Raw genomic sequence first — 144,179 nt, 5'->3', positions numbered from 1 at the left:
GTCTCCAGCTTCAGTGATTTTTGCAATTTGTTCCAGTCATTGGCAGCAGAGAACTGGAAGGAAAGGCGGCCAAAGGACGAATTGGCTTTGGGGGTGACCAGTGAGATATACCTGCTGGAGTGCGTGCTACGGGTGGGTGCTGCTATAGTGACCAGTGAGCTGAGATAAGGCGGGGCTTTACCTAGCAAAGACTTATAGATGACCTGGATCCAGTGGGTTTGGCGACGAATATGAAGCGAGGGCCAGCCAACGAGAGCATACAGGTCCCAGTGGTGGGTAGTATATGGGGCTTTGGTGACAAAACGGATGGCATTGTGATAGACTGCATCCAATTTGCTGAGTATAGTGTTGGAGGCTATTTTGTAAATGGCATCGCCGAAGTCGAGGATTGGTAGGATAGTCAGTTTTACGAGGGTATGTTTGGCAGCATGAGGGAAGGATGCTTTGTTGTGAAATAGGAAGCTGATTCTAGATTTAATTTTGGATTGGAGATGCTTAATGTGAATCTGGAAGGAGAGTTTACAGTCTAACCAGACACCTACGTATGTATTTGTAGTTGTCCACATATTGTAAGTCAGAACCATCCAGAGTAATGATGCTGGACGTGCGGGCAGGTGCGGGCAGCGATCTGTTGAAGAGCATGCATTTAGTTTTACTTGCATTTAAGAGCAGTTGGAGGCCACGGAAGGAGAGTTGCATGGTATTGAAGCTCTTCTGGTTAGTTAATAACACAGTGTCCAAAGAAGGGCCAGAAGTATACAGAATGGCGTCGTCTGTGTAGAGGTGGATCAGAGAATCACCAGCAGCAAGAGCGACATCATTGATGTATACAGAGAAATTAGTTTGCCTGAGAATTGAACCTTTTGGCACCCCCATAGAGACTGCCAGAGGTCCGGACAACAGGCCCTCCAATTTGACACACTGAACTCTGTCTGAGAAGTAGTTGATGAACCAGGCGAGGCAGTCATTTGAGAAACCAAGGCTGTTGAGTCTGCCGATAAGAATGTGGTGATTGACAGAGTCGAAAGTCTTGGCCAGGTCGATGAATACTGCTGCATAGTATTGTCTTTTATCGATGGCGGTTATGATATCGTTTAGGACCTTGAGTGTGGCTGAGGTGCACCCAGATTGCATAGAAGGTATGGTGGGATTCGAAATGGTCGGTGTTAACTTGTTAACTTGACTTTCAAAGACCTTAGAAAGGCAGGGTAGGATAGATATAGGTCTGTAACAGTTTGGGTCTAGAGTGTCTCCCCGTTGGAAGAGGGGGATGACCGCGGCAGCTTTCCAATCTTTGGGGATTTCAGACGATACGAAAGAGAGGTTGAACAGGCTAGTAATAGGGGTTGCAACAATTGCGGCGGATAATTTTAGAAAGAGAGGGTCCAGATTGTCTAGCCCAGCTGATTTGTAGGGGTCCAGATTTTGCAACCCTTTCAGAACATCAGCTATCTGGATTTGGGTGAAGGAGAAATGGGGGAGGCTTGGGCAAGTTGCTGTGGGGGGTGCAGGGCTGTTGACCGGGGTAGGGGTAGCCAGGTGGAATGCATGGCCAGCAGTAGAAAAATGCTTATTGAAATTCTCAATTATCGTGGATTTATCGGTGGTGACAGTGTTTCCTAGCCTCAGTGCAGTGGGCAGCTGGGAGAAGGTGCTCTTGTTCTCCATGGACTTTACAGTGTCCCAGAACTTTTTGGAGTTTGTGCTACAGGATGCAAATTTCTGTTTGAAAAAGCTAGCCTTTGCTTTCCTAACTGCCTGTGTATATTGGTTCCTAACTTCCCTGAAAAGTTGCATATCGCGGGGGCTATTCGATGCTAATGCGGTACGACACAGGATGTTTTTGTGCTGTCAAGGGCAGTCAGGTCTGGAGTGAACCAAGGGTTATATCTGTTCCTGGTTCTACATTTTTTGAATGGGGCATGCTTATTTAAGATGGTGAGGAAAGCACTTTTAAAGAATAACCAGGCATCCTCTACTGACAGAATGAGGTCAATATCCTTCCAGGATACCCGGGCCAGGTTGATTAGAAAGGCCTGCTCGCTGAAGTGTTTTAGGGAGTGTTTGACAGTGATGAGGGGTGGTCATTTGACCACAGACCCATTACAGATGCAGGCAATGAGGCAGTGATCGCTGAGATCCTGGTTGAAGACAGCAGAGGTGTATTTAGAGGGCAGGTTGGTCAGGATGATATCTATGAGGGTGCCCGTGTTTACGGATTTGGGGTTGTACCTGGTAGGTTCATTGATAATTTGTGTGAGATTGAGGGCATCTAGCTTAGATTGTAGGACGGCCGGGGTGTTAAGCATGTCCCAGTTTAGGTCACCTAACAGTGTGAGCTCTGAAGATAGATGGGGGGCAATCAATTCACATATGGTGTCCAGGGCACAGCTGGGGGCTGAAGGCGGTCTATAACAAGCGGCAATTGTGAGAGACTTGTTTCTGGAAAGGTGGATTTTTAGAAGTAGAAGCTCTAATTGTTTGGGCACAGACCTGGATAGTAGGACAGAACTATGCAGGCTATCTCTGCAGTAGATTGCAACTCCTCCCCCTTTGGCAGTTCTATCTTGTGGGAAAAAGTTATAGTTAGGGATGGAAATTTCAGGATTTTTGGTGTCCTTCCCAAGCCAGGATTCAGACACGGCTAGGACATCCGGGTTGGCAGAGTGTGCTAAAGCAGTGAATAAAACAAACTTAGGGAGGAGGCTTCTAATGTTAACATGCATTAAACCAAGGCTTTTACGGTTACAGAAGTCAACAAATGAGAGCGCATTGGGAATGGGAGTGGAGCCAGTCGCTGCAGGGCCTGGATTAACCTCTACATCACCAGAGGAACAGAGGAGGAGTAGGATAACGGAACGGCTAAAGGCTATAAGAACTGGTCATCTCGTGCGTTCAGAACAGAGCGTAAAAGGAGCAGTTTTCTGGGCGCGGAAGAATAGATTCAAGGCATAATGTACAGACAAGGGTATGGTAGGATGTGAGTACAGTGGAGGTAAACCTTGGCATTGAGTGACGATGAGAGAGGTTTTGTCTCTAGAGACATCATTTAAACCAGGTGAGGTCACCACATGTGTGGGAGGTGGAACAAAAGGGCTAGCTAAGGCATATTGAGCAGGGCTGGAGGCTCAACAGTGAAATAGGACAATAATCACTAACCAAAACAGCAATGACATTAGGGAGGGTCATGCGTAGCCAAGTGAGCATAGGGACCAGTGAGTAGCTAGGCGAGCTGGAGACAATTGTGATTCAGACAGCTAGTGGGCTGGGGATAGCAGGCTAGCAGAAGGGCTTAGGGGGACGTTGCAACGGAAGAGTCTGTTGTAGCCCCCTCGGACGGTTACGTCGGCAGACCAGTCGTGATGGATCGGCAGGGCTCCATGGAGGCAGTAAAAGGGTCCAGGCCAATTGGCAAAATAGGTATTGTAGCCCAAGAAATTGGCTGATGGACCTCTTCAGCTAACAGTCCAATATGCTCTAGACAGCTAGGGGGCCGCGGCTAGCAGGCTAGCGGATGGGCCTTCAGGGGACGTCGCGACGGAGGAGCCTGTTGAAACCACCTCTGTTACGTCAGTCGTCAAATGAATGAGACCAAAGCGCAGCGTGGAAAGTGTTCATGATATTTAATAATGAACTCCGACAAAACGACAAAATACAAAACCGAACATAAAGTTCTGCAGGGCTAGACAGCAACTATGCAAAAACAAGTTCCCACAAACTCAGGTGGAAAACAGGCTGCCTAAGTATGATCCCCAATCAGAGACAACGATAGACAGCTGCCTCTGATTGGGAACCATACCCGGCCAACAAAGAAATAGAACACCTAGATTGCCCACCCAAATCACACCCCGACCTAACCAAAAAGATAAATAAAAAGGCTCTCTAAGGTCAGGGCATGACAGTACCCCCCCCCAAAGGTGCGGACTCCGGTCGCAAAACCTGACTCCATGGGGGAGGGTCCGGGTGGGCATCTAGCCTCGGTGGCGGCTCCGGTTCGGGACGTAGACCCCGCTCCGCTCGCTGATCCCTCCGCTTCCGTGGAACCGGACCGTGGATCGTCGCCGGAGGAACCAGACCGTGGATCGTCGTCGCGGACTACGGACTGGGAACCGTCTCTAGAAGCACCGGACTGAGGACCGTCGCTGGAGGCTCCGGACTGGGGACCGTCGCTGCAGGCTCCTGACTGGGGACCGTCGCTGCAGGCTCCTGACTGGGGACCGTTGCTGCAGGCTCCGGACTGGAGACCGTCGCTGGAGGCTCCGGACTGGGGACCGTCGCTGGAGGCTCTGGACCGGGGACCGTCGCTGCAGGCTCCGGACTGGAGACCGTCGCTGGAGGCTCCGGACTGGGAACTGTTGCCGGAAGCGCTGGACTGTGGAGGCGCACTGGAGGCCTCATGCATGGGACCGGTACAGGTGGTACCGGGCTGATGACACGCACCTCAGGGTGAGTGCGGGGAGGAGGCACAGGACGTACTGGACTGTGGAGGCGCACTGGAGGCCTGATGCGTGGGACTGGTACAGGTGGCACCGGGCTGATGACACGCACCTCAGGGCGAGTGCGGAGAGGAGGCATAAGACGTACTGGACTGTGGAGGCGCACTGGAGGTCTGGAGCGTAGAGCTGGCACAACCCGTCCTGGCTGGATGCTCCCTTTAGCCCGGCAAGTGCGGGGCGCTGGCACAGGACGCACTGGGCTGTGAAGGCGCACTGGAGACACGGTGCGTAGAACCGCATAACATGGTGCCTGAACGTTCATACGCTCCTTAAGGCGAGTGCGTGAAGGAGACACAGGACGTACCGGACTGGGGTGGCGCACTGGAGGCCAGATGCGTGAAACTGGGGCATATGACACCGGACTGGTGTCATGCTCCTCAGCACGCCCGATCTGCAGCGCTCTCAACGCCAACACCTCTCTCCGGAATCTTTCATCGAGTTCCTCACTCGACTCCCTGACTGGCTCTGGTTCACCCCTCGGCTCCGCCGACCACTCCGTGTGCCCCCCCCCAAAAAAATTGATGACTGCCTCTCGGGCCTCCATCGTGGTTGCGAATCCCGGAGTCGTCGTTGATCCTTCTTCGCTGCCTCCGCCTGCTTCCATGGCAGGGTCTTGTCCCCTGCCATAACCTCCTCCCATGTCCATGATGTCCTCCACTCACTTTTCTCCCGGGCCCAGGATCCCTGCTCCTCCTGGCCACGCTGCTTGGTCCTTTGGTGGTGGGATCTTCTGTTAAGTCCGTCGTCAAATGAATGAGACCAAAGCGCAGCATGGAAAGTGTTCATGATATTTAATAATGAACTCCGACAAAACAACAAAATACAAAACCGAACGTAAAGTTCTGCAGGGCTAGACAGCAACTATGCAAAAACAAGTTCCCACAAACTCAGGTGGAAAACAGGCTGCCTAAGTATGATCCCCAATCAGAGACAACGATAGACAGCTGCCTCTGATTGGGAACCATACCCGGCCAACAAAGAAATAGAACACCTGGATTGCCCACCCAAATCACACCCCGACCTAACCAAAAAGATAAATAAAAAGGCTCTCTAAGGTCAGGGCGTGACACCCTCGGGCAGATTACGTCGGTAGATCAGTTGTGATGGATCGGCGGGGCTCCGTGTCGGCAGTAAAAGGGGTCCAGGGCAATTGGCAAAATAGGTATTGTAGCCCAAGGAGTGGCTGATGGACTTCTTCAGCAAGCCGGGAGATGGGTCTAGCATGAGGCTAGTTCCCGGCTAACTGGTTTTTGCTTCAGGACAGAGACGTTAGCCAGGAGTAGCCACTCGGATAGCTAGCTAGCTGCACTGATCCAGGTGAAAAGGTTCAGAGCTTGTGGCAGGAATCCGGAGATATGGATATTTGGTGGAGACAAAGCAGTCCGGTAAGCTCTGGGTTGAATCACGCTGTGCAGACTGGCAGGAGTTGACCGGGCTAAGGTTAGCTGATGACCACTAGCAGTGGCTAACTTACTACTAGCTAGTAGCTAGTTAGCTGGCTAGCTTCTGTTCGGGGTTCCGGTTCGTGTTAATGGACAGTCCAGCAGGCATCGGCTGTGTAGCCGAGTGATCATAGGGTCCAATGAGCAGCACTAGATGAAACAGGGAACAGTTCGGTAGTCGATTACTACGTTGAGCGAGCGGGAGACACGGCATTCAGGTAGCTAGCAGGCTGGGGCTAGCAGAAGGATCATCAACAAACAACCAGAGGCCGGTTGAGAGCACATCGGCCGAGTTACGCCAGCAGACCAGCAGACCAGTCGTGATGGATCGGCAGGGCTCCGTGTTGACAAAGGGTCCAGGCCAATTGGAAAGAGAAGTGTTGTAGTTGGTGTACTTCGTTTGCTAGCCGGGAGATGGGCCTAGCTCGGGGCTAACTGGTGCATGCTTCTGGACAAGGGCGTTAGCCACAATAGCTCCTCGGTAGCAACTAGCTAGCTGCGAAGATCCGGTGTAATGGTCCAGAGTTTGCGGCAGGATTCCGGTGATGTAGTGGAAAAAAGCAGTCCGATATGCTCAGGGCTGGTATCCTGCTGTGCAGACTGGCAGGTATTATCCGGGCTATCCAGGCTAAAGCGGCAGGAGTCCGAGCTAAAGGTAAAGACCGCTAGCAGAGGCTAACAATGACTAAATAGCTAGTAGCTAAATAGCTGATCCGTACCACATTGGGTGAGGCGGGTTGCAGGAATGTATATTTATTTTGAAAATGGAAAAAAGAGATTGAAATGTATACAGAGAATTTAATGTTAATTTCTCTACCATAAGCCGCCTCCAACATCGTTTTAGAGAACTTGGTAGTACGTCCAACCGCCCTCACAACCGCAGACCACATGTAACCACGCCAGCTCAGGACCTCCACATCCGGCTTCTTCACCTGCGGAATCGTCAGAGGGGGGAGGGAGGGGTACGGACGATTATTTCTGTCTGTAATAAAGCCCTTTTGTGGGGAAAAACAAACTTTTATATTATTGCTTGGACCTGGCTCTCCAGTGGGTCGGCCTGGCTCCCAAGTGGGAGGGCCTATGCTGCGCCCACTCATGTGAAATCCATAGATTAGGGCCTAATTAATTTATTTCAATTGACTGATTTCCTTATATGAATTGTAACTCAGCAAAATATTTTAAATTGTTGCATGTTGCGTTTATATTTTTGTTCAGTATAGTTTTGTTTAATATGCCTATACACGAATATACTATTGTTTAATATGCCTACACACAAATATACTATCGTTTAATATGCCTACACACTAATATACTATCATTTAATATGCCTACACACTAATATACTATTGTTTAATATGCCTACACACTAATATAATATTGTTTAATATGCCTACACACTAATATACTATCATTTAATACTTTACCTATCTATTTCCCTGGTTGCACTTGTTGCCTCTAAACTGCATTAACACTTTTCATCACATGATCTGCAGAGGAGTATGAATCATTTAACTGATGAAGTCTGACACCTTCAACCTTGGTGACATTTACCCCTATCGACATTCTATGTCACTCAGCCCAGAACAAGATGTCACTGTAGCGTCTGGCAATCACTTACGTTGATGACTTTTAAAAGGTGAAAAATAAACAGTCCACTGTTTCTCTGACGGTCTGCTCTCTTGACCCCTTCCTCTCTTTCCCTCTCTCTCTATTCCACTATCACTTGTTGACTCTCTATCTTTCTCTCTCTCATGCGTCCTCAGAGCATGCGCAGACCAGTTGGCTGGTGTGTTTACGGACATATTCAAACTCTCCCTATCCCAGTCTGCTGTCCTCACATGCTTCAAGATTGCCACCATTGTTCCTGTACCCAAGAAGGCAAAGGTAACTGAACTAAATGACTATTGCCCCTTAGCACTCACCTCTGCCATCATGAAGTGCTTTGAGAGACTAGTTAAGGATCATATCACCTCCAGCTTACCTGCCACTCTAGACCCACTTCAATTTGCATACCGCCCCAATAGATCTACAGACGACGCAATCGCCATCACTCTGCGCACTGCCCTATCCCATCTGGACAAGAGGAATACCTATGTAAGAATGCTGTTCATTGACTACAGCTCAGCATTCAACACCATGGTCCCCTCCAAGCTTATTATTAAGCTTGAGGCCCTGGGTCTCAACCCCGCCCTGTGCAATTGGGTCCTGGACTTCCTGACGGGCCGCCCCCAGGTTGGGGAAGGTAGGAAACAACATCTCCACATCGCTGATCCTCAACACTGGGGCCACACAAGGGTGCGTGCTCAGCCCCCTCTTGTACTCCCTGTTCACCCATGTCTGGGTTGGCGCCCCCACTTGGGTTGTGCCGTGGCGGAGATCTTTGTGGACTATACTCGGCCTTGTCTCAGGATGGTAAGTTGGTGGCTGAAGATATCCCTCTAGTGGTGTGGGGGCTGTGCTTTGGCAAAGTGGGTGGGGTTATATCCTTCCTGTTTGGCCCTGTCCGGGGGTATCATCGGATGGGGCCACAGTGTCTCCTGACCCCTCCTGTCTCAGCCTCCAGTATTTATGCTGCAGTAGTTTATGTGTCGGGGGGCTAGGGTCAGTTTGTTATATCTGGAGTACTTCTCCTGTCTTATTCGGTGTCCTGTGTGAATTTAAGTATGCTCTCTCTAATTCTCTCTTTCTCTCTTTCTTTCTCTCTCTCGGAGGACCTGAGCCCTAGGACCATGCCTCAGGACTACCTGGCATGATGACTCCTTGCTGTCCCCAGTCCACCTGGCCGTGCTGCTGCTCCAGTTTCAACTGTTCTGCCTGCGGCTATGGAACCCTGACCTGTTCACCGGACGTGCTACCTGTCCCAGACCTGCTGTTTTCAACTCTCTAGAGACAGCAGGAGTGGTAGAGATACTCTTAATGATCGGCTATGAAAAGCCAACTGACATTTACTCCTGAGGTGCTGACTTGCTGCACCCTCGACAACTACTGTGATTATTATTATTTGACCATGCTGGTCATTTATGAACATTTGAACATCTTGGCCATGTTCTGTTATAATCTCCACCCAGCACAGCCAGAAGAGGACTGGCCACCCCTCATAGCCTGGTTCCTCTCTAGGTTTCTTCCTAGGTTTTGGCCTTTCTAGGGAGTTTTTCCTAGACACTGTGCTTCTACACCTGCATTGCTTGCTGTTTGGGGTTTTAGGCTGGGTTTCTGTACAGCACTTTGAGATATCAGCTGATATAAGTATAAATACATTTGATTTGATTTGATTTGACTGCGTGGCCATGCACGCCTCAAACTCAAGTTTGCAGACGACACAACAGCAGTGGGCTTGATTACCAACAATGACGAGACAGCCTACAGAGAGGAGGTGAGGGCACTTGGAGTGTGGTGTCGGAAAAACGACCTCTCACTCAACATCAACAAAACAAAGGAGATGGTCGTGGACTTCCGGAAACAGCAGAGGGAGCACCCCCCTACCCACATCGACGGGACAGCAGTGAAGAAGGTGGAAAGTTTTAAGTTCCTCGGCGTACACATCACAGACAAACTGAAGTGGTCCACCCACACAGACAGTGTGGTGAAGAAGGCGCAACAGCGCCTCTTCAACCTCAGGAGGCTGAAGAAATTTGGCTTGTCACCTAAAACCCTCACAATCTTTTACAGATGCACAATTGAGAGCATCCTGTCGGGCTGTATCACCGGGGGCAAACTACCTGCCCTCCAGGACACCTATGGCACCCAATGTAACAGGAAGGCCAAAAAGATCATCAAGAACACCACCACCCGAGCCACTGCCTGTTCACCCTGCTACCATCCAGAAGGCGAGGTCAGTACAGGTGCATCAAAGCTGGGAACGAGAGACTGGAAAAACAGTTTCTATTGCAATGCCATCAGACTGTTGAACAGCCATCACTAACACAGAGAGGCTGCTGCCTACATACAGACTTGAAATCATTGGCCACTTTAATAATGCCACTTTAATAATGTTTACATATCTTGCATTACTCATCTCATATGTATATACTGTATTCAATACCATCTATTGCATCTTGCCTATGCCGCTCGGTCATCGCTCATCCATATATTTACATGTATATATTCTTATTCCATCCCTTTACTTAGATGTGTGTGTATTAGGCAGTTGTTGTGGAATTGTTAAATTACTTGTTAGATATTACTGCACTGTCGGAACTAAAGAACAAGCATTTCACTACACTCGCAATAACATCTGCTAACAATGTGTATGTGACCAATTTGATTTGATTTCTATCTCACTCTCTCTCTTTTTTGTGCCCCCCCCCTCTCTCACTCCTTCCAAAGTTAATTTAAAGTGAAGGAAGCGTCGAAGATTTATATTTTCATATCTCAGTCATCTGAGTGATGACATTCATTTTATTTGTCTAATTTAAGTGATTGATGCTAGGCTGGAACCTAGTAGCCCATAGCAGAGTTGTGGACTCTAGTCAAATGACTTGGACTCGAGTCTGACTCAAGTCACAAATTTGATGACTTTAGACTCGACTTGATAGAAAATAAAATAACTTGACACTTGACATGGACTTGAAATTATCTGGCCAGGTTTTGTAACGTTTTGTCACTCATTTTTTGGCACAGAGTCTACATGGATTACTCTACACGCAGCCAGAGACAGTTGCCGCAGCATTGCCCTCGCAAAAAAAGATTGGTTTGGAAAACACACACTCGGGACTCTGATTGGACCAGCAGACTGTCAATCAATACAGGTCGGGTGAGCTAGCGAACATGTTGCTGCTTTGCTGTACTGCTATAGGATTGGGTGCAGCACAAATGCAAATTGTATGGAGAGAGGATTGGCATAATAAAAAACTTTTACTTTGCAAGCTCACCAGCATTGAGGCAGCAATTTCTAGCATATATGCCTACTGGTCTTTTGGTATGCAGCCTAACAATTGCTTTTAATTGATAATTTACTTAAAAAGCTTGCATTTGGAATGTTTTTGTTAAAATGAATTATTACTGTGGCAAAGATGCACCATAGGCGTGGAGAGTGCCTTTTTTCTCGTTGAAATGTTTGCTGTTGCTTTCACACGTTTCAATGCATAAACCCTATGTGGTAAATATAGATTCCATTCAATACTACAAAAAATTGCTAGCGTTTCATCATTTCATCCCCTTACCGTTTATTGCAACACATTTATTTTTCATGTTTGATATGCCTACGATACATTTTCATTTTATAGCCAACCATTTCTTAACCTGCTCTGAGTGGGTGTGACGTTTATCGTGCACATTAACGTTCGCATGACTCATGAGGTAGAAGTTACGTTAATTTATTACATTTATAAGGTTTCCTTTGTTCATATTTCCATTTTCTGGGTTATGTCGGAGTTATCTCCTTCTTCCGAGATCAGTGCGCTCAAAACAACTGGGAACTTGCAAATAGGAGCTCCGACTGGGAAAAATCGATTTGAACGGTCATCCAACTCAAATCCAACTCGGGAACTAGGGCCTCTTTCTATAGCTCCAACTTTTCCTGACCTGAAGATCACTGACGTCATGATTTGACCTCGTATTTTTCAGGTTCCAAGTTGTTTTGAACGTGGCATAAGTCCTATGTCTATCATTTTTGTTGTGCGTAGTAGGACCGCCCGTGCCTTAGTGCGCATAGAAACAGGCTACGTGGCCTGCGCTCCACGCTTTGGAGTCAGAAACTGACCTAGAATATGTGGACAACTACAAATACCTAGGTGTCTGGTTAGACTGTAAACTCTCCTTCCAGACTCACATTAAGCATCTCCAATTCAAAATTAAATCTAGAATCGGCTTCCAATTTCGCAACAAAGCCTCCTTCACTCATGCTGTCAAACATACCCCCGTAAAACTGACCATCCTACCGATCCTTGACTTCAGCAATGTCATTTACAAAATAGCCCCAACACTCTACTCAGCAAATGTAGTCTATCACAGTACCATCCGTTTTGTCACCAAAGCCCCATATACTACCCAACACTGCGACCTATATGCTCTCGTTGGCTGGCCCTCACTACATATCCGTCGCCAAACCCACTGGCTCCAGGTCGTCTATAAGCTCCGCCTTGTCTCAGCCACTGGTCACCGTAGCACGCGCTCCAGTCGGTATATTGCACTTGTCATCCCCAAAGCCAACACTTACTTCGGCCGCATTTCCTTCCAGTTCTCTGCTGCCAATGACTTGAACGAATTGCAAAAATCTCTGAAGCTGCAGTCTTATATCTCCCTCGCTAACTTTAAGCATCAGCTGTCAGAGCAGCTTACCGATCACTGTACCTGTACACAGCCCATCTGTAAATAGCCCATCCAATTACCCCATCCCCATATTATTCCTTACCCTCTTGCTCTTTTGCACCCCAGTATCTCTACTTGCACATCATCATCTGCACATCTATCACTCCAGTATTAATGCTAAATTGTAATTATTTCTCCTCTATGGCCTATTTATTGACAACATCCCTACTCTTCTACATTTGCACACACTGTGCATAGATTTTTATATTTTTATTTTCTATTGTGTTATTGACTGTGTTGTTGTTTTTTGTCGTACTGCTTTTCTTTATTTTGGCCAGGTCGCAGTTGTAAATGACAACTTGTTTTCAACTGGCCTACCTGGTTAAATAAAGGTGAAATAAAATAAATACAAAAACGTTGAGTAAGAGAAAATGATTGTTCCATGTATGCATGGTGTTGAAATATCATTAATAATCATTAAGTCTGATTAAGACAAATGTAGCAATGTAACAATAGATGTGGAAATTGCCTTTTACATTGTAGAATAACCAGTTTACTTGCCAATTGGGTGCTTATATTATGTAGGCCTTCCTGTTTGAGTTCCTCTGTTTGACAGATTCCATTTGGTTTCTCAAGGGGAGGCTGTGTAGTCTTGCCCTCTACCTGTGTCCGTTCAGATAGGACAGGTTAAGCCTGATACAGAGGCTATTTCTTTTGGGCTATTGCCCATGTATATTTGGTGAATCTACTTGTATATTTTGTATGATATGGTGTTTGTGACTTGACTGGACTTGCTCTTAGAATGAACGACTTGGGCTTGACTCGATTCTTGACCCGTTCTACTTGGGACTCGACTTGAGACTTAAACCTTGTGACTTGCTTGTGACTCGAATAATAGTGACTTGTTCCCACCTCTGGCCCATAGTAAAGCGCAGCCATTCAATAAAAATATAATTGAGCTCCACATTTCATCATATACTCTTTACCTGATACACAAATGACAGTCTTTATTACAATTATCCAGAATGCAACCAACCATGTCCCTTGACTGATCATTAAATCAAATAGTATTTGTCATATGCGCCAAATACAACAGGTGTAGTAGACCTTACCGTGAAATGCTTATTTACAAGCCCTTAACCAACAATGCAGTTAAAGAAATAGAGTTAAGAAAATATTTACTAAATAAACTAAATTTAAAAAAATCTAATCAATCAAGAAGTAACACAAGAAATGTACATAACAATAACGAGGCTATATACAGGGGTTACCGGTACCTAGTCAAAGTCAGGCTGCTTAGCTGAAAAAACAATGGATAAATATGGGCAGAAAACACAATTCATCTCCATCGTTTATTGAAGTTTATGGGTAATTTATAGCAAAACCTTTAATAGAGCCAATCATTTCAGTAACCACTGGTAAAGTTGAAAAATTGAGAAATAACATGACATTGAACAGTGAACCATCATACTGTATGTGGGTATTGAAGATCTAATAATTAAAGAGAAGTATTGCTGTTTTGAATTTGGTCAAGTTTGTGTGGAAGAGGTGGAAAAACAATTGTTATCCATCAATTATGATACACGACGAGGTATAGATAACCGAGATGGGAAACTATTGAGAATGGTAGTGGACTGTATTGCCACCCCTATTTGCCATTGTAACGAAACTCTAGCTCTTCGGATGGCGGATGGCTCAGATGGCGCTGGGGAGACGGATGGCTCAGATGGCGCTGGGCAGACTACAGACTCTAGCCGACTGAGGCGCACTGTAGGCCTGGTGCGTGGTGCCGGAACTGGAGGCACCGGGCTAAGGACACGCACCTTCAGGCTAGTGCGGGGAGCAGGGACAGGGCACACTGAATTCTCAAAGCGTACCTTGGGCCTGGTGCGTGGTACCGGAACTGGTGGTACCGGGCTGAGGGCACGCACATCAGGACGAGTACGGGGAGAAGGAACAGTGTGTACAGGGCTCTGGAAACGCACAGGTGGCTTAGTGCGTGGTGCCGGAACTGGAGGCACTGGGCTGGAGACACGCACCATAGGGAGAGTGCGTGGAGGAGGAACAGGGCTCTGGAAACGCACTGGAAGCCTGGTGCGTGGTGTAGGCACTGGTGGTACTGGGCTGGGGCGGGGAGGTGGCGCCGGAAATACCGGACCGTGCAGGCGTACTGGCTCCCTTGAGCATTGAGCCTGCCCAACCTTACCTGGTTGAATGCTCCCCGTCGCCTGACCAGTGCGGGGAGGTGGAATAACCCGCACCGGGCTATGTAGGCGAACCGGGGACACCATGTGTAAGGCTGGTGCCATGTAAGCCGGCCCGAGGAGACGTACTGGTGGCCAGATATGTAGGGCCGGCTTCATGACATCCGGCTCAACGCTCAATCTAGCCCTACCAGTGCGGGGAGGTGGAATAACCCGCACCGGGCTATGCACACGTACAGGAGACACCGTGCGCTCTACTGCGTAACACGGTGTCTGCCCGTACTCCCGCTCTCCACGGTTAGCCTGGGAAGTGGGCGCAGGTCTCCTACCTGCCCTTGGCCCACTACCTCTTAGCCCCCCCCCAAGACATTTTTGGGGTTTCTTCTCGGGCTTCCTTGCTAGCCGCGTACCTTCATATCTCCGGTTCCCTTGTCCGGTTGCCTCTGCTCTCCTCAGTGCCTCCAGCTGTTCCCATGGGAGGCGATCCCTTCCAGCCAGGATCTCCTCCCATGTGTAGCAACCCTTGCCGTTTAATACGTCCTCCCATGTCCATTCCTGTTTCGTGTTCCACTGCTCGAACTTACGCTGCTTGGTTCTGGATTGGTGGGTGGTTCTGTAACGAAACTCTAGCTCTTCCTCCTCCTCGGACGAGGAGAGGAGAGAGGGATCGGAAGACCAATGTGCAGCGAGGTATGATGACATAATGATTTAATTTATTAAACAAGACGAAAAAACGAACTACACTTGATAATTAACAAAATAACAAAACGACGTAGACAGACCTGGACATGAGAACTTACATACAACGAAGAACGCACGAACAGGTACAGACTACAAAACGAACGAACGATACAGTCCCATGTGGTACCAACATACAAACACAGGAGACAACCACCCACCACAATCAATGTGAAAACACCTACCTTAATATGGTTCTCAATCAGAGGAAATGAAAACCACCTGCCTCTAATTGAGAACCATATCAGGTACCCATTAAACCAACATAGAAACAGAAAACATAGACTGCCCACCCAAACTCACGTCCTGACCAACTAACACATACAAAACTAACAGAAAACAGGTCAGGAACGTGACAGCCATGTCTTTAACCAAAGCATAAAGGAGTGTGTGTGTGTCCACAGTTGTGGTAGGAATCTAAAGTAATTCCACTACCTAAAAATAGTAAAGAACCATTTGCTGGCTCTAACAGCCGACCAATCAGTTTGCTGCCTGTTCTTAGTAAACTGATGGAGAAAATTGTGTTCGAACAAATACAATGCTATTTTTCAAAGAACAAGTCAACTACTGACTTTCAGCATGCATATAGAGAAGGGCACTCAACTTGCACTGCACTGACTCAGATGACTGATGATTGGCTAAAATAACTGGATAATAAGATGATGGAGCGGTATTGTTAGATTTCAGTGCAGCCTTTGATGTTATTGATCATAATGTTATTGAAGAAAACTCACTTGTTATGGCTTTACATCTCCTGCCATCTCAAGGTTGGAGAGTTACTTAAACAATACAACACAGAGAGTGTACTTCAACGGAAGCTTCTCTAACATCAGATATGTACAGTGCCGTGTCCCTCCGGGCAGTTGCCTTGGGCCGTTACTCTTCTCTATTTGCCTCTTGTCTTACAAGAAGCTAAAATGACTATGTACGCTGATGATTGCACACTTTACACATCAGCACCTACAGCCAGTGAGCTCCGACTCTCAGCAAGGAGTTCCAGTCAGTGTCAGAATGGGTAATTCACAATACATTGGTTTTAAATTAATCTAAAATTAAAAGCATTGTATTTGGTTCAAAGCATTATGTCAGACCTAAACCTCAACTGGAGTTGTTTATAAAGGGTGTGACATTGAACAAGTTGAAGAAGCTGAACTCATAGGATTGACATTGGTTGGTCAGTTATCATGGTCAAGTCATATTGACAAAGTAGTGGAAAGGTGTGTCTGTTATAAAAATATCTTTTGTGTTTTTGACACAAAGAACAACTGTACTAGTTGTTAAATCTCTGATTTAGTCCCATCTTGATTACCGTCCAGTAATATGGTCAGGCGGAGCAAAGAAAGACCTTGCAAAGCTGCAACTGGCTCAAAACAAAGCAGCACGCCTTTCCCTTAACGGCACACACAGAACTAACATCAACAACATGCATGATAGTCTTTCATGGTTGAGGAGAAATTGACTACTTCTCTTCTAGTCTTTTTAAGAAACATTTGAAAACACTTTCAAATAGACATACCCCACCAGACATGCCACTATGGGTTTCTTCACTGTACCCAAACCAAAAGCAGAGGTTACTCAGAGGTTACACTAGAGGTTACTCAGTTATGTATAGAGTCATGTCATCATGGAATGCTCTGCCACCAGAGGTTACTCAGTTATGTATAGAGCCATGTCATCATGGAATGCTCTGCCACCAGAGGTTACTCAGTTATGTATAGAGCCATGTCATCATGGAATGCTCTGCCACCAGAGGTTACTCAGTTATGTATAGAGCCATGTCATCATGGAATGCTCTGCCACCAGAGGTTACTCAGTTATGTATAGAGCCATGTCATCATGGAATGCTCTGCCACCAGAGGTTACTCAGTTATGTATAGAGCCATGTCATCATGGAATGCTCTGCCACCAGAGGTTACTCAGGCAAAAGGCAAGTTTAGTTCAGAAAACATCTTGTATCACAGCGCCTCTCCTATTTCTAAAGATCTACTTTAACTGTACTGTATACAAGTGTGTAAATAGCATTTTTGTCTCTTGGTGTCTTTCAAATATATAACTCTTAATTTAATGTAATATCTTATGTTGTTCTTGTCAATAACTGTTCTGTACTTTGTCATTCATTTGTATATTTACAATGCATTCGGGAAGTATTCAGACCCCTTCCCTTTTTCCACATTTTGTTACATTACAGCCTTGTTCTAAAATGGATTAAATAAATGTTTTCCCTCATCAGTCTACACACAATACCCATAATGACAAAGCAAAAACAGAAATACTTTATTTACATATAGTTGAAGTCTGAAGTTTACATAGACCTTAGCCAAATACATTAAAACTCAGTTTTTCACAATTCCTGACTTTTAATCAGAGTTAAAATTCCCTGTCTTAGGTCAGTTAGGATCACCACTTTATTTTAAGAATGTGAAATGTCAGAATAATAGTAGAGAGAATTATTTATTTCAGCTTTTATTTCTTTCATCACATGCCCAGTGGGTCAGAAGTTTACATACACTCAATTAGTATTTGGTAGCATTGCCTTTAAATTGTTTAACTTGGGTCAAACGTTTTGGGTAGCCTTCCACAAGCTTCCCACAATAAGTTGGGTGAATTTTGACCCATTCCTCCTGACAGAGCTGGTGTAACTGAGCTAGGTTTGTAGGCTTCCTTGTTCGCACATGCTTTTTCAGTTCTACCCACACATTTTTTATTGGACTGAGTTCAAGGCTTTGTGATGGCCACTCCAATACCTTGACTTTGTTGTCCTTAAGCCATTTTGCCGCAACTTTGGAAGTATGCTTGGGGTCATTGTCCATTTGGAAGACCCATTTGCGACCAAGCTTTAACTTCTTGAAATGTTGCTTCAATATATTCACATAATTTTCTGCCCTCATGATGCCATCTATTTTGTGAAATGCACCAGTCCCTCCTGCAGCAAAGCACCCCCAAAACATGATGCTGCCAGCCCCGTGCTTCACGGTTGGGATGGTGTTCTTCGGCTTGCAAGCCTCCCCCTTTTTCCTCCAAATATAACGATGGTCATTATGGCCAAACAGTTCTATTTTTGTTTCATCAGACCAGAGGACATTTCTCCAAAAAGTACGATCTTTGTCCCCATGTGCAGTTGCAAACCGTAGTCTGGCTTTTTTATGGTGGTTTTGGAGCAGCGGCTTCTTCCTTGCTGAGCGGCCTTTCAGGTTTTGTCAATATAGGACTCGTTTTACTGTGGATATAGATACTTTTGTACCTGTTTCCTCCAGCATCTTCATAAGCTCCTTTGCTGTTGTTATGGGATTGATTTGCACTTTTCGCACCAAAGTACGTTCATCTCTAGGAGACAGAACGCGTCTCCTTCCTGAGCGGTATGATGGCTGCGTGGTCCCATGGTGTTTATACTTGCGTACTATTGTTTGTACAGATGAACGTGGTACCTTCAGGCGTTTGGAAATTGCTCCCAAGGATGAACCAGACTTGTGGAGGTCTACAATTATTTTTCTGAGGTCTTGGCTGATTTCTTTTGATTTTCCCATGATGTCAAGCAAAGAGGCACTGAGTTTGAAGGTAGGCCTTGAAATACATCCACAGGTTCACTTCCAATTGACTCAAATGATGTCAATTAGACTATTAGTAGATTCTAAAGCCATGACATCATTTTCTGGAATTTTCCAAGCTGTTTAAAGGCACAGTCAACTTAGTGTATGTAAACTTCTGACACACTGGAATTGTGATACAGTGAATTATAAGTGAAATAATATGTCTGTAAACAATGTCCTAACCGACTTGCCGATGTCCTAACCGACTTGCCAAAACTATAGTTTGTTAACAAGAAATTTGTGGAGTGGTTGAAAAACAAGTTTTAATGACTCCAACCTAAGTGTATGTAAACTTTTGACATCAACTGTAAGTATTCAGACCCTTTGCTATGAGCCTCGAAATTGAGCTCTTGTGCATCCTGTTTCCATTGATCATCCTTGAGATGTTTCTATAACTTGATTGGAGTCCAGCTGTGGTAAATTCAATTGATAGCACATGATTTTGAAAGGCATACACCTGTCTATATAAAGTCCCATAATTGATAGTGCATGTCAGAGCAAAAACCAAGCCATGAGGTCAAAGAAATTGTCTGTAGAGCTCCGACACAGGATTGTGTTGAGGCAAAGATTTGGGGAAGGATACCAAAACATTTCTGCAGCATCGAAGATTCCCAAGAACACAGTGACCTCCATCATTCTTAAATGGAAGAAGTTTGGAAACACCAAGACTCTTCCTAGAGCTGGCCTCCCTGCCAAACTGAGCAATGAGGGCAGTAGGGCCTTGGTCAGGACCAAGAATCCGATATTCACTCTGACAGAGCTCCAATGTTCCTCTGTGGAGATGGGAGAACCTTCCGGAAGGACAACCATCTCTGCGGCTCTCCACCAATCAGGCCTTTATGGCAGTGGCCAGACGGAAGTCACTCATCAATAAAAGGCACATGACAGCCCACTTGGCGTTTTCCAAAAGGCACCTATAGGACTCTCAGACCTTGAGAAACAAGATTCTCTGGTCTGAAGAAACCAAGATTGAACTCTTTGGTCTGAATGCCAAGTGTCACGTCTGGAGGAGACCTGGCATCATCCTTACGGTGAAGCATGGTGGTGGCAGCATCATGCTGTGGGGTTGTTTTTCAGCGGCAGGAACTGGAAGACTAATCAGGATCGAGGGAAAGATGAACGGCGCAAAGTATCTTTGATGAAAACCTGCTCCAGAGTGCTCAGAACCTCAGACTGGGGTGAAGGTTCACCTTCCAACAGTACAACGACCCTAAGCACATAGCCAAGACAATGCCGGAGTGGCTTCGGGGCAAGTCTCTGAATGTCCTTGAGTTGCCCAGCCAGAGCTCGGACCTGAACCTGATCAAACATCTCTGGAGACCTTAAAAAAGCTGTGCAGCAACGCTCCCCATCCAACCTGACAGAGCTTGAGGGGATCTGCAGAGAAGAATGGGAGAAACTCCCCAAATACAGGTGTGCCAAGCTTGCAGCATCATACCCAAGAAGAATTCTGTCTGTATTCGCTGCCAAGGTGCCAAGGTGCATCAACAAAGTACTGAGTAAAGGGTCTGAATACTTATGTAAATGTGATTTTTTGCTTTGTCATTATGGGGTAATGTGTGTAGATTGATTAGGATTTTTTAAAATTTTAAATCAATTTAAGAATAAGGCTGTAACGTAACAAAATGTGTTAAAAGTCAAGGGGTCTGATTACTTTCTGAATGCACTGTATGTGGAAGAGTAGCTGCTGCATATACAGTAGCTAATGGGGAACCTACTAACTTAAGCTAAACTTGAGATGATCACAGAGAGACTGTGGTAGAGAGAGAAAATGAACAGATGACCCCAGAGTTAACGAACAGCAATTAGAGAAGAGAAGTAGCTCTGCAGTCTTTTATGCCCTTCCACATGTCACCTTCCTCACATATTACCTGGAGTGGAAGAGAGAAAGTTGTACAATGTGTCATCATAAGACTTCTTTAATGAAGTATCATACTATCTCTACACACAAGGAAAGAGCAAGGAGGACCCATCATATCGTTTGATACGCTAATAATGTCTCACCCTGGCCGAGAGGAAACTCAGTTCAGTACCATAGATCCAACTACACCACCCTACGATTACACCAAGAGCATAGGGAGTAACAGTTTTACCATAGATAACACAGGTTCTTTGAGAATGGGCTTGAGTGGAAATTCATGAAAGGAAAATCAGAGGCAGGTATTTCTCTCCCAATTGTGGCTTCCATCAACCAAGTAATACTTCTCTTAGCAAAACCAAGGCTTTAAAAAAAATCAAAAAAGCTCTGCTACAGCCTCCAAACAAATATAGTTTACCTCTCACCTGTACTTTCCCCTGGACAGCCACACCTCAACCAATGTAAACAAGGGTTATAAAGGGGCAGAGAAAAACAGGGAGACCATCACATTACTCAATGAATCAAGCAATAAACAAGCGCTCAATTAAGAGCAAATGGTTAGAAGCATGCACAATAATTAAGATTATTTGTCAGACCTGTGACAATAAGATCAGCACTAGATTGAGTACAGTTACATGCACACAATAATATGATTATTGTGGACAGTCAGATTAATATAATAGTTCGATTAAAACGTTTACATGCTTTGCAAGAACAACGATTTTCCTAATAATCCTGTTTACATGGACACATCTGAAATCAGGCTACCTGTTGGGACTTTGATAAATGCAGAAAACCTCAGTCAAAATGAACTTCCTACCACTGCAACATGTTCTTTTTGGGAAGCCTATTTGATTCTGAGTTCGAACATAAATAACGTTTGTATGTGAAAACTACTTCTAAGATGCATACTTTCAGTTGTTCCCGAACTCACTTCACTGGCGCTAAAGAGGGACGCTTTCTCGGCTGGTGCTGGCCCATGCAGATCGAATAAACCGCTGAAATACACCGCTGAAATACACCGCTGAAATACACCGCTGAAATACACCGCTGAAATACACCGCATGTTTACATGTTCTAATGATTCGAAAGATTTCTCAGAAAACCGGCTGTTTTAATCATCGTATGCTTACTTTGATTATGACCCTACACCTATTAAGATAAGCAGACTAAGGTGTTTACATGACCAATGCAATACTCGGCCAACTGCCATAATCAGTTTATTATTAGTGTGCGTGTAAACCTACTCAATGGTTCTAAGAATACCAGGTTTTCTTCTGGATGGTGTCAATCAAGGTAACTTTTGTTTTGAGCTTTTATATGGGCAATTGTGACTCTTAAATTCTCCTTTTGCTTGATCACATTTTGGCCAAAACAGTTAAAAGCATAACTGGCATCACCCACCAGAAGTTACAATGACACCTTTATGGAGATAAAGAGGATTGTGGTCCTAAAGCAATAGCATGCAATCCTACTGCATTCTGCTCACCTATGAAGTTACTGGGTCAAAACATATAAACAACACCCACAACATTCATGTTTAGCTCATTTGACTCTTTTAATGCAGTATTGTTTTTAACAACAATGACTTTTGACCCTGTACTAAGAATAGCCCATGTCCTTGTTTTCCTCACTGGGCAGCATCTTGTGTAACATGGCGTTGTGCAACCATTATGGGCACTGTGGGACAAATACTCACAGAGCAATCATCTGCAAAGACTGATGGGAATTATGCAAATGTGCTGTGACTGAAGGGGACACTAAGCATCCGTGGTCGCCACATGAGCGTGAGACGGACTTAGCCTCTGATGTCACTTAGACGTTGTCTTGTCAACTCATGGCCAAAAAGTGTTACTTAAGTAAGCGCCATAGGAGACATATGAACTTGCTACTAAGCCTCAAGGGCTGATACGTGGTCAGTGTTATGATTGGCCCCCTTATGGTCAAGGTTAGGGTTGAGGCAGGGTAAACTAATCCTATATCTGTGGAAAGACAAGTGGTGTCCTATTGGACTGCAGCTGGTAAGAAAACAATCCCAGCTCTGATGCAGTTGTCAGCCATCCTCAAGTCCTCTTATTACAGATTCAACTCAGCATTCACTGTTTCTTCTTATGGAAGCAAACAGAGATGGCAAACATGGTTAAGTCACAAGAGTGAGAACCTGGAAACAACCAAAATAATGGGAAGAGGCGACACGTGCAAATCCTAAACAGAATTAGTGAAATGCATTAAGATTAAAACTGTGATGTCATCACACAAAGACTCCATGGTTCTTGGCTCAAAGTTCTGAGATGGATCCTTGCTATCCGGGATCATTGGGACATCCAACTCTGATGTAAACCCATCGACGTTGAAATTTAAAATGGTTAAGTAAGGGTTAGGTAAGGGTTATGGAATAGATTAGGTTTAGAGTTGGGGTTAAGGTTAGGGATGTCCCAATGATCTTGGATAACACTAATGGTACTAAGACGTGGTGGCAGGCAGCTTCCATTGTGGGTAGGATAGAAAAAGGCCACACGGCATCGACCGCCCTCACCAAGACATGATGGAGGAGCACAGGAACAGATGGAGGAGAAAGATCTTTATTTTTCCACAAACACTTCATATACATTCTCATATACACCTCGGAGACTGAGAACTGTGAAAAACATCAAGTGAAATGAAATTGTATTCATCACATGCTTCGTAAAACAACAGGTGTAGACTAACAGTGAAATACTTACTTACAGGCCTTTACCAACAATAGAGCAAGAGAGAAAATAGAGAATTAATAAAAAAGTAAAACACGTAATAATAAAAGTAATAACAAATACACAATGAGTAAAGATAACTTGGCTATATACACGGGGTACCAGTACCGAGTCGATGTGCAGGGGTACGAGGTAATTGAGGTAGATATGTACATATAACTAGGAATAAAGTGACTAAGCAACAGTTATGGTCAACAGAAAAAATACTTAGAAATCAACTACAATCACTTCCAGTGAATGCTTAAGTCGTATTATCAAGCCTTTCATAACAAAATTACCATATTATGAAATAAATCAATAAACAAGTTATGTAATACAGGAATTAAAGCAATCTCATTTGAATGGTGTTGATATGCTTTGACACGGACATCACTAGTCAAACGAGTCTCTGCGAATGCGTACCCAGATCAGACACTCAGTGTCCCAGGACTAAATCAGATTATTAGTAGTCCACTGCCCACCGCTGTGAGGCAGAAAACAGGCCTGACTGAAGCCACTCTGGGCTGGCTGAACAGGAGTCACAGAACAATGATGAAAAGAGGAAGACCAGCAATAGATAAATGTCTATTTTGGGGGAAAATCTTTTAAAAAACAAACTAGTAACCCACATTTTGAGCCGTAGATTCACATGTGAAGGATATGTGCAGCCACACATACAGTACCAGTCGAAAGTTTGGACACACTTAATTATTCCAGGATTTATTTAAAAAAAACTATTTTCTACATTGTAGAAGACATAAAAACTATGAAATAACACATATGGAATCATGTTATAACCAAAAAAGTGTTAAACAAATCAAAATATATTTTATATTTGAGATTCTTCAAAGTAGCCACCCTTTGCTTGATGACAGCTTTGCACACTCTTGCCATTCTCTCAACCAGCTTCATGAGGAATGCTTTTCCAACAGTCTTGAAGGAGTTCCCACATATGCTGAGCACTTGTTGGCTGCTTTTCCTTCACACTGCAGTCCAACTCATTCCAAACCATCTCAATTGGGTTGAGGTTGGGTGATTGTGGAGGTCAGGTCATCTGATGCAGCACTCCATCACTCTCCTTCTTGGTCAAATAGCCCTTACACAGCCTGGGCGTGTGTTTTGGGTCATTGTCCTGTTGATTTTTTTTTCTTTCGCAAACCAGATGGGATGGTGTATCGCTGTATATAACATGTAATAGAAGACAGTGATGCTCTTCTTTGTAGTAAAAGAGGAATGATCTCAACCTGTCACACATAGCAGGAGTGAGATGGGGATAACTCCATCGTTAGCACACCCACTCCACCTGCATTTCACCCTATTCATATCATCAAGCTACACTTTATTCACATCCTTATTATCATTATTAGAATCACTGGAGATCTCCACCAATCCCCTGGGAAAATCAAAGAAACACGTCTCTGTTTCCATTGATCATCCTTGAGATGTTTCTACAACTTGATTGGAGTCCACCTGTGGTAAATTCAATTGATTGGACATGATTTGGAAAGGCACACACCTGTCTATACAAAGGTCCCACAGTTGACAGTGCATGTCAGAGCAAAAACCAAGCCATGAAGGAATTGTGCGTAGAGCTCCGAGACAGGATTATGTTGAGGCACAGATCTGGGGAAGGGTACCAAAAAATATCTGCAGCATTTAAGGTCCCCAAGAACACAGTGGCTTCCTTCATTCTTAAATGGAAGAAGTTTGGAACCACCAAAACTCTTCCTAGAGCTAGCCGCCTGGCCAAACTGAGAAATCGGGGGAGAAGGGCCTTGGTCAGGGAGGTGACCAAGAAACCGATGGTCACTCTGACAGAGCTCCAGAGTTCCTCTGTGGAGAGGGGAGAACCATCCAGATGGACAACCATCTCTGCAGCACTCCACCAATCAGGCCTTTATGATAGAGTGGCCAGACGGAAGCCACTCCTCAGTAAAAGGCACATGACAGCCTGCTTGGAGTTTGCCAAAAGGCACCTAAAGGACTCTCAGACCATGAGAAACAATATTCTCTAGTCTGATGAAACCAAGATTGAACTCTTTGGCCTGAATGCCAAGCATCACATCTGGAGGAAGAATGGCACCATCCCTATGTGGTGGCAGCATCATGCTATGGGGATGTTTTTCAGCATTAGGGACTGGGAGACTAGTCAGGATAGAGGGAACGATGAATGGAGCAAAGTACAGAGAGATCCTTGATGAAAACCTGTTCTCAGGACCTCAGACTGGGGCAAAGGTTCACCTACTGATAGGACAACGATCCTAAGCACACAGCCAAGACAATGCAGGAGTGGCTTCGGGATAAGTCTCTGAATGTCCTTGAGCGGCCTAGGTAGAGCCCAGACTGAAACCCGATCGAACATCTCTGGAGAGACCTGAAAATAGCTGTGCAGCGACGCTCCCCATCCAACCTGACAGAGCTTGAGAGGATCTACAGAGAAGAACGGGAGAAACTCCCCAAATACAGGTGTGCCAAACAAATACAGGTGTGCCCAAGAATACTCGAGGCTGTAATCGCTGCTAAAGGTGCTTCAACAAAGTACTGAGTAAAGGGTTTGAATACTTATGTAAATGTGATATTTAATTTATTGTTTATTTTTTAAATTTGCAATAAATTCTAAAAACCTGTTTTTGCTTTGTCATCATGGGGTATTGTGTGTAACCAATTTAATCCACTTTAGAATAAGGCTGTAACGTAACAAACTGTGAAATAAGTCAAGGGGTTTGAATACTTTCTGAATGCACTGTATAACAGATACTGACAGACAACAGGGAGTTGATATCTAATTAATTCAGCTGATCAGTTGGCCTACCTGTGCATAATTAATCTACCTGTCCTCAAGAACACATGCGTAGTATTGTATCTGTCACTCATTTATTTTAAGCATTTGCCAAGTGTACATGTAATTAACCAAATAAAGCAGGGACTTGATGTGTAAAAAGTAAAAAATACTGGAAAGGCTAAAATGACAGAGAGAGGGACAACTAACAAACAAACAAACAAAAACACACAGGACAATGAGTTAAATTTGTTCCTGCATATGCCAGCCTGGCTGTGCCAAAGGTAGGGCTGTTAATATTAGTCATTAAATAAACCAAGATCCATTCATTGGCAGTAATACCAACTTGGAGGTAAATGTCTCACCACTAACATTTGGCCTATTTGTCTTCCCACTCCTCTGTAAAATAGATGTCAGAGTCTACCACCAGTGTCACCCACCTCTAGTACCTCGTTAAAGTGGAGGAATACATTCGGATACACTCTGAATTCAATTACTGTCCGTTTTAAACCAGGCCGTATCACTGCTCTCTATATTTCCTGGACACATGAGCTTTGCCCATTAATATCAGGCATTGCCTCTGGGGACCCTTTGGCCTAGCCACCTCATATAAAAGCAGTGGGAGGAGGACCCGTTAACAGTCATAAGGCCACTGTCACCACCTTTATTGAGATGAGTTCCTCTAAGTCGACCACAACACTGACTGCATTAAGTAAATGTGTTACACGATGGCTGGTACCAGGGGTGGCAAATCTAGTAATCCAGTTATTAGCATGGCACCACAGATAAGTGCAAGTACCTGCAGGCTGTTCCACATTACAATTATTAAAGCAAATTATCATCAATTAAAGGACATCTGTTTCCATGGTGAATTAGTGTCCTCTCTTTGGGTCATTTACTATAGCCGATGCTCTCCACAGACTTACAGCGGGCCAGTGTCTCAGTCTCGCATAGTCATTTACTTGTTGTCAGTCTCACTTTCTCATAACAGGACCTCATCACTGTGTTGAGTCAATACAAAAAAAGGATGGCTAGTGATTCCATAATCCGGGCCTTGAGCCCTTCCTGTTTTGCATCACACGATTTAGTGATTGGTTGAGCGGGGCGTTGATTTGACAGTGAGGTGACCGAAAGCGCTCGCTCCCCCCGTCTGACATGGTAGTGTGTTCTATTTGTGTCGGACAGCATGTGCTTCTCATGATGGGACCTGACACCGCTCCTGGAGGAGAGGGGGGAAGGAGATGGAGAGAGAGGGGGGCAATCACTATTACACACAGTGTAGTATGATGAAGATGCTTCGGGACAGTGACTCCCTTCAATGTTTTCCTTGACAGGGCGCAGAGGTCCTCTAAGTAGGACTACATACACCAACATTTAAAATGTATAGTCAGTCAATAGCGGCTAAGATTTTTTAGACGAGGGAGGACAGAGCTATGTTGGGATCCTTCTACATTATTCTAAGGCAGGGGTGTACAGATCCAGTCCTGAATAACTACACGTGTACAGGATTTAGTTCCAGCCATGTACCAATGACCCCTGATTCAGCTTATCATGGCTAAATTTGCAATCACGCTCTGCAACTGGAAATCCTCACATCTCCCATTTTCTCCAGCTATGCTGTCAGACTGTCACCTTAGTCAGAAGATGGATGCTGTTATCAAATGTAATAACATTAAGATATTCTGGAGAAGAATCCACGTCTTTCATGTTATTTCATTGCATTATTCCCTAGGGTTCCTTGTAAACCACAGATATATTGTTTTCCCTGCTTTTTCATACTCAAGATGTCTGAATGATGTGAGAGAGATAGACATGGTATATAGAACATTGTCCTTTTCTCAAAATGTGGGGATGTAAGGTGTAGACGTCTAGACAATTACGCACTAACAGCAAGATGGATTTTCTATTAGGTTTCTAATGGAAATAGAGAAATGTTAGAAAAGTATTATGAAGGAAAATGCGCAACACTCGCTCACATTTATGATTTATTTAAGCAAGGTTAAAAGATAAAACATTTTGGCCTACAATGGCCTTTGTCAGAGCCCAATTTTTTTAACTTTGTTTAAAAAAACAGAATTTTTAATGCTGAGCGAGTGTTGCACCTTTTCCTTTGCAACGCTGATTACATTTCCAGAAAACTACTATGAACCAGAACTAAAAGAAATCTATGAGTGTGTGGGAGAGAGAGAGGGACGGACGGAGGGAGGGAGGGAGGGAGGGAGGGAGGGAGGGAGATAGATAGATAGATAGATAGATAGATAGATAGATAGATAGAAAGCGACAAACTGGCAGAGAAAATGAGAAACAGAGATAAGAAAGCAAAAAGAAAGAACCAGAAACAAAGCCTAAGCAGACAGACAACGAATGGAAACAGTGGAGCTAGAGAACTCCGTGCTCTCTATGAAGCTGATTGGGATTCTAATGGCGGTCAGTGTGAAACTTGGATCAAGTGCTTTATTTTGAGAAGTGCTTGTCCTTGTCAAGTGCTTGTCTGGCAGGCCAAGAAGACAGGAGTGACAGAGCTAGTGATGTACATGTTTGCAGCAGTAATGAATCATTACTGATGGTCTTGGTGAACACCCTGTGACACATTGAGATGTGTTTTTATTTACCTAGGCAAGTCAGTTATGAACCAATTACTATTTTCAGTGATGGCCTAGGAATAGGGGGTTAACTGCCTTGTTCAGGGGCAGAACAGATTTTTTACCCTTGTCTGCTTGAGGATTTGATCTTGGAACCTTTCGGTTACTAGTCCAACGCTCTAACCACTAGGCTACCTGCCGCCCCATTTGCAGGTTCACCTCCAGAAAGCAAGACAGGACAGCTGGAAAGGTTAGGAGAACGTTAACAAACAGTAATGTCTTTGCTTAGTTGAGATGGGTGAGAATGGCTCTGTAGTGCAGCATGTATGCTATTTCTACCCACAGTAAATGATGGAGGAGACCTTAAGAAGAACCAGGTCATACAGTCGCTATTGAAAGTCTACACACCCCTTGCAATCTTCCCAATTTGCTGCCTTTAAATGATTCTTTATTTGTTTTAATCTCTAATGATCTACACAACATACTCCAACATTTTCAAAGTGAAAGAAAGTTATAGAACATTTTCCAAATTAATAAACAAAATTAAAAACGATGTATTGATTGATTATGTCTTCACACCCCAGAGTTCATTCTTGGTGAAAGCATTTTTGGCAGCCATTACAGCTGTGAATCATTTTGATCCCTTTGTATTTTCTTGTATTGTGGTGGCAGCATCATGTTATGGGTATGCTTGTTGTCGACAGGGACTGGGGAGTTTGTCAGGATCAAAAGAAACTTGAAAGGAGCAAAATGATTCACAGCTGTAATGGCTGCCAAATGCACTTCCATCAAGTATTAACTGTATTGATGTCTTGAAACCTCAGAGTTAATACTTGATGGAAGTGCATTTGGCAGCCATAACAGCTGTGAATCATTTTGAATAAGATTCTACCAACAAACCTTGCACTTTTAGGGGAACATATATCTATTGTTTTTGTCAAAACTGCTCAACCTCAGTAAATATGGTTGGGAATCATTGATGGACAGCAATATTCACATTTTGGCTCAAATTTCTTACCTAGATTTTAATCAGGACAAAGAATGGACGTTCAGGTACACTCAACACCTCTTGGAAAGCCATTGTGGTGTGTCTTTGACATTCAAATATGTGTAATTGTGTTGTGGAAATAAAACTCCAGGGTTAGGTTTTTAGAAGACTGAGTCAGGTTTTCCTCTAACATTTTACCTGGGCTTTGCTCCTTTTGTCACGCCCTGAGCTGTTTCACCTGTCTTTGTACTTGTCTCCACCCCCTCCAGGTGTCATCCATCTTCCCCATTATCCCCTGTGTATTTATACCTGCGTTCTCTGTTTGTCTGTTGCCAGTTCGTTTTGTTTGTTGAACCTACAAGCGTTTTCCCCCTTGCTCCTATCTTGTCTAAGTTCCTGTTGTCTAGTTTTTCCCGGTTTTGACCCTTCTGCCTATCCTGACCCTGAGCCTGCCTGCCGTCCTGTACCTTTGCCCCACTACTCTGGATTACCGACCTCTGCCTGACCTGACACTGAGCCCGCCTGCTGTCCTGTACTTTACACCCTCTCTGGATTATTGACCCCTGCCTGCCTTGACCGGTCGTTTGCCTAGCCCTGTTTGAGGAATACACTTTTGTTTCTTCACCACTGTGATACCTTTCAAGTTTCTTTTGATCCTGACAAAATCCCCAGTCCCTGCCGACAACAAGCATACCCATAACATGATGCTGCCACCACAATACAAGAATATACAAAGGGATCAAAATGATTCACAGTTGTAATGGCTGTCAAAAATGCTTCCACCGAGAATGAACTCTGGGGTGTGAAGACATAAGCAATCAATACATTGTTTTTAATTTTGTCTATTTATTTGGAAAATGTTCTATAACTTTCTTTCACTTTGAAAATGTGATCTGTAGGGAAAAAATGAAATCCTTTATAGATTTAATTTTAGGACAGCAAAATGTGAAGACTGTACAAGGGGTGTGTAGACTTTCACCAGACTTCACTAACTTACATTGTGTACATCTACACTCAGTGGCCAGTTCATTAGGTACACCCATCTAGTACCAGGTCGGACCCCCCTTTGTCTCCAAAACAGCCTGAATTCTTCGGGGCATGGATTCTACAAGGTGTGGCATTCAAATATTGCTCAATTGGTATCAAGGGAACTAACGTGTGCCAGGAAAACATTCCCCACACCATTATACCACCGCCTCCAGCCTGTACTGTTGACACCAGGCAGGATGGGGCCATAGACTTATGCTAAATCCTGATTCTGCCATCAGCATGACACAACTGGAACCAGGATTCGTCGGACCAGGCTATATTTTTCCATTCCTCAATTGTCCAGTGTTGGTGATCGCATGCCCACTGGAGCCGATAGGAGTGGAACCCAGTGTGGTCGTCTGCTTCAATAGCCACCGCCACCAGTCCACTCTGAGCTATTGAACCATTATTTGCCTGCTTGTGGCCAGCCTGTTAGCTTCCACAATTCATTCCCTTCTCCTTCGACCTCTATCATTAACAAGCTGTTTTTGCCCAAAGGACTGCCGCTGACTGTTTTTTTTTTTGTCTCATCATTCTCGGTAAACCCTAGACACTGTCATGTGTGAAAAGTCCAGGAGGCCGGCCGTTTCTGAGAAACTGGAACCAGCGCGCCTCCACCGACGATTATATCACTCTCAAAGCCGCTTAGGTCACTCGCTTGCCCATTCTAATGTTCAATCAAACAGTAACTGAATGCCTTGGTGCCTGTCTGCCTGCTTTATATAGCAAGCCACAGCCACGTGACTCACTGTCATTTTGTGAATGGGGTGGTGTACCTAATAAGCTGGCCATTCAGTGTATGTTGGTGTGTAATCATGTTTAAGAAAAGTTGAGGAACTATAATCCACAGACAGTGCTTGAAAAGGGCCATATATATTTATTTTTTTAAGTTGAGCTAGTAAGCTCCTATAGCATTCCGAACATTCTGTTCAAGACATTTTAAGGGATTGCCATGAAATATTGGACAATGCATTTCAGACCAATCTGTTGTTCTTGAAGTTCATTAGTATAATTATATTAATTTAGAATGTACTCTGAGGTAATCTGTTATAAATATTAATCATGTCTCAGCAATATTTTATTTCTAATTTCTAATTCAGGGCACAAAGTCTGGCATTTGATTGTCTGAGTGAGAATCATTTTGTGAAGTGCACCACCAAAATTACAATTCTGTCTATTTTCTGAACAGGACTTGTGCATGACATAATACAGGTCTCCTTTTTGTAGAACAGACCAGCCACTGAGATAAAGAACAACTATGGACAAATAATTATGTCTGCATCCAAGCCTGTGTGCGTGTTGGAAAATATGTTGTATTCTAAACACACACACACACGCACGCACACAACCAACATTTATGACTCATCTCATTCAAACTACCCCAGACTTTCACAGAGGCGTTCATTCAAGTTACACCAATGTAACTCCGCGCATACGCAATCTCTGAGCTCAGAGCGTGACACTTGTCGCGGGTCTTGGCTATATAAATCCAAACTGCCGTCCTTTATTTGAAGAACTCCTTATACACATATCTTGATCCATCACTCGTGGAAGAGGAAGAGAGTTCTCAACAAATACCTCAAATCCAGGGACACAACGACCCAACTGAAGGTATGAGACCATATATGCTGGCAACAAGTCCATGCATAGATCATACTTCATTTTAAAATGTTATTTTCATTTGTGTGTTGGCAGGTGCCATTACATGTTATTCCTCAACATGGAAAGCTGTTCATAGATTTCCAAATTAACTTGATGGATACTCAAAGATGCACGCATAATTCATATATTCCCTCTCTGCTATCTCGTTTTGATTTTGTGGACGTTTCACCAACCCCTGGATTTATGGACCACTAAATGGATTACTTTGCATGTACATATTCTATTTAATTTATTTATGGCTGTAAATTCCTAGTCTGATAATGGTAGAGATGACAGGAATTTAAAATAATAGACAGTGTATTCTCATCACAATTGAAACTTTTACTTTCAGTCATGCACATGTATTTTATATTATCCTGCAACTTCATCGCATGCAACGAATGCATCTCAATTTTACGAACAAATTACGCATCAACGTATTGTACAAAAATTATAATGATTGCGGGAGACGTGAAGTTAATTGTCTCCTTTCTTCTTCAGATTTCGTTGAACCCCTGACATGAAGCTCAATTTACTCGTCACCACCGTGGTTCTGCTCATTGCTTTCTTACCGCGCTATGAGTGTAGGGCTATCGAGAGCCCTGGCGCTGTCCAGCGCGCCACCGCTCCACATCACGACGCGCAGCAACAGTCTCTTCCCCTCCTGACGCGACAAGGAGAGGAATACTACATCCGACTGGGCAACGGGAACCGCAACTCTGCTGCGCCCGCACCGAAAGGCATGTACCCAGAGGGCTCCCCAGCGGTCTATAATAGAGCCTTGCAGCTCCAGCTGACGCAGCGTCTTCTACAAGGCAAAGTTGGGAACATCAGCCGATTCGTCAGCGGCTTCGCGAACCAGCTCGACGACTCAATGGAGAGGGGGAGGAGGTCCGATGATCCGCCGATATCTCTAGATCTTACGTTCCACATGCTCCGACAGATGATGGAGATGTCCAGAGCTGAACAGTTACAGCAACAAGCCCATAGCAACAGAAAAATGATGGAGATCTTCGGGAAATGAAAACTACATCCATCCATCCATCCGCCAAAGATTAGTTTTTACATTTAGCACAAAACACACAATATTCTGTACCATAGTGCTGCTTTTCCATCTTTGTTTATAATGATTTATTTTATAGCTTTAACTCCTGACGGTGGAGACTAAATGGGCTTGTAGGCTACTTGTAATTATGATTGTAGCCTATATCATGCAAGATAAAGTATGTCCTATGAATTTGTATTATGCGATTGTTGTTAAAGTTCTACGTCAAAACTGTAGAATATACACGATTCTGTCTCTCTTTCTTTAAGATAAGAACATATTTTTTGGTAGATCTTATAGGCTTAGGAAATTAAGTTATATTGTATGTTATGTTATTTAAGTTTGTTAATAAACTTATGAGCAACCAGTACATTTTTGTTGTGCAAGAGAATGTCTTATACTTATATTTTTCAATAAAATCTGAAATGTTGGTTGCACTTCTCTGTGGATATTTGTCAATTCTACAGTTTATCGCCTATATAGTTAGCCATTTGAATCGACATTTGGTTTTGTATAAATACTGCACACAAACTTTTCACGGATCTGAAGTGTCTGGCAAAAAAAAAACATGATTATCTGTATAGCCAACAGTAGTCCGTGCAATAGAATAAAGTTTGAGGATGGAGCAAGAGCGTTTCTTTCAATCCTGCAGATGTCTAATTGCATGTGCTTTGAAAAGCAGCGCCTGTCCTTTTCAAACCAACGGCAATAGTCGCTATACCATGTGACATGCAGTGAGAAATAAGGCCAAAAAGAAAGAGAGATTAGGTCTACTCTTAATCATAAAGATATACAGAATTTGTTTTTCCTGTCCTTGAACTGATTTAGGATCAGCTCGCTGCCACAAGTCTGAAACACTTACACAAAAGGATACAGAATTCAAAACAAAAAAACATATAGTGAAATGACTATTGTTATTGCATTTATATTAGCCTACTGATGATTTGTGCCACCAAATTGATCCAGACAAGGTAAAGAAAAAATGACATTAGAATCAGTCAGAGAATCACTGGAAATGCGAGCACAATAACAAGCTGAGAGGAGTTAGTGAGATGACCATCGCCTCAAAGGAGCCTCCTTACAATTCAATCCTCATCTACCCAGCTGTTTCAAAGCACTCCTCTATGAAGTAGCGCCACTCATTACACAGTCCAAGCCACTGCTTCGTTAGTGACAAGACAACAAAAACTCAGGAACTTGTTCCATGGCACCAAATTAGCTCTTTCTTGTGTGAGATGAGAGTGGCACGCGTCTGTGTGCCCTGATCCTTGATCCGTAGTGTCAACATAAACAAAACAACTGTGTCTGTGAGTCATTCAGCTTATTGTCTGCCCTACATAGCAACAGGGGGCTCATTACAGTGCGGAGCCTAAGTTGTAAATGTTGCAGTGAACCATGCTGTGAACAGTGAACCATGCTGTAAACATTGAACCCTGCTGTGAACAGTGAACCGTTATGTGAACAGTGAACCATTCTGTAAACACTGAACCATTCTGTTAACAGTGAACCATGCTGTGAACAGTGAACCGTTATGTGAACAGTGAACCATTCTGTAAACACTGAACCATTCTGTTAACAGTGAACCATGCTGTGAACAGTGAACCACGCTGTGAACAGAGAACTGTTATGTGAACAGTGAACCATTATGTGAAGAGTGAACCATTCTGTAAACAGTGAACTATTCTGTGAACAGTAACCCATTCTGTAAACAGTGAACTATTCTGTGAACAGTAAACCATACTGTAAACGTGATTGACAAGATAAGTAAATTATGTATCTGGATCCGGGTGTGTGGCTTGTTAAAGCACCACCACAAGATTCACCACACACACACACACACACACCCTCCACTGGGCTGGAAGAAGCTATTTGGATTATGCAACAAGCTCCCTGACATCGTTAGCTGAACTGAGGCAGTGAGATGTGTGAACTAACGCCTGTTTACAGCTAAGAAGGGGAGGCATAAGGGAAATACCTCAGAGAAATGGTGCTGGAGGCCAACGGAAATGACTTTGGCCCACATGCCCTGAATGGTCTATACGCTGCTGGAAGACAAAGTATCTACAGTGAGGCAGTAAAGACAATGGTGCATTACGATTTTCTGCACAAAGGAAGAAGGACACCTGAACAAACAAGCTGTTTTATTCACACACTTTATGCATGCAATATAATGTACACTGTGACAAAATGCAGGCAAAATATCTTCTTGAAAAGTTATATTTTTTATGAGAAAAGTCTGCTTGCCATCTCTTACAGTAATTGAAAAACCTAGCCATATATATTAAACCTAGAGTGCCTTCAGAAAGTATTCACACCCGTTGACTTTTTCCACATTGTGTTGTTACAGCATGAATTTATAATAGATTACATTTCGATTTTGTGTCACTGGCCTACACACAATACACCATAATGTCAAAGTGGAATAATGTTTTTAGACATTTAAAAAAATTGATCAAAAATGAAAAGCTGAAATGTCTTGAGTCAATAAGTATTCAACCCCTTTGTTACGCCAAGCCTAAATAAGTTCAGGAGTAAACATTTGCTTAACAAGTCACATAATAGGTTGCATGGACTCACTCTGTGTGCAATAACAGTGTTTAACATGATTTTTGAATGACTACCTCATCTCTGTACCCCCACATACAATTATATCTAAGGTCCCTCAGTCGAGAAGTGAATTTCAAACACAGGTTCAACCACAAAGACCAGGGTTTTTCCAATGCTTCGCAAAGAAGGGCACCTATTGGTAAATGGGTAAAAAAACAAAACAGACATTGAATATCCCTTTGAGCATGGTGAAGTTATTATTTACATTTTGGATGGTGTATCAATACACCCAGTCACTACAAAGATACAGGCGTCCTTCCTAACTCAGTTCCCGGAGAGGAAGGAAACCACTCAGGGATTTCACCATGAGGCCAATGGTGACTTTAAAACAGTTACAGAGTTGAATGGCTGTGATAGGAGAAAACTGAGGATGGATCAACAACATTGTGTTACTCCACAATACTAACCCAATTGACAGAGTAAAAAGAAGGAAGCCTGTACAGAATACAAATATTCCAAAACATGCATCCTGTTTGCAATAAGGCACTAAAGTAAAACTGCAAAAAATGTTGCAAAGAAATGTACTTTATGTCCTGAATACAAAGCATTATGTTGGGGGCAAATTGAACACAACACACCACCAAGTACCACTGTTCATATTTTCAAGCAAGGTGGTGGCTGCATCATGTTATGGGTATGCTTGTCATTGACAAGAACTAGGGAGTTTTAGGAGGTATAAAAATAAACAGGATGGAACTAAGCACAGAGAAAATCCTAGAGGAAAACCTGATCCAGTCTGCTTTCCAACAGACACTGGGAGGACAATTCTCTTATCAGGACAATAACCTAAAACACAAGGCCAATTATACACTGGAGTTGCTTACCAATACGACATTGAATGTTACTGAGTGGCCTAGTTACAGTTTTGACTTAAATCGGCTTGAAAATCTATAGCAAGACTTTAAAATAGCAATGATCAACAACCAACTTCACAGAGATTGAAGATTTGTTTTTTTGAAAAATTAGCAAATATTGTACAATCCAGGTGTGGAAAGCTCTTCGAGACGTACCCAGAAAGACTCAGCTGTAATTGCTGCCAAGGTGATTCTAACATGACTCATACATTTTTCATAAATATTTTACAAATGTTCAAATTTTATTTTTCACTTTGACATTACAGAGTGTTTTATGTAGATCGTTGACAAATTAAATCAATTTTAATCCCACCTTGTAACAACAAAATGTGGAAGTTCACATACACTTAGGTTGGAGTCATTAAAACTCGTTTTTCAACCACTCCACAAATTTCTTGTAAACAAACTATAGTTTTGGCAAGTCGGTTAGGACATCGGCAAGTCGGTTAGGACAAGTCGGTTAGGACATTGTTTACAGACAGATTATTTCACTTATAATTCACTGTATCACAATTCTAGTGGGTCAGAAGTTTACATACACTAAGTTGACTGTGCCTTTAAACAGCTTCGAAAATTCCAGAAAATTATGTCATGGATTTAGAATCTACTAATAGGCTAATTGACATCATTTGAGTCAATTGGAGGTGTGCCTGTGGATGTATTTCAAGGCCTACCTTCAAACTCAGTGCCTCTTTGCTTGACATCATGGGAAAATCAAAAGAAATCAGCCAAGACCTCAGAAAAAAAATTGTAGACCTCCACAAGTCTGGTTCATCCTTGGGAGCAATTTCCAAATGCCTGAAGGTACCACGTTCATCGATACAAACAATAGTACGCAAGTATAAACACCATGGGACCACGCAGCCGTCATACCGCTCAGGAAGAAGATGCGTTCTGTCTCCTAGAGATTAACGTACTTTTGTGCGAAAAGTACAAATCAATCCCAGAACAACAGCAAAGGAGCTTGTGAAGATGCTGGAGGAAACAGGTACAAAAGTATTTATATCCACAGTAAAACAAGTCCTATATCGACATAACCTGAAAGGCCGCTCAGCAAGGAAGAAGCCACTGCTCCAAAACCACCATAAAAAAGCCAGACTATGGTTTGCAACTGCACATGGGGACAAAGATCGTACTTTTTGGAGAAATGTCCTCTGGTCTGATGAAACAAAAATAGAACTGTTTGGTCATAATGACCATCGTTATGTTTGGAGGAAAAAGGGGGATGCTTGCAAGACGAAGAACACCATCCCAACCATGAAGCACGGGGCTGGCAGCATCATGTTGTGGGGGTGCTTTGCTGCAGGAAGGACTGGTGCACTTCACAAAATAGATGGCATCATGAGGAAGTAAAATTATGTGGATATATTGAAGCAACATCTCAAGACATCAGTCAGGAAGTTAAAGCTTGGTCGCAAATGGGTCTTCCAAATGGACAATGACCCCAAGCATACTTCCAAAGTTGTGGCAAAATGGCTTAAGGACAACAAAGTCAAGGTATTGGAGTGGCTATCACAAAGCCCTGACCTCAATCCTATAGAAAATTTGTGGGCTGAACTGAAAAAGCGTGTGTGCGAGCCAGGAGGCCTACAAACCTGACTCAGTTTCACCAGCTCTGTCAGGAGGAATGGGCCAAAATTCACCGTTTGACCCAAGTTAAACAATTTAAAGGCAATGCTACCAAATACTAATTGAGTGTATGTAAACTTCTGACCCATGTGATGAAAGATATCAAAGCTGAAATAAATCATTCTCTCTACTATTATTCTGACATTTCACATTCTTAAAATAAAGTGGTGATCCTAACTGACCTAAGACAGGGAATTTTTACTAGGATTAAATGTCAGCAATTGTGAAAAACTGAGTTTAAATGTATTTGGCTGAGGTCTATGTATAAACTTCCGACTTCAACTGTAGCTTTCACCTAGCCTGTTTTCAGATCAATAAAGATGACAGCCCGGAAACAAGGAAAGGAAACCACACAAGACAATTGAGATGCACCCCACCCTGCAGGGGCAGACGGAAAGAGACACAATAAGATGTTTCACTACCAACTCTTTCTACCTGAGATGAAGTCAATGCTACGCAGGGCCCTGCCCTCTCTCCAGAAGTTAACGGTGTAGTGATCCATTGCCTCATATCCTTGCTCCACCTTCTCCAGGTGGGAGGTACTCGACGCCTCCCCAGTCCTGACACACACACACAGGGAGAGTCAGGCTTTACCTTGTGTATAGTTTTTAGAGACATGTACATAATGTAGTACATGATACACACTTTGTTCCATCAGTATGTGTACTCACCTTTTAAGGAGGTCTTTTACAGTCTGTAAGACAAAGAAATGGAAAGGGTTACTCTAAATTCCTGATTTATGTGAAAAGTTGAATCAGGATTCAAGCCTGAATGTTAAGGGAGAGTGTTTGTGTCAGTCACCTGTAAGAAGACGGCCATCTCTGGTTCCTCCATGGTCTGTATGCCTGTCTCTAAGGTCCTACAGCTCTGCTCCAGGTGCTCTTTGTACTTCTTAGTTAGACCACGGATGTAGTTAAGCTTCTCTTCCTGCTCGGCCATCACCTTAGAACTTAAGTCCCTCTTCCTCTCCTCCAAGATGGCGTACAGATGGTCAAACTTCTCACACAGCTGGGACTTCTGCCTCCTGCCGTTCTCCTGTGCGCAGGCAACCACACACACATGGACGGACAGACAGACGGACACAAACACACAAGCGTTTTCTCCCGTTGCCTTGCCTAATGATCATGACCCAGCTCTGAAAACGACCCAACTCTGAACATGACCCAGCTCTGAACACGACCCAGCTCTGAACATGACCCAGCTCTGAACACGACCCAGCTATGAACACGAACCAGCTCTGAACACAAAAGGCACATGACAGCCTGCTTGGAGTTTGCCAAAAGGCACCTAAAGGACTCTCAGACCATGAGAAACAATATTCTCTAGTCTGATGAAACCAAGATTGAACTCTTTGGCCTGAATGCCAAGCATCACATCTGGAGGAAGAATGGCACCATCCCTATGTGGTGGCAGCATCATGCTATGGGGATGTTTTTCAGCATTAGGGACTGGGAGACTAGTCAGGATAGAGGGAACGATGAATGGAGCAAAGTACAGAGAGATCCTTGATGAAAACCTGTTCTCAGGACCTCAGACTGGGGCAAAGGTTCACCTACTGATAGGACAACGATCCTAAGCACACAGCCAAGACAATGCAGGAGTGGCTTCGGGATAAGTCTCTGAATGTCCTTGAGCGGCCTAGGTAGAGCCCAGACTGAAACCCGATCGAACATCTCTGGAGAGACCTGAAAATAGCTGTGCAGCGACGCTCCCCATCCAACCTGACAGAGCTTGAGAGGATCTACAGAGAAGAACGGGAGAAACTCCCCAAATACAGGTGTGCCAAACAAATACAGGTGTGCCCAAGAATACTCGAGGCTGTAATCGCTGCTAAAGGTGCTTCAACAAAGTACTGAGTAAAGGGTTTGAATACTTATGTAAATGTGATATTTAATTTATTGTTTATTTTTTAAATTTGCAATAAATTCTAAAAACCTGTTTTTGCTTTGTCATCATGGGGTATTGTGTGTAACCAATTTAATCCACTTTAGAATAAGGCTGTAACGTAACAAACTGTGAAATAAGTCAAGGGGTTTGAATACTTTCTGAATGCACTGTATAACAGATACTGACAGACAACAGGGAGTTGATATCTAATTAATTCAGCTGATCAGTTGGCCTACCTGTGCATAATTAATCTACCTGTCCTCAAGAACACATGCGTAGTATTGTATCTGTCACTCATTTATTTTAAGCATTTGCCAAGTGTACATGTAATTAACCAAATAAAGCAGGGACTTGATGTGTAAAAAGTAAAAAATACTGGAAAGGCTAAAATGACAGAGAGAGGGACAACTAACAAACAAACAAACAAAAACACACAGGACAATGAGTTAAATTTGTTCCTGCATATGCCAGCCTGGCTGTGCCAAAGGTAGGGCTGTTAATATTAGTCATTAAATAAACCAAGATCCATTCATTGGCAGTAATACCAACTTGGAGGTAAATGTCTCACCACTAACATTTGGCCTATTTGTCTTCCCACTCCTCTGTAAAATAGATGTCAGAGTCTACCACCAGTGTCACCCACCTCTAGTACCTCGTTAAAGTGGAGGAATACATTCGGATACACTCTGAATTCAAAAAGGAGCAAAGCCCAGGTAAAATGTTAGAGGAAAACCTGACTCAGTCTTCTAAAAACCTAACCCTGGAGTTTTATTTCCACAACACAATTACACATATTTGAATGTCAAAGACACACCACAATGGCTTTCCAAGAGGTGTTGAGTGTACCTGAACGTCCATTCTTTGTCCTGATTAAAATCTAGGTAAGAAATTTGAGCCAAAATGTGAATATTGCTGTCCATCAATGATTCCCAACCATATTTACTGAGGTTGAGCAGTTTTGACAAAAACAATAGATATATGTTCCCCTAAAAGTGCAAGGTTTGTTGGTAGAATCTTATTCAAAATGATTCACAGCTGTTATGGCTGCCAAATGCACTTCCATCAAGTATTAACTCTGAGGTTTCAAGACATCAATACAGTTAATACTTGATGGAAGTGCATTTGGCAGCCATTACAGCTGTGAATCATTTTGCTCCTTTCAAGTTTCTTTTGATCCTGACAAACTCCCCAGTCCCTGTCGACAACAAGCATACCCATAACATGATGCTGCCACCACAATACAAGAAAATACAAAGGGATCAAAATGATTCACAGCTGTAATGGCTGTCAAAAATGCTTCCACCGAGAATGAACTCTGGGGTGTGAAGACATAAGCAATCAATACATTGTTTTTAATTTTGTCTATATATTTGGAAAATGTTCTATAACTTTCTTTCACTTTGAAAATGTGATCTGTAGGGAAAAAATGAAATCCTTTATAGATTTAATTTTAGGACAGCAAAATGTGAAGACTGTACAAGGGGTGTGTAGACTTTCACCAGACTTCACTAACTTACATTGTGTACATCTACACTCAGTGGCCAGTTCATTAGGTACACCCATCTAGTACCAGGTCGGACCCCCCTTTGTCTCCAAAACAGCCTGAATTCTTCGGGGCATGGATTCTACAAGGTGTGGCATTCAAATATTGCTCAATTGGTATCAAGGGAACTAACGTGTGCCAGGAAAACATTCCCCACACCATTATACCACCGCCTCCAGCCTGTACTGTTGACACCAGGCAGGATGGGGCCATAGACTTATGCTAAATCCTGATTCTGCCATCAGCATGACACAACTGGAACCAGGATTCGTCGGACCAGGCTATATTTTTCCATTCCTCAATTGTCCAGTGTTGGTGATCGCATGCCCACTGGAGCCGATAGGAGTGGAACCCAGTGTGGTCGTCTGCTTCAATAGCCACCGCCACCAGTCCACTCTGAGCTATTGAACCATTATTTGCCTGCTTGTGGCCAGCCTGTTAGCTTCCACAATTCATTCCCTTCTCCTTCGACCTCTATCATTAACAAGCTGTTTTTGCCCAAAGGACTGCCGCTGACTGTTTTTTTTTTTGTCTCATCATTCTCGGTAAACCCTAGACACTGTCATGTGTGAAAAGTCCAGGAGGCCGGCCGTTTCTGAGAAACTGGAACCAGCGCGCCTCCACCGACGATTATATCACTCTCAAAGCCGCTTAGGTCACTCGCTTGCCCATTCTAATGTTCAATCAAACAGTAACTGAATGCCTTGGTGCCTGTCTGCCTGCTTTATATAGCAAGCCACAGCCACGTGACTCACTGTCATTTTGTGAATGGGGTGGTGTACCTAATAAGCTGGCCATTCAGTGTATGTTGGTGTGTAATCATGTTTAAGAAAAGTTGAGGAACTATAATCCACAGACAGTGCTTGAAAAGGGCCATATATATTTATTTTTTTAAGTTGAGCTAGTAAGCTCCTATAGCATTCCGAACATTCTGTTCAAGACATTTTAAGGGATTGCCATGAAATATTGGACAATGCATTTCAGACCAATCTGTTGTTCTTGAAGTTCATTAGTATAATTATATTAATTTAGAATGTACTCTGAGGTAATCTGTTATAAATATTAATCATGTCTCAGCAATATTTTATTTCTAATTTCTAATTCAGGGCACAAAGTCTGGCATTTGATTGTCTGAGTGAGAATCATTTTGTGAAGTGCACCACCAAAATTACAATTCTGTCTATTTTCTGAACAGGACTTGTGCATGACATAATACAGGTCTCCTTTTTGTAGAACAGACCAGCCACTGAGATAAAGAACAACTATGGACAAATAATTATGTCTGCATCCAAGCCTGTGTGCGTGTTGGAAAATATGTTGTATTCTAAACACACACACACACGCACGCACACAACCAACATTTATGACTCATCTCATTCAAACTACCCCAGACTTTCACAGAGGCGTTCATTCAAGTTACACCAATGTAACTCCGCGCATACGCAATCTCTGAGCTCAGAGCGTGACACTTGTCGCGGGTCTTGGCTATATAAATCCAAACTGCCGTCCTTTATTTGAAGAACTCCTTATACACATATCTTGATCCATCACTCGTGGAAGAGGAAGAGAGTTCTCAACAAATACCTCAAATCCAGGGACACAACGACCCAACTGAAGGTATGAGACCATATATGCTGGCAACAAGTCCATGCATAGATCATACTTCATTTTAAAATGTTATTTTCATTTGTGTGTTGGCAGGTGCCATTACATGTTATTCCTCAACATGGAAAGCTGTTCATAGATTTCCAAATTAACTTGATGGATACTCAAAGATGCACGCATAATTCATATATTCCCTCTCTGCTATCTCGTTTTGATTTTGTGGACGTTTCACCAACCCCTGGATTTATGGACCACTAAATGGATTACTTTGCATGTACATATTCTATTTAATTTATTTATGGCTGTAAATTCCTAGTCTGATAATGGTAGAGATGACAGGAATTTAAAATAATAGACAGTGTATTCTCATCACAATTGAAACTTTTACTTTCAGTCATGCACATGTATTTTATATTATCCTGCAACTTCATCGCATGCAACGAATGCATCTCAATTTTACGAACAAATTACGCATCAACGTATTGTACAAAAATTATAATGATTGCGGGAGACGTGAAGTTAATTGTCTCCTTTCTTCTTCAGATTTCGTTGAACCCCTGACATGAAGCTCAATTTACTCGTCACCACCGTGGTTCTGCTCATTGCTTTCTTACCGCGCTATGAGTGTAGGGCTATCGAGAGCCCTGGCGCTGTCCAGCGCGCCACCGCTCCACATCACGACGCGCAGCAACAGTCTCTTCCCCTCCTGACGCGACAAGGAGAGGAATACTACATCCGACTGGGCAACGGGAACCGCAACTCTGCTGCGCCCGCACCGAAAGGCATGTACCCAGAGGGCTCCCCAGCGGTCTATAATAGAGCCTTGCAGCTCCAGCTGACGCAGCGTCTTCTACAAGGCAAAGTTGGGAACATCAGCCGATTCGTCAGCGGCTTCGCGAACCAGCTCGACGACTCAATGGAGAGGGGGAGGAGGTCCGATGATCCGCCGATATCTCTAGATCTTACGTTCCACATGCTCCGACAGATGATGGAGATGTCCAGAGCTGAACAGTTACAGCAACAAGCCCATAGCAACAGAAAAATGATGGAGATCTTCGGGAAATGAAAACTACATCCATCCATCCATCCGCCAAAGATTAGTTTTTACATTTAGCACAAAACACACAATATTCTGTACCATAGTGCTGCTTTTCCATCTTTGTTTATAATGATTTATTTTATAGCTTTAACTCCTGACGGTGGAGACTAAATGGGCTTGTAGGCTACTTGTAATTATGATTGTAGCCTATATCATGCAAGATAAAGTATGTCCTATGAATTTGTATTATGCGATTGTTGTTAAAGTTCTACGTCAAAACTGTAGAATATACACGATTCTGTCTCTCTTTCTTTAAGATAAGAACATATTTTTTGGTAGATCTTATAGGCTTAGGAAATTAAGTTATATTGTATGTTATGTTATTTAAGTTTGTTAATAAACTTATGAGCAACCAGTACATTTTTGTTGTGCAAGAGAATGTCTTATACTTATATTTTTCAATAAAATCTGAAATGTTGGTTGCACTTCTCTGTGGATATTTGTCAATTCTACAGTTTATCGCCTATATAGTTAGCCATTTGAATCGACATTTGGTTTTGTATAAATACTGCACACAAACTTTTCACGGATCTGAAGTGTCTGGCAAAAAAAAAACATGATTATCTGTATAGCCAACAGTAGTCCGTGCAATAGAATAAAGTTTGAGGATGGAGCAAGAGCGTTTCTTTCAATCCTGCAGATGTCTAATTGCATGTGCTTTGAAAAGCAGCGCCTGTCCTTTTCAAACCAACGGCAATAGTCGCTATACCATGTGACATGCAGTGAGAAATAAGGCCAAAAAGAAAGAGAGATTAGGTCTACTCTTAATCATAAAGATATACAGAATTTGTTTTTCCTGTCCTTGAACTGATTTAGGATCAGCTCGCTGCCACAAGTCTGAAACACTTACACAAAAGGATACAGAATTCAAAACAAAAAAACATATAGTGAAATGACTATTGTTATTGCATTTATATTAGCCTACTGATGATTTGTGCCACCAAATTGATCCAGACAAGGTAAAGAAAAAATGACATTAGAATCAGTCAGAGAATCACTGGAAATGCGAGCACAATAACAAGCTGAGAGGAGTTAGTGAGATGACCATCGCCTCAAAGGAGCCTCCTTACAATTCAAGCCTCATCTACCCAGCTGTTTCAAAGCACTCCTCTATGAAGTAGCGCCACTCATTACACAGTCCAAGCCACTGCTTCGTTAGTGACAAGACAACAAAAACTCAGGAACTTGTTCCATGGCACCAAATTAGCTCTTTCTTGTGTGAGATGAGAGTGGCACGCGTCTGTGTGCCCTGATCCTTGATCCGTAGTGTCAACATAAACAAAACAACTGTGTCTGTGAGTCATTCAGCTTATTGTCTGCCCTACATAGCAACAGGGGGCTCATTACAGTGCGGAGCCTAAGTTGTAAATGTTGCAGTGAACCATGCTGTGAACAGTGAACCATGCTGTAAACATTGAACCCTGCTGTGAACAGTGAACCGTTATGTGAACAGTGAACCATTCTGTAAACACTGAACCATTCTGTTAACAGTGAACCATGCTGTGAACAGTGAACCACGCTGTGAACAGAGAACTGTTATGTGAACAGTGAACCATTATGTGAAGAGTGAACCATTCTGTAAACAGTGAACTATTCTGTGAACAGTAACCCATTCTGTAAACAGTGAACTATTCTGTGAACAGTAAACCATACTGTAAACGTGATTGACAAGATAAGTAAATTATGTATCTGGATCCGGGTGTGTGGCTTGTTAAAGCACCACCACAAGATTCACCACACACACACACACACACACACCCTCCACTGGGCTGGAAGAAGCTATTTGGATTATGCAACAAGCTCCCTGACATCGTTAGCTGAACTGAGGCAGTGAGATGTGTGAACTAACGCCTGTTTACAGCTAAGAAGGGGAGGCATAAGGGAAATACCTCAGAGAAATGGTGCTGGAGGCCAACGGAAATGACTTTGGCCCACATGCCCTGAATGGTCTATACGCTGCTGGAAGACAAAGTATCTACAGTGAGGCAGTAAAGACAATGGTGCATTACGATTTTCTGCACAAAGGAAGAAGGACACCTGAACAAACAAGCTGTTTTATTCACACACTTTATGCATGCAATATAATGTACACTGTGACAAAATGCAGGCAAAATATCTTCTTGAAAAGTTATATTTTTTATGAGAAAAGTCTGCTTGCCATCTCTTACAGTAATTGAAAAACCTAGCCATATATATTAAACCTAGAGTGCCTTCAGAAAGTATTCACACCCGTTGACTTTTTCCACATTGTGTTGTTACAGCATGAATTTATAATAGATTACATTTCGATTTTGTGTCACTGGCCTACACACAATACACCATAATGTCAAAGTGGAATAATGTTTTTAGACATTTAAAAAAATTGATCAAAAATGAAAAGCTGAAATGTCTTGAGTCAATAAGTATTCAACCCCTTTGTTACGCCAAGCCTAAATAAGTTCAGGAGTAAACATTTGCTTAACAAGTCACATAATAGGTTGCATGGACTCACTCTGTGTGCAATAACAGTGTTTAACATGATTTTTGAATGACTACCTCATCTCTGTACCCCCACATACAATTATATCTAAGGTCCCTCAGTCGAGAAGTGAATTTCAAACACAGGTTCAACCACAAAGACCAGGGTTTTTCCAATGCTTCGCAAAGAAGGGCACCTATTGGTAAATGGGTAAAAAAACAAAACAGACATTGAATATCCCTTTGAGCATGGTGAAGTTATTATTTACATTTTGGATGGTGTATCAATACACCCAGTCACTACAAAGATACAGGCGTCCTTCCTAACTCAGTTCCCGGAGAGGAAGGAAACCACTCAGGGATTTCACCATGAGGCCAATGGTGACTTTAAAACAGTTACAGAGTTGAATGGCTGTGATAGGAGAAAACTGAGGATGGATCAACAACATTGTGTTACTCCACAATACTAACCCAATTGACAGAGTAAAAAGAAGGAAGCCTGTACAGAATACAAATATTCCAAAACATGCATCCTGTTTGCAATAAGGCACTAAAGTAAAACTGCAAAAAATGTTGCAAAGAAATGTACTTTATGTCCTGAATACAAAGCATTATGTTGGGGGCAAATTGAACACAACACACCACCAAGTACCACTGTTCATATTTTCAAGCAAGGTGGTGGCTGCATCATGTTATGGGTATGCTTGTCATTGACAAGAACTAGGGAGTTTTAGGAGGTATAAAAATAAACAGGATGGAACTAAGCACAGAGAAAATCCTAGAGGAAAACCTGATCCAGTCTGCTTTCCAACAGACACTGGGAGGAAAATTCTCTTATCAGGACAATAACCTAAAACACAAGGCCAATTATACACTGGAGTTGCTTACCAATACGACATTGAATGTTACTGAGTGGCCTAGTTACAGTTTTGACTTAAATCGGCTTGAAAATCTATAGCAAGACTTTAAAATAGCAATGATCAACAACCAACTTCACAGAGATTGAAGATTTGTTTTTTTGAAAAATTAGCAAATATTGTACAATCCAGGTGTGGAAAGCTCTTCGAGACGTACCCAGAAAGACTCAGCTGTAATTGCTGCCAAGGTGATTCTAACATGACTCATACATTTTTCATAAATATTTTACAAATGTTCAAATTTTATTTTTCACTTTGACATTACAGAGTGTTTTATGTAGATCGTTGACAAATTAAATCAATTTTAATCCCACCTTGTAACAACAAAATGTGGAAAAAGTAAAGGGGTGTGAATACTTTCTGAAGGTACTGTATATATTATTATCCAATGTGAATTCATAATGTAACCAAATATATATATATTTTTATACTTTTTCATTTAAAAAAAAGAACAATAAAAGGCAAAAAAATCTTCTGGAAGTTCTTGTTTGAGATGTTCAGCTGATGATATTCTCTAACGATGTAGTTCAGACGGTGGCATCTTGCCAACTTCATTAAAGAAACACAACACTGCTGCTTAGACAAAACGCTACAATGGCAGTCTGAGGGAACACTAAAATGAGCCACAAAAAACGACCGTGTTAGCATATTTCTTTAACAAATAAAATAAATAGGTAAACTCAGACGTCAATTTAATCAGACTAAAAAGCCTTCCTATAGTGAACTTCCTGACTCCTGAAATGCACTCCTATTGGGAAAAAACATGTCCACATCCAGCTGCATCCAACCACAGCTTTGGGAGGAAGTCCCAGGAGAGTTTTGTGTCAGAAGGCTCTGTCTATCACCTGTGCAGGTGTGCTTCAGGTAGATGTTGTCCATAGGCACTGATCATGGATCAGCTTAGCCTCCCCCAATCCTAACCTTAACCACGAGGAGGGAAAACTCAAAACTGACATTAGACCAATGTCTAGGGGCAACTTCATCCTACTCCTGCAGGAAGTATCTATGAGTCTGGACCAAAGATGGTGGATAAATTAAGATGTCCCTCTCAGGCCGTTTACCACTGAGAAAAAAAAGGATCAGTTCCGGTCTACTTAATGAGGTGGCTCTCACATAGGCTTCAATGCATTAGCAGCTGGGTTTGGTCTGCTTAGTTCATTGACTCTATATGAACCCAAAAAAATGAGGGAGTGGGATGTCTCGCTTCCTCTCCATCTCTGTCTGGGCCATGGCTGATGGTTAGGTTGAGGCAGCAGGCTTGGCTGTGCTCTGTGGTTGGCTGAGTTAAGGGGCGGGGGATGGAAGTGGGGCAGCTGTTGAGGCTCCACCTCCTACTCCAGCCTCTGCCTTTCCCCCATCTACCTCCTCATACTCATCTTCGTCATCTACAGACAGGGGGATAAGGAAGTGAGAGATAAATGTCTGATAAACAACAAAGCAAGAACTACATATACTGCCCATGGAAAGATTAATATACAGTTGAAGTCGGAAGTTCACATACACTTAGGTTGGAGTCATTAAAACTCGTTTTTCAACCACTCCACAAATTTCTTGTAAACAAACTATAGTTTTGGCAAGTCGGTTAGGACATCGGCAAGTCGGTTAGGACAAGTCGGTTAGGACATTGTTTACAGACAGATTATTTCACTTATAATTCACTGTATCACAATTCTAGTGGGTCAGAAGTTTACATACACTAAGTTGACTGTGCCTTTAAACAGCTTCGAAAATTCCAGAAAATTATGTCATGGATTTAGAATCTACTAATAGGCTAATTGACATCATTTGAGTCAATTGGAGGTGTGCCTGTGGATGTATTTCAAGGCCTACCTTCAAACTCAGTGCCTCTTTGCTTGACATCATGGGAAAATCAAAAGAAATCAGCCAAGACCTCAGAAAAAAAATTGTAGACCTCCACAAGTCTGGTTCATCCTTGGGAGCAATTTCCAAATGCCTGAAGGTACCACGTTCATCGATACAAACAATAGTACGCAAGTATAAACACCATGGGACCACGCAGCCGTCATACCGCTCAGGAAGAAGATGCGTTCTGTCTCCTAGAGATTAACGTACTTTTGTGCGAAAAGTACAAATCAATCCCAGAACAACAGCAAAGGAGCTTGTGAAGATGCTGGAGGAAACAGGTACAAAAGTATTTATATCCACAGTAAAACAAGTCCTATATCGACATAACCTGAAAGGCCGCTCAGCAAGGAAGAAGCCACTGCTCCAAAACCACCATAAAAAAGCCAGACTATGGTTTGCAACTGCACATGGGGACAAAGATCGTACTTTTTGGAGAAATGTCCTCTGGTCTGATGAAACAAAAATAGAACTGTTTGGTCATAATGACCATCGTTATGTTTGGAGGAAAAAGGGGGATGCTTGCAAGACGAAGAACACCATCCCAACCATGAAGCACGGGGCTGGCAGCATCATGTTGTGGGGGTGCTTTGCTGCAGGAAGGACTGGTGCACTTCACAAAATAGATGGCATCATGAGGAAGTAAAATTATGTGGATATATTGAAGCAACATCTCAAGACATCAGTCAGGAAGTTAAAGCTTGGTCGCAAATGGGTCTTCCAAATGGACAATGACCCCAAGCATACTTCCAAAGTTGTGGCAAAATGGCTTAAGGACAACAAAGTCAAGGTATTGGAGTGGCTATCACAAAGCCCTGACCTCAATCCTATAGAAAATTTGTGGGCTGAACTGAAAAAGTGTGTGTGCGAGCCAGGAGGCCTACAAACCTGACTCAGTTTCACCAGCTCTGTCAGGAGGAATGGGCCAAAATTCACCGTTTGACCCAAGTTAAACAATTTAAAGGCAATGCTACCAAATACTAATTGAGTGTATGTAAACTTCTGACCCATGTGATGAAAGATATCAAAGCTGAAATAAATCATTCTCTCTACTATTATTCTGACATTTCACATTCTTAAAATAAAGTGGTGATCCTAACTGACCTAAGACAGGGAATTTTTACTAGGATTAAATGTCAGCAATTGTGAAAAACTGAGTTTAAATGTATTTGGCTGAGGTCTATGTATAAACTTCCGACTTCAACTGTAGCTTTCACCTAGCCTGTTTTCAGATCAATAAAGATGACAGCCCGGAAACAAGGAAAGGAAACCACACAAGACAATTGAGATGCACCCCACCCTGCAGGGGCAGACGGAAAGAGACACAATAAGATGTTTCACTACCAACTCTTTCTACCTGAGATGAAGTCAATGCTACGCAGGGCCCTGCCCTCTCTCCAGAAGTTAACGGTGTAGTGATCCATTGCCTCATATCCTTGCTCCACCTTCTCCAGGTGGGAGGTACTCGACGCCTCCCCAGTCCTGACACACACACACAGGGAGAGTCAGGCTTTACCTTGTGTATAGTTTTTAGAGACATGTACATAATGTAGTACATGATACACACTTTGTTCCATCAGTATGTGTACTCACCTTTTAAGGAGGTCTTTTACAGTCTGTAAGACAAAGAAATGGAAAGGGTTACTCTAAATTCCTGATTTATGTGAAAAGTTGAATCAGGATTCAAGCCTGAATGTTAAGGGAGAGTGTTTGTGTCAGTCACCTGTAAGAAGACGGCCATCTCTGGTTCCTCCATGGTCTGTATGCCTGTCTCTAAGGTCCTACAGCTCTGCTCCAGGTGCTCTTTGTACTTCTTAGTTAGACCACGGATGTAGTTAAGCTTCTCTTCCTGCTCGGCCATCACCTTAGAACTTAAGTCCCTCTTCCTCTCCTCCAAGATGGCGTACAGATGGTCAAACTTCTCACACAGCTGGGACTTCTGCCTCCTGCCGTTCTCCTGTGCGCAGGCAACCACACACACATGGACGGACAGACAGACGGACACAAACACACAAGCGTTTTCTCCCGTTGCCTTGCCTAATGATCATGACCCAGCTCTGAAAACGACCCAACTCTGAACATGACCCAGCTCTGAACACGACCCAGCTCTGAACATGACCCAGCTCTGAACACGACCCAGCTATGAACACGAACCAGCTCTGAACACGAACCAGCTCTGCATGGCAATCCTGGGTAACACCACCACGGGTGACACAGAGGGGACTGGAGCCACTCCAGCTTCCTCCCCAGTACAGTTGTTACTAGCTCATCAACTCCAGTGTGTGTGTGTGTGTCCGCTCTCTCCCCATCAACTCTCCTCCTGGTTTCTCAGTGTGAGAGAGAAACGGCAGAATAGTTAGTGTGTTTCTTGGTATGTGTGAGGGAGGACAAAGTGTCCGACCTTATTAGTTTATTTTTGTGGGTGATAGAAACAAACAGACTTAGAACACCTTCTCATTTTTGTATAGGGGGGCTCAATACAGTAACATCCTGGTTTCAGCTGGCTGTGTTAGTGAGAGGCCACACTGGCCCAGTCACCTCTATGGTCCGGCAGGTCTCCTTTAACTGACTGATGATGCCCTGGATCCTGTCGTTGTTCCCCACCATCATCGCTATCCCGTCAGTCAACTCTGTCTGGGGGCACGCAGTACACACACACACACACACACACACACACACACACACACACACACACACACACACACACACACACACACACACACACACACACACACACACACACACACACACACACACACACACACACACACACACACACACACACAGAGCCAAAACGGATCAGTCACTGAGAGAGTTGCAATGCACTGACATGCGCAGGAGGCAACTGTCCCATTTGACCTACTGTACATCTCTTGAAGAAGATGTTTTCTTACATCAGTCCAGACCATACAGCAGATAGTTAGGTCCTCACCTTCTGTGTCTGGTACATGCTTTTGAGCGGCGCCACTTCACAGTCCTGGTGGGCTCCAAACACCTTGCACATGGAGCAGGTGGGCACGCTGTGGGTCACACAGTAGATGTTGATCTTCTCCTCCTCATGCTCTTGGCACATGGCCTGCTCCTCTGTCCTCTCTGGGGCCGCTGGCTTGGCGCTGCTGGAAGGGGGAGGGAGACATGATGAGACTCCCAATACTAGGGGTGCATCTTACTGTACTGGTTTAGTAGCTTCCTCTCCTGATCAGTTTCCTTCCACTGGCTGTTGTGAATCAGGCTGCATGCCCATGATAACTGAACATCATTCAGCCATGATAGCCTATCAAGGTCATGATAGGCTACATCACATCCTAAGCATCTGTACAAACAGTATCTAAATGGAGTGCCGTGTGTGTCATACCTTAGTTATTAGTCACCCTTCCTCCCAACGCGCACGCACACACACACACACACACACGTCGGCTGGGAGTAAATCATTGTGTGACTCGGACCAGAAACCTCCTGCCAACCAAATCAACCCTCTGACTCACTGTGGGACCATGGGTTAATATGGGCACCAGCGGCTGAGTGACATTTACACTGCCTTTAAGCACACAAAACTACACAATAAGCAAGCGTACCTCTCCTTCTCTCTTTTTTCCTCTATCAAACTAGTGAATGTCCTCAAACACACAGAGCACCCCTGACCTCCATTCCACTCCATCCCTCTCTATGTCGAGCGAAAGAGTTTTGTCTCATGAATAAAGTCTGAAGCGTTAAGCGTGATGTCGAGTGAAAGGACAGTAGAGAGCTAGATTACATTGCCTCAGGGTTCCTATTCTTCAAAGCAACACATTCATCTGATGGATTCTTATAGCACTAAACCCTCCAGCAGACACCAAAGATAAGATGACACTCTCACTACAAAAACGCTGACACTTAGCTCATTTTAGCTAGCGGGAGTTAAATATAAACAGTAATCCTTCATGTAAATGTGATGTTTGTGATCTACGTACTTCCTTGACTGTATTTACCTCCAGCTGTTGTCATCGCTGTGGCTTCTGGAGGGAGAACATCTGATTGAAGGACATCATCTACTACTGTGTTTCATTATTTGTTTATCAACACTATTTTATGATCTACTACTAGTCACCTTCATCAGCCACCATTTGTCTTTATAAGGCAGCCTGGAATACTTGTACACGAGGCCAGAAAAGTAGTCAAGATTGTAGAAAACATTCAGTATGAGTGGCAGCAGGAGTTTTTCCACAGGACATGACATGACCAGTAAAGATTGAGGCCCAGCTTTGTCTTGGTCAGGTGTCAGGTCATGTGATGAGGAATCAGGAAAAATAACACATTTCAACACTGGAGTTTCAACACGTTTTTAATGTAGGCTGTATGTAGTTTTTCAGAGAAGAAAATCTCACATTGCTATCATTATATATGTCACTGTTCAATGCCCTAACTGGCCTACTTTAACAATTCACTGTTCGTCTTCTTGTAAGCAATTCACTGACATATTGCAAGTAGTATTAGACCCTGTGAATGTAACAAGAGGAGTGAATAAGATAAGGAAATTACACATAAAAAAGCATTTTCCCCTGAACTCACAAAATAGAGTAACTGGATGTTTGTATTTAGTCTAAGATACAGCAGGATCGTGATGGTAGTGGTAGTGGTGGTGGTGGTGGTAGTGATGGTAGTGGTAGTGGTGGTGGTGGTGGTAGTGATGGTAGTGGTGGTGGTGGTGGTAGTGATGGTAGTGGTAGTGGTGGTGGTGGTGGTGGTAGTGATGGTAGTGGTGTGTGTCTGAGACAGACTCTATTTCTTTTATAATTACTATTTAAAATTATTCCTGTAACAAGTACTGTACTGTAACAAGCTAGTGAGAACATGGAGAAAATGGTTTCCCCCCAGTTTGCTCATCTGTTCATGCACCTTGGCTGGAAAGTGAAGTACAGGCACTGGAAGTATTATTTTTCCTTTGGACTCCTATAGTGTACGACTCTCTCACCTGGTGGACTCCTGTTTGAACATGTCGATGATGTTCTCCACCAGCAGGTTCCTCTGGAGCCCGTAGACCCCATGGCGGTCCAGGACCACCTCGTGCCTGCAGGACGGGCACCGGAAACGGCCACCGGAGGTCACTGACCCCCCTCTGGTTGGGAGGTATGGGTTGGAGGCCTAGACAGGATAGAACAGACAGGGGCATATTAAAATGTATACCAAATGTAATACCTATTATTGTCTATGCCTAATATTTCATGTGTAATACTATAGTCACATTTGAGGCTACACAAAATGACATGGGTGCGTGCACATAGCTGAGATTGAACACTGCAATGGCTCATGGGAAACAACAACAACAACAAGATAAAATAAAGCACAAAATGAGAACAGTGCAGAGGTTTTGGTGTACATAGCTTATGGGCCTGGACAAGAAACAAACAAAAACAATATCCCTGATATACAGTAAAACTAGTTGTTATAAATAGACCAACAAATAATATAGTTTATAGATTAAACACGGTTTAATCTATATGTCTACCAGAAAATACATAGCTATTACTTACGTTATTGCAGGACTACTTTACCTGAAAGATATCATTGGCACACTTTCTACACAGGTTGTGTTGACACGGTAAAATGACCACTGGTTTGGTAAATGTTTCCAGGCAGATGGGACAAATCAACTGCTTCTCCAAATTGTCCATGACGTTTCTCTTCTGATACACACCTACTCACTCCGTTAAGACGTTAAAAGTGTCAAATTAATAATAAGAAATGGTTAATTCGGCATTATAACGTCCCAAGCCGCTTATTTCGGAGTCAAATTGAAAAGTAGGCCCACGGTAATTGCTCCGGTTCAAGCTATTCCTCACACAGAGTATAGTGTGGCACCCAGACTGGCTGCTCGAGCGGGTGTCAGGGCTGTTTTTAGAAAGTGTCAGGTCGAAGGTTGTCATGTTTACTTGCCCATATATGAAAATGAGTCTAGATAGGGCATTGGGCAGTTGATGATTCCTCGCAGTAGTCTTCAAATTGACCCCATTTAATGTAAAGCTGTGTGTCATCAAACTGTTAGCCTATATGCAAATATCATTGTATAACAAAAGTGTTTGAGGATGTGCTGTTCACGAGAACAACATGAAAATGTGACATACTAGGCTATTTATATTGGCTATGGTAGGATTTACATTTTGGACTCAACTGATGTGCCGATGAGCATCGCAGTTCGTTGGTAATCCGGGGAGTTCAGTAAAACTACTAGAATTTCAGTGGGCGCCCTGAAACAGTGTAAAAAATTGACGAACGCTCTACCACTTGAGCTGAATCCCCTTGTGGTTATTACATTTGCAAATTAGAATCAACCTGTGTCTGATGAACAGTGGCATACATACTATGTTTGAGTATAACAGCAGTATAATGAGGCAACTTGATGTATTATGGTATTTTAAAATAATATTTACGCTTATAAAACGTATCAGAATATATGATCAGCATCATGAACAGTATCTCGTAGTGTAAACAGTACAGTATCTCGCAGATCAAGGAAGGAACGTTCATCCAGTTCATGTTTCAAAACATTCTAATGTTAATCATTCAGATACATTGTAGCCAGAATTTTTCATATGAATACATAGCAACACATGACTGGCTATAAAGTCATTTCAATGTTTATTTATGTAACATAGACATCAACACTGATTGGGACGGTCGGGAAAAGAATTGGAGAATGCGGGCATCGATCCCGCTACTTCTCGCATGCTAAGCGAGCGCTCTACCATTTGAGCTAATTCCCCTTGTTATAAAATGGCAGCAGTGACTAAGATAAATGCATCAGGCTATTTAGAATGACGTGTTGAACGTAGGTCGCTGGTTAGATACAATGTTGCCACCTCCCTCTCGAAGTGCAACTTTTTAGGCTGCTCGTCGTCAGAGTAACAATGCTGGGGGCTAGGTTCTATGACACTTTAATTTAGGAAACAGTTCATTACCACCATGTCAAACTTATTAGAAAAGTTCGCTAACGTCGTTAGAGCTAGTTTAGTTTTAGTCTAGGAATATACAGAGTACTGTCCTAGATTTTAGTAATGGTTGCACACGGCTCATTTGACACGGCTCATGCTTGCTAGCTCGTAACATTAAATCGTAACGTTAAATGTGTTGAATGCGTTTGAAGCGAGATGTAGCTAGCTACCGTTAGCTATGTGCATATCTCGTTTGTTTTTATAATTCGCAATCTAAATATGTGACTGCTAAAATGTAGTCTACTCAGAGATATTATTCGACGCTGAGTAATTAATTGCAGAAAGTAAACTAGGACGCTAGCCAGCCAGCCAGCCAGCCAGCCAGCCACATACATACATACATACATACATACATACATACATACATACATACATACATACATACATACATACATACATACATACATACATACATACATACAAATATGTATATGTATATATACATACACACACACTGTTACGTATAGATAGTCCGCTAGTCAACCATTTGATGTATTCCCTTCGATAGCTCAGTTGGTAGAGCGGAGGACTGTAGAGGTTACATAGCGATCCTTAGGTCGCTGGTTCAAATCCGGCTCGAAGGAGGATTTTTTTGCTCACTTGATTTGTGAAACCAGACCTAACAACAAATTTCAGTATGATTTGTACGCTTACATGTTTGTAAGATGCGTAATGTAATTACAAAAAAAGATGTTGAAGTAAATTTAAAAAAAAGCGAAGTCTATTGCCACATGACACAATTCTAAATCTCTCAATCCTTTCACAGCCATACTTACGCCTACTATACTGTATAACAAACACAAAACAATAACAAACACAAAACACATTGCACACAAACGAATACTCATTCATAATTTACAAAGTGTAGTTAAGGGGTGGAATGGAGGCCTTCTGGGATCTACTACATCAGGGAATGAATCCCTCTTAGACCTGGGTTAAAATACTATTTAGGGTATTAAGGAAGTAAGTATTTAGATATTTTTGTTGTTGTTGAAAAGACAAGTTTTTGAATATTGGAATTTATTTGGAAATACACTTGGAACGTCTGCATCCCATGCATTCAACCCAGTTATTTGAAAATAGTATTTTAAATAACTATTTGAAAATACTTTCAAATAGTAGGCTATTTATAGGGAATTATTTGAGCCATTTTGATACAGCAGGAATAATCCTGCAGCAACAGGAAATGTGAATTATTATGTGGTTTATAATGAATGGAAATTTTTTTGTAGGGGCAAATCAAGTCTAATATTTAAAGTGGAAATTACAAACTTTAGAAGCCTTTTAAACATTGACTACTCTACAAGTTTGCAAAAAGAGTGATCAAATTAAGATCCTACATCTGTACACTAACTATAGGAAGTGACGTCTGCCTCCTGCGGCCAGTTGTCCTTTTGGCACCACAGACTAGGCACACTTTGCCACAGCCTGGCTGGCTTGAAGGGCCGTTTTAATCACTTCAATTGCCCTGGGCTATCCCTACAGTAGTAGGTACAATTCCTATTGCTACATGCTCACAATAAATATGTTATCATAAGCAATGTGTTCTGAAGCCAAATATATGAGTAGGCCTTCTTATCATCCCCCCATGATGGCTGAGAGACTTTGCAGTGAGTGCTGGAAACAAAGGCCATTGTTTCCCTTTAATCGTGAGATGGGGCTCAAAATAACTGCTTATGGAAACACATTTAGAGATGTGACTCAGAGGCAGTAATTATCAGTTATGTTGGAGAACTGCAGCAGACATGAAGAATAAAATCACACCCAACCTCCCACAGCTAACTGGCACCAGAGCAATGTATCATATCCAAATATCTGGCCCAAATATATCAAGTGTCTTTATTTTCATTAACAGGCTGACTTGGTGCGTTGGAGAAAACATCGTATTCAAAGTCTATGCCATTCCGCTGTCTTCGTGACTTTGCTTTCACATCAAAGTCACTTCGCAGCATCAAATGCTTTCCCTTTAATAGATGAGGAAGTATTGATACGGTAGGAGAGTGATGTAGGAAGAGCTTATTAAAAGGGTTGCTGCTGTTGTTTCAACAGAAGGATAATAAAACGGCGAACTATAGGCTAATTCTGAAGCAGTAAGAGATAGTGTGTGAGGCTTGCTCAGGGTAGAAGTTGCCCTTAGGCACAGCATCAGCTTACCCTCCCAGAGTCCTAACCTTATTAGGAAGATGAAAGGCAAAACTGACCTCAGTTCTGTGTCAAGGGGCAATTACATCCTTCTCAGAGGGGCTCACCTGGCTCTCTGTTACAAAACCATGCTGAACATTGTAGCTGTGAACACCTGCTGCTCACCTGTCTCCATGTCTGTGCGGATCTGCTCCTCCAGGTTGCCAGGGAAAATGTAAGTGTTGGGGTCCTCCTCCCCAGGGGTTTTGGTTTTTACACATCCCACAGCAGCAGTTCAAGCAGCAGCACAGGCAGCAGCAGAAGTAGCAGCCTGTTAGCATGCTACAGACCACAAACAGGATGGACATAGACCATTCACTATTAACACATGGACATAGACTAGATTTCCTTTTTCACGCCAAAAGGCACCTAAAGGACTTTCAGACCATGCGAAACAAGATTCTCTGGTCTGATGAAACCAAGATTGAACTCTTTGGCCTGAATGCCAAGCGTCATGGTGATGGCAGCATCATGCTGTGGGGATATTTTTCAGCGGAAGGGACTGGGAGACTAGTCAGGATCGAGGGAATGAACGGAGCAAACTACAGAGAGATCCCTGATGAAAACCTGCTCCAGAGTGCTCAGGACCACCGACTAGGGCGAAGGTTCACCTTCCAACAGGACAACAACCCTAAGCACACAGTCAAGACAAAAAAACATACAGGGGATTGCTCCATAAAATAACAAACTAAATAAAACATGAAAAATATGACCAAATATATTTGTGTGCGTAACACACACACACACACACACACACACACACACACACACACACACACACACACACACACACACACACACACACACACACACACACACACACACACACACACACACACACACACACACACACACACACACACAATTTCTACCTGACGAAACCCACCTTTGCCCACCAACTGGAGAGCATGAAATAAAGGTTGAAGTTCTCTCAAAACTGCTGAGCCACGTACAGCCTGACAGAGACAGCTTTCGTAGATGTTCCTCTTGGAAGCATCTGGCAGGACGGAGTGGGCATTGTTGAGCTCCTTGAATTTATCTGTGGCCTTCAGGTTCTCTGGGTTCTTGTCTGGATGATGTTTCAAAGCAAGCTTTTTGAATATATATATTTTTTAAACGAAATTGAAAAGATTATTCACTCCAGAAGGCTAAGCTAGCTAAAATGCCATCTTCTTCATTGTTACTATCTTGCTACTTTATGGTCGTATCTAATGCTTTCAGTAAGAGGCTGCACTATTATCTCTCATTTCCAAGTTGAGATCTTTTCCCATGTTTCAGTGTGTATCCTGGCATCTCTAGACGCATTCCTGTCTACACTCTCAATACCTGCAGATCACTCTGAATACCTGCAGATCACTCTCAATACCCGCAGATCACTCTGAATACCTGCAGATCACTCTGAATACCTGCAGACCACTCTCAATACCTGCAGATCACTCTGAATACCTGCAGATCACTCTGAATACCTGCAGATCACTCTGAATACCTGCAGATCACTCTGAATACCTGCAGACCACTCTCAATACCTGCAGATCACTCTGAATACCTGCAGATCACTCTGAATACCTGCAGATCACTCTCAATACCCGCAGATCACTCTGAATACCTGCAGATCACTCTGAATACCTGCAGACCACTCTCAATACCTGCAGATCACTCTGAATACCTGCAGATCACTCTGAATACCTGCAGATCACTCTGAATACCTGCAGATCACTCTGAATACCTGCAGACCACTCTCAATACCTGCAGATCACTCTGAATACCTGCAGATCACTCTGAATACCTGCAGATCACTCTCAATACCTGCAGATCACTCTGAATACCTGCAGATCACTCTGAATACCTGCAGATCACTCTCAATACCTGCAGATCACTCTGAATACCTGCAGATCACTCTCAATACCTGCAGATCACTCTGAATACCTGCAGATCACTCTGAATACCTGCAGATCACTCTGAATACCTGCAGATCACTCTCAATACCTGCAGATCACTCTGAATACCTGCAGACCACTCTCAATACCTGCAGATCACTCTGAATACCTGCAGATCACTCTGAATACCTGCAGATCACTCTGAATACCTGCAGATCACTCTGAATACCTGCAGATCACTCTGGATACCTGCAGATCACTCTCAATACCTGCAGATCACTCTGAATACCTGCAGATCACTCTCAATACCTGCAGATCACTCTCAATACCTGCAGATCACTCTGAATACTTGCAGATCACTCTCAATACCTGCAGATCACTCTGAATACCTGCAGATCACTCTCAATACCTGCAGATCACTCTCAATACCTGCAGATCACTCTGAATACCTGCAGATCACTCTCAATACCGGCAGATCACTCTCAATACCTGCAGATCCCTCTCAATACCTGCAGATCACTCTCAATACCTGCAGATCACTCTGAATACCTGCAGATCACTCTCAATACCTGCAGATCACTCTCAATACCTGCAGATCACTCTGAATACCTGCAGATCACTCTCAATACCTGCAGATCACTCTCAATACCTGCAGATCACTCTGAATACCTGCAGATCACTCTCAATACCTGCAGATCACTCTGAATACCTGCAGATCACTCTCAATACCTGCAGATCACTCTGAATGCCTGCAGATCACTCTCAATACCGGCAGATCACTCTCAATACCTGCAGATCACTCTCAATACCTGCAGATCACTCTGAATACCTGCAGATCACTCTGAATACCTGCAGATCACTCTGAATACCTGCAGATCACTCTGAATACCTGCAGATCACTCTCAATACCTGCAGATCACTCTGAATACCTGCAGATCACTCTGAATACCTGCAGATCACTCTCAATACCTGCAGATCACTCTGAATACCTGCAGATCACGCTCAATAGCGGCAGATCACTCTGAATACCTGCAGATCACTCTCAATACCTGCAGATCACTCTGAATACCTGCAGATCACTCTCAATACCTGCAGATCACTCTGAATACCGGCAGATCACTCTCAATACCGGCAGATCACTCTCAATACCTGCAGACCACTCTCAATACCTGCAGATCACTCTCAATACCTGCAGATCACTCTCAATACCTGCAGATCAATCTCAATACCTGCAGATCACTCTCAATACCTGCAGACCACTCTCAATACCTGCAGATCACTCTCAATACCTGCAGATCACTCTCAATACCTGCAGATCAATCTCAATACCTGCAGATCACTCTCAATACCTGCAGACCACTCTCAATACCTGCAGATCAATCTCAATACCTGCAGACCACTCTCAATACCTGCAGATCACTCTCAATACCTGCAGACCACTCTCAATACCTGCAGATCAATCTCAATACCTGCAGACCACTCTCAATACCTTCAGATCACTCTCAATACCTGCAGACCACTCTCAATACCTGCAGACCACTCTCAATACCTGCAGACCACTCTCAATACCTGCAGATCAATCTCAATACCTGCATATCAATCTCAATACCTGCAGACCACTCTCAATACCTGCAGATCACTCTCAATACCTGCAGACCACTCTCAATACCTGCAGACCACTCTCAATACCTGCAGACCACTCTCAATACCTGCAGACCACTCTCAATACCTGCAGATCAATCTCAATACCTGCAGACCACTCTCAATACCTGCAGACCACTCTCAATACCTGCAGACCACTCTCAATACCTGCAGACCACTCTCAATACCTGCAGACCACTCTCAATACCTGCAGACCACTCTCAATACCTGCAGATCAGATCCAGTCAGCAGCCAGCACCTTAGCAACTAGTGACAAAGATGGGGTGAGAACCCTCAACCCTCACACCCGTCAACACACACAACTGCCAGGCATTAGTACATTAGTACAGTACTGATATAAGCACAGTTATAGTTGGAATAATATGTATAGCACAATTAAAATTCTTCTAAGTCAGGCTAGAAAATGTGTAGATGTTGTTGACAGACACCATGAAACAATAAATATAACCCCAGTCAGCTTTACATACAACAATAAATATAACTACAGTCAGCTTTACATAAAACAATAAATATAACTACAGTCAGCTTTACATACAACAATAAATATAACTACAGTCAGCTTTACATAAAACAATAAATATAACTACAGTCAGCTTTACATACAACTATAAATATAACTAGTCAGCTTTACATAAAACAATAAATATAACTACAGTCAGCTTTACATAAAACAATAAATATAACTACAGTCAGCTTTACATACAACAATAAATATAACTACAGTCAGCTTTACATAAAACAATAAATATAACTACAGTCAGCTTTACATAAAACAATACATATAACTACAGTCAGCTTTACATAAAACAATAAATATAACTACAGTCAGCTTTACATACAACAATAAATATAACTACAGTCAGCTTTACATACAACAATAAATATAACTACAGTCAGCTTTACATAAAACAATACATGTAACTACAGTCAGCTTTACATAAAACATTTTTTTCTCGATGCTCCGAAGCACGTCTGCTTGTTCATTTTTCATGATGCCAACAGGATCGGAAAATGCCACTATGATTACATATTCATTAACAACAAACAAGGGCTGCTCAAAAGCTAACCATTTGGATGGTTCCTGAAAGTGAATTCCAATTAGACTAATTAAGAATGACTAATTGTGATGGCACCTGTATGCATCTGAAGTTAATTCATATTATAAGTCATAAGATTTTGACTTACTACTGTACGTGTCGGAGTGCTTTCGAATGGAAATGTATTGGTGAAATGAGAGAGAAGGCAAGGTATGCAAGAGGTCTTGACAGGCATATTTTGATTGAAATGTAGGTTACAGTATGTAGGTTAAAATAGTTATCCTAAACAAAATCTACATTAAAATGCGGAATTACATTGCAAAATATAATTGATAACGGCTTGGGTTTTAGCTGAGTGAATTGATCTTGAGTAAGCATCAAAGGCCCCTGTCATACTAACGTTATGACACAATAACTAGATTAAGGTTGAGTACGGAGACCAGTAGGTTTTTATCAGCAGCTCTTCATGTTGTAGGAAGTCTGTTCTTCTGTTTTATTGTAAGGTTCAGGTACTACTTGTTGTGTGGGTACATAGAAAGTGGGGCTGCAGCCATAATGCTAGAATCTATTCCCAACGTGTTCTGACAAGCTTCCGAGTACACCCACCCTTGCATATGGGGGGCAAACACACGCACGCACACACACACGCACGCACGCACGCACGCACGCACGCACGCACGCACGCACGCACGCACGCACGCACGCACACACACACACACACACACACACACACACACACACACACACACACACACACACACACACACACACACACAGGAATCTTTTATAAGCCCTGACCTGAGTACAACAAGGGGTGCCATCTGTTCTGTAGTATTAATATTTTAGTTTTATGGAAGTAATATTGTATTCATGCAGCTGTCTGACAATAACTGTCTGTGATTATAAAGGGTCTTCTAGCAGTCAGTCAGAGTGTCTGTCTGACTCACAAAGTCTTGTTTTTTGTCTCCTGAAAAACGTCCCATTAAAATCATTCCCACTGACCTCCATAGACATTGGTTGTTACGTGACATTTGTTTGTGCTTTCCAGCACATGTTGCATGGTCACAGATCAATGTATAACCTGCTTCTGTGGAGAAAATGATCTTCGCATACTAACAAAAACAGTGTTTAGAGTATATAGAGTTAAATGGATGGAACTTTTTATATGGGTTAACATGCTCAAAGGGTTGCTGTCAGTGATGTAATATGCAGTTCAGTTTCTCCATTGAGGCATACGGTTATCTGTTGTCTGTTGTTTGTCTGGTTACTCCACTAACTAGCCCAATGACTCCCAAATTGTGTGTCCTATAGAAACAACCTGATGGGTCGGCCCAAATATTGAAGTGGGTCACCCACTGGTTTAACCAAGCACACAGCTCAAGAAGTGAGGTGAAAGTGTGTGTGTGTGTGTGTGTGTGTGTGTGTGTATGTGTGTGTGTGTGCCTGTAGGACTTATTGATGTCGTCCAGTGTACAGGTCTTTTGGAGGCCCAGGACTAAGTATAGGGCCTCTCCTGAGGTGGACAGGGAACGCTGCCTTTGTTCCGACATATTCTCTCACCATTACCTGGACAACACAGCAACCACAATGATTTTCATATGATTCCTGATATTGACTGTGTGGTTGTTCAGCTGATCCACTGATCTATCAGTAATGGTATACTGTTCACACAGCATCTCTATTCATTATTGATAGAACTGCTATAAATAGTAACAAAGAATTTTCCACTGGGATTGTACCGTTCAATTGTTTTATCACTATGTTATCTCCAACACTCTATTCGATCTAAGAGTCGCTAAAGATGTTGTCAAAATTCATCAGAGAACACCAACATGAGAGAACTTGTCACCTTACTGTTTTAACATGGACTACGAACGCAAACACCAAACAACAGAGCTCAAAAGACTTAATTAAGAGAACTTTTAGTTCTCTTTTAACTTTTTGTGCTCACGTTTCAGCAGGCCCGGCTGCCAGTGGCCCTAGCATGATTAGCTGGATGTTGGGTTGGGGTTTAAAGGGGAGTTGGAAGTAGGTCTACTATACTGCAGGATACTGAGGTGTCTGGGTAGAATAGTAGTAGTGTCAACAGATTGATGACTTTCTGAGAGAGGGTGAAAGATAAGGTCAAATATTGACCGTAATGCTGTGCTTTTTAGTCTACTATCTTTTTAGTGGGCTTGATAGGATTACACCATGGGTTTCACAAAGCCTCTGCATTCAGTGACAGATGACCACCACCTAGTGGAAGATAGAAGAAACGTAGAAAAAAAGTATTGTCCTGAATACTCTTCTTCCACAAGATGGCGATACATACATGCAGATTTTACAGAGTGGCATGACAAGGGGGTAAAAACGTAGGTCGAAAAGGGTTTGCAAGTGGACACAAAGTTTACCATAACCAATATGCATTATATTCACCTCAGCTCCAAGTATATAAAGACTAGAATCATGATAGTAATATTGTATCTTATAAATTTAGATTGGGTAAAGTTTGCAAACCAGTGATTATTTCAAGGAATGGCATATCGCAGTTGTAATGTATTGTTTATGGTGTTGAAAGTCAATACAAAACAACAGATTGGAGTCACATTTTATTGTCGGTTTATTTCCTAATCTGCAAGAAGATACTTGTGGCCCCTGAGGAAACAGCAGGTAAGCAGCTCACCTGTCCCTGGACTCCCTTCTCTATACTCCGTGTCTCCTGGGCTTGCACACTGACTTGTGTGGCTAAGCATGTCTACCTAGGGACCAATATGTGTGTGCTTTAAAGAGACCGTAGGAGGAATTAATTAAGAAATGCTTTCCTACCCTTTCCCACAGACAGTCACACTCATGGGAGTGCGCACACACACACACACACACACACACACACACACACACACACACACACACACACACACACACACACACACACACACACACACATAATTTTAGAGTGGTCAAGTGGTTTGTTGAAAACATTTAGTAAAACCTACCAAATCAACACCAACCTCCATTACACTTTTAGAAATGTCTATAAAAAATGCAGCTTAATAGCCACCACAGCTAAACCCAGTCATTCTCAGTTGATATCCAACCGAATGAGGCTAGATAGGCTTGTCCTTGGCTAAGGGCAATATGGGGTTCCACTATCATGTGCCTAGCCTTCGCTGAGGGTGAGTGACTGGCTGGTGGAGTGATTTGGCACAATGTTGCTTCGGTTGCCTGGAAAAGATGCAGGACCGCGTGGCAGGGAGTGTGATTGTGTGGAATTGCATTCAGAGTGCCGTAGAAGAGAAGGAGAGATGGAGGGATGGAGTCGAGGAGAGGGGGATAGCCCTACTCATTATGCCCCTCAATTGGCATTCAGCCTGACTGTTGCCATGGTGCAGCTCAGGATTTTCCCCCAGCTCTCCTACATAAGGAAACAAAAAAATGGTCTAATTGGAATGTAAATAGAAGTGGTTCTTAGAACAGTGTTTTCAGGGGAGAAATCTGGAATGGTGTGTTCCTTGACTTCCTGGAAATAAGGTCTTATTTACATCTAGCCTACTACTCACACAACCGGACAATAGAGACACACCGGACAATAGCCACTTACTGCAGGTACTAGTTGTTAGGTCAGCCTGACATTGATGGGGGAGTAGTATGAATTCCTTTCTCTCTCTCTCTCTCATACATTTGTGGGAAGTTCTCCTCCCTACTGAGTGTGACAGACATTCACTGTGATCTCAAATGAATATCATGAATAATAATATGTGTATTTGATAGGGGGACTGTTCAAATACTATTCCTACCCCGACACCTGTCTAGGAACAATAAAAACCTTTCAGATAATTAATGAAGGTAGGGTAGTCAATAAGTCACTTTTCAAGTAAGTAGCCTATTATTATTTGTATTATTAATGTGAACTATGAGACACCATAAAGTTTTTATTAACAGATCATAAAACATTTTTATAGAGTATTCCACTAAATTCCACCATAGTCTCACATTGAAAACTGTTGAGTACTACTTCTCAAGTACAACTGAGTGACTCATGCAAGAAAGGTAATCACAGGCAATGATGTGGACCTCTCTAGGGCAAACCCCATTGTGGTGGAATACCCTTGTGGAGGTCTGCGCCGTCGGTGTACGACTGCTCAAATCGGTATTGGGGATCGACCTGGACATGTAGCCAATAGTGTGGCTTGTTGCAAACAAAATCTACGCCATTGTCCAATCACTATAGATGTGACACTGGTAGCCATGCTGCAATTGGATAAGTTGGACAAGGGCGTCTTGTTCGCTCTCTAACAGCTCCATCTCTGGCAGGTGGTGTGTTCGAGAGAAGTCTCATGTTTAGAAAGGTAGCTAGGTAGTTAAAGGAAATCAATTTACCTTGGTTCACATTTTTGCTTGATGTGCCAATATTTTTCCCGGGCGACGGGTTTAGGTGAGATGGACGTCGGGTTTCCCCTTGAGCCAGCCACTTTCTTTTGAAATCACACAGTGCTGCATTGAGTGAGACCGATGTGTGGTGAATCACGGTGCTATTTATGCTTGCATTGAGGAAAAAAATATAGATATTGATAGTTTCTTCTCGCACAGAAAATCTTGAATGAATATCACCGAACCACTGCTCCAATATGTTCCTCGTATGATTCCTTTCACTTCACCCACTAGTGATGTACATCGGTAGCTGTTTTTTTGAAGTGGTCTTGCCTTTTTGTTTTGATTTGGAGACAATGCGGAGCCATATCACGACGAAGCACGTCTGAGACGAGTTTTTGAGAAGACAATGAGGAAACGTTTTTATGAAGATAGAGAAAATATAGAGGCCTCGTCCTTTGAGGGCCCAAATCTGTGTAGAAAAAGGTGCTAAGTAGCAGCATGAATAAAATCCCCGGATAGAATGGGAACAAACGAGACTAGCGGCATAGACAATGTATTAATGACGGAGATTTTGGCAAGTTTAAAGTCGCCTAGAACAAAAATAAGTAGCCTTCTTCACTGCTGAAGTATTACAACGGATTCCCTCCACACAATAAAGGAGGAATACCGCTCTGCAATCAACCCTCTTATTTTCCTGCATTTTACTTTCCATTTGATCAATTCATTTCCCATTTTAACTTATTTTTATTCGTTTTTTAAAATCTGGATCCAACTCTGACTTTGTTCAATGGAAGTATGTTATCAGCTGCCGGTTTTGCCTCTAGACAGGCCGGTTCCTAAGCATGTCCTCAGCCGGAGAGGAGCCATCAGTTTCAGCTCCAGCTCGTCTCTCTTCGGCGCTCCTGATCCAAGGCAGCTGTCACAGGTAATGCCTCATTACTTCAACTGGAACGGTTTCAAATGAACTGTCTCGGCTCTCCATAATGACACTACATAATCAATTTGATGACATCTCATGCACTACCTAATAACTAACTATTGGATCGCTTCTTTCAGATTCATATGAGTGGTATGGGAATCCTGCAGGTGGTAGCCTATCAATTTGCAATGTCACGCTGAAACTACAAAATGATCAGTAAAAATGTTCACGTGGTTAAATGCAGTCACTCTTCAACTCAATGTATTATTAAGCTACATTGTCTGAATTGTTGCAACGCCTTCAAGTGTTAGTTGCAACAGCTGTCTACTTGTTACTTTGTGCGCCAAGGAACGTGCTGCCTGGATACTTTTGTTTGTATTCGATCTAGTGTGTTCCAGTCTAGACACATTTAACAGACTCGTTAAATAGGTGAGACACATTGGCTACTCCTTGATTTCTCATCACGTTGTATAGTAGGCCTATTCATGGCATAGTTGTGCAATGTAGCTTAGGCCCATGAGTAACAGTATTTTGTTAAGCAAACTTTGGCGCAAGGAAACCAATCATGATATGAGCGGGAACTGATAACCCTAACACAATCACCAAATGATGAGGACATCGACTCATGTTTGGTAGTTGATAGTTAGCCATCCTACAGAGTAATTGTATGTGATATCAGGGGTGAATAACTCATGTCCCACGCTCACATGCCATTGTATACTTAACACATTAACCAGGCAGTGAGATCTGTGTGTGCGAGCCGCGTCCCTCTTCGGTGGGATATCATTAGTCTTTTGTCAAGCCCACTGCTCCACATCACAATCACGCCTGTGTCTGCTTTCAAATAGCCACACCATTACCCTCCACTCAACAACAGATATACAGCCCCTATCTGTCAAAGGCTATCAATGTCCTGACATAGAATTTGGTATTACTAGATTGCATGAAGTATTGCTTAGTTTTCTGATGCGATGATCATCAGTTTATTGAATATTCCAAATGGCTGCCATGTTGCACTATGGAACGTTGTTTTGAACGGGGAACGCTCGTTCTAGTTTTATGCACCCATGCGAAACCCGTAGACAGCAGGGCGCTAGATCAGACGGGCACTCTGTACAAACACACTGTAGGAGCCATTGTGCTCCTGGGTCGTGTTTGCCCCTTGTTTCTCTTGAGAGTGCCACAGTTCATTTGTAATTGGTGGGCTGTGTTTAAATTATTATTTTGGCCCTTTTGTTGGGAGAAACGGCTCACTTGCAACGAGCCACAGGCTTTGTAGTGTTAAGTGGGGTTCTTTTTAAACAATGATTTGCATCAGGTTTTGGTTTGTGCAGCAGATGAGAACGGGTGCAAAAGTGAAGACTTTCCCACTGTAGTTGGACACCAGGGTATGGAATGGAGATGTGTTTGCTATATGGGTTTTTTCCACACACACTACTTGCCATGGAGTGACTACTGTCCCTCTCTAAACATCGTTTCTCTCCCTCTGTGTGGCCATAAGGGTGAGTATTTTCCTCTGTGGTCACTGCTGTGTTCTGGTTCCAGTGTGCTCGCTTCCTGGTGTTTGTGTAAGCGGGGACAGGGGACGGGCTAGAGCTAGCTTTACTAAGGGAGCAGGTTCAACATGTGCCTGAGGGTAGTGGTTTGGCTCTCCACCAAACTCCCAGATGGCTGGAGTTTCAGGGGGTGAAAGTGTAGGGTTTAAGAAAAGATGACATCAGAGAAGTGTGTTTTTGTGCTCGCCGTCTGCATGTGGATGGGTGTAAAATATGCTCTAGTAGAGGACAATGGCCAAAGGTCGCAGCTGGTTTGTCTGTAGGGCTTCCAGTTTTTTTTTTTTCTGGGCTCGACGGCGGAGTGGCCAACCAAACATTGAGAGGAAGTGGGTGTGTGACACACACACACAGGCAGGATTGCCTCACCTGACTCCTGAGTTGGTGTTTACATCCAGAGAGCCAGGCCAATGCAGGGAAGAGTGCAGCTGTCAGTACCATGTGCCTGGTGCATTGATTGATAACTGAAACACCTCTCCACTGATAAGGCCAGGCCACAGAGCCAACTGACATTTGTCTTGTTGTGTGTATCCGAGATGTAAAAGTCAATATGTAAACAGAAACACAGTATTGATGAGTTGCGGCGGTTAGTCCCTTGCTGATTTACGACAGGAAAAAGGAGATTTGGCAAATATGATCCAGCGTGCTACGCAACAGGACGAGATAGCACCACTTGTTTTTCTGCAGGCGGAGGGGATCACATGAGCACGCGCGTTGATCTTAACTGAAGCGATAAGGTTTTGACGTAGTGGTGTGCGTGGCTGGATTGACGTAGTTTCAGGATGTGGTAAGAATGCTGAAGGAGCTGTTAAGAGTCTTGCAGCTATTCTTTCACAACCACACGGCTGTAACCCCCGACGTGCCACACTGACAGACTATTCTCATGAAGGTTATCTGAATGAGTAGACCTTAAAGGACTAGTACGCTGTCTGTGCACTGTCTTTTTTTCATTAGATTTGTCTTCACATGACTCTTCTGCTTGTGGTTCCTTGTCAGCTTTTGGTGAAATACTGTACTCACCTGATCAAGGCATTCAACTGGAAAGGTTTGAGATGGGTCTAAACTCAATTAACAGTCATCTCTATCTATCCCTGGAGGAGTGTAGGACATAACTTCAGGAGCTCCTTTATAGTAGGAAAGAAAGGACTTTAACAAACCATACAGTTCTCAACAAGTCTCTCGTATTTGGCCAGGTATAGACTAAGTTGACTGACACTAACACATTCTAGAAACATTAGTGTTGGAATGGAGGTTTTGAATAATTCAATTTCTACCTTGATTCACTTCACATACTACAGGTGTTTCAATGCCTGAGCCACTTCCTGCCTATGAACCCCCCCCCTCCCCCCCCCATCTCTGATATGGCTCAACACAGAGCACATTTACAACTCCATTCTAAACCTCTCCCTATACAAATATTTTCAATGACTTTGTGACAGTTGTCCAGAGTAAAAAGCCCTGGTTGACTATGTCTGACTGCTGTCTGCAGTGCTCTCACCATGGGTCTGGAAGTGTTCTACTGGAACACCATGACCTGCCCTGCCTGGCCTATAGTAGCATGAAACTGCCTCTATGGCCTAGAAACTGATCAAAGTTATTTTGACAATGGGTTTGTGTAGGATAACCTGATCCCAGATACTCAGTGTACCTCTCCTTCACAGGCCAGTGAACCCTTCTAAACCCACCTAATGACCTCTGACACTGGAGTGTGTGTGTATGTGCTGGAGTGGAGTGTGTCCCCATAAACCAGTGTTAGTAGGTAGACTCAATCTGTGGCTTTGTGTAAGTAGTGGCTGGCACACACATGCAGCAACCTGCGTTGCAGTAAAGTCCAGGTGTATGGCTTTAGCATTGCCTTACTGGAATGTGCCATGGCGTATTACAGCATTGCACCGCAAGGGTATAACTCTTAGGAGGAAGTTTTCACTTTATGAAGCTCTGCTGACTCCAGCTGCTTTTAGCTCTCAGTTTACAGACACTGTTTGTGGCTGATATTCCAGAATTTATTGGCATACTGCTGGTTTCCTCCATAGTTTGATGTCCTGTCTGTCTCTGGACTGACCTCAGCTAGGGCTGGGTGAGCTGGACTAAAATATTGCAAATATTGTTAGCTGTTCATCAGCTTGGGGGTAGAAGCTGTTAAGGAGCCTTTTGGACCTAGACTTGGTGCTCCGGTACAGCTTGCCATGTGGTAGCAGAGAGAAGTCTATGACTTGGGTGACTGGAGTCTTTGACAATTTTTTTGGGAGGCCTTCCTTTAACACTGCCTAGTATATACAGTACCAGTCAAGTTTGGATACACCTACTCATTCAAGGGTTTATCTTTATTTTTACTATTTTCTACATTGTAGAATAATAGTGAAGACATCAACTATGACAACACATGGAATCATGTAGTAACCAAAAAGTGTTGAACCAATCAAAATATATTTCAGATTCTTCAAAGTAACCACCCTTTGCCTTGGCAGCTTTGCACACTCTTGGCATTCTCTCAACCAGCTTCACCTGGAATGCTTTTCCAACAGTCTTGAAGGAGTTCCCACATATGCTGAGCACTTGTTGGTTGCTTTTCCTTCACTCTGCAGTCCGACTCATCCCAAACCATTTCAATTGGGTTGAGTTCGCGTGATTGTGGAGGCCAGGTCATCTGGTGCAGGACTCATTACTCTCCTTCTTGGTCAAATAACCCTTATACAGCCTGGAGGTGTGTTGGGTCACTGTCCTGTTGAAAAACAAATGATAGTCCCACCAAGCGCAAACCAGATGGGATGGCGTTTCGCTGTAAAATGCTGTGGTAGACATGCTGGTTAAGTGTGCCTTGAATTCTAAATGAATCACTGACCGTGTCACCAGCAAGCACCATCACACCACCTCCATGCTTCATGGTGGGAACCACACATTGCGGAGATCATCCGTTCACCTACTCTGCGTCTCACAGACACGGCGGTTAGAACCAATAATCTCAAATTTGGACTCATCAGACCAAAGGACAGATTTCCACCGGTCTAATGTTAATTGCTCATGTTTCGTAGCCCAAGAAAGTATCTTATTGGTGTCCTTTTAGTAGTGGTTTCTTTGCAGAAATTTGACCATGAAGGCCTGATTCACGCAGTCTCCTCTGAACAGTTGATGTGACTTGAACTCTGCAATTTCTGAGGCTGGTAACTCTAATGAATTTATCATCTGCAGCAGAGGTAACTCTGGGTCTTCCTTTCCTGTGGCAGTCCTCCTGAGAGCCAGTTTCATCATAGCGCTTGATGGTTTTTGTGACTACACTTGTAGAAAGTTTCAAAGTTCTTAATGTTCCGCACTGACTGACCTTCATGTCTTAAATAAACTGTCCATCATTCCTTTTTCGTTTTTTCTCTTTCCTTATTTGAGCTGTTCTTGCCATAATATGGACTTAGCCCTATTTCATAAAAGACCATCTTCTGTATACCACCCCTACCTTGTCACAACACAACTGATTGGCTTAAGAAGGAAAGACATTCCACAAATGAACTTTTAACAAGGCACACCTGTTAATTGTAATGCATTCCAGGTGACTACCTCATGAAGCTGGTTGAGAGAGCTTGGCAGTCATCAAGGCAAAGGGTGGCTACTTTGGAGAATCTCATAATTATTATTTATTTATTTAGGTTATGATTCCGTTATTTCATAGTTTTGTCTTCACTATTATTCTACAATGTAGACAATTGTAAAATAAAGAAACCCTGGAATGAGTAGGTGTGTCAACTTTTGACTGGTACTGTAGGTCCTGGATGGCAGGAAGCTTGGCCCCAGTGACGTACTGGGCCGTACGCACTACCCTAGTCTCCTGAGTGGAGGTTGACCGATTAATCGAAATGGCCGATTTAATTAGGGCCGTTTTCATAACAATCGGAAATCGGTCTTTTTTTTTTTTTTTTACACCTTTATTTAACTAGGCAAGTCAGTTAAGAACACATTCTTATTTTCAATGACTGGCTAGGAACGGTGGGTTAACTGCCTTGTTCAGGGGCAGAACGTCAGATTTTTACCTTGTCAGCTCGGGGATTCAATCTTGCAACCTTACAGTTAACTAGTCCAACGCTCTAACCACCTGCTTTACATTGCACTCCACGAGGAGCCTGCCTGTTACGCGAATGCAGTAAGAAGCCAAGGTAAGTTGCTAGCTAGCATTAAACTTATCTTATAAAAAACAATCAATCAATCAATCATAATCACTAGTTAACTACACATGGTTGATGATATTACTAGTTTATCTAGCGTGTCCTGCGTTGCATATAATCGGTGCGCATTTGCGAAAAAGGACTGTCGTTGCTCCAACGTGTACCTAACCATAAACATCAATGCCTTTCTTAAAATCAATACACAAGTATATGTTTTTAAACCTGCATATTTAGTTGATATTGCCTGCTAAAATGAATTTCTATAAACTAGGGAAATGGTGTCACTTCTCTTGCAACAGAGTCGGGGTATATGCAGCAGTTTGGGGCGCCTGGCTCGTTGCGAACTGTGTGAAGACTATTTCTTACTAACAAAGACAGCCAACTTCGCCAAACGGGGGATGATTTAACAAAAGCGCATTTGCGAAAAAAGCACAATCGTTGCACGACTGTACCTAACCATAAACATCAATGCCTTTCTTAAAATCAATACACAGAAGTATATGTTTTTAAACCTGCATATTTAGCTAAAAGAAATCCAGGTTAAATTGTGTCACTTCTCTTGCGTTCATTGCACGCAGAGTCAGGGTATATGCAACAGTTTGGGCCGCCTGGCTCGTTGCGAACTAATTTGTCAGAATTTTACGTAATTATGACATAACATTGAAGGTTGTGCAATGTAACAGGAATATTTAGACTTATGGATGCCACCCGTTAGATAAAATACGGAACGGTTCCGTATTTCACTGAAAGAATAAATGTTTTGTTTTCGAGATGATAGTTTCTGGATTCGACTATATTAATGACCTAAGGCTCGTATTTCTGTGTTATAATTAAGTCTATGATTTGATAGAGCAGTCTGACTGAGCGGTAGTAGGCACCAGCAGGCTCGTAAGCATTCATTCAAACAGCACTTTCCTTCGTTTTTGCCAGCAGCTCTTCGCAATGCATCAAGCATTGAGCTGTTTGACTTCAAGCCTATCAACTCCCGAGATTAGGCTGGTGTAACCGACGTGAAATGGCTAGCTAGTTAGTGGGGTGCACGCTAATAGCGTTTCAAACGTCACTCGCTCTGAGACTTGGAGTAGTTGTTCCCCTTGCTCTGAGACTTGTCGACGTGTTCCTGGTTTGGGGCGAGTAGAGGGACGGAAGCTATACTGTTAAACTGGCAATACTAAAGTGCCTATAAGAACATCCAATAGTCAAAGGTATATGAAATACAAATGGTATAGAGAGAAATAGTCCTATAATTTTTATAACTACAACCTAAAACTTCTTACCTGGGAATATTGAAGACTCATGTTAAAAGGAACCACCAGCTTTCATATGTTCTCATGTTCTGAGCAAGGAACTTAAACGTTAGCTTTCTTACATGGCACATATTGCACTTTTACTTTCTTCTCCAACACTTTGTTTTTGCATTATTTAAACCAAATTGAAAATGTTTCATTATTTGAGGCTAAATTGATTTTATTGATGCATTATATTAAGTTAAAATAAATGTTCATTCAGTATTGTTGTAATTGCCATTATTACAAATTAATTGTAAAAAAAATCAGCCGATTTTAATCGGTATCGGCTTTTTTTGGTCCTCCAAGTATCGACGTTGAAAAATCATAATCGGTCGACCTCTACTCCTGAGGGTGGGAAAAGGTGTTGTCGTGCACTCATGATTAGGTGTGTTTGGACCATGATAGTTGATGTGGACACCAAGGAACTTAACTCTCGACTCGCTCCACTACAGCCCTGTCGATGCGAATGGGGGCGTGTTCGGCCCTCCCTTTTCCTGTAGTCCACAATGATCTCCTTTGTCTTGCTCACGTTGAGGGAGAGGTTGTTGTCCTGGCACCACACTGCCAGGTCTCTGACCCTCTCCCTATAGGCTGTTTTGGTGATCAGGCCTACCACTGTTGTGTTGTCAGAACTTAATGATGGTGTTGGAGTCGTGCTTGGCCACGCAGTGGTGGGTGAATGGGGAGTACAGGAGGGGACTAATGCCACACCCCTGAGCGCCTCTGTGTTGACGATCAGCATGGCAGATGGGTTGTTACCTACCCTTACCACCTGGGGTGGCCCGTCAGGAAGTCCAGGAACCAATTAGAGAGGGAGGTGTTTAGTCCCGGGGTCCTTAGCTTAGTGATGAGTTTTGTGGGCACTATGGTGTTGAATGCTGAGCTGTATTCAATGAACAGCATTCAAGTCCCCGGCCACTAGGAGCGCCGCTTCTGGATGAGAATTTTCTTCTCTTCACCACATGTGCACGGCACAACAGACTTGCTGATGGATATAGAACTCTATGGACTCGCTAGCTCCTGCTTTCTTCCGTTGAGCTATTTCCAAACACGTGACTAGCTCATCTGGTCTGGGGAACTACGGTAAGCTTCATAATGGGACATAATGCTTTATGTCTTAACCTATTGCACAAGTTGGCTGCGGGTATTAACTTAAGTAGCTACAAATATTCAAATTCATTGAAAAGCTTAAGATTGTTTTGACAGTATTGGGCCGGGGGGGGGGGGGGTCCTGTTGCTTTTTCCAAAAAAACAACTATGTACATCTAGGTAGGGCTGGGCGATATTGGCAAAAGTATCATATCACAATTTTTTTGGGAATTTGTTACGGTATTTTATGTATTTGAATAATACAATGAGTAGTGTGACCCTAGGGTGGCAACACATACATTCTAAGTGATTTCAATGGGTCTGTCTCCATTCTGATTGGTTTATACTGTTTGTCGGGCTGCATGATATTGGCAAACAATCTAGACCTTATTTTTAACTAAATGTTTCAATTGATTTAAATCACAAGTCAAATCATAATACACTTGGGTGAACTGTTGGAATCATGGAAATGGAATGGTTAGAATATAATAGTGGGCACTTTGAATAAGTGTTTGACAGGACAATGAATGAAAATGCCAGGGAGGAGTTATCCTACAAGGTAGGAACCAAATTGTTGGTCAATGTTTCCTAGGGGACCTTATGATCTGTGGCTACATTAAATGTTTTCTCTTAGTTACTTCATGTAGCTAACATATTCATGCATCGCCTAATCATCTTTTGGTTTGGACGTTACTGTTGCACAAACATGCTGATTTTAGGCCTACACCAACACTGGTATCGGGCTGTATAGCTAGCTACGTTTGTTCTGACTCAGTACATTTTATTAGCTAGCAATTTAGCATTAGCAGTTAACACAATTTAGCATTAGCAGCTAACACAATTTAGCATTAGCAGTTAACACAATTTAGCAGCAACTTGTATTAAGACACAAAGTAGAAACCGCATCCTTATCAACATTGTTGCATATGCTACATTGACCATGCAGACTGAACGCAAGTTTTTCGTGGTCGAGCAACAACAAATGCGCTCTTTGCGTGACGGGGCGGGGCTAGTTCTGTGGTGAGTGAGTGAACTCAAGTAGAGGATTAAATTATAAAAATGGATGTTACACAGTGTATCATATTTAACAAACCAGACATTGAAATACCATTATATGGTAAAGTATAAACCCAAACTGGGTTTTTACTGGGGGTGAATAGTCATTTAGACAGGTTACCTTGGTGTTCTTGGGCACTGGGACTATGGTGGTTTGCTTGAAACATGTACATATTACAGACTGGGTCAGGGAGAGGTTGAAAAATGTCAGTGAAGACACTTGTCAGCAGATGCTCTAAGTATGCGTCCTGGTAATCTGTCTGCGGCCTTGTGAATGTTGACCTGCTTTTTTTTTTTTAAGGTCTTAGTCACATTGGATAGAGAGCGCATGGTCACATGCGTCCAGAACAGCTGATGCTCTCATGCATGGTTTTGTGTTGCGAGCATAGTTATTTAGCTTGTATAATAGGCTCACGCCACTGGACAGCTCGTGGCTGGTTTTCCCTTTGTAATTCATGATAGTTTGCAAGCCCTGCCACATCCAATGAGCGTCAGAGCTTGTGTAACAGGACTCTCTTGGTCCTGTGATGCTTTCCCTGTTTGAGGGCGTATGCAGATAAATAAAATTGTGTCCCGCTCCTTAAAAGCGGCAGCTTTAGCTCGGTGCGGATGTTGTCTGTAATCCATGACTTCTGGTGTGGATATGTAGGGATGCATGATATATCAGTGAACATATTGGAATTGGACGATATTAGCTAAAAATGCCAACATTGATATCGGCCTGGCGTCTAGTTTAATGCGGATGTGCGAAGCAGACGTGCATACCTATATGACGTAATGACGCCACGTAAAATTTTGCGCTACACCTGCAACACAGCATTCCTAACCTAGCCCATAATGTCTGCTGTGTGGAAAGAGTAAGAATTTCAGTGAGACAACTCAAAGGCGAAATCCATTAATGCCACGATAATGGAATTCATTGCCCTTGACAATCAACCGTTCTCTGTCGTGGGTGATGTTGTCTTTCGTGACTGGTTGAGCATCGGTACACACTAACGTTACCAAGTGCGCTATTGTTCAGATGTTGCCCTACCGGAGTTACAGTAATAGCGTCACTGCTATTAACTTCACGACATACTATGGCACGCTGTTTGGGTCTTTGCAAGTCAAATAACACTATTTGACACGTTAAATAAGCTTTTAATTTGACACGTCAAATAACACCGTTCTATTATAGAATGTGTGTTCTGAATTTGCACGTGCAAGCCAAGCGCAACCACTATCAGTAGTGCTGTACAAAAAAGTCTGCAAACACCGGCCACGAACGATGTGTTTACAATACCGCGTCGGTAATAAAGCATTATTTGTTTGACCGCAACTTCTGAGGTAGCTAGCTTTAGCACCTAGCTAGCACCAATACAACCAGCCTGAAAACAATGACCAGTAGAAACTGCAGTCATTTAAACTATTCTTAGCAATGATTTAGGAATCCTTTTAAGTATTGTTGTTCACCTATTAAAATTCAGTTCATGACAATAAATAGCTAGCCAGCTACTTAACCCTGTTGCCCAAAGCTAACGTGATAAACAGCCAGCTAGCTTCATCTGGCTAGTGAGGCTCGACCTGACCAAGTTATGTTGTGAAGCTAGCCACAATAAGGATTGGGCACAATAGTGGAATTTGTGGTTTGCCTTCAAAATAAAAGTACCTCTTGTTTTTTTTAAAGGTGATGCAGAAGGTTACAATTGGTGGAATCATGCCATATTTAGACTAGATAATGTTAAACAAGGTTGGAATGTGACACAAAGAAATGGGGTATCAGTCTACTTGGTGACACCCACAGAACACAAATGTGAAGAGTTTACGCAAATATTAGCGTTGTAGCTTATCGCGTGACTGTGTGAAATCCCCTCTCCAGTCAGCCTATTGTTCATAATGCACTGTACAGCTTTACCTAAGGATTGGGGATCAATGAAATGGGCTAACAGTCTACTCAATACCCTCTGCGTTATCAGACTCCGACATCCACACATTGTTTTTTCTCAGGAATAGTGTTCAATACACAGGTTGACAATAAATGTAGCTCAATTCAGTAGTTTCAGTCCTGCAATAAGAGCTACTACGCTAATGTTCTCGGTGTTACTGAGTAGATTGATACCCCATGTCATTGATCCACAATCCATAGGTAAGGCTGTACAGTGAAATGCATTACCGTTCAAAAGTTTGGGGTCACTTAGAAATGTCCTTGTTTTTGAAAGAAAAGCACTTTTTTTGTCCATTTTAAATTAACATCAAATTGATCACATGCAGTGTAGATATTGTAGCTGGAAACGGCTGATATTTAATAGAATATCTACATAGGCAAACTGAGGCCCAATATCAGCAACCATCACTCCTGTGTTCCAATGGCACGTTGTTAGCTAATCCGAGTTTATTATTTTTAAAAGGCTAATTGATCATTAGAAAAACATTTTGCAATTATGTTAGTACAGCTGAAAACTGTTGCTCTGATTTTAAAGAAGCAATAAAACTGGCCTTCAGACTAGTTGAGTATCTGGAGCATCAGCATTTGTGGATTCAATTACAAGCTCTAAATGGCCAGAAACAAAGACCTTTCTTCTGAAACTCGTCAGTCTATTCTTGTTCTGGGAAATGAAGGCTATTCAATGTAAGAAACTGAAGATCTTGTACAACGCTGTGTACTACTCCCTTCACAGAACAGCACAAACGGTCTCTAACCAGAATAGAGGAGTTGGAGGCCCCAGTGCACTACTGAGCAAGAGGACAAGTACATTTAGTGTGTAGTTTGAGAAACTGGCAGCTTCATTTAAATAGTACCCACAAAACACCAGTCTCAACGTCAACAGTGAAGAGGCGTCTCCGGGAAGCTGGCCTTTTTATATGTTGGACCAAACCATAAATGCAAATAGCGAGTTGAAACTGCTTGTTGTCAGAGGAAGATCATCTTTTGTCATTGTTGTGAGTGGCAGGTGGAGAGGCTTGGTGTCCCTGTGCGAGTGGAAAGGTGCACCAAAGGAGCGACTGGGATGAGACTAAAAAGACAACCTCGATTCTTGGAACATCGTGCTAAAACATTAATTCGATATCACCCAGCCCTAGCTAGTACCCAGTGTTTTTATGCCGTCTATGGGCTGTTCTCAGCTAGAACCCGGTGTTTGTATGCCGTCTATGGGCTGTTCTCAGCTAGTACCCAGTGTTTTTATGCCGTCTATGGGCTGTTCTCAGCTAGAACCCAGTGTTTGTATGCCGTCTATGGGCTGTTCTCAGCTAGTACCCGGTGTTTGTATGCCGTCTATGGGCTGTTCTCAGCTAGAACCCGGTGTTTGTATGCCGTCTATGGGCTGTTCTCAGCTAGAACCCGGTGTTTGTATGCCGTCTATGGGCTGTTCTCAGCTAGAACCCGGTGTTTTTATGCCGTCTATGGGCTGTTCTCAGCTAGAACCCGGTGTTTGTATGCCGTCTATGGGCTGTTCTCAGCTAGAACCCGGTGTTTTTATGCCGTCTATGGGCTGTTCTCAGCTAGAACCCGGTGTTTTTATGCCGTCTATGGGCTGTTCTCAGCTAGTACCCGGTGTTTTTATGCCGTCTATGGGCTGTTCTCAGCTAGAACCCGGTGTTTTTATGCCGTCTATGGGCTGTTCTCAGCTAGAACCCGGTGTTTTTATGCCGTCTATGGGCTGTTCTCAGCTAGAACCCGGCGTTTTTATGCCGTCTATGGGCTGTTCTCAGCTAGAACCCGGCGTTTTTATGCCGTCTATGGGCTGTTGTCAGCTAGAACCCGGCGATTTTATGCCGTCTATGGGCTGTTGTCAGCTAGAACCCGGCGTTTTTATGCCGTCTATGGGCTGTTCTCAGCTAGAACCCGGCGTTTTTATGCCGTCTATGGGCTGTTCTCAGCTAGTACCCGGCGTTTTTATGCCGTCTATGGGCTGTTCTCAGCTAGAACCCGGTGTTTTTACCACTGACAGCGTGAGGAAGTCTAGTTTTATCGCTGGGGGTCATTTCAATGTGAAAGGACCAATGAGCACCAAAGTGAAGTTTTATAGGAGCATATTAAATTGGGTGTCAAATGAAAGCCAAGAGTCTATTTTTGAGAAAGGAAGGCGCATACATGTTCCATCCTAAAAATATGTAATAAGCGAAGGCTTTGATTTCTGATCAAAGGAGTCTTAAAAGGTATTAGAATACTTCAACATTGTGTTTTGATGTAAAAGACCCCTTCCAACTAATATCAACTTTTTGTGGGGGATTTCTATGAAACATTTCCTTGTGCTTTGAAGTTTCGTTACCAAAAACCCACATCTTTTATAATATTTTCAAATTTCTCTCCCTCGTGAGGGAGAATAATGAAAGTTCACAGAAGTAACAAGGAAAGGTAGAGCTATCAATTAGTTAGTGTTTTTACTGATATCAATTTTGTTTGTGAATAAAACAAATTCTGGTAAAAAAAAATGGGTAATGGAATTTCTGCAATTGAATTGGCTACAATGGGAAATCGTAGTAGTCACAAACCACAGTTTGGTTCACAAGTTTGGACAGTACAGCTCAGAGTAGTGTTCAGAGCACACAAGTTGAGTACACTAATGTGCTGTACTTTGTTGTCCAAACTTGTGAAACATAGATGACTATGATTGGTTCAGATTTGTTTCCGGTCCGGATGACCCAAATTTGGTCTTGTTTGGGGACAGAGTTCATTAAAACAATTAGCCAGTGTGGAGAATGATACCCAAATATGCGGAAGAGAATCTTGCATATTTATACCTTTTTGTGTACCTAATTTAGGATACATCACGATGAAGCTAATGACATTCATATCCATAATTATACATTTCTGTGTAGTACAGATCAGGGACCCAAGATTAAATTTAGGTAACGGGTGTAAATCACTTTACTTAACTCTTTTGGTTATTGAAATAGAGTTTCAAAGTCAGTGTGTACGTCATAGCTGACACCCCATTTATTTCTGCAAACATTGTTGAATCTTCATTTGGAACAGATATTCTAAGAGTTTCTGGAAAGCACGGACACAAAGATTCTACAGAAATTCTGTTACCAAGTTTTGCATCTGCACAGCTCTTCCAGTAAATGTGTTTTTGTAAAATCGTCAGTGTAAATTAATAAAAGTAGTCCTTGTTCATGAGTTGTATGGTTTTGTTAAACTTTGAAATCAATGGTTTTTGCTTGGCATACATTTTAAGTGACATTGCCCTGGAGCTAAAACAGGGAAGTGTGGGTGGATGAGCTTTGACCAGGCTCTGCTTAACACCACTTTAAAGGCCTGGAGCTGCTAGACTTGGCATCAATGATCATTCACAGGGTTTGCTCTGTAGAGCTGTCTGGTTGGGTTTAGATTTAGCTTCAAGTACACCTACAGTAGTGTCAACTAGTGTCAACTAGGCTACACATGATTAAACTCGATGCTGAAAAAGTGTCGAGATGCGGTGCACTTGAATTCCATCTAAAAATATTTTGTTTTACTTAAACTGTTCCCTCAGACAAAAGGAAGGTTTAGGACACACCTTTTTCTTTGTCATTTACTTGTGTAAAACTGAACAAACTACAGATACTAACCTGATCTCTATGGTTTCACAGGCAGCCCTCCACACCTCTGATTCAGAGGGGTTGGGTTAAATGTGGAAGACTCAATTAAGTTGAATGCATTGTTGGGCAACTGACTAGGTATCCCCCTTTCCTTTCACATGGCCCGAGGTTGATGCCTCAGTCCAGTCTGACCTCTGACTATCTTGGAGAAGTTGCCTGAGGGGGACCTGGTAATCCTGCCAGTTGGCTGCTAACTGACACTGAAGTGATGAGTGACGGTACAGGCCAGATCAGACACGCCAGCAATAGCTGTCAGCCAAAGGGGGGTGTGTCTGTGTTTGTGATTGAAAAGGGTATATGCAGTAGTTTGGGGTCTTTCTGCTTATGGTTATGCCTGTCTGTTTATCCCCCCGCCCACGCACACAAGGTGGATATTACTCACACGCTAAGCGGTGGTGCTGTGTGTAAACACAGCAGTGTGTTGACAGTAAAATACTGCACCACAAGCCTGTTTGCAAGCCGGTCAAATATTATCTTGGATTGGCCGTCGCCGTCATGGGAGCTTAGACTTAGAGGACACTTAGGGTCAGAGGGAGATGGACACACCCAGAGAGAGAGGGTGTCTGTGACGACAGTTTGGTGGAGACGAACCCTGATCCTTATCTGGGTTTCTAAGTGGTTACAGTTGGACGTGTGTGTGAGACAGTTGTTGTTAAACTGGTCACCATAACTCTGGACTGTTTTTCAGATGTGATCAATCCCAATGGTACTAGGCCATAACAACCTGCTTAAACATTTTGTTTATAATAATTCTGTCACCTTCAGTTGACACCCGTAAGCATCAATAAATTGCTGTTTTAACGGCCTCTCCACTGCATTGTGAGAATATGGCTTCAAAGCGTTTTGTTTTTCATTCGAGAGTGGAGCCCAGCGGGGATGAGCGAGAGAAATAAACTGAGTGAGGGAATGAAAATGGGTAAAGTATCATGAATGCAAATGAGGCTGAGCCGATTGACGTCACGGGCCTGAGTGATGTGCCATCTGGGGACACCCTGGCTGGAGGGGAGGAGAGCCTGGGAGAGCCAAGCTCAGCCCAGGGAGGGGGAGTCTTGTGGGGGAACTAGCTCTGGAGACACCACCCTCCCCTCTGGATCGTGTGTGTGTGGTGCAAGGGGAGGTGAGCCAAGGCCGTGTACAGGCCTGAGCATCTGTCTGCAGGTTGAGGATATCCCCTGGTTAGATCCTCTGTTACTGCAACCTAGGGCCAGGCACCAGTGTACACCTACTAGGTAGATAGATAGATATATCGCGCTCTAGTATTGTCCTAGGTCTGTTTGTCTGCATTTTTGAAACCATGTTTGACTTGGCTGTATGAATACTCTTACCCTCCCTCTTGGCTGTATGAATACTCTTACCCTCCCTCTTGGCTGTATGAATACTCTTACCCTCCCTCTTGGCTGTATGAATGCTCTTACCCTCCCTCTTGGCTGTATGAATGCTCTTACCCTCCCTCTTGGCTGTATGAATGCTCTTACCCTCCCTCTTGGCTGTATGAATGCTCTTACCCTCCCTCTTGGCTGTATGAATGCTCTTACCCTCCCTCTTGGCTGTATGACTGCTCTTACCCTCCCTCTTGGCTGTATGACTGCTCTTACCCCTCCCTCTTGGCTGTATGACTGCTCTTACCCCTCCCTCTTGGCTGTATGACTGCTCTTACCCCTCCCTCTTGGCTGTATGACTGCTCTTACCCCTCCCTCTTGGCTGTATGACTGCTCTTACCCCTCCCTCTTGGCTGTATGACTGCTCTTACCCCTCCCTCTTGGCTGTATGACTGCTCTTACCCCTCCCTCTTGGCTGTATGACTGCTCTTACCCCTCCCTCTTGGCTGTATGACTGCTCTTACCCCTCCCTCTTGGCTGTATGACTGCTCTTACCCCTCCCTCTTGGCTGTATGACTGCTCTTACCCCTCCCTCTTGGCTGTATGACTGCTCTTACCCCTCCCTCTTGGCTGTATGACTGCTCTTACCCCTCCCTCTTGGCTGTATGACTGCTCTTACCCCTCCCTCTTGGCTGTATGACTGCTCTTACCCCTCCCTCTTGGCTGTATGACTGCTCTTACCCCTCCCTCTTGGCTGTATGACTGCTCTTACCCCTCCCTCTTGGCTGTATGACTGCTCTTACCCCTCCCTCTTGGCTGTATGACTGCTCTTACCCCTCCCTCTTGGCTGTATGACTGCTCTTACCCCTCCCTCTTGGCTGTATGACTGCTCTTACCCCTCCCTCTTGGCTGTATGACTGCTCTTACCCCTCCCTCTTGGCTGTATGACTGCTCTTACCCCTCCCTCTTGGCTGTATGACTGCTCTTACCCCTCCCTCTTGGCTGTATGACTGCTCTTACCCCTCCCTCTTGGCTGTATGACTGCTCTTACCCCTCCCTCTTGGCTGTATGACTGCTCTTACCCCTCCCTCTTGGCTGTATGACTGCTCTTACCCCTCCCTCTTGGCTGTATGACTGCTCTTACCCCTCCCTCTTGGCTGTATGACTGCTCTTACCCCTCCCTCTTGGCTGTATGACTGCTCTTACCCCTCCCTCTTGGCTGTATGACTGCTCTTACCCCTCCCTCTTGGCTGTATGACTGCTCTTACCCCTCCCTCTTGGCTGTATGACTGCTCTTACCCCTCCCTCTTGGCTGTATGACTGCTCTTACCCCTCCCTCTTGGCTGTATGACTGCTCTTACCCCTCCCTCTTGGCTGTATGACTGCTCTTACCCCTCCCTCTTGGCTGTATGACTGCTCTTACCCCTCCCTCTTGGCTGTATGACTGCTCTTACCCCTCCCTCTTGGCTGTATGACTGCTCTTACCCCTCCCTCTTGGCTGTATGACTGCTCTTACCCCTCCCTCTTGGCTGTATGACTGCTCTTACCCCTCCCTCTTGGCTGTATGACTGCTCTTACCCCTCCCTCTTGGCTGTATGACTGCTCTTACCCCTCCCTCTTGGCTGTATGACTGCTCTTACCCCTCCCTCTTGGCTGTATGACTGCTCTTACCCCTCCCTCTTGGCTGTATGACTGCTCTTACCCCTCCCTCTTGGCTGTATGACTGCTCTTACCCCTCCCTCTTGGCTGTATGACTGCTCTTACCCCTCCCTCTTGGCTGTATGACTGCTCTTACCCCTCCCTCTTGGCTGTATGACTGCTCTTACCCCTCCCTCTTGGCTGTATGACTGCTCTTACCCCTCCCTCTTGGCTGTATGACTGCTCTTACCCCTCCCTCTTGGCTGTATGACTGCTCTTACCCCTCCCTCTTGGCTGTATGACTGCTCTTACCCCTCCCTCTTGGCTGTATGACTGCTCTTACCCCTCCCTCTTGGCTGTATGACTGCTCTTACCCCTCCCTCTTGGCTGTATGACTGCTCTTACCCCTCCCTCTTGGCTGTATGACTGCTCTTACCCCTCCCTCTTGGCTGTATGACTGCTCTTACCCCTCCCTCTTGGCTGTATGACTGCTCTTACCCCTCCCTCTTGGCTGTATGACTGCTCTTACCCTCTCAGTACCAGCCAGAAGGCATGCCTGGTCTGTCGGTCAGTGGGTTTGCCTAACTTTGTCTTTTTCCATGTGTGTGGTTGTCTCGCTGCCACTGTCCCCCCCCCCCCCCCCCCCCCCCCCCCCTCTTTCTGTCCTGCGTGCTTGGTAAGCCTAGAGTGTCGTTGGGAGAGTGTCGTCTGCTGCTGTCCTAATCAGCAAGCAGCTTTGCTCTATCGTCACGGTAACAAGGAGCCTATTACTGGGGAAATGAGGTGTGATTAACTCTTAGGTTTTACCAGATGGACATCTCAACCCAGTCTGTCTGGAGCAGCATGTTCCCCCTACATGTAGTACAGAGCTTCCCACACCATAACCCACCAGCGCTCTCGCTACACGCACCGTGCATATGTCATGTGTACACACGCGCTCGCACGCGCTCCGTGTGAGTGTTTGCGTGTGCTTACGCAGCATGCATGTTTCTCACACTAGCTGATAAATAGATGGAGTGTGTGTGTACCATCACAAAGACGACGCACCTTGTGAGCCTGTGTGAAAAATCTATCATTTGAACCCAACCGTTCAGCAGCCTAACAGTCCTCAGCGGAGTTAAATGGATGGTTGAACCCAGATGACTTTAGTAGACGGAAGGCCAGCACCACCAGTATTATTCAAGTGTTTGACATCGTTGCATATTTCTCTGGTGCTCTTCTGATTTACCAATGTCTTGGACACATGTTTTTTTTTTTTGTCTTTCCTCTCCTTCAGAGACGAGGGGCCATCTCGTATGACAGCTCAGATCAGACTGCTCTGTACATTCGTATGCTCGGTAAGTACTGTACCCTGTAACATACAGTACACACCAACTAGCGTTATGCTAGTTACTGAGTACTGTCCCCACCCACACTCACTCAGCAGCACCACCAGCCATTTTGTTGTAGCACAACTAGCATTTCAATACTAGCAACTATAAGTACTGCTCACTGTCCCCACATTCAGAATGAACAGGCATCAGGCCTCTAGATTGCACATCAAGGAAAGGGTTGAAATATTGTTGTTCTTGTCATATTATATAATAGTTAAGTAACAACGTAAAAGGGATAAATAGATTTTAGAAAGGGATAGAGGAATTCAAGCAGACTGAGAGATGGATCACTCGTCTGATCTCTTTGATCTCTCCATCACATAAGGTTTAAGTCATGTCTGAGTCCGTCCAGGTCAGCCGTTGGTCCACAGAATTAAGCCTCTGAATTTTGAGGAGATTTACTGAGGCAGAGGTTTAATTCTGTGTCGTGCTGGGCCCATAGGTCTGTGGAATGTTCTGGGTCCTCTGTGTGGATGCTAGGAGTCCACTCGATTTAGACCAGTATGTCTGTGGTTGTTTAAGAGTCTGTCTTGTTGGTTATGTATGTATTCTATGTTGTCTGCACTGCCACGCAACATTTCGGGATAATAGTTTATTGAATTGGATTTAGCCCTGCCTACCCAGCAGTCAGTCTAGCAGACCAGACCAAGACAGATTAGACCTTTATGCCTGTTCTGTTGTCATGGGAGATTTATATACATAGGGCCAGGAGTTTTCCAGGAAATACTCTGGGCCCTGTTTATAACCTTCAACTGGCCAGGTCACTGACCTCACTTCCTGTCCGGCGGAAGCTATGATGGTTTGTGCTGCAAATAGTTTGATTAACTATTTTCGGATACAATTCTGTTGGAAGTTAACTTAGATATGTACTTTTTTTAAAACACCGATTACTGACCTCTTCAGTAGTTCAATCATCTCAAGAAGACAATCTAAATGACCATTTTACTTAACTCAATGATGTAACAACAATTTTCTGCTACTAGCGTTCCCCTGGTTAGCTCTGGCTCTAGTATTAGGATTGCTTTGAGAGCATGTGTTTTTGTGGAGTTGGTGGATATTAAAATTCATAGTAAGATGTGCTGCAGCATCCCAGTTCAGGACATGTAGGCTATTTGCCAGGGCCTGTGATAAATTACTAGGCCAGTCTGTTGTCATACAGTGGGGTTAAAAACATTATAGCGTAGAGGTCAGTGCACATTGCAAATCAACTGTCTGACCCATATTCCCCTGACGTCAAGGCCCGCTGGCACACAATGGGGAAAACGTGACTCTCCACATCTCATCACACATTTTAAACGTGCAGCTCACACACACAGACACCAAATGACTTGGATGTGTGATTGTATGTATATGTGAGTTTGTGTACATCATACATACCTTTATGTATATTTAAATTAAATCTGTGAGCGACCGTCCTTTAATGGTAATTCCCAGTTTTGCTATTTTGCTAGGGGCTTGTGTTATATTCAAACAGCTGTTCCCAAGTAAGTAAAGCTGGTGGGAGTGAGACTGTACTGAATGACTGATCTGATGTACAAATCAGTGCTGAAGAGCTGCATTAGCCTATCAGTCTGACTGTGCTGCTGAATGACTCATCTAGGAGACCACTATTGACTGGGTTGCCTGGACCAGTACCATAGCAATAGTCAGTGTTCGCCTCTGAGTATGAAGCACAAACCTGTCTACTGTACTCTACTGTAGGTTGCTCTGCTGCTCTGACTACTAATACTAGTGTTACTGTAGCCTTGCCTGGCATTGCATGCTGAGCTGTTCCTAGTTCTCTTAGTGGTCTACATGCTGCTGCCCTTTGGAGAGGAGGAGAGGGAGAGTGCATGTGTGTGAGTACAGCATGTTGGTGACCTGTGTATGTGGGAGCGCTCTTTCTCCACTGTACGTTCCATGACTCTTGAGGACGTGTGTGCGTGTTGCTTCCCTCTAGGAGATGTTCGAGTGAGAAGTCAGGTAGGATTTGAACCAGAAGGAAGAGGTTCCTATCCGTACCTGTGCATTGACTTCCGGACCCTACACTGTGAGTATGAACCATGACGACAACAAAAAACGTATTTCCTCACTGCGTAGTAGTGGTGTGAATTTTCTCTAGTTACCCTCACTGATCAGTTAAGAGATAGAGATGGTACCGGCATACAGCCCTGCCCCTGCGGGTACCACCTGTCTTAACTCTGTAGATCTGCTACACCTGACATGTTGGTGAATATCTTATTTATTTCACACACTGATTAGTTGCCATCATTGTCTTTGTAAATAAGTCAACCTGAATGATCCGTATGTGACTGAGCAGGGTGGGGTACTATTCTAGTTCAGGAAGTGGAGTGATATTTAATTTGGACAAAGTCTTGTAGAGAAAATACTGTAAAACTTTCTATTCATGAACTGAATGTCAATCTCAAATCTTTTAAATTGACCGCCAACCCTGAATGTGAGTCCTGCTACGTTAGTGACTCCCATTCCAGTGGAGTTCTCTCTCTGACAGACGTTCCATGTGTTCACTTCCTGGTTTAAAAGTAATTGCCTTGCTCGGAATGCTGACATGCTTCCTGAGTTGTACCATGACTTTCCAGCCATGGGGTGGGTGGGTGTCCACTGACAAAGCATGACTTGTGACGTGTGTGTGTGTCCAAGCAGTAGGCTAAGTGTAGGCAGTGTAAGTGTGTGTGTCCATCCTCGGGCAGTGGTGTTCATAGTCGACCAGTCTTGAATGCAGTGTGTATATACATCAATCATTTGTCCACTTCTTTCATTCTTATTGATTTAATTTTTATTAGTTTCATCAGTGCTCTTATTGGTATCAAATCAAAGTTTATTTGACACGTGCGCCGAATACAACCGGTGTAGACCTTACAGTGAAATTCTTACGTGGGGGGAAAAAACTAAAAAACACACGAACAATTGGTTAGGCGCCATTTCACAACTCATCAGTGTTCCTATTGGTTTCATCAGTGTTCTCATTCACGTATTGGACATTCGGATAGCCCTTAGTCTCAATTATAAGTCCACCCAAACATTTGTGCAACATTCCTGATTTAAGATTTGGAGCAGATGTCTGCGACTCTAGTGCCTGGGGATTATCAAGCAGAGTACATTACTAAATGATTAGATAGACCTCTAGTGTGTAAACCAGACACGCCATGTCATCCCTCTGTTTCTTTCTGTACAACAGGAAACGGTTGAATCTATCCACTATGTTGTAAACCGTGTACTGCAAGGGGTCCTCGGCCATATCTGGGTTTTTGACAACAAACATTTTATGACCATTACTAACAGATAACGACAAAAAAATGGCTATGGAATAGTTGAGGGTGTAATACAATGTTATAATATTAATCCACAATTCATGTTCTTACCCCTTGGTAACATGGGCCTGGGAGGCTCACAGGGATATTGGTATCCACTGTACGCCATACATTTTTCAACTTAAAGGCCCAGTTTAGTCTGAGGTTGGAATAATACAGAAAATTGATGCCCTTTTAGTGTAAGACCTGTTTGCTTGAAATTTCAGCTGTTTTGGAGGGTTAGAGTTTTGGCCTGCCCGGTGACATCATAGGTGGTACATTAGAAAGAGTTCCTAAACAGGAGGTTGGTGACACCTTAATTGGGGAGGACGGGCTCGTGGTAATGGCTGGAGCGGGAATAGGTGGAATGGTATCAAACACATAGTTTCCATATGTTTGATACCATTCCATTCGCTCCGTTCCAGCCATTATTTTGAGCCGTCCTTCCCTCAGCAGCCTCCACTGCTGCCAACGGCTAGTTTTCAGTTTTCTCCTCCCCACTCAGACCACTCCCAGACAGTCCTAGCAAAATTCTTGCTTGAGAAATTGTACTTCGCTAAGAAGGTATTTGTTTATTTCTTACCATTTGTAATTGAAAAGTCACAGTAAGGTACTTCTTTCAATATATTTTTTGGCAATGCACTAATTTTAAGCTTTAAAACTGCAACATGTTCTCTGTCTCATGACAAAATGTGTAGAATTGCAGGACATTCGCTTGAAAACGGCACATTTCTCTGATGCCAAGAGGTGGGCCTTTAAAATGATCCTTCCCAGGGCCTGAAGGTTTGTCTGGCCATGCACTGCCAAAGTCAGTCAGTGGTCGAAAAAGTTACCAATTTTCATACTTGATTTATACTTTTACTTCTGAAACTTAAGTATATTTAAAACAAAATACTTTCAAGTAGTATTTTACTTGGTGACTTTCACTTTTACTTGAGTCATTTTCTTTTAAGGTGTCATTACTTTTACTCATCTCAAATTCTTTATTAAACAAACCAGACGGCACGATTTTCTTATTTTTTATTTTATTTACGAATAGCCAGGGGCATACTTCAACACTCAGACATCATTTACAAACGAAGCATTTGTGATTAGTGAGTCCGCCAGATCAGAGGAAGTAAGGATGACCAGAGATGTTCTCTTGATAAGTGTGTGAATTAGTAAATGTTCCTGTCCTGCTAAGCATTCAAAATGTAACGAGTACTTTTGGGTGTCAGGGAAAAGGTATGGAGTAAAAAGTACATTTTATTTTCTTTAGGAATGTAGTGAAGTAAAAGTAGTCAAATCTAAATAGTGAAGTACAGATACCCACCAAAAAACTTTAAAGTACTACTTAAGTACTTTATACCACTGGTCAAAGTAACACTCCTTGTATGCTAGTTTTATATCACCTGAGTTATGAGGGGGTCCCTGATGAATTTGCTATAACAAAAAGGGTCCTGGACCCAAAACGTTTGAGAACCACTGTTTTAAACAACTCCAATGTTCTGAATAAACCCGTGTGTTTTCAGCCTGCTCAGAATCAACCTCAGCCTCTAGTCTTATCCCTGGTCCTGGCTTCATCTCGGCTGGGCCCGTGTCTGGTAGGCGGCTCCGCAGACTGCTCAGCTTCCAGAGATACCTGCACTCGTCCCGTCTGCTCTGGGGAACAACCCACCTCAACCCCCTCCACATCCTGGATGAGGACTACATTGGACAGGCCAAGGTCTGATGCTCACACAGACCATACGCTCTGAGCCAATCATACACTCGTATGCATACACAATTCATGTTTATGTGCATGGCTTAACACAGACTTACATTTACGTGTGTGTTTTTCTCTTGCAGTGTATGCTGGAAAGGGTCGGGAGCTGGAATTTCGACATTTTCCTCTTCGACAGATTAACGAATGGTATTTCTAACAGATGTCCATCTTTTCTCCCAGAGCTTTACCTACATTTTTGTAATGTCATCATCCTCACAGAATGAGTGTGACATGACTGCATAGGCCTGCTTTCAACTCATCAGACATTTATAGACAATGATGCCCTCTGGTGTTTGTTTTGCTGAATGCTGTGTAGAACTGGGATGGTGGGGACTCTTAAGTCATTCTCCATAGATGTTCATTGCAATGCTCAACTCCACCACAAACACAACTACCCACCCATGAACACTATTCCTGACCAGCTCTTAAACTAAATCTCACATCCCTCTCCATGCAGGAAACAGCCTGGTGATGATGACCTTCCACCTCCTGAACCAGTATGGTCTGCTGGAGCTGTTTCAGCTGGACATGGTGAAGCTGTGGCGCTTCCTGGTCATGGTGCAGGAGGACTACCACAGCCTCAACCCCTACCACAACGCTGTGCACGCTGCTGACGTCACACAGGCCATGTACTGCTACCTGCGAGAACCCAAGGTAGCAAACAGGATTGACAGTGCTAGTTTTCTGTTGTACAGAAAGTATTCAGAAGTAGCTTACTGGGTTATTGACAACATTATCCCACTGAGCTAAAGCCTAGGCATTTGCTCCTGGAGCAGAGAAAAGTGAGCTGACATTCCCTGTCTCTCCATAGCTGGCCAAGTCCCTGACGTCCTGTGACATCCTCCTGGGCCTGTTAGCAGCTGCCACTCATGACCTGGACCACCCGGGAGTCAACCAGCCTTTCCTAATCAAGACCAACCACTACCTGGCCAAGCTCTACAGGGTGAGAGCCCATAGCTACTTTAGAAGCCATATTAGACAAGAGGGTTATACTACAAAGCAGGATCACTGAGTTGGCTAACTATTGATTTTCTGGTTAATTAAAAAGATAAACTTGGGCCTCCTGAGTGGCACAGCGGTCTAAGGCACTACATCACAGTACTGAGGCGTCACTACAGACTGGTTCGATCTCAGGCTGCGTCACAGCCGGCCATGACCGGGAGACCCACAAGGTGGCGCACAATTGGCTCAGCGTCGTTTGGGGAGGGTTTGGCCGGCCGGTATTTTCTTGTCTCATTGCGCTCTAGCAACTCATTGTGGCGGGCCGGGCACCTGCAAGCTGTCGTCAGTTGGACGGTATTTTCACTGACACATTGGTGCAGCTGGCTTCCGGGTTATGGAGCAGTGTCAAGAAGCAGTGCGGCTTGGCAGGGTTGTGTTTCAGAGGACGCATGGCTCTCCATCTTCACCTCTCCCGAAGCTGTAGGGGAGTTACAGCGACAAGGCTGGAGGGGAGTTACAGCGACAAGGCTGGAGGGGAGTTACAGCGACAAGGCTGGAGGGGAGTTACAGCGACAAGGCTGGAGGGGAGTTACAGCGACAAGGCTGGAGGGGAGTTACAGCGACAAGGCTGGAGGGGAGTTACAGCGACAAGGCTGGAGGGGAGTTACAGCGACAAGGCTGGAGGGGAGTTACAGCGACATGGCTGTAACTACCACTTGGCTACCACAAAATTGGGGAGGAAAAAGGGGCATAAAGATTAATAATAAAAAGCTCATCTTAGATATCAATTAGCCCAAACCCATTACAAGCTTATCTTTCCTAAAAAATAAAATGTTATCAGAATATTTAGGCCAACTTTTTGATCCTGCTTTGTAGTATAACCCTCTGGCTAACGCTACGCTGTCATGTTGGCCAAGCTCTAGAGGGGAGAACGTAAAGCAATCCAAGCTCCTGTAGCTTTAGACCTGGCTGGAGATCACTAGATGGCCATGTAATGTTGAGGTCCATGATTGAATGCAGTTAGTAGCTCAAGATGACAGCATTCTCAATCTGTCTCTGGCCTGTAGAACTCCTCTGTTCTGGAGAACCACCACTGGCGGTCTGCAGTAGGTCTGCTCAGAGAGACTGGCCTGTTCTCTCACCTGCCTGCTGAGGAAGGGTCAGTCATGTTCTTTTTCCAGTGCCAAACGTTTGATTAAAGAGCGTTGTTAAAGAGCAAGGTAATGAGTTGGTTGTTGTAGTATACATTTTATTTAAACTCATGATCTCACCAGGCTGAAGATGGAGCGCCAGCTGGGTTCTCTGATCCTGGCCACTGACATCAGCAGACAGAACGAGTACCTGGGGAAGTTCAGAACACACCTGAACCAGGATGACCTGTGCCTGAGCAACGCCAGCCACCGACACTTCATCCTCCAGGTCAGTTACCAGCTGGGCCATAGGCTTAGTTGGGCCTGGGGAAACTGTGCTAACTAACCAGTAATTGTGGCTCTTAGTTGTGCCTGGGGAAACTGTGTAGAACTAGCTGTTTTGTCTCTAACTCTTTGCAGATGGCTCTGAAGTGTGCGGACATCTGCAACCCCTGCAGACCCTGGGAGCTGAGCAAACAGTGGAGCGAGAAAGTGACTCAAGAGTTTTTTCACCAAGGTAGCCTCTCGTTAATCTCTAATTTTCTCTTCGCCTATCCTGTTCATTTCTGATCGGTGTGTGGTCTATCCCTCTGTAGGAGACATTGAGAAGAAGCACAAACTTGAAGTCAGTCCACTGTGTGATAGCCAGAGAAACTCAATGGGAAACATTCAGATTGGTAAGTTATGATATCTAGGTAAGTACTAGCTACATTCCATTGATAGAACCAGAAGCTCTATTAGGCCTGCCTTTCGAACCCTGTGTGTGTCTCCGTCTTCCCTTCCCCAGGCTTCATGACGTATGTGGTGGAGCCTCTGTTTGCCGAGTGGGGTCGGTTCTCTGACACGCGTCTGTCCCAGACCATGCTGGGCCACCTGGGGCTGAACAAGGCCAGCTGGGGTGGGTTAGTACAGCAGGAGCGGCCGTCGAGCCCCGAAGAGCTGGAACCTAGCAGCCCTGCCTCCGTCACCATGCCAACGCCTGCCGTCACCGAGTCAGAACCAGAGTCTGCCTCTGCTGCGGAACCCACAGCCATCACCACGGCAACAGCCACAGCCACGGGAGCAACCAACTCCAAAGAAATACCTCAGGGAAGCAAAGAGTCCTGACGTTCCACGTTTGCCCTTACAACCCCGACCCTTAACCCCTGGCCTCACCACACACTGGGTGGGACAGGTGGGAGGGGCAGGGTGTGGACTTCAAACCCCACCCCCCCACCTGAACCATAAGTTTGTGTTGCTGTTGCGTCCCGTCTTTGACAAACCACTGATTTTATTTAATTTTTAATTCCTTTCCTTGACATGGAGAAACACCTAGATACCTCATTTGGCTACTGCTGTATTTGTTATTTTTATTAGCTTGTTTTATTTATTTGTCCTCTAGTTTTGGCCTTACTAATTTGACACTATTTTGGTGGCAAAGTGAATCTAAGGGAATGACAGTAACTGAAGAATACACTTTTCTAGTTGAAGTGCCATTTTCAAACCAAGTTCTACAGGATGCTTTGAAGGTCATTGAGTATTGAGAAGAGGCTCTCTAAAGACTGCACAGAAATGACATGGTGTGTGTTTTTATAATGAATCTTCTTCCTCGTGAAAAAAGTGACAAGCCCAGTCCTTTTGCTGCCTCTAACGAAGACTGTTTACAGATGTCTTTGTTGTCACATCGAAATTAATCATTTCGGTTCCGCGATATGCCTTCTAAGCACAGATGTGAAGAAACATTAGCGTTTGAACTGTCGCCCCACTGCTGAAGTCGAGCACAAAGCCTCTGTCTGACAGACGGACAGTCACCAGATGCCATAAAGAAAACACCACCTGTGCTCCATTGTATTCCTCTTCTCCTTGCACTCCCAAAAGACTGAAATGTTGGACACCGTTTCTGTTCTGAAAGAATGGTATTCTAGAATGCAATGGTATTGTAGAATGGAACCAATATGAAAAAGCATTATTGTGGACTCAGACTGTAGAGCATGGGTGACCTCGATCTCTGTCACTCTGGACCATTTCACACGCATCTAAACTCCATCACAATGCAACTCGCTCAGGGTTTTGCCAATCTCTATCCCGAGGTATAGGTTGGACTGTAGTAGTTTAGCTACCTGGTAAACATGTTTACGTCTACTGAATGGGACTCTCTGATTAGAGACAATCATAGCCACATGCAACCTAGAGGACTGCTCTACCGATGCCTTAACTATGCACAAACTACGCTAAGTGACCAAACCAGCTTCTTCTACTCATTAAGTGCATCGTATGCTTGCACTCTCTGATCCCCTTTGCCTTTTGTGAGTAAACTCAATCCTTTTTTTTATGGAAACATTCCATCTAATTTAGGTGGTTTTCTGATTCTGTACAGACGGCACAGATGTTTTGAACAATAACGGGTGCTTTTTATTTTAGCTGATTTGTCATTTCGCTGTAAGACTGTTAAACTGTTTACAATTTTTTTGCAACAGCCATTTTGGGAAGATGACTTCAGTATCAAACCATTTTGTTAAGGCTTTGCTGTATTGACCTTTTGATACATGCCTGTTGCAGTTTTTGATTAATAAAAACAGTTGACAAATTTCAATGATCCAATTGAACTTCAGTGTTCGGAGTCATAAACAGGGCTGTATTGAGTGAGATACTCAACATGTAATGAATAGACAGGCAACTCTGTTCTACATCATGTGGAACTGAGGACATAAACCAAAGGAGCTTCAGGGATCAACAATGTAGACTGAAAGGCAAGGCTCCCATGTTAGCAGCGACTGCATTCACGGTAAACGCTGCATGTCAACTCATTTGGAAATTACCTTTCACATTTCTGTAACACTTCAGCGATTGATTTAAGAGCCCTCGGTCATTGTTCAACCACTCAAGGTCTCTGCTTGTGCAGATTACTATAAATGTGCAAACAGTTCCTATTTACCTGAAATGTATCTTTGATGAGATTTGGAAAATAACATTTCATGCACACACATCCAGAGTTTCATTCATAAATTTGATTCTAAGTTTGTCAAATGTGGATGACATTTCCCCATGTTTGAGTTAGGGTTTTAAATCAAGTATTACTGACAGTTGTCCATACTCCCACCATGCAAAGGTTCAAAGCTTAGTATGTCACTGAAATAAACTGGCCAATGTCTTCAATTGTTTCCCATCAGTGGAACTGGTTATGGTATGAAACTAACATGTTTCCCTTAAATGTTTTCATATTGTGGTTTAAAAAGAGGGAGTAGATTACCTCAGGATGAAAATAGGCTTGTCATGGATCTGGAATACACACCGATTGGAACTAATAAAACCATCCTCCTGCCCAGTAATGAATAAAATGACTGGTAGATTAGTGTAAGTTTGGTCCACTCTGCTTAGTGAGGTACAGAACTGGTCCCAGTACAACTCAAAGCGATCCAGTCTAAGATGAAATACAATTAAATCAACCATGGACGCTTTGATAATTGGTAGCAACTACAACTTGACATTTAACTGACTAGGATGCAATTAACAAAAATGATCCCTCTTCTCTGCATACATCTCTATCCCTAGTAAGAAGTAGACAGCAAAGACCCAGTGAGGCAAAAATAAATAAAACTGCCTTGAAAAGGGCATGGATAAGCCTTTGTCACTGTGCATTTAGAAACAGTTCAATCCCATAAATTCCCTTCAATACATGTAGTTATTAACAGTTGTCAGTTGAGAGGAATGTTAGGATTTTGTAGTGTTAGACTATATCCAGAACACAACACTGGTGAATGTCATTGGAATTTAGTTGTGGTACGAAAATCTGACAACCAATCTTAGACCGTCCTAATTTAAGATCGAAGACTTCAAAACAAAAATAAGACATTTAAATGAAACAAATATATATTACATACGGTATGTTATCAAAGTGCAAGAACTGAAGACTGAGGCAATACTGTTGGTGAGTAGGAATGGAGAGCAGATTGATTGCATATCTAGTCAGAAACAACATGGCCATCCACAGAGACCGGTGACAAACAGGTTGATAAGGCACTTAAGTGTCCATGGGTGTCTGGAGGTCCAGAACTCAAACCATCTCTGTGGGTGCTCAGAGGAGCTTTCTCTGGCCAGTAGATTTCAACATGTGCTGCCCAAACTACATGTCAGGTAAAAGAGAGACAGGAGCAAATTGGTTTCCAAACTCACATCAAATATAAAATCTAAGATTTTAGTCATGCTTGCACTTCTCTTACCAAGGGTGTCTCTGGGTGTAGTTTCACTACAGGGGCTGGGGTTTTCAACCGGTACTGCCTTACCTAGAGGCCAGAGAAAGTTAAGCAAATGACAACCCAGACACACAATAGCCAGAAATACACAGATCTAAGGTTTTACACAGTGTAGTTTGAAACTATAAGGTCCAAACTGGGGATTCATGGTTGATGTAATAGACTAATAGACTGGCCACCCCTCATAGCCTGGTTCCTCTCTAGGTTTCTTCCTAGGTTTTGGCCTTTCTAGGGAGTTTTTCCTAGCCACCGTGCTTCTACACCTGGATTGCTTGCTGTTTGGGGTTTTAGGCTGGGTTTCTGTACAGCACTTCGAGATATTAGCTGATGTACGAAGGGCTATATAAAATAAACTTGATTGATTGATTGACTAATGTAGTATCAGTGTTGCTCTTACCAGGGGAACCTCTACTTTGTCGGTCTTGGGGAATTCAGAACAGAAAGGTTTCAGTTCAGAGGCTGGGAAGTCAAACTCCTTGTCCTCATTGCTGTTGTGGCGATAGCGATGGGCAAACTTGCGCTTCAAGGCATTAGCGATGAGAGACGCAGCATCTGTGGGCTCACTAGGCTTGGCTTGGCTCTCCTCCTGCCGGCTGGACAATAATACACAGGAAGTAAGGAAAATCTGTTTTAGCTGGAAATTAGTCAAGTTTTCAGTTAGTAAAACAGTTGTGCTCATCTTCTAATGTAGTCAGACGAACATGGTGCCCACCTCTTAGCGGGGCGCAGCTTGACTTTGCAGATGTCTTTAAGCACATCCAGCATGTTGGGGACCTCTGCCTGCTTGGGCCCCTGGTCCAGCAGTGTCTGTCCGTCTGTCTTCTTCCCACGGCGCTCCTGGATGAGGCCAATGACTGAGAAGCTCCGCTGGAATCCCATGAGTGGGGGTGGAGGAGGGGGAGGGGCGCAGGGTGGTGCAGGGCGACCCGGGGCAGGAGGACCACCTGGGGCTGAGGTGAAGGAGAGAACTTGGTGAGACATGTATAGCTTAGACAATTATGCCATGAAAAGCTTCCATCTTTAGGCAGATAGGTCATTAGAGGAAAATGTCGAAGTACTGTATCTTACCCAGCAAATTTGATTTAACTAGGCAAGTCAGTTAAGAACAAATTCTTATTTACAATGACGGCCTACCCCGGCCAAACCCCAACGACACTGGGGCAATTGTGCGCCGCCCAATCACGGCAGGTTGTGAAACAGCCTGGAATCTAAATAGGGTCTGTAGTGACACCTCTAGCACTGAGATGCAGTGCCTTAGACCACTATGAGTTGTTTGAACTTTGTGTGTTTGTTTTGAAGATTCTTCTTTAACCTTTAGTGTGTGTGTGTGTGTGTGTGTGTGTGTGTGCGTGCGTGCGTGCGTGCGTGTTCCGGGGTTCTCTGTTCCATACCTGGTGTCTGTGCGTTCTGCTCTTGGGTCAGTACTATCTGTGCGATCTGGGCTCTGAGTTTGGCCAGCTCCGTCTCCAGAGCACTGATCTTCTGAATGGCCTCATCGTTGCTGCGGGTTTGACCCTGGGGCTCTGGCTCGGCCTGGTGCAGGCTGGGTAATGATCTACGTCTGGGCAAAGGTTGTTGTTTGGGCTGAGGTGGGTGAGAACGGAACATGAGCCCTGACGGTGCTTCTGACCTGGAATGGGACCAATGGTAAACAAGCACCATATTAGAAGAGGGGAAGATGTTATAGTTAACACATGAGCAAAGGAACTGCCTAATGAGCAGTGTATGGGTCAATAAACAGTAGCTTTCTAAGGACAGCATCACAGCTTGAGAAAGTGTGGCCGTTCCACGGCCCACTCTCCTCTTCTTACCTCGGTCTACCAAATCCAAACCAGTCATTTTCATCTTCCTCCTCTTCCCTGTCGATCCAGACGACATCAGCCAAAGAGGCAACCAGTCCATTCTGTCTCCCAGCACTGTTCAGGACACTACCACCTTCAGTGTAAGGATTGAGCTGAGACACAGGGCAGCCATATTAAACAATACACCAAAACATTCTCCTTACATACCAGAGGATTGGGTCAACAACTAAAACTCAACAAAAACAGGGTCCTGTTTAGCCACACGTGTGCTATTCTCATCTTATGACTCAAACTGTATTCACACTACTTGGAAATGCATTCTGACAGACATTTGATTGGCTTTGGTTGACAACAAAAAACAGAGACCATGCAGGGTACAAGACGGCAACAAGGCCGATCCTTATGCTGTCTATCAATAGCCTGTCAAGGCAGATTCTTATGCTGTCTATCAATAGCCTGTCAAGGCAGATTCTTATGCTGTCTATCAATAGCCTGTCAAGGCAGATTCTTATGCTGTCTATCAATAGCCTGCCAAAGCAGATTCTTATGCTGTCTCTAAAAACTCAGCATAGGAAAGATAAGAAAACAGAAGAAATAAGGACAGTGGATACATTTCAAGGGACAGTTCTAATAAGAGGACCTTTGCATGTATGCTACCAGAAATGTGTCAGCAGCACAAGGTTACTGTTACAGGTTTCCAGGTGAACTGACCTAAAGCAGACATAATGCATTCCTCCCAGAAAGGAAGGACAGCTAAAGAGAGGGAGAGAGAAAACAGTGTTGAAAAGACACAAACTGAATCTACAGACTGAGAACAGGGAACTAACATGACTACCTAAATAAACTTTAAAAACACAGAACTGTTCCTGTGACTAATGCAAAAAAAACAAAAAAAAACAGACTTCTGTTCAATCTAAACATTCAAAAGGCCCCGTAATATGTTTTCACCAAATTGGAACAAAAGGCAAAAACAAAAAAACTCTTTGGTCCTTTAAAAACCTTCTGAATGTAAAATAGTGTACTATAACTTGGAAAATAAATAGGACTCTGAATGACAACATATTGATGTTTCCAACATTAGGGCTGTTTTTTTAAAGAAGTTAAATCTGCTTTGTGTTTCATTTCTTTTGCCATGACACTAACGAGTATCGCGATACTGGCATCGTCCCAGTCCTACTAATAATCCCAAACAATCAGCACGTAGGGTCATGTTTTCCATTCTGTTTAGAGTTGGAGCATCAAAACAGATGAACAAGCAGGGAAAACACTTGATGAAAGTGACTTGACCATTAGATCAGAATACATCAGGCCAGAACGCTAAGAAAACATGACACTTGAGCACAAGGCTTGGAGAGAGAGAACAGAGAAAGGCAGAGGACAGATAGTCAATGTAGCAAGCGCTGACAAAGTGATAGATATTGAAACAATGTCACACACAGATCATACTCTGTCAAAGTATGGCAGCAGACAGTCTACAAAGAATATTATCAATCACTTTTAGTTCTATAACATGTCATAGATCATGGAGACTTCCGACATAGTATGCCTGCCTTCTCTGTCGCAGATACAGTCTTACCTGAAAATGGACCCTGGGGCATGGTTTAAGGGGAAGATTGGTGGCTATTCTTCTCACAATACTCCTCGAGGACCCATACGCCTTGCCTGAAAAGCCAAAGTCCTGCCAAAAATGAACACATAGGCTTATGGTTACGTACTAGAACCAAGATAATGGGTACGTCACTATTAAATCATGCCTTAAAGACAGTATAGTGAAAGAGCCATGAGGACAAGATGTACAACGTGGAGACTTTAGTGATCCACAAATAACATATACAGTTGAAGTCGGAAGTTTACATACACTTAGGTTGGAGTCATTAAAACTCGTTATTCAACCACTCCACACATTTCTTGTTAACAAACTATAGTTTTGACAAGTCGGTTAGGACATCGACTTTGTGCATGACACAAGTAATTTTTCAAATAATTGTTTACAGACAGATTATTTCACTGCATCACAATTCCAGTGGGTTAGAAGTTTACATACACTAAGTTGACTGTGCCTTTAAACAGCTTGGAAAATTCCATAAAATTATGTCATGGCTTTAGAAACTTTTGATAGGCCAATTGACATAATTTGAGTCAATTGGAGGTGTACCTGTGGATGTATTTCAAGGCCTACCTTCAAACACAGTGCCTCTGTTTGATATCATGGGAAAATCAAAAGAAATCAACCAAGACCTCAGAAGAAAAGAAATGTGTAGACCCCCACAAGTCTGGTTCAGCCTTGGGAGCTATTTCCAAATGCCTGAAGGTACCACATTCATCTGTACAAACAATAGTACACAAGTATAAACACCATGGGACCACGCAGCAGTCATACCGCTCAGGATGGAGACGCATTCTGTCTCCTAGAGATGAACGTAGTTTGGTGCAAAAAGTGCAAATCAATCCCAGAACAACAGCAAAGGACCTTGTGAAGATACTGGAGGAAACAGGTACAAAGTATTAATATCCACAATAAAACGAGTCCTATATCGACATAACCTGAAAGGCCGCTCAGCAAGGAAGAAGCCACTGCTCCAAAACCGCCATAAAAAAGCCAGACTACGGTTTGCAACTGCACATGGGGACAAAGATCGTACTTTTTGGAGAAATGTCCTCTGGTCTGATGAAACAAAAATAGAACCGTTTGTCCATAATGACCATCATTATGTTTGGAGGAAAAAGGGGGAGGCTTGCAAGCCGAAGAACACCATCCCAACCGTGAAGCACGGGGGTGGTAGCATCATGTTGGTGCTTTGCTGCAGGAGGGACTGGTGCACTTCACAAAATAGATGGCATCATGAAGACAGAAAATTATGTGGATATATTGAAGCAACATCTCAAGACATCAGTCAGGAAGTTAAAGCTTGGTCGCAAATGGGTCTTCCAAATGGACAATGACCCCAAGGATACTTCCAAAGTTGTGGTAAAATGGCTTAAGGACAACAAAGTCAAGGTATTGGAGTGGCCATCACAAAGCCCTGACCTCAATCCCATAGAACATTTGTGGGCAGAATTGAAAAAGCGTGTGCGAGCAAGGAGGCCTACAAACCTGACTCAGTTACACCAGCTCTGTCAGGAGGAATGGGACAAAATTCACCCGACTTATTGTGGGAAGCTTGTGGAAGGCTACCAGAAACGTTTGACCCAAGTTAAACAATTTAAAGGCAATGCTACCAAATACTAATTGAGTGTGTATAAACTTCTGACCCACTGGGAATGTGAAGAAAGAAATAAAAGCTGAAATAAATCACTCTACTATTATTCTGACATTTCACATTCTTAAAATAAAGTGGAGATCCTAACTGACCTAAGACATGGCATTTTTTACTAGGATTAAATGTCAGGAATTGTGAAAAACTGAGTTTAAATGTATTTGGCTAAGGTGTACGTAAACTTCCGACTTCAACTGTATACACGCATGACTAAGTCGGTTTGGATAAAAGCATCTGCTAAATGTTGATCTCAAGAAGCTTTAACTTTGTCTTCAGCCCCGCGCTGCTTATGAGTATACTGTAAAAATAAAAAAAACGCTAAAAAGTCTGATCGGTGACAGTTGAGATGACAGATATCTGGTCTGACCACGATAGGGCTGTGGCGGTCACGAAATTTCCTCAGATGGTGATAGTCACCATTTCCTCAGATGGTGACCGTTAATTAACAAATGCATTTAGCATCTCCTGGCTTCCACACACGGCCTACAAGCCACTGATGCAGACCTTTGGAATATCTACAATTTTAAAAAGTAATAAATCCATATAATATAGCCTACACTATCACAATAAATCCATTATTTATTTTAGGCAAGTCTAAAGAAGCATGATATGAAGAAAATGTTGTCTATTTCAGAAGAACAGAATAGCATACTCTTGAGTTATCCTTATGCTCGGGTCCTGATCTGGCTATGCCAAATGGCTGTGGGCTACACTAGTTCCTTTAGTAGACACGAATTAATTAGAAATCCATGGAATTATTTTCTAGTATGGAGAATACAATGGAACTAAGCTGAAGAAAATAGAAAGGATATTTTCTCCAATCGATTTGAGGGAGTGTGCACATTCGGCTATTCTGTGTTGAGCAGTTAACAAAGAAACAGGTATTCCTATAGGCTTAATTTAGAGTTATTACTGTAACTTTATTTGTTCTACAAACATTGGGCTATACGTTTTGATTTTTAATACATTGCAAGGCTGCATGAAGCGACTAATTATGATTTGAAGAAAGTCACTTGAAAAGCATGAGCTCTGCTTTGTTTTTTGCGCAGGCTGTACACACTACATCAGTCTCTCATTCACAATTTGACAAGCACTTGATAATAGCTTGAATTTCATGGCGGCATCCCCTTTGAGTGGCTGTAACTGCACGCGTCCTTATCCAATTCCTAAGGTGCATATTGAAGATATTGGAAGAACTGTCCACATTTGTTTCGTCAGCCAACAAGATGAGTAGGCCTAACGAACAGCAAAAGCACTATCCAATGTCAATCTACTATACCCCGTAGTACAAATATTGACCTACTCTATTCTGTGCGAGAGATAAATATTCCAAACATAGTCTGGGACAGTTGTGGGATGCAATAGAGCCCAAATGAATACAACCACTAGCATTAAAAAAAAAATGTATGCAATGTGGCTGACGTTAAGCTTAAAAATGTTGTTAAACCATTAGGCTATTTCTTCGCATTATAAGCGCAGCAATGCGCACACGGTAGTAGGCTATAAGCGCAAATGTTCCATTAGCGTAAAACACCATTATCAAAAGTGACCGCAAACATGTAATACATACATGTAATGTTTTTATTATAAAAGGTGCATTTAGTTTCCCCCCCAAATTGTTTCTCTCGTCTCATCGCTGCAATCCCCCAACGGGCTCGGGGGAGGCGAAGGTGGAGTCATGCGTCCTACGAAACATGACCTGCCTAACCGGCATGCCACAAGGAGTCTCTAGAGCAGGATATGCCAAGTAAAGGCCCACCAGTCAAACCCTCCCCTAACCCAATTGTGCACCGTCCTATGGGACTCCCAGCCACGGCCGGTTGTGGCACCGCCAGGGAAATGAACCCGGGTCTGTAGTAACGCCTCTAGCGATGCAGTGCCTTAGACCACTGCGCCACTGAGGAGACCCATAAAGGTGCATTCTTATTGTTTAAAACCTCTTGAAGCTAGGGGGCAGAATATTTATGTTTGGAAAAAATAACATTCCCAATGTAAGCTTCCTATTTCTCAGGCCCAGATGCTAGAATATGCATATAATTGACAGATCAGATTAGGATAGAAAACACTCTAAAGTTTCCAAAACTGTCAAAATATTGTCTGTGAGTATAACAGAACTGATTTTGCAGGCAAAAACCTGAGGAAATCCAACCCGGGAGTGCCTTTTATTTTGAAAAATCCCTGTTCCATTGCCTGCCTTTCCTTCATTTAAAGGGATATCAACCAGATTCCTTTTCCTATGGCTTCCTCAGGGTGTGAACAGTCTTTAGACATAGTTTCAAGCTTTTATTCTGATAAATGAGCAAGATTTATCAAAACGCGTCAGTGGATAGCTGAATGTCCTTCGATTAGTTCATGCGCGCGAAAGTTGTAGCTCAACATTTTCTTTATCTCTTTTATTGAATAGTTTACCGTCCGGTTGAAATATTATCGATTATTCATGTTAAAAACAACCAAACGTTAAAAACGTTTGACATGTTTCTATGAACTTTACGGATACTATTTGGAATTTTCGTCTGCCCTTCATGACCGCTTGAGCCTGTTGATTTCTGAACATAATGCACCAACCAAATGGAGGTTTTTGGATATAAAAATAATATTTATTGAACAAAAGGAACATTTATTGTGTAACTGGGAGTCTCGTGAGTGCAAACATCCGAAGATCAAAGGTAAGCGATTAATTTGATTGCTTTTCTGACTTTCGTGACCAATCTACATTGCTGCTAGGTGTTTGTAATGTTTTGTCTAGTGATCGATAAACTCACACAAGCGCTTGGATTGCTTTCGCTGTAAAGCATATTTTCAAAATCTGACACGACAGGTGGATTAACAACAAACTAAGCTGTGTTTTGCTATATTACACTTGTGATTTCATGAATATAAATATTTTTTGAATTTTTTTATTTAAATTTGGCGCTCTGCAATTCAGCGGTTGTTGATGAAAATGATCCCGCTAAAGGGATCCGTGCGTCAAGAAGTTAAATGAATATTTATGTTTGGAAAAAATAACATTCCCAATGTAAGCTTCCTATTTCTCAGGCCCAGATGCTAGAATATGCATATAATTGACAGATCAGATTAGGATAGAAAACACTCTAAAGTTTCCAAAACTGTCAAAATATTGTCTGTGGGTATAACAGAACTGATTTTGCAGGCAAAAACCTGAGGAAATCCAACCCGGGAGTGCCTTTTATTTTGAAAAATCCCTGTTCCATTGCCTGCCTTTCCTTCATTTAAAGGGATATCAACCAGATTCCTTTTCCTATGGCTTCCTCAGGGTGTGAACAGACCAATCTACATTGCTGCTAGGTGTTTGTAATGTTTTGTCTAGTGATCGATAAACTCACACAAGCGCTTGGATTGCTTTCGCTGTAAAGCATATTTTCAAAATCTGACACGACAGGTGGATTAACAACAAACTAAGCTGTGTTTTGCTATATTGCACTTGTGATTTCATGAATATAAATATTTTTTGAATTTTTTTATTTAAATTTGGCGCTCTGCAATTCAGCGGTTGTTGATGAAAATGATCCCGCTAAAGGGATCCGTGCGTCAAGAAGTTAAATGATCTTCCCCAAACTTGAAACTCACACGCTGTTTATGTATGCCAGTTAGGCTCTACACTCTTTGTAAAGTGGATTAATGTGCATCATTTTAATACGTTATTTGGCCACTTTATTTGTGATACAAACCTTATCAAAACATATAGGCCTAAGGGTTAGGCTACATGAGGTGTACGACTATGAAAAGTAAAAAAAAATTTTTTAAATATTTTTTTATGCTGGACATCATTCACAAGTGATAATATATAATTCATAAGTGATAGGCTAATATTGTCACCCATCAGACTATTCTTGATTTAATCTCGTCTTTACATAAACTAAACAATATATGTGTGAAATTAGTTCTGATTTAGAATGGACCATTATCATGCACCTGTCTCAAAACAGGGGCAGGGGGAGAAAAAAATACATGTCATCTATGCACTTAAATAGTGAATGGAGGACGCTTTTCCTGTGGTTTCATTTTCATGCCAGCCAGGTAGGCTATACTCCTATTGTAAATATAAGCAATGTGCTTAATATTAGAAAACTTTAGAAATAAATATAGTAGGGCTAGCCTATAGAAAGCTGATGGGAGCCTCCTCTTTTTAATTGAGGCCATCACTCGGTTTCCTCACACAATTGTATAGCCTATCGAAATGTTGCACAACATGAGCTCTCATGAAGTGTTTGATTAGATTTTCAAATACATTTGCATTGATGTCAAGAGTGATTAGAGGGACAATAGAGTGCTGAGTACCAGGCAGTTAGCAAGTTCAGTAGGCTACTAATGACCAGCATCAGAGCTTGGAGAAACCTAATTACCATGACTAAACGCTCACATGGAATTTGACTGCCTTCATGACCGCCGGTGTGGTCACCCCCTAACCATGACAGGGGTCTATTTTTTTTAAAGCACATACCAGGTTCTTTTCTATCCTTGTATTGTCTTGACTCATTCTATCGATGCGTTTCAGAGAGGCAGTTGTAGAGTAGTCCACAAAAAAGCATCTTCTGAGGTAGTCTGGGGAAACAAGAGGAAGACAAAACAGGGAAATACCTGTAGTTAGTTTGAGCAACAACACCAAGGCAGCAATATGTGGAGAAAACACAGGTCAGGGTTAGAGTCCGTTCCATATTCTTAAGAGTACTGACCCTCACAGATCATTAGACAGAGACTCAAGCCGTCATTACAGTCAAAGGTTTTCCCATGTGATAGATTTTTGCCTTCCTCCAGTTATTTTTAATTTGTTCATTTTATCTTATCCTAGCCATCACTTTAACTTCTCTTTGTATTCATAATAGTGATGACAAGTTTTATACCTGCTTTTTTAGGACCCCCTGGCTTAAAGCTCTCAAAAGGCCCCCTGGCTGAGAATAAATGAAAATGTTGATTTGACAGTTCATATTCTTGTGTGGCTACTGCTTGTCTGCAACGGCTGACATGCAATAATGTACTCTAAACATCATTGCATATCGACCAGTGCAGACTGTAGCTAGTTATTGTGTGTAGACAGACAACTTGCCAGCCTCCCTGGCTAACGTTAGCAAGTTGCTGCGTGTAAATAGCTAACGTAAATCCTAAACTGTCTGAAGTAACTTAACTAGTGAGGGACGAAAGACAGTAACTGTTTTTTTATTTTCTGTGAATATATATTGCGTGACAAACAACTTATAGTAGTTAGGTTAAGTATCTTGCCATAAACCTCTATTTCCATATGTAAGCAAGCATAGTGAATGGTTTGGATACCTATAACGTGTTAGTTAGCTAAATTAGCTACCAGCTAAACTAACTAGCAGTAGCTAGCGAAACTTCTTCCTAACCAAGGCGTTGAGTGTTCAGTGGTGTACAGTTGGTTAACGAATCAAACAAAGGCTCACTGGGTTTTTAACAGCAGCAAAGGCAAAATCATAGCTACGTTCGTAGATCGAATTTGATCAAATAAAAACGTACTAGTGTCCTTACGACAACGTCCAATAACAGCTTTCTGTTCACCTCAAACAACCCTAAATGTTCACTTTCAAATCAGCTTAATCCTGGCAAAGTGAGTAGGCGGGAAAATGTTTTTTTCTTGACGAATGGGTTGGTATAATTTTTTTAATAAACCAATGGACATTGAGGAATCGTTTAGGTTGGGCGTGTACAATAACTTTATGAGAATGTTATTGGTTGATTATAATGAATAGCAGACCATCAACTGACCACCTGCAGTATTGTCAGAAAGGAGGCGGACCCACCGGCTTTGTCATTCGTTGTACACCGTTAATGTAGCAAGTCTTGCATAACGTGGACAGTTGTGAAATGTCAAGTAACATTAATTAATTGTCAGTAGTTTACTGTCACTGTCTTTTGTATAATAATTTGGTCAAATACATTACATTCTTGAATACCGCTACATTCGATCAAGGTCGTGACAATTTGTTAACGTAAAACCTTCGATGAATGGCTCTTCGCCTTGTCGGTCACAACTGAACAGTCCAATCAGCTGTCTTCAAACTGAGACCGTGATGAATTCAATATGGACGTAAAATGTACCAGTTAACCAGCTAGCTAGCTTTTTGCCGAAATCTAGTTAATTCCCAAGCTTCTGTTTTATTTCGATGTTGTGGCTGAAACAGTTGTCTCTGTTTCTCACAACTGCTTAGTTTCTTTTCAACCGCAGTGTATTTGGGTTTTTTAAATAATTCAAACGGGGGGAGATCACTTGGAGAAAAGGTAATAATATGCTAACGATAACTAGCTAGATTTCTAGCCCAGCTCCTGCTTGTCCTGGGCGTGTTTTCAGATGTTCTGCGTAGACAACAATGCTACACAAGCAAGGTGAAGTAGCCAGCTAATTAGCAACTCTTGCAGTTCTGATAATAAACATGGATGGCCCTTCACTGTAATTATCCTGACAGTCTTAACCTGATAACTAGATTTATGTGTTGTTGTTAGCTAGCTTGCTAACTAACTATTTTAGCTATTGCTTTTAGCTATTGGTCTTGCTTGCCACGCCATGTGCACTGAGGAGTGCAGCTGCCTGGTTTATCAGAATAAAACCACGGGCATTCTCAAGAAAAAAAGATTAAGAACGCTATATTCACTTGGTTTTGGCCCATGGCATTAACGTTAGGCTAGTTGGGCCTTTTGTTGCAGCCATAACTTGTTAGCCTCCATAAAACGTCAGCGCCCTTATTTGCTATGCACATATATCTTCACAATGGGCAGGGCCATATATCAGAACACTCTGCTGATACCATATCAGTAGCTAACTACATTGCTTTAACCTCTGTTATCATGTTTAAATGTGGACTCCCACGCTTTATTTTTCAGCCAAGTGCCCAAAGAAAGAAACTAACGTTAGCTAACTGCTGTAGTTAGTTAGCTAGTTGACATAGCTAGAAATATCGGTAGGTCTACACACCAAGATAATAATGGTAATGCATTTCAAGTGACCTGTCAAACTGATTGTTTTTCACAAATCACAATATGTTGCTCATACTGATTACAGTATTTGAACAGGTTGATACATCATTACCATTTAATATTGGCAGGTTGTTTTGGTCATGCAGTTTGCCAAAAATAAAAGCATTTAGAGACTTGTCACTGAAATGGATGTCATTGTAATTCATAGGTTCGGTACTGTACAGCTACATCTGACTTGATCCTATTATGTACACAGTGTGAAGAGGCTGGTTTGATGTGCACGACACTGAGAGAGGAGGCACCATGAGTGGGGAGCTGGATGCGCTGACTGTGGTGAACCAGCTACGAGATCTTGCAGCTGACCCCCTCAACAGACGAGCCATAGTACAGGACAATGGCTGCTTACCGGGGCTCATCCTCTTTCTGGACCACCCCAACCCTCAGGTCGTCTACTCCGCATTATTAGTAAGGCTCATCCACCACCATTTGATCGTTTTGTTGGTTATGCATAAGGTCACAAGTTTTTCCTGAACATATGACCTGGAAAAACTCCAGGCCCTATTATGCAGAAATGTGGCCTGCTCCTATGACACAATTATCAAAAGGAATTTGGAACAGGGAAGAAGGACAGTCTAATCTTGAGTGTACCATGCAGCATGCGGTAAGTCATTCATAACCGTCCGTCCAGTGGTGTCAGGACAGGTTAGGTTAGAGTGACGGTGCGAAGGGCAATCCCTCCCTCTGTGTCGGTGCCAGGCAGAAACATTGATATTTACCCAGCAACATCTACAACAGCGTTTACCTAACTTGGTCCTGCCCCCCACCCCCGGGTGCATGTTTTGTTTTTTGCCCTAGCACTACACAGGTGATTCAAGTAACCAACTCATCATCAAGCTTTGATTATTTGAATCAGCTGTGTAGTGCTATGGCAAAAAACAAAACGTGCACCCAGGAGAGGCCTCAGGACCGAGTTTGGGAAACCCTGTTGTAGAAGAACCCTGTAGAGGAACCAGGGGATTGGTGTCGTCTGGTGCCTGGTGTGGCTCTCTGATGCCAGGCTGTAATAATGTTAATTAAAACTAGTTGCAAAATAAACTAAAAAATATCAACAGAAAAAAAAGTGGTAGGTTGCATCACCCATATCTGAGACTGCAACAAAATTACAGTTGTATTTTCTTGTAGCTACATGATAAACAATGTCAGTGTTTGAAGAAGAGTGTTCTCGGGCACATCTCCTAGGATACACACACACATCTGAGTGCTTTATATAATAGTTGTTATTTAGTGGTGACCTGGACAGTGTACACTCAAAGCCTGTACTTGTTGCATTGGTTATGCAACACACACACACACACACACACACAGTACTAGCTCTCACCAGTGGTGTAAAGTACTTAAGAAAAAATACTTTAAAGTACTACTAAGTTGCTTTTTCAGCTATCTGTACTTTACTATTTATATTTTTTACTTCTACATTCCTAAAGAAAATAAAATACCTTTTTACTCCATACATTTTTGCGGACACCCAAAAGTACTCATTCATTTTTATAGGAAAATGGTCCAATTCACTCACTTATCAAGAGAACATCCCTGGTCATTCCTACTGTGTTTGTAAATAATGTCTGAGTGTGCCCCTGGCTATCCGTAAATAAATAAACAAGAATTGTGCCATCTCCTTTGCTTAATATAAGGAATTTAAAATTATTTATACTTTTACTTTTGATACTTAAGTATATTTTAGTAATTCCATTTTCATTTGATACTTAATTATATTTAAAACCAAATACTTTTAGACTTTTACTCAAGTAGTATTTTACTGGATGACTCACTTTTACTTGAGTCGTTTTCTATTAAGGTATCTTTACTTCTACTCCAGTATGAAATTTGAGTGCTTTTTCCATCACTGGCTCTCACTGCGCTGAAGTAGCTGGTTGGCTGCTCAGCTGTGATTGTGTGTATGCATCTTTGCCTGGCTGAGTTTTAACACACACACACATACACAACCAGAGAGAGTGATAGCCCTAGGTTTGTTTAAGCTGTAATGGCTTCCCTTGTCCTTCCAGGCAGTGCGCTACCTTGCAGAATGTCGGTCCAACAGAGAGAAGATGAAGGGAGAGCTGGGCATGATGCTGAGTCTGCAGAATGTCATGCAGAAGTAAGTCCCCTACCTGTCACCGCACTGCACTGTATCGGAATGAGCACACACACACTGCACTTTTCACTGAAAACCTGATCCTAATATTTCTCTTGTTTTCAGAGGACAATAATTGCCTCAGTGACTGTCTGCAAATTTTCTTGACAGGAAGGTTGTCCAAGGTTGCCATGTCAGGTTGAATTTGATTGATTCTGAATTAGTCTGCCGCTAAACAATTAATTCGCTGTTTCTGCACATTTAGTGATTTAATGCAACCTGCCACTTTTTTAATTTTTAAAATGTTACCCTTATTTAACTAGGCAAGTCGGTTAAGAACAAATACTTATTTTCAATGACGGCCTAGGAACAGTGGGTTAACTGCCTTGTTCAGGGGCAGAACAACACATTTTTACCTTGTCAGGGGATTTGATCTTCCGGTTACTAGTCCAACACTAACCACTAGGCTACCTGCCACCCCGATCTAGTCAGTATCCCCACTGGTTTAAAAAAAATTCGGAATAATGTTAGGGTTGCCAGGTATTTTTCTCATGGACAGTTATCGGCTAAGCAGCTAAGTCTACACTTTCATCGCTGCATCTGTCTTTTCAAATAAATACATGTTAATGTCCATTAAATGCCCTTTAGTTAGGCATAAAACATTAAACATTTAATTTTCCCTTACTGTAAACTAGGCCTGGGAATTGCCAGGAACCTCACGATACGATGTTATCACCATACTTATGTACCGATACGGTATGTATTGAGATTTTATACTGCGATTTTTATTGCAGTTGGATGTTCCAAACATATTGCTTACTATATGTCTGCTGCAGAGGGATATGAGAGGATGATTAAAAAAATAAAAATCAGCCATGGACAGAAAAGTGCTGAAAGCAACATGTTGGCTCACTATTTAAAAAGATGGGGAACCAGCTATAGCATGAAAAATACAGATTTGGCGCAGGTACAACCCACTAGCATTAGCTAACGCTACCTAGCGGCAACAAAAACAAATATTTGTTTTTACTAATCGATACTCAGAGTCAAAGTATGGATTTGTAATATCGTCCAAAATAATATTGTGATTTCCCCCCCCTATCACTACTAAAAAAAAGTTGTTTAAAAAGAATGCCCTCTGTTACCTTGCTAAATCAATATGGCTTACACATTCTGGTCACCCAGTGGGGTCGCTAGACCTCCGAGGTGTGTGGTGCTCCAGATAGGGTTGTTGTGTGCTCCCCCTCCTAGTGAGAGTAACTGGAGGGTGTGTGGTAAATGACTGCTGTTTATGATTGGCACTCAGAAGTGTGCCAGCGGTTGGCAGGCCTGGTATCAGGCTGTATGATCTTCTCCCAGGGCAAAACTCTCTGTGAGACTGACCCAGTCACTTCAGCTAGCAACAGGCCCTATCAAGATGGGTCCTGCGGTCACACCGACTCCCTCTGCTCCCATTCCACACAGTGACTTTGGGTGGAGGTCATTAATGGCTGGAGAGCCTGTGAACACAAGACTGAAGGGAAAGTCGAGCCAAGTTACCACTCCCAAGGCTCTATTATTATTATTGGTACAGAGATTTAGCTTGTGAATGGAGCTTTGTCTAGTCCATTCACACAGAAGACCAATGCCTATAGCATTCCTTAAGCCTGTCGCATGTCCGTCGCCCCCCACACACATTCTGAAATCACATTTTTGTCCCCCCCAGTTTTATCATTGGAATGCGATACAAAATGAGGCAACGGTGTGCTTTAGGACCATGCAGACGCCTCCAAGCTGTCGTGTAGGCTGTTTGGAGTGTTTATTCAACTGGATTAAAAAATATAAATATAATATTTTTGTTCGTTTTGGTGTTCTGCTGTTGGCGCCACAATTTTTTCTTGAGGCAAGTCGATGTTTGGTTGCCGAAGTCTACACCCCTTTGTCGGTGATAGGTCAACAGTAGGGGTGGGAACTATTGACAGGATGATTCAATTAAGTGTTTGCTCTCTTTCAACTAGAGAGACAGGGGAGCGGCAGGTAGTCCAGTGGTTAGAGCATTGGATTGATAACTGGAAGGTTGCAAGATCGAATCCCCGAGCTGACAATGTAAAAATCTGTCATTCTGTCCCTGAACAAGGCAGTTAACCCACTGTTCCTAGGCCGTCATTGAAAATAAGAATTTGTTCTTAACTGACTTGCCTAGTAAAATAATAAAGATAGGCCCTACTGTCCAGCACACCACATGTTTTCATTGGTTATGGCGCATTTGCCGCTTGACCCACATGCCTGCATGGTGATACCAAAGATGTTTATAACTAAACCAATGGTAACAAATTAGAACAAGCAAGGAGGGGGGCAGAGCCAAGCTAGCGAGATCCTATTGGAGGGTTCTAGCATCCTCTGCATATTTCCGTTAAGGAACGCCTACTCTGTGTGTTCGTGGTGCAATAACTCAATTTGCCTTTGCACTCCTCCTAAACAAGGCGATTTTTAAAAACGTTTGCAACGGGTAAAGTCTACAAACCTTAGTCCACTCTGTTCATAGCATATTCTAGTTTTCGGGACAGAACTGTATTGATCAAATTTTCAACAACGAAAATTTGTAGACTGTCAGCCAAAATCCATTTCGCACCATCTTCTCCCACTGCCCGCCATGTTTGGTAGTGAGTGGAATCGCCAAGTGGATGCTTCACATTTCTAATCTCATCAAAAAAATAAATGGCCTCTCACTGTCAACTGCGTTTATTTCAGCAAACTTAACATGTGTAAATATTTCTATGAACATAAGATTCAACAACTGAGACATAAACTGAACAAGTTCCACAGACATGTGACTAACAGAACTGGAATAATGTGTCCCTGAACAAAGGGGGGGTCAAAATCAAAAGTAACCGTCAGTATCTGGTGTGGCCACCAGCTGCATTACGTACTGCAGTGCATCTTTCCCTCATGAACTGCACCAGATTTGCCAGTTCTTGCTGTGAGATATTACCCCACTCTTCCACCAAGGCACCTGCAAGTTCCTCTGACTTTTCTGGGGGGAATGGCCCTAGCCCTCACCCTCTGATCCAACAGGTCCCAGACGTGCTCAATGGGATTGAGATCCGGGCTCTTCGCTGGCCATGGCAGAACACTGACATTCCTGTCTTGCAGGAAATCACGCAGAGAACGAGCAGTATGGCTGGTGGCATTGTCATGCTGGTGGGTCATGTCAGGTTGAGCCTGCAGGAAGAGTACCACATGAGGGAAGAGGATGTCCTCCCTGTAATGGACAGCGTTGAGATTGCCTGCAATGACAAAAGCTCAGTCCGATGATGCCACAGACCATGACGGACCCTCCCTCCAAATTGATCCCGCTCCAGAGTACAGGCCTCGGTGTAACGCTCATTCCTTCGAGAATAAACGCGAATCCGACCATCACTCCTGGTGAGACAAAACCGCGACTCGTCAGTGAAGAGCACTTTTTGCCAGTCCTGTCTGGTGAGCACTGATGGAGGGATTGTGCGTTCCTGGTGTAACTCAGGCTGTTGTTGCCATCCTGTACCTGTCCCGCAGGTGTGATGTTCGGATGCACCGATCCTGTGCAGGTGTTGTTATACGTGGTCTGCGAGGATGATCAGCTGTCCGTCCTGTCTCCCTGTAGTGCTGTCTTAGGCGTCTCACAGTACGGACATTGCAATTTATTTCCCTGGCCACATCTGCAGTCCTCATGCCTCCTTGCAGCATGCCTAAAGCATGTTCACGCAGGGACCCTGGGCATCTTTCTTTTGGTGTTTTTCAGAGTCCGTAGAAAGGCCTCTTTAGTGTCCTAAGTTTTCATAACTGTGACCTTAATTGCCTACCGTCTGTAAGCTTAACGACCGTTCCACGGGTGCATGTTCATTCATTTTTTATGGTTCATTGAACAAGCATGGGAAACAGTGTTTAAACTCTTTGCAATAAACATCTGTGAAGTTATTTGGATTTTTACGAATTATCTTTGAAAGACAGCGTCCTGAAAAAGGGCTGTTTCTGTTTTGTTGCTGAGTTTACATCCATTGAAATTGTCTCATTGTTCTATCTGTGGTGATACCCCAGCACCTACAGGGCACGACTGCTGTCTGTGGGTTGGTGGAATTTGTGGGTTGCCTTCAAAATAAGTCCCTTATTTAAAGTGATGCAAATGGAACACATGGTGGAATCATGCCATATTTGGATGAGATAATGCTAAACAAGTTTGCAATGTTTTTACATAATTTAATTAAACACAAATATTAATTTGACAATAAATAGAGAAAAACTATTGAAATCCCACTGATATATTAGACTGCATAATTGCATTGCGGGCATACATATGTTCACTGTGTACAGCCTTACCCCATTTCATGGGTGCATACTCCATAGGTATCAGCCTACTCAGTGACACCCACAGAACGCAACTATGTAGAGTTTTCATACATATTAGTTTTAACTCGTACTGAAGGACTCTGAAACCACTGTGAAATGAGCCACATTTAGCTCTGAGCGTTCAATGCACATAGTAAGTTAACTGATGAGGTAATGTGGCTTGTTTCAGAGTCATGCAATAAAGCTGAGACGCTAATATTTGGGTAAACTCTACATAGTTATGATCAGTGGGTGTCTGAGTAGGCTGATAATCCGTTTTATGGGTGCACAATCCATAGGTAAGGCTGTACAGTGACCTCAGCTGACTGTAGTTTTCTGTCGGCGTAACCCTCTCAAGGTTCACTGTTTTATTGTTCACATTACTACGTCTGTTATCTAGTTTGTGTGTCTTTCTTTTTTAATGCAGGTTGCTACAGGAGTTTGGCCCAAGCAGGCCTTTTCTTCTTATTGGTGTTCTTTACTAGTGGTTTCTTTGCAGCAATTCGACCATGAAGGTCTGATTCACACAGTCTCCTCTGAACAGTTGATGTTGAGATGTGTCTGTTACTTGAACTCTGTGAAGCATTTATTTAGGCTGCAATTTCTGAGGCTGTTAACTCTAATGAACTTATCCTCTGCAGCAGAGGTAACTCTGGGTATTTCATTCCTGTGGCGGTCCTCATGAGAGCCAGTTTCATCATAGGGCTTGATGAGTTTTTGCGACTGCACTTGAAGAAACTTTCAAAGTTCTTGACATTTTCCGCATTGACTGACCTTCATGTCTTAAAGTAATGATGGACTGTCGTTTCTCGTTGCTTATATGAGGTGTTCTTCCCATAATATGGACTTGGTCTTTTACCAAATAGGGCTATCTTCTGTATACCACCTCTACCTTGTCACAACACAACTGATTGATTCAAACGCATTAATAAGGAAATCAAGTCCACAAATTAACTTTTAACAAGGCACCCCTTTTCATTGAAATGTATTCCATGTGACTACCTCATGAAGCTGGTTGAGAGAATGCCAAGAGTATGCAAAGCTGTCATCAAGGCAAAGGGTGGCTACTTTGAAGATTCTCAAGTATAAAATATATTTTGGTTAACACATTTTTGGTTACTACATTATTCCTTATATGTTATTTCATAGTTTTGATGTCTTCACTATGCAGGAAATAGCAAAAAAATAAAACAAACCCTGGAATGAGTAGGTGTGTCCAAACTTTTGACGGGTACTGTATGTATGTGGACACCTTTAAGGAATGAATGCCAGAATTGGAAGGCTGGTTTGCACAGCTCAACTATGCCAGACAACAGACGTCCTATCTGGTTTTATAGGCTGAATGATGTCTTGGTGACATATATAGTATTAGCCTGCAGGGGCATCCTGGGACCGTCACAGTGTGGCAGTACTGACCACGTATGTCTGTGTCAAGGAATACTGCTGTCCTCTAGCCATGCTCTGTTGTCTCCACAAAGGAGACAATGTACTTAGCTCATGTATGCTTTATAAATCATATTGATTTACTGATAAATTATCAGTCTCTCTGATTCGACAGGGATGATTTACTTATGTCTACATTTCTCTGTTAAAGATGCACTATGTAGAAATTGCTCCGCCATTTCCTGGTTGCTAAATTTGTAATAGTTCGCATAATTTCAGTTTTTAACAAAACAAGTATAGTGTAGATAATCATTTTACCGTCTAAACCACTGTGAAATATATTTTCCATAACCACACACATTGTATTTCTATCTGTTTTGAAGCTTGTTTACAAAACCAAAGTAAAAGACTCAAAAACAGAACTTTATCACGGGAAGCATAGACACCGCACACAGAACAGATCTAACGGTTCTTAGACTTGCGTTCAATGAGTGACAGATCTATAACACACATTTCCATGTGAATTTGGTCAACAACAAAAAAGAAGTGACACATTGCAGCTTTTAAATGACATTAGACTAATACTTTCATTAACAGTATTATTATTGAACCTTTTAGAGACGGACGGAGACCTTAGTGAATGTATGGTCGTTTTATGAGTGTAGTGTGGTCATTTCTCCTCCTACGAGGCTGGCTATTTATACAGTGGAAAGGTTAGGTGGTGACAGGCCTGTCACACTGGCTCTCTGTAGGGGACCACCCCCCCATCCCACCCTACCTCCTCCATGCAGCTGGACAGCTGTCTTACTGTGCGTCTGGCAATGAGACTACTTCTAGAAATATCAACCACTCAATAGAGTATGCAAAGCTGTCATCAAGGCAAAGGGTGGCTACTTTGAAGATTCTCAAGTATAAAATATATTTTGGTTAACACATTTTTGGTTACTACATTATTCCTTATATGTTATTTCATAGTTTTGATGTCTTCACTATGCAGGAAATAGCAAAAAAATAAAACAAACCCTGGAATGAGTAGGTGTGTCCAAACTTTTGACGGGTACTGTATGTATGTGGACACCTTTAAGGAATGAATGCCAGAATTGGAAGGCTGGTTTGCACAGCTCAACTATGCCAGACAACAGACGTCCTATCTGGTTTTATAGGCTGAATGATGTCTTGGTGACATATATAGTATTAGCCTGCAGGGGCATCCTGGGACCGTCACAGTGTGGCAGTACTGACCACGTATGTCTGTGTCAAGGAATACTGCTGTCCTCTAGCCATGCTCTGTTGTCTCCACAAAGGAGACAATGTACTTAGCTCATGTATGCTTTATAAATCATATTGATTTACTGATAAATTATCAGTCTCTCTGATTCGACAGGGATGATTTACTTATGTCTACATTTCTCTGTTAAAGATGCACTATGTAGAAATTGCTCCGCCATTTCCTGGTTGCTAAATTTGTAATAGTTCGCATAATTTCAGTTTTTAACAAAACAAGTATAGTGTAGATAATCATTTTACCGTCTAAACCACTGTGAAATATATTTTCCATAACCACACACATTGTATTTCTATCTGTTTTGAAGCTTGTTTACAAAACCAAAGTAAAAGACTCAAAAACAGAACTTTATCACGGGAAGCATAGACACCGCACACAGAACAGATCTAACGGTTCTTAGACTTGCGTTCAATGAGTGACAGATCTATAACACACATTTCCATGTGAATTTGGTCAACAACAAAAAAGAAGTGACACATTGCAGCTTTTAAATGACATTAGACTAATACTTTCATTAACAGTATTATTATTGAACCTTTTAGAGACGGACGGAGACCTTAGTGAATGTATGGTCGTTTTATGAGTGTAGTGTGGTCATTTCTCCTCCTACGAGGCTGGCTATTTATACAGTGGAAAGGTTAGGTGGTGACAGGCCTGTCACACTGGCTCTCTGTAGGGGACCACCCCCCCATCCCACCCTACCTCCTCCATGCAGCTGGACAGCTGTCTTACTGTGCGTCTGGCAATGAGACTACTTCTAGAAATATCAACCACTCAGCCCAGTGGGCTCTGGGAGAGACTTGGACAGGCCTAGACCACAGGAGAGGACACCCAGCTGTAATGGAGACCACCGTTGTCGTGTTGCACAGAGGGGAAGAGTAGACATGGAAACTTTACTGTTTATGCGTCCACTTCCTTATTGACTTGGATTCATTGGTACCATCTTGCCCTTGTCTGGATTTGAAGAGAGGACTTGGACACGACGAAAGTCAAGGTTATTGAAATAACATGTGAAAAATGAAAAATCTCACACAGCAAGTATGCCTTTGTTTGCTGAGACAACTGTCCACAAAATTATTTGAAAAAAATGTACCTTTTGATACTTAGCCTCTCTTTCTCCCACCCTATATTCTCCCCCTCCCACCCCTCTCCTCCCTAACCCTCCCTCAGGAGCACCTCCCCAGGGGAGACCAAGCTGCTGGCATCTGAGATTTATGAGATTCTGCAGGCGGCTGGTAATGAGCAGGCAGAGCAGGCCGAGGCTGAAGCCGCCTCCTGCAGACGCAAGGCCCACTTCTTCCTGGGCTCCACCAACAAGAGGGCCAAGACCGTGGTGCTGCACATCGACGGCCTGGACGACTCAGTGAGTGGATGGTGGTGTTCTCACATTGTACACACACAATCCCATAACACACCTGAGGAGAGCAGTTTGCCAGACCAACGGCCCAGGCTCCATTCCAAACTGGCTGCTTGCTTCATGACTTCTTGCCTTTTAATGTGTCTCCTTGGGATGAAAACAGGTGAAAAAATAGAATCTCTTTCTTCGTTATTGTGATAGGTTAACACAGTTGATAAGTCACCACCTCTAAGAACCCTTGAGTTGGGCATATTGTCGCCCTGTTGTCAATGTGACCACACAGTCTTAACACACATTGTCAAGTAATGTGGGTCAGTGTTGTAAATGTCAGCCATTGAACAGCAGGGTGTTGAGATTAAACCTGAACATCACACCACAGGAGAGCTGCACCTGTCACTGATCACATTACACCAGACAGACAGCCTCAGTGACCAACACTCATACCACAAGACAATGGAAGATGAGCTTTTTTGACATTTCATGTCTATTACCGTGTTGTATATGTATGCAACATTAAACCCCTTCATCTGAATAGAATGTGAAGGTTTACAGGGTTTCTGGGTGACCATTTTATTTAAGACTGAATTGGTCTTGTCCTCTGCACAACTTCCCTGTCTCTCTCCATCCCTCAGACTCGTAGAAGTCTGTGTGAGGAGGCCCTGCTGAAGATCCCAGGGGTGATCAGCTTCACCTTCCAGATGGCTGTGAAGAGGTGTGTGGTCAGGATCCGCTCTGACCTCAAGGCTGAGGTGAGTTACCCTCTCCACAATGTCATTCCACGGCACTGGGAAATGGATGATGAACATCCCTTTTTTGATTACTTTGTGATCCTGTGATGAAGAACATCCATCTTTGTGTTCCTCAGGCGCTGGGCACGGCCATCAACTCCACCAAGGTGATGAAGGCTGCACAGGTGGTGAAGGGAGAGGATGGAGGAGAGGTAAGTGGAGGGAGGGAGGGATAGTACTGTCAAATGAAATTACAACTCACTTTACAGTAAAACAATCAAATGAAGGTGAACAGAAGCTAATAATATAAAACAAAATAATTTAGAAATAATTTATTCAAGGCTGTGCTAAATAACTGTAAAATAATTGAGTAATCTTCAGGCTAAAAGGGTAGGTTTTGAAACATCATTTAAAAACCTCCACTGTGTCTGGCCTTCTTACCTGACAGGGCAAGTCATTGGGTTATTGTTGTGCTGTTGCAGCTTTGGCTAGGGCTTATTGTTTTTCAAAATGTCCACACCCAATGGGAGTAGGCATGGTAGAGCTCTTTGCAAACCCATACGTTTGTAGCTGCTGTGTGCTGGGAATATGTTTATATCCTGGTGTGCTTGGGATGGTAGCTTGATCACAGATGAATCTTGGTTATTTGGAGTGACACCATTAGCTGGTCAGCTCTCTCTAACCTGAGGGGATTACTCACCGCCAGGTCACATGACCAATCCCAGCATGCCCTGGGAGCAGTGTGGCACTACACCATGTATCTTTGGGAAACTGCAACCCCCATCAGAGGAGAAGAGCCAGCAACAGAACTCCCACTCCCGTCTGAAGTAGTTAGATTAGGGGGAGTTTTCTTCCTTGAGGTGCTCAATCATGGCTTGAAATGTCCCTCTCCAACAAGCCACAGCTCCTCACTGACCTGCTGCTGTTCCTGTTATGTCCATCAGGGTGCAGAGCTGGTTCATTTATGTTTCAGAGATGACACTGGAGAGGTAGAGAATAGCTTGAAATTGCCTGAGCCTGGTGTTGTTTTGTCTGCACTGTTTTTGTCCCCCACAATGAAATCGGTGATGGGACTGTGGATCTGTCTACGTCTATGTTCGTCACATGCAATATCTTAGACAGCACTGGCCCGATTTTGACGTAACTTCTGTGAATGATGCGTCTTGCCTTAGAGATCTCACATTTACATAATTACATAGATTGTCAAGATGGTGGCGCTATAACAAGCGATTGCAAATGCCAGCCTTGAAAGGTCACGCCACCTCGTTTGACCTGAAGTCATGAAATTTGGTACATAGGTCCCTCTCCTAACAAAGGAACACATTTACCTCAGGGACCCATAAGGTCTGCCATGATGGATTTTAGCCTTTTAGAATTTTGTGGGAAAAAATTAAAACGCCAGTCCTCTGGCACTGAATGACTGATCTGCATGAAACTTGATATGTTGCATCTATGGACAAAGGTCTACCATCACACAATATTTTCCAGACTTGTACCTAAAACAACATGGGCACTATTGACCAATAAATATTAACGTGGGCGTGGTCTGGCACATAAATGCATATAATTCAGTCACAGATATTCATATTGTAAGACAATTTGGTAAACATGTTGCAAAAACTGTCAAGACTCAACATATGCAAGAACATTCATATCGACCACATGGTGGCACTATAACGGGACATATTTTGTTACTACCAGTATAGTCTAGTTTGAATTGTTGTCACTAATTGGCCCAAGGGGTGGGGGCTGCATCATTTGTGGGGGATGACATGTTTACTGTTGCCTTGTTTAATTAAACCAGTTTGCCACTAGGCAGGGATTCTGAACAATTGTTGTCTATCTCTCTCTCCCCCCTCCCTCCGTCTGTCCCACCTTCCCTTCCACCGTCCTTACGTCCCACCCTCTCCCTCCCTCCGTCTGTTCCCCCAGCTGATGCTTCCATTCCAGGAGGGTGCGGAGGTGGTGGTGGTGGAACACAATGTGGACGTCCCAGACTACCTCCCTGAGGAGGAAAGCCCGTCTCAGGAGCAGGACAAGGCCGTGACCCGTGTGGGTTCCATCACAGATGGCGTGGGCTGGCTCAGCACCGCCGCCAACTTCCTGTCCCGCTCCTTCTACTGGTGACCACTTCCTGTGTCAGTACCCATCGTCAAAACCCAAAACTACCAACTGATGGTCGGTCGCCTTAGCCCACCAGCCCTGCCTAGCCCCTTCCCCGGTCATCCAGCCCTTCTACTCTCTAGTCCCTCTCAGCAGCCACACAGAGTACCACTCTGCTCAGTGTCTATATGGAGCACTGGACTGCCATGCGCACCCTGAATAGGGTTGCAAAATTCCAGGAACTTTCAATAAATTCCCTGGTTTTCCAGATATCCCGGTTGGAGGATTCCTGGAATCAGGAGGGAATAAGCAGGAAAACTGGTAGCCTCCTTCCAGGATTTCTGGAAAAGCAGGTAATTTATTGAAAGTTCCTGGAATAACTTGTATATAAGAGGAAATAAGCTAAGAACATGCTAGCTACTGTACCACAGGTAAAGCGCTGCACACTAAATACACATTCAATCGTTACACATTATGCACCTCACAAGCCATCGACGGAGGACTTCAGAATCAGCTTCTCTTCTTTTCCTTTAGAAAATGAGCTTTCTCTGATGCCCGACGGTCCATCATCTCTTTGAAACCAAATTGCATTGTGGGAATGCATGGCGTTGCGTAGTCTTCTGAGTTGGAGCGATTGCATTGGATGACGCTGCGCTTGTGGAAATAGGTTATTTTTGTGCATGAGTTTGAGTTCTCATCTTTTCCTCATTTTAAAAAACGTTTTTTTTCACCTTTTTCTGTGTTTTGCCAATCTCTAATTAACTTTTGGTTCCCTCATGTGGGGAGCCTGTTTAAAGCATGCTGTAATTATTTTGTGTGTGCTGATCTTGCTTGTTGCCTTTCCTCAATCCTTTGTGTGTGCCTTTCTGATGCTTTGCTGCAATTTATTTATTATTAGTGGTCCATTTTAACTTTGCTCTAAACCTTTGAAGCCTTGTGAATAATGCAATCTCGGTCCTCTACGTCCGGAGCTTATTTGCCCTAGCATGTCATGTCTCTCACAGGGAGATGTCATATCTGTTGTAAGGAAACGAGACCCCAGCGAAGGCTGCGGTCCAGTCAGTCAAATGACACTAGCTTCCCCGTAGAGGACTGTTGATGCAGAAAGAAAAGGGAAATTGCGATGGTTACTGTTCTACTATAACCATCTGCATTGGTCCACGTGTTACCTCTTGTTAGTCTCCTAGGACTTGGGAATCCCTTGGTTGAACAATACAGTAGAGGTGTGTTCAGACAGATCGTTGTTGTGATGTATTGACTGACATCCTGAATTTACTTCTTAGTTCTTTCCCCTTCACGGTTTTCATATAGCATTATCATATGGCGGTCTGAGAGTAGTCAACTAGGCCTAAATCATTGTAGTGGAGAAAAGTATCTCAACCTAAAGCTCATCAACATCTTCACTATTGTGGCCCAGCCACTTTAATATTTGTTTTACCCCCTTTAGCCAGCAGTGTCCTTAAAACAAAGTACACACACACACACCATTGCTGCTGAGAGGAAGACCGTAGAGGTGTAAGCAGCATCGGGGGGTGGATATGTACATTTTGTAATGGTCTCCAAGCTATGTTAATCTCAGTCCTGAAATCATGTTTTTTTTCTGTTAGACAGTTCAACTTCGTCTCCATTTTACTTTGTTGAAAAATGTCACGGAATATATTTTTCAATGTAGATAACACCCTTTATCAAGAGGCTTTGACCAATTTCCGATACATTTAAAGTATGATGATACTGTAGGTTCTTGCAGAGAACTGGTTTTGGATTGACTTAATTTTCTTTTGAGAGCCCTTTCATGCCTGTAATCCTGCCTTCATGATCTCATCTGATTTGAGTGTGATTGACATGCATTGTGTAAAGGAAGTGCCGACCAGACAATGAATAGTCTCCTGCTGGAGGCCATACTCACAGCTCACATGGCTCGTCGAATAGTATGATTTAAAATGTCCTCAAAGAATTAGCCTAATAACATATATCCACTAAAGTGAGTGTCTCTTATCTAGCACCAGCCCTCAAAAGTAGTGCTTACCAACAACAACGACAACAACAACAACAAGTCATATAATGAAGTTGAGAAATCATCAGTGTTATATTTAATCCCAATCCTTAGTCTTCCGTTTTTTGCTAACATCCACAGAATCAAGTCAAGATTCGCACCACGTGGAGTTAATTCTATTATATGTTATACCCCTTGTACTGTTTATCATAAATACTTGAACACGTTATTTTGTCTCTCTTTAAATCCCCCATGTGATATGCAGTTAGTTTTTAATCCCACCCTATCCTTTAATAGCCACTACATCAGGATGGCTGACAGAATCGTGTAGCAAGTCCTCAGAATAGTAGCTTCTTCTCATATACAGTGTTTATCTGCCATATAATGTATTGCAGATCTCAAAACAGTTCATTCCTAATTCAAATATTAAAAAGAATTACAATTGTTTGCGTCTGTTGTGATGTCAGCAGTGTGTGGTCAAATCAAATTTTATTTGTCACATGCGTCGAATACAACCAGTGTAGACCTTAAGGTGAAATGCTTACTTACAAGCACTTAACCAACAATGCAGTTAAGAAAAATAAGTGTTAAGTAAAAAATAGATAAGTACAAAAAAAATAACCTGGTTGTATAGTTAGAGCAGCAGCGAGGCTATATGTACAAGGAAGTAGAGTACAGCAGTGTGTTGTCATGTCAGTAGAATGTTGTTGTCAGTAGTGTGTTGTGATGTCAGCAGAGTGTGGGTTGTGATGTCAGCAGAGTGTGGGTTGTGATGCAGTATTTTTTTTAAACTGCATTGTTGGTTAGGAGCTCGTAAGTAAGCATTTCACTGTACACGTTGTAATCGTCGCATTGACTAATAAAATTTGATTTGATGTCAGCAGAGTGTGGGTTGTGATGTCAGCAGAGTGTGTGCTGTGATGACGATCCTCATTTGAAGAGAATACTTTGGCCTAGGCACGCAGTCATCTACCATGGCCATAGTAGCTGTAAACCTGCTCGTGTTTCCAGATCAAAATGCTGAGGGTAGCAGAGAGAAAGAAGGAGATATGATCAAATCTATTTTCCTTGCAAGTGCAGAAATGTACTGCCATAGGACATCCCCCTGCTGTTACCACAGCCTGGTCCACCTCCCCCAGCTGTTCCCCCAGCCTGGTCCACCTCCCCCTGCTGTTCCCCCAGCCAGGTCCATCTACCCATGCTGGTCTACCTACAATAGGTGCTCCCCCAGCCTCGCCAGTCCACCTCCCCCTGCTGCTCCCCCAGCCTAGCCAGTCCACCCCCCCCCTGCTGCTCCCCCAGCCTAGCCAGTCCACCTCCCCCTGCTGCTCCCCCAGCCTAGCCAGTCCACCTCCCCCTGCTGCTCCCCCAGCCTAGCCAGTCCACCTCCCCCTGCTGCTCCCCCAGCCTAGCCAGTCCACCTCCCCCTGCTGCTCCCCCAGCCTAGCCAGTCCACCTCCCCCTGCTGCTCCCCCAGCCTAGCCAGTCCACCTCCCCCTGCTGCTCCCCCAGCCTAGCCAGTCCACCTCCCCCTGCTGCTCCCCCAGCCTAGCCAGTCCACCTCCCCCTGCTGCTCCCCCAGCCTAGCCAGTCCACCTCCCCCAGCCTAGCCCCCCCCCCCCCCCCCCCCCCCCCAGAGGCAGTGCTGCTGGTGCACATCTCTGGGTGGCTGTGCTCCTCTGTTCACCATGTGCCAGAGGGCTTGTCAGGCAAGTAGAGAGGCGTAGTTAGTGAATCTCACAGCTATCAGCTTTATATGAGGTGAACAGTCCTGAACACAGAAGGCTCAGTGAGGGAAGGATCAATAGTTCATTGAGGTCATGCAATGCTTTCAGTAAAACATTGCAATAATGTAACTTATTTATTATACATACCGGTACATCATTTGACCTTAAACTAAGTTCCTGTTATTATGAACCCACCTATCATGGCCCCACCTATAACATATTCTGAAGAAGCTACCCTGTATAGAAGACTGTCTTGTTCTCAGGGTAATGTGATGTGCTCTCCACTAGAGGGGGTCTCTTAGCTGAGAAAAAATGGAAATGACAAATTGTGACCAACAAATGTGAAAAACGACTCAAAATCCACCATTGTTCAATCTCATGTCAACGGAGAGGACATGGACAAACATACTGACAACTGTGTTTCTACATTAACAGAATAGATTCCTAAAAACAGACTTTCAGTCGGATTTAAGACTAGCAACTGTTTTAGCAATAGAGAGTTCTAGAGCAGTTCTCTGAAGTCAGGCCCATGATTCTATTAAAAGATTTGGGATGTATCGTCCCCCCCCCCCCCCAAAAGTAAATGTTAAGTAGAGCGAAGCAGTAATTGAACAGGGTAGCCGACGCGTTCAACCTTGACTTACATGGTTTCATAATTATCATTTAAAAATACCTGTCCTCTGGTTGTAGGCAATGTAGCATTGAGGAAAACCAAATATATTATATTTTCTACCAGGGTTTTTCTTTTAACAAGTCTCATAAATTCTTTAAATATTCTTCCAATATTCACTCACAAACTCCTACGGATACACCCACACATTCTGAAGAAAGCAACTATTTGCCAGGGAGAGAAGTAACAGAGCCAGCTACACCTCCCTGCAGATCTAGAACTGTGTGTGCTGGGATTCTGGAATAGTGGAGAGAACTAGCAGCTTATCTTATTTTGAGAATGTTAATTCCACAAAAAGGTTTTAATTTCTTGGATATTTCAAATAAGATTCCACTTCCACCCACATCTTGTCTGATCAAAAGGCACCAGTGCCCTTCTCCTAAACACGCCTTGTTCGCCTGCGATATCAGTCCTTTTGCATATTTGTGCATACGTGTCGTCCATATCACTAGGAGCAGCGCTATATGCATTTTTAATCTATGCTTGCCGGGGATGAGGGCCTGAGTGTGAGGAGATGGATAGGGAAGAACGGTGTATCTGCGGAGCCGCTTTGACGATTTGATTCCAGGTTCAGCATCCAGTCAATGAGATCAGCTGTAAATCCTCCTGCTCTGTGCACGGCGTGAAATGATGTGACTCCTGTAATTTATGTCAAATAACTTTTCAGGATGTGTGAGTGTAGCAATCAGCGTTACAGAGGCGCCATAACTCTTGGGCTGAGGGCCCCGGTGGAGATTTAATTGAGACATTTTTCTTTATCTTAAGCGCTGAGCGAGCGGCGTGTTGTTGTATAACGAGACGTAATGCCTCTCTTTAGATGGGGGGGGTCAACGGCCTGGATGAGGGAAGGTCACAGGCTGACTGGGTTGGAGATCCAATTTTCTCATGCAGGGTTCAGTCTCTATGGGGAATAAAAAGTGGAAAGACACCGGAGGAGCACAGCACTGAGAGGCCAGTGATGTCATTATTATGCTAAACATTCAACGTTAATCTTTACAGTATCTCCAGGATCAATGGAGTCATGACACTTTTAGTTCAGCCAGGATGGGCAACACTGGAGAGCATAAATAAGTGTACTTGTCAGCCAGAAAAAGGCACAGAAAAGAAGACTATCACTATGTACCTTTGTTATTTAGAATGCTGTGTGGCCCCCACCCTCCGCCTATGGAGGATGTATTGTGGGTATTATTATTATTATGATTGCGTATATATCTACTGCCTGTGTGTAAGTAGTCCGCCTTCCCTCCCTGTGAAATGGTCCTGATGAGATGCATGCCACACACACACACACACACACACACACACACACACACACACACACACACACACACACACCAAGTGAGAGAGAGAGGCTGTAGCTCATAATTGTGGCCGTAGTTCATTATGACCCTCGGATGATTTGGAGCAGCCAGGGGAGCCTCGTCCTCTGACACCGCCACGTCCGCCCGGCGACAACCACTCCAGGCACTGATTGGTGGGATGAAATGTTGCCGTCGAAAATTAAAAGGTCCCAGTGTCAAAATAATTCATGATATGCATAATCTTCCTGGCCTGATGAAATGGCGGATATCTGGATTAGGAGGATAATAAAAGCGATCAGGCTGCAGTTAAAACTCTTTAGCAGGCGAAGGAGGGAGGTGTCTGTTTTATCAGTGTCAAGAGTGCTGGATTATGGGGTCAAGATACTTCAAGGGTGTGTGTGTGTGTCCATGCTTCAATGTGTGTATGTATATTCCAGTGTATGGTGGTTCTCTCCACACCCCACCTGTGATTTGAATATCTGCTGTAATTGTCCCAAAACCGCTCATCAGTGGATCTGCCGTCCACCATTAGGGCTCAACAATATGGTGTGACATTCGAATTCCCCCCAATGACAGGTTATTAGGAGAGCCAAGCAGCCGGCACATAATTAAGCACCATAACGTTGACCTGTAATGTGAAGTAATGCTGAGAATGAATGGCAGGGAATGAAATAGGCACTTTGTTATAACACAGGAAAAGTGAGGGGGGTAGTTGGGCTAACCTTGTATCACATCAGGATCATTTTTACAACTACTTTCCTCTCTGGATTTGTCTTTGTAACAGGTGGGTAATATGGGGAGGATTGAGTAGCTGGGGGATGGCTGTGCTCGTTATAGGAGATTGTTTGACAACTGAGTTTATGCGATAAACTAGTATTCATTGTTGACCAGTTGTACTTAGGCTTCTCTTTCTCCTAAACTTAAAGATGACGTTTATGTAATTTCATGCACTTTACTTCCAGTGCTCTACATATGTGTGATATGAACAATGCCAATCTGCCATGAAAATAACCCCAAAAGTCAATTTTACTTGTTATTTTACCATTGAACTGCAGATTGTGAATCAATCCTTTACATTGAGCATATCAATGATGGAATCTATTTGAAGCTGCAGTACATGGCTGATATGGGACAGCAAAGAAAACATGTACATTTTCCATGTGGCACTGAAGCCTGTTACACAACTCAAGGCATGTTGGCTGCGGCCTCCGTCCGCCTTCTCTCCAACAGCTAGTGGACGTCGTGATGAGCAATGGATCCATCTGGTGTGTCCTCTCCTCCAACTGGTGTGTCCTCTCCTCCAACTGGTGTGTGAACATGAAGTATAGATTACATTTTTACCAGCCCAGAGCCACTGCTACCTGGAAGATATGGCCTATACACTGAGTGTACAAAACATTAGGAACCTTCCCAGTATTGAGTTACACCTTTTGCCCTCAGAACAGCTTAAAGTTTTTGGGGCATGGACTTTACAAGGTACCAAAAGGGATGGCATTGGACATGGGAAACTGACCTCTGACCTCATTTGATTGTGTAAACTCAAGGCCCTAATCAGGTCAAAGTAGTATTTATACTGAACAAAAATATAAACACGTCATGCAACAATTTCAAAGGTTTTACTGGGGTACAGTTCATATAAGTAAGTAAATGAATTAGGCCCGAATCTATGGATTTCGCATGACTGGGCAGGAATGCAGACATGGGTAGGCCTGGGAGGGCATAGGCCCACCCATTTGGCAGCCAGGCCCGGCCAATCAGAATTAGTTTTCCCCCACAAAATGGCTGTATTACAGACAGAAATAACCTAATACTGTAGAGTGTAGGTTAATGTAGTCAAGACAGTGTTTTTCTATAGGCAAGAGAGCATAATGTTTAAATGAGACTCATTACCTATTATTTTATATACACATTAAATGTGGTTTTATGAATGAATTCACATGTTAATTTACACAGTTCTAGAAGTCTTAGCCAGCCACCTGGTTATCAGTGTTGATTGAATGGTAGTCTCTCTCACCTCCAGACCTAGATGTAAAGTAACACTGTATGCTGAGGGCCTGTGTAATTGCGGGTTTGTGGCAGGGCTGTTGAACAGAAGGTCTGTACTCTTCTTTCCCTGTCTCTTTCTTTCCATCTCTTCCTCTCTCCTGGTCTCTCCCTCCCTCGCTACCTCTCTCCATCCATCCATCCCTCCCCCATCCATCTCTCTCTGTTAGTCCTCCCTCACCCCCTTTTCATAACGGTGACAGATGGCTTCAGATGAATCTCTCATAATCATGTCAGGACGGGTCCTCCGATCCCAATTCAACACATTTCATCAGAGAGAGAATTACACACAGATAATGCCTGCTGCTAGAACAGACAACAAAGGCACACAACGATGGGCCTGGCAAACAAGAGTTCCTTTAATCATGTGACTCCTGTTACACCACCTCACCCTCTTACCACAACAGAATGAACCCTGTCACACCACCTCACCCTCTTACCACAACAGAATGAACCCTGTCACACCATCTCACCCTCTTACCACAACAGAATGAACCCTGTCACACCACCTAACCCTCTTACCACAACAGAATGAACCCTGTCACACCACCTCACCCTCTTACCACAACAGAATGAACCCTGTCACACCATCTCACCCTCTTACCACAACAGAATGAACCCTGTCACACCATCTCACCCTCTTACCACAACAGAATGAACCCTGTCACACCACCTCACCCTCTTACCACAACAGAATGAACCCTGTCACAACACCTCACCCTCTTACCACAACAGAATGAACCCTGTCACACCACCTCACCCTCTTACCACAACAGAATGAACCCTGTCACAACACCTCACCCTCTTACCACACCACCTCACCCTCTTACCACAACAGAATGAACCCTGTCACAACACCTCACCCTCTTACCACACCACCTCACCCTCTTACCACACCACCTCACCCTCTTACCACAACAGAATGAACCCTGTCACACCATCTCACCCTCTTACCACAACAGAATGAACCCTGTCACACCATCTCACCCTCTTACCACAACAGAATGAACCCTGTCACACCACCTCACCCTCTTACCACACCACCTCACCCTCTTACCACAACAGAATGAACCCTGTCACACCACCTCACCCTCTTACCACAACAGAATGAACCCTGTCATACCACCTCACCCTCTTACCACACCACCTCACCCTCTTACCACAACAGAATGAACCCTGTCACACCATCTCACCCTCTTACCACAACAGAATGAACCTGCTGAAATTTGACTTCTCCCCAAGTTCCTCTGGGTCCAAATCACTAAGGACTTAAAATGGTCCACTCACACGCGCAGTCATGAAGAAGGCGCGACAGCTCCTCTTCCCCCATAGGAAGTTGAAAAAGTTTGGCGTGGCCCTCAAATCATCAAAAGGTTCTACAGCTGCACCATTGAGAGTATCTTGACTGGCTGCATCGCTGCTTGGTATGGTAATAGCACCACGATCGCATACGCTGCCGAGGGTGGTGCGGACAGCCCAGTACATCACTTGGGCCGAGCTTCCTTCAGGACTTCTATATCAGGCGGTGTGAAAGGAAGGCCTGGAAAATTGTTAAAGACTCCAGTCACCCAAGCCATAGACTGTTCTCTCTGTTTCCACACAGCAAGCGGTACTGGCTCATGAAGTCTGACACCTACAGGTTCCTGAACAGCTTCTATCCCCAAGCCATAATGCTGCTAAATACCTAACAAACTGACTATCTGAGTTGACCCTTGTATTTGTCTCTATGCACACTCACAGGAATCTACACACTCACTCGCTCACGCACACTGGCACTGCAAAACACATAACATGCACACACATTTATGCTGACTCTACACACAAGCACACACTCACATACAATCTTAATTTATGCTGTTGCTACTCTATTTATCATATATCCTGATGCCTAGTCACCTTACCCATATATATATATATATATATACCCCTACCACTCCAGTATCCCTGCATATTGTAAATATGGTATTGGACTTGACCAATATAAAGCTTCTTACTTTCTCGTGTGTTTTTGTTCTATCTTATGTTATTTTCAGTACTACATTGATATTGATTACCGCATTGTTGGATTCAGAGCTTGCATGAAAGGCATTTCACTGTACTTGTGCACGTGGCATTAAAACTTGAAACAACTCTTTGTCTATCAGTTTTTCTCTCTGTCTCTGTATCTCTGTCTCTCTGAGACTCTTTATCTCTCTCTCTATCTCTGTCTCTCTGTGTCTCTTCATCTATGTCTCGCTGTCTCTATCTCAGTGTCTCTCTGTCCCTTTGTGTCTCTGTCTCTTTATCTCTGTATCTCTGTTTCTCTGTCTCTGTATCTCTGTCTCTCTGAGTCTCTTTATCTCTCTATCTTTGTCTCTCTGTGTTTCTTCATCTATGTCTCTCTGTCTCTATCTCAGTGTCTCTCTGTCCCTTTGTGTCTCTCAGTCTCTTTATCTCTGTATCTCTGTTTCTCTGTCTCTGTATCTCTCTCTCTCTGAGTCTCTTTATCTCTCTCTCTATCTTTGTCTCTCTGTGTTTCTTCATCTATGTCTCTCTGTCTCTATCTCAGTGTCTCTCTGTCCCTTTGTGTCTCTCAGTCTCTTTATCTCTGTATCTCTGTTTCTGTGTCTCTGTGTCTCTGTGTCTGTCTCTTTATCTCTGTATCTCTCTGTATCTCTGTGTCTGTGTCTCTTTGTCTCTGTCTCCGTCTCTTTGTGTCTCTATCTCTGTCTCTCTGTCTCTCTCTCTCTCTCTGTGTCTCCCTGTCTCTCTCTACTTCTGTCTCTGCCTATCTGTTGTTCTCTGTCCATTTCTCTCGCTCACTGTGTCTCTCTCTCCCCTGTCTCTTTCTCTGTAATAAACGGATGTGTACAAATACTCATTCTCCTCCCTCTGCTTGGTCCCAGTTTCTCATGGTTGTGCTTTTTGGGGGGTGATAATTTGACACACAGAGAATTGTAATTTCTCCCTTCCCTGCTGTGACCCCCGTCCCCCTCAGCTCCCCCCTTGCCTGTGCGTGACACTGTTAATTGTGGATCAGGTGAAGTTTCTATCACCTCATTTCAGGGCCATGCTCTGCTAGGGCCATTCTCCCCACTCAAAGGCCACGTAATTTCACAGCTTCCTACTCCTCATTTATCCCCCTTGAGTGGCTGGCTCCGGAAAGTTCCACATCACAGATTTGTTTTGCGCTTGTTTTCTGACTCACTGCCTCCCCTGGTACCCCCCCCCCCCCCCCCCCTCCTTCGCCCTCACATTAACTAGACCCCCTATCCCTCCATCCGTGGCGTGCCCCCACACCCACACTACAATATTGACTCCTACTGTACCCCTTCTTCCAACCCCCTACAGTAAGTGAGCTCCCTATCTGGCCACCGTGGAGGTGAGAGTGTATTGGTATTTGGTATTTTATTAGGATCTTCATAGAGTTGTGAGGAGGAGGAGCTTCGTGGACCCTTAGTGTCCGGAACACATTTTGCCATTCATTGTAGTCATGGCAATCTGTAGAGTTGCTATTTTCTCAAGTTTTCTTGTGTCATTTAACTCGTGATATTCCTGGATTACTCATTATATGAATAAAGTCAGATTTAATCAACAAATACGATAGTCAGTTGAAAAAAGGTTAAGGGTATAAGACTGTGTACATACAGAGCCTTCAGAAAGTATTCACACCCCTTGACTTTTTCCACATTTTGTTGTGTTACAGCCTGAATTTAAAATGGATTCAATTGAGATTGTGTGACGCTGGCCTACATACAACACCCCATAATGTCAGTGGAATTGTGTTTTTAGAAATGTTCACATATTAAGTAAAAATTGTAAGCTGAAATGTCTTGAGTCAATAAGCATTCAACCCCTTTGTTATGTCAAACCTAAATAAGTTCAGAAGTAAAAATGTTCTTAACAAGTCACATATTAAGTTGCATTGACTCACTCTGTGTGCAATAATAGTGTTTATTATGATTTTTGAATGACTGCCTCATCTCTGTACCCCACACATACATACAAATATCTTTAAGGTCCCTCAATCGATAAGTGAATTTCAAACACAGATTCAACCACCAAGGGAGGTTTTCCAATGCCTCACAAAGAAGGGCACCTATTGGTATGGGTAGAAAAACAACAACATTGAATACCCCTTTGAGCATGGTGAAGTTATTAATTACACTTTGGATGGTGTATCAATACACCCAGTCACTACAAAGATTCAGACGTCCTTCCTAACCCAGTTGCTGGAGAAGAAGGAAACCATTCAAGGATTTCACCATGAGGCCAATGGTGACTTTAAAACAATTACAGAGTTTGATGGCTGTGATAGGAGAAAACTGAGGATGGATCAACAACAGTAGTTACGCCACAATACTAAACTAAATGACAGAGTGAAAAGAAGGGAGTCTGTACAGAATACAAATATTCCAAAACATGCATCCTGTATGCAATAAGGCACTAAACTGCAACTGAAGAGACCAAATATACACTGGAGTTGCTTACCAAGATAACATTGAATGTTCCTGAGTGGCCTAGTTACAGTTTTGACTTAAATCGGCTTGAAAATCTACGGCAGCAAGACTTGAAAATGGCTGTCTTGCAATGATCAACAACCAACTTGACACAGCTTGAATAATTTTCGGGAAGAATAATGTGCAAATATTGTACAGTCCAGGTGTGAAAAGCTCTTAGAGACTTACCCAGAAAGACTCACAGCTGTAATCAATGCCAAAGGGGATTTTAACATGTATTGACTCAGTGGGTTGAATTAGATCAATTAGATATTTCTCCATAAATGTCTTAAAACATGTTTGTCATTATGGGGTATTGAGTGTAGATGGGTGAGAATTTATTTAATTTAACCCATTTTGAATTCAGGCTGTAACACAACAAAATGTGGAATGAGTCAAGGGGTATGAATACTTTCTGAAGGCACTGTATCTGGCTGTGTTGGCAAAATCACTACATATCCCATCGAACCAAGTGGGGAGACGCTGCCTGTTGTCACAGTTCCAAGACCAGTCAGAAACGCCCATCTAACCCTATGCCAATGACGCCGGTGGACCTCAAAACTGAACTTGGATCTGAGTTAGTTAGGAATGATATTTTTTTGTCACCGTCGTCTTACGACAGATATCTTGAACCAGTCAAGAGCATTTAACAAAACAATAAAACAATACATAATTTAAAAGTTTCTTTCCAGCTAATTTCTTAGTTACATGATTGTATAACTAGCAAATACGTTTTGACGTTGAGGGTGCAGTATTTGTGAAGTTTGGCAATGAGGACGAAAACTAGCCAGCTAGTTTAGCCAGGGAAAACCGGAGAAAAACGATCTCGGGCCTAGTGCGCATGTGTGCCAGCTGAGCACTAGGATAATTCAGGAGACAGATTGTAGTTTTTATGCTCTGATATCAGGAGCTGGCTGTGAAAAGTGTGATTAAGCAATTCAGAGACTGAAACTAATAAATCAGATGACTCATATTTAAGGAGAGCAAATTGATATACAATTCCAAAATCATCTGTAACAGTCAATAGTAAAACAAAGCTTAAAACAATGTTTGAGTGAATCCTGAATACAAAAATGTATGGTGAATTTGCTACCATGAGTGGTGGTGAGGAATTCGACTCCTCACCACTCAAACTGTTGTGATAGTAGCAACTATCAACTGTCTCTACTGTGACTGACCTGCCTCTCTCTGCCTCTGCCTCACAGAGGGGCCTTCAACGTTCTGTCTCTATAGCTAGTACTGGACACAGAGGGGCCTGGATCTCAGCTCTCTAACTCACACAATCATCAATAACCGACAGCCACCCAAGTCCTCACCATCCTATGGAAATCCTTACATAGTATGGTAACTGATGGAGAGCTGTGGGCTGTTCGGGTGTGCATGTGTCTGTCAGTGTGTGTGCACGTGCTTCTCCGCCTACATTAGTAGACAGACAAATGGTGACTTTTTTTTCCTTTGCGTTAAACTTTTTGTTCATAAATTATTCATGAGTAAAACTGAAGATCTCTCATTAACATAACATAAATAACAATTTGCTAATTTATGGAAACTACTAATTACTCGCCTTATTTGCCATGACTATGATGTAAAATATGCATAAACGTGTGATTATTTATTTGATTTCCCTGCGTTTCGGTTTAATCTACTATAATCATTAAACAATAGCAGCCTATTGGAGTGTGCTGTCTATGCCACCAACAACTAAAACCAAGGAGGAAACCCATTCTCTGAAATAAGATGAGCTTTTTGACTAAAAATACTGTTGGGATTTTAGCAAAATAATAGTATTGTATTTAGGGAACAATGAAATAGATAACTATTGATTATGGTCAATCCTGATGCCCCTTGAAATATTCAAATTTTTGTTTTTAGATGCAAAAGTGTTCTGGAATAAAATAGTTTTTCTTTCTGCTCTAGAATCAGACACAAACTGACCCGAAAAAGTTCTGAACAATCCTCAAGTGCAAAGGGACTTTATCTCAGTGATCAGTGATCATATCCCTCTAAACTCCCAGACTCCCAGCCAAGATGCCAGAGTATTGGGTCCCATCTGGGAACATCAGATGAGGTCCTGCCTGTCAGCACGACTGCCACCGACGCCGCATTTAACCTCAAATTTATGATTTCGTTATATCGGAATTAATTACCGATATTTTCCCCAAAACGTTGACGAAAACGTTTGACGTTGACGAAAACGCTAAGTGCAGGCAATTTAGCTCTATTTGTAGATTAATTTGGGCCCACCTGTGATGCTGGGTGCGCTAAGTAGGTACATCAGTTTTAATTACAGACCTCGCAGAGTAGGTTTAGTTAAATTACAGTATTAATTATCACATTTACCAGGTATCAGAGTGACGAACGGTTGTGAATAAGCTCTTCCCTCAAACCTCCTGTTTCTCCTGACGACACACTCCCGTCCTTCACACCACCTTCAAACAATTGGACCTGGAGGAGAGCTGAGGCAGTGAAGTAGCCTGAATGTGACACACATGAATTCTAAACACAATGAAAACTTAAACCACTGAATCATGTCAGTCCAAATGCAGTGAAAACTTAAAGCCAATCACAGAGCTAAATTGTGAAATCCGTATATGACAGGGGTATTCAACTCTGACCCTACGAGGTCCGGAGCCTGCTGGTTTTCTGTTTTACCTGATAATTAATTGCACCCACCTGGTGTCCCAGGTCTAAATCAGTTCCTGATTAGAGGGGAACAATGAAACAATGCAGTGGAACTGGCTTTGAGGGTTATATGTGGTGTAAAGATAGCCTAGCGGTTAAGAGTGTTGAGCCAGTAACTGAAAGGTTGCTGGTTCGAATCCTGAGCCGACTAGGTTAAACATATGTTGATCTTCCCTTGAGCAAGGCACTAAACCTAGTTTCTCTGGATAAGAGCATCTGTTTAATGTATTAGGACATGATATAACCTGGTTAGGTAATGGTTCAGGATTTGATGAAGCACAGCTAGGCATTCTCTGGTCCACATACCTGAGCTGAGCCACAGTCACCATTAGCACTGTATCAGGTTCCAAGACAGGGTCTGAAATGTATCCAGGGTTGGAACTGAGAGAGAGAGAGAGAGGAGGGCCTCGTTTAGCCCTTGGGCACTGTAGCCACGTCCCAAAGTACTATATTAATCATCGTCACACAACACTATTAGACTATGTCATTCTATTAAAGAAATCACATTATCATACATTTCATTAATTAAAACCTAACCCAGTCAATCTACTCTGAGGAGGACTGCATCATCCGTGAGGTGGAGGGGAGTAGAGTGGAGGGGGTTGGTTAGGTGGCAGAGGGCAGGGGCACTCCATTCCACTACTCCACTCACTGTCTCTCCAAAGTGAAATAAAGGGGACAGATTTGCATGTCAGGGGCTTTTTGGGGGGCTGGGTTAGACAATAGCTACCGATGAAGGGGACTGCGGAGAGCGGATAAGTGTGTGTGTGAGTGTCTGCATGCGCTCGCATCGGGGGGTAGTGTAAGAGGCAAAATTCTTCTGACAAGTGTCCTCTCTCTGTGGAGCAAACAACCGTAAGAGAGGGGGAAGGGACGGAGGAAAAGAGGAGAGAGAGGCTTGATGCCCAAAACAGATCGAGAGCACAATTACCTCCTGCGTCAGGGTAGTGAGGGGGTGACGTGGGGTGAGGATGGTTATCCCCACGCGACACAAACAAACATGGAGAGGCTGTGATGAGGCGTGGGTGAGATGTGGGTGTCATGGACTCCTCTGTTATAATGTCTGGGTGGTGAATGGAGAGCAGTTTCTGGGTCTTTCTGGGTCTTCTCTTAACCACGCTGCACTGCCATATGTGTACTTATCATGTACAGATGACTCTTCAGATGGCCACAAAAAGTCTCACCACACAAGCTTACATACTGTACACACACACACGCACACACACGCGCACACACACACACGCACGCACGCACGCACGCACGCACGCACGCACGCACGCACGCAAACACGCACACATGCGCACACAAAAGACAATTGTGCGTGCTCGCTTGCAGATATCATACAAATGAAAAGGTGTTATTACATGCAAAACAATTGTTTTTTAGAAATGATTGATAGATTTCTTGTGTACATTTATTTTATAGTCTCTACTTTTTCTCTCTTATCTTTCTCCCTCAGTTACTCCCTCCCTCCCTCCCTCCTCCCCCTCCCTCCCTCCCTCCTCCCTCCCTCCCTCCCCTCCCTCCCTCCTCCCCCTCCCTCCCCCCCCCCCCCTCCCTCCCTCAATCACTCCTCCCCCCTCCCTCCCTCCAGAACTGATTAGTATGTGTGCTGTATGTTCCGTCACGCTGTAGTGTTGACCTGTAGCTGTCATCTCCCTGATTACTTCCCTGATTCACTCTCCTTGTTTAGTAATGTGCAATCAATCATAATCAATTAGCCAAAATGTTGAATAATTAAATCCATTATCATTAATTAAAATAATGATCACTTTCTGCCAATGCTTCATTAGCAGTGTTGTGTAAGGGGTCTGCCACACAGCAGACTTTCTTTCTCCCAGCTCTTTTTGTCTTCTTCTGAAGTCAAAGATGTTTTAATGGGGCAAAGAATTCGGCTAACAGTTTTCTGAATGATATTTGGACTTTGAATATTTTTTAGATTGACTTTATTTTTTAAATCGTATATATGAATACATTGAGTACACATTCAACAACCACAATAAATATCAACTAATATTTTAATAGAAATTAAAGTACAGAATTTTCTCCCAAGTAGTTTAATATGAGTTTAAAAGAGAAACAGTCAAATGGAATATCCTATGATTCAATGAAGTAGATGCAGGAGATCCAACACGCACCGCAAAACGTCAAGTCTAAAACGGCCCAGCGACATCTCCCACCACTCTGACATAAACTGTCCCTTTGTCTCACTGTCTTAAGGACCCCGTTCATTCCTCTGTAAAATAATCACCCATAACTACAGCTCTCCTTTCTGTCACGCTTGACCAGGAACTGTCTATTGGTACGCCTTGGACTCACATCGCTTCTTTTTAAAGGAGTAAAGAGGGGAGAGATGGAGGACCATTAATGATGGGTAAACATCCAGGAGAAGGCTGCATGGGGAACACTCGTTCAAAAAGCCCAGAGGGAGGAAGAGAGAGAGAGAGAGAGCGAGAGAGAGAGAGCGAGAGAGAGAGAGAGAGAGAGAGAGAGAGAGAGAGAGAGAGAGAGAGAGAGAGAGAGAGAGAGAGAGAGAGATAAAGAAGAGAGAAATAAGAGAGAGAGAGAGAAAGGGAGAGAGAGAGAGAGAGAGAAGAGAGAGAGAGAGAGAGAGAGAGAGAGAGAGAGAGAGAGAGAGAGCATGGGTAGTCCAGGACACTGAGGCTGGGAAGTAATTCTATCTTTCCAGACGATTGTCATCCCCCCTCTCCTCTCCGCTCCTTTTGAAACCTGGAATAGACCTGTCATTTCCAAGCCCCCAATAATTGCTTGTGTCAAATTTTCCTTGAAAGCGGGCTGGAGCCCTGAGGGTGTGAGCGAAAGGCTGACTGAGTGTGTGTCTATAAGATGTGTGTGTGAGTGTGTGTCTGCTTCGGTGTCTGCTGTGTTTTCAAGCCTAGACAAATGGGTGGAAAGCGGTCTGCTCGCTCCCCTGCTCTGGGGGGGAAGTCACCAGGATAAAGCAGCCGTCTCATTGGGGTCACGGCGCTCCTGTGGGATGTGAGTGGAAGGGAAATGGGCCTGAACATTGCCACAGTATCCCCGGCTGCATGGGCTCCATTAAACCAGCCAAGCCAGCTGGGATGGATGTAGATGATTATAGTGAGACCAGGACCATTCATCCTGTCATAACATAACACCATCATGATTATAGTGAGACCAGGACCATTCATCCTGTCATAACATAACTCCATCATGATTATAGTGAGACCAGGACTATTCATCCTGTCATAACATAACACCATCATGATTATAGTGAGACCAGGACCATTCATCCTGTCATAACATAACACCATCATGATTATAGTGAGACCAGGACTATTCATCCTGTCATAACATAACACCATCATGATTATAGTGAGACCAGGACCATTCATCCTGTCATAACATAACACCATCATGATTATAGTGAGACCAGGACTATTCATCCTGTCATAACATAACACCATAACACCATCATGATTATAGTGAGACCAGGACTATTCATCCTGTCATAACATAACACCATAACACCATCATGATTATAGTGAGACCAGGACTATTCATCCTGTCATAACATAACACCATCATGATTATAGTGAGACCAGGACCATTCATCCTGTCATAACATAACACCATAACACCATCATGATTTAGTGAACCAGACTATTCATCCTGTCATAACATAACACCATCATGATTATAGTGAGACCAGGACCATTCATCCTGTCATAACATAACACCATCATGATTATAGTGAGACCAGGACCATTCATCCTGTCATAACATAACACCATCATGATTATAGTGAGACCAGTACCATTCATCCTGTCATAACATAACACCATCATGATTATAGTGAGACCAGACCTTCATCCTGTCATAACATAACACCATAACCATCATGATTATAGTGAGACCAGGACCATTCATCCTGTCATAACATAACACCATCATGATTATAGTGAGACCAGGACCATTCATCCTGTCATAACATAACACCATCATGATTATAGTGAGACCAGGACCATTCATCCTGTCATAACATAACACCATCATGATTATAGTGAGACCAGGACCATTCATCCTGTCATAACATAACACCATCATGATTATAGTGAGACCAGGACCATTCATCCTGTCATAACATAACACCATCATGATTATAGTGAGACCAGGACCATTCATCCTGTCATAACATAACACCATCATGATTATAGTGAGACCAGTACCATTCATCCTGTCATAACATAACACCATCATGATTATAGTGAGACCAGGACCATTCATCCTGTCATAACATAACACCATAACACCATCATGATTATAGTGAGACCAGGACCATTCATCCTGTCATAACATACCACCATCATGATTTAGTGGAACCAGGACTATTCATCCTGTCATAACATAACACCATAACACCATCATGATTATAGTGAGACCAGGACCATTCATCCTGTCATAACATACCACCATCATGATTATAGTGAGACCAGGACTATTCATCCTGTCATAACATAACACCATAACACCATCATGATTATAGTGAGACCAGGACCATTCATCCTGTCATAACATAACACCATCATGATTATAGTGAGACCAGGACCATTCATCCTGTCATAACATACCACCATCATGATTATAGTGAGACCAGGACCATTCATCCTGTCATAACATAACACCATAACACCATTGTGTCCTTAACCCCCTCTGCTACTCTCCATCTATATAGCAGCACCACAGCAACGAGGTGGGAGTGGGGCTTGGTT

General features: G+C 43.2%; 6 protein-coding genes, 1 non-coding gene and 1 pseudogene across 11 annotated transcripts; 5 read left to right on the top strand and 3 right to left on the bottom strand.

Moving 5' to 3' along the window:
- Positions 1 to 32,842: 32,842 nt before the first annotated feature.
- LOC120050342 (corticoliberin-like) lies at positions 32,843 to 33,346 on the top strand. Its single transcript, XM_038996924.1, has one exon. It carries the CDS (start codon positions 32,843 to 32,845, stop codon positions 33,344 to 33,346), a length of 504 nt encoding a protein of 167 aa, XP_038852852.1.
- Positions 33,347 to 44,054: 10,708 nt separating this feature from the next.
- On the top strand, positions 44,055 to 44,558 carry LOC120050341 (corticoliberin-like). Its single transcript, XM_038996923.1, has one exon. It carries the CDS (start codon positions 44,055 to 44,057, stop codon positions 44,556 to 44,558), a length of 504 nt encoding a protein of 167 aa, XP_038852851.1.
- A 4,691-nt stretch (positions 44,559 to 49,249) lies between these two features.
- Positions 49,250 to 55,673, bottom strand: LOC120050610 (tripartite motif-containing protein 55-like). The gene is made up of 8 exons (XM_038997201.1): positions 55,360 to 55,673; positions 54,780 to 54,949; positions 52,761 to 52,944; positions 52,367 to 52,462; positions 51,552 to 51,785; positions 51,422 to 51,444; positions 51,186 to 51,310; positions 49,250 to 49,350 (listed from the first exon to the last, which is right to left on the bottom strand). Exons 1-8 carry the CDS (start codon positions 55,477 to 55,479, stop codon positions 49,250 to 49,252), a joined length of 1,053 nt encoding a protein of 350 aa, XP_038853129.1. The 5' UTR covers positions 55,480 to 55,673.
- Positions 55,674 to 57,294: 1,621 nt separating this feature from the next.
- trnay-gua lies at positions 57,295 to 57,380 on the top strand. Its single transcript is given in 2 exon segments — positions 57,295 to 57,331; positions 57,345 to 57,380. It is a non-coding gene; the product is annotated as a tRNA-Tyr (tRNA).
- A 197-nt stretch (positions 57,381 to 57,577) lies between these two features.
- LOC120050609 lies at positions 57,578 to 65,103 on the bottom strand (annotated as a pseudogene).
- A 2,797-nt stretch (positions 65,104 to 67,900) lies between these two features.
- Positions 67,901 to 97,533, top strand: LOC120050984 (high affinity cAMP-specific 3',5'-cyclic phosphodiesterase 7A-like). Its single transcript, XM_038997546.1, has 12 exons — positions 67,901 to 68,831; positions 87,759 to 87,819; positions 89,795 to 89,884; positions 92,657 to 92,850; positions 92,973 to 93,036; positions 93,347 to 93,543; positions 93,701 to 93,832; positions 94,899 to 94,990; positions 95,106 to 95,250; positions 95,382 to 95,478; positions 95,558 to 95,638; positions 95,749 to 97,533. Exons 1-12 carry the CDS (start codon positions 68,694 to 68,696, stop codon positions 96,066 to 96,068), a joined length of 1,611 nt encoding a protein of 536 aa, XP_038853474.1. The 5' UTR covers positions 67,901 to 68,693; the 3' UTR covers positions 96,069 to 97,533.
- LOC120050982 (mitochondrial fission regulator 1-like) lies at positions 97,330 to 109,821 on the bottom strand. Its single transcript, XM_038997539.1, has 9 exons — positions 109,746 to 109,821; positions 108,715 to 108,815; positions 102,572 to 102,673; positions 101,005 to 101,147; positions 100,585 to 100,823; positions 99,906 to 100,143; positions 99,591 to 99,786; positions 99,161 to 99,223; positions 97,330 to 99,063 (listed from the first exon to the last, which is right to left on the bottom strand). The coding sequence occupies exons 2-9, from the start codon at positions 108,748 to 108,750 to the stop codon at positions 99,016 to 99,018; spliced, it is 1,065 nt and encodes a 354-aa protein (XP_038853467.1). The 5' UTR covers positions 108,751 to 108,815; positions 109,746 to 109,821; the 3' UTR covers positions 97,330 to 99,015.
- Positions 109,822 to 110,280: 459 nt separating this feature from the next.
- Positions 110,281 to 126,969, top strand: LOC120050983 (armadillo repeat-containing protein 1-like). Of its 5 annotated transcripts, none has more exons than XM_038997544.1 (7): positions 110,281 to 110,507; positions 111,457 to 111,644; positions 113,264 to 113,355; positions 121,514 to 121,706; positions 122,333 to 122,449; positions 122,566 to 122,640; positions 124,361 to 126,969. In XM_038997544.1, the coding sequence occupies exons 2-7, from the start codon at positions 111,504 to 111,506 to the stop codon at positions 124,553 to 124,555; spliced, it is 813 nt and encodes a 270-aa protein (XP_038853472.1). In that variant the 5' UTR covers positions 110,281 to 110,507; positions 111,457 to 111,503; the 3' UTR covers positions 124,556 to 126,969. The 5 variants fall into 5 exon arrangements, with proteins under 5 accessions (XP_038853472.1, XP_038853468.1, XP_038853471.1 ...); XM_038997540.1 differs by having other exon boundaries at positions 110,282 to 110,507; positions 111,457 to 111,665; XM_038997543.1 differs by having other exon boundaries at positions 110,282 to 110,507; positions 111,409 to 111,665.
- The last annotated feature ends 17,210 nt before the right edge of the window (positions 126,970 to 144,179 follow it).

This window comes from Salvelinus namaycush, chromosome 7 (genome assembly GCF_016432855.1).
Source record: "Salvelinus namaycush isolate Seneca chromosome 7, SaNama_1.0, whole genome shotgun sequence".
Lineage (NCBI taxonomy): Eukaryota > Metazoa > Chordata > Actinopteri > Salmoniformes > Salmonidae > Salvelinus > Salvelinus namaycush.
Note: the sequence above shows the minus strand (reverse complement) of the source record. Positions and strands in the feature narration are given on the sequence as shown.

Excerpts from the sequence above, each read along its gene's own strand:
- LOC120050341 (XM_038996923.1), top strand. The coding sequence starts at position 44,055 with ATGAAGCTCAATTTACTCGTCACCACCGTGGTTCTGCTCATTGCTTTC.
- LOC120050983 (XM_038997540.1), top strand. The coding sequence starts at position 111,504 with ATGAGTGGGGAGCTGGATGCGCTGACTGTGGTGAACCAGCTACGAGAT. Across the intron at positions 111,666-113,263 it reads TCGTCTACTCCGCATTATTA|GCAGTGCGCTACCTTGCAGA; the intron begins GTAAGGCTCATC and ends TTGTCCTTCCAG. Across the intron at positions 122,450-122,565 it reads GCTCTGACCTCAAGGCTGAG|GCGCTGGGCACGGCCATCAA; the intron begins GTGAGTTACCCT and ends TGTGTTCCTCAG.
- LOC120050982 (XM_038997539.1), bottom strand. The coding sequence starts at position 108,750 with ATGAGTCAAGACAATACAAGGATAGAAAAGAACCTG. Across the intron at positions 99,224-99,590 it reads ACAAAGTAGAGGTTCCCCTG|GTAAGGCAGTACCGGTTGAA; the intron begins GTAAGAGCAACA and ends TCTGGCCTCTAG. Across the intron at positions 99,064-99,160 it reads TACACCCAGAGACACCCTTG|TTTGGGCAGCACATGTTGAA; the intron begins GTAAGAGAAGTG and ends CCTGACATGTAG.
- LOC120050984 (XM_038997546.1), top strand. The coding sequence starts at position 68,694 with ATGGAAGTATGTTATCAGCTGCCGGTTTTGCCTCTAGACAGGCCGGTT. Across the intron at positions 87,820-89,794 it reads TCTGTACATTCGTATGCTCG|GAGATGTTCGAGTGAGAAGT; the intron begins GTAAGTACTGTA and ends GCTTCCCTCTAG. Across the intron at positions 93,037-93,346 it reads CTTCGACAGATTAACGAATG|GAAACAGCCTGGTGATGATG; the intron begins GTATTTCTAACA and ends CTCTCCATGCAG.
- LOC120050342 (XM_038996924.1), top strand. The coding sequence starts at position 32,843 with ATGAAGCTCAATTTACTCGTCACCACCGTGGTTCTGCTCATTGCTTTC.
- LOC120050610 (XM_038997201.1), bottom strand. The coding sequence starts at position 55,479 with ATGGACAATTTGGAGAAGCAGTTGATTTGTCCCATCTGCCTGGAAACA. Across the intron at positions 54,950-55,359 it reads GTGCCAATGATATCTTTCAG|GCCTCCAACCCATACCTCCC; the intron begins GTAAAGTAGTCC and ends TATCCTGTCTAG. Across the intron at positions 52,463-52,760 it reads GCATGTACCAGACACAGAAG|ACAGAGTTGACTGACGGGAT; the intron begins GTGAGGACCTAA and ends GCGTGCCCCCAG.